The sequence below is a fragment of the Folsomia candida genome, unplaced genomic scaffold (assembly GCF_002217175.1).
Source record: "Folsomia candida strain VU population unplaced genomic scaffold, ASM221717v1 Fcan01_Sc041, whole genome shotgun sequence".
Classification (NCBI taxonomy): Eukaryota; Metazoa; Arthropoda; class Collembola; order Entomobryomorpha; family Isotomidae; genus Folsomia; species Folsomia candida.
In genome coordinates this window covers 949789-1093458 of record NW_019091233.1, presented here as the reverse complement: position 1 = coordinate 1093458, position 143670 = coordinate 949789, and the positions used below count along the sequence as shown (strand labels likewise).

Below are 143670 nucleotides of genomic sequence, written 5' to 3'. Positions count from 1 at the left end.
TCTGTGTTGGACTCGGTTACGCATGTGGACATCAATCTGATCTCATTCTGTCAAAGAATTGGTGGACACTTATGTTCAATTGGCAGGCAAAGGTGATTAATTTGATCAATGCTAAGTAGGATACATACACGGAATATCACGGCCCATGCCAGGAGACCTCAAACTCGCTGACGTTGGGGATGCTGCTCCTATTGCTGTCAAGCCATACCCACGTAGTTTTGCAGAACAACAATTTATTAATGAACAGGTGCAACTTCTTCTCGACAAAAAAATTATTCGCAAGAGCTCAAGTCCTTGGGCTTCTCAGGTCGTATTGGTTCGCAAACCAGATAATTCCTGGCGATTCTGCGTCGCATATATGAAGATTAATGCCATTGCCAAATCTGATCCTTTCCCTATGTCTTGCATGCAGGATCTCTTCCAAACTTTACATGGTGCAAAATGGTTTTCTACGGCAGATATTCGAGATGGATTTTTTTATATTCCGCTCCCCGAATCTGAGAAGAAATATACATCATTTGTGACAAACGAGGGGCAATTTGAGTTTGAATTTGTTCCGATGCGAGCTAAAAATAGTCCTCCCCTGTTTTTACGTGTTCTAAATTACGTTTTCAAGGACATGGCCTTTGGTAAATTACGCCACCTTTTCATTTACGTCGATGATCTTTTTTGTTATTCGGGAACTTTTGAGGAGCACCTAATCCACCTGATAAAAATTCTGCTCCGTCTCCGTCGCACCAACCTTGCTCTCAAACCCCAAATCATTCTTCGGCTATCAGCGCGTCAAAACTCTGGGGTACATTATTACCCCCGAGGGATTCCTCCCCGACCCTTCCAAACTTTCTTCCATTGAAAACTTTCTCCGTCCCACAAAACCCAAATCATTGCGTTCATTTATTGGTCTATGCTCCTTCTACCGACGTTGGATCCCGGCTTTCTCCGACGTTTGCCGTCCCCTTCATGCCATTTCGGGTACTAATATGCCTTTTGTTTGGACGGAAGATTGTCAGAAAAGTTTCACTCCGCCATCTTCTCACCACCGCTCCCGTGTTGGCCCCCTTCACCTACATGCACCCATTGAGTTGATGACATATCAATTATAAGTCTATCGTTAATCTTATAATATATTCATAAAACTGATCGCTTTAATATAGAATTCATATTCATTTTAAATGTTTATAAAAGTTTATAAAATAAACTTATAAACTAACCCTAAACTAAACTACTGCCTTATCTGCCCATGTGTCCAAAATTGATTTTAATGGGGTTGCAAGCTGCATGTAGAATAATCAAAAATTAAAATAATATTTACGTAATTATTAAAGAGAGTAATAAGAGTGTACATTAAAAAATGAAATTAGAAGTTCTTTGGCGTCGCCAATATTTGATCGACTTCCTCGCCCTTGTCCCTATGCAGCAGGTGGAATAAGATGCAATAGCATGAACAGGGCGGAAATGTGCGTATCCCAATTGTCTAGAATTTAAACATTATATAGTCACTTATTTTTAGTTCACTCACACCACAATCCACTCATACAAATCTTACATGACTCTTCCAAAAAAAATTTCTTCAAGGCTGGAGATTTGTTGATTTCTGGTCCCCTTTGCAAGATTTTGTGGGCAGCAGATGGCCAGATGTCAAGAAAATTGTTGACAGAAGATTCGTGTATCAGTGAGAACTCAAAATTAATCTGCCAATCATTATATAAAAATAATAAGAATGTTTAAAAAGAATAATGTCAAACCAATGTCCAATTATCCGACTAAATATTTGCTTACCAGATAGTTACAATCTGTAAATTTATTGTAGGTGTTGAGGATGTTAAGCTGGTTCGACAGCGTTAAAGCTGAACGGTGTGGCAGCGTCTCCGTCATCCATTGTTTAATTTCATTTTCGGCTGTCTTCGGACAAAGGCCAGACAGCTTTTGAATTAAAACAAGATACTCTGCCGAATTTTCTGTTACATCCGATCCAACGGCTGCACGTTTTGGCGACGAATCGTCCGTCTTGGGTGTTCCTCGCTTTCTTTGTACTTTTGGCTTATCTTTATTTAGGGATTTGTGAACATGTCGCAGTCTGGCTTGAATCAGGCCACCTCGTCCAAGTTGGTCGAACAAAATATCCTACATTAATTATTTAAATAATTAATTAAAATTAATTAAAAATATAATAACTATTAAAATATATATTTATATCTGACCGTCCCGTCCTTACTACCCGGATAGCGCCACGGAGGAATAACAAGTAGAATTGCTTTCGCAAATATCTTTTGTTCCTTGGATGTTGGCGAAATCATAACACGATTTCCAAATGTTGACTGATTCCAAAAAAAGTACAACTTAATGAATTAAATTAATGACCTACCCCTTTAGCTCAATCAGCTTGGCGACGAGATCTTTGATGAGAATGGATGAATTCTCTGCAGTTACACATCCTTGTTGAATGGAATCCTCGACTAACCGCTCCAGTTTATTATCGTGCTGAATTGTAGTCTCAATTATCTGGAAACAATGAACGTTAGCAATTTAGGATCATCACAACATGCCTTGTATTAATATAGGACATGATTATAATAATGGAACAAATATAAGCACACATAAAGTTGGTTCACCTGTTTAAAATTATTTATCTAGATTTCTTCAAAATTGTAGGACGGATATATTTCAGCCGCAACAAGGGGAAGTGCATTGTTACCTGCAAGAATAAATTATTGAATCCCAAATAAATAACACTGCACCAGTACGACGAGGTGTTGAAATATTTACTTACTATGAATAACATGTAATTCTTCCCCAAAGATTTTCAATGTGGGGGTAGGTGTTTTTTTGAATTAAATATGGATAAATTTCTTGTCGACCTCAGCCCCATGGTCATCTTCGAATGAAATTTGTGTATCAAGGTCAATGGAAAACTTTTCTTTTACTGTGAACAAATAATTAATTCTAATTAATTCTAATTTATTTAAAGATAACTCAAAGACTAATATTATTATAAGTTATGTACCTTCGGTGGAAAATACTTCATAATTTAGATCCCCAATAACTAATTTCTTTCCTCTTAAGGGATGGAAAACTCTAACAATTATAATATTTTCCATTGTGAAATAGTAGAAGGTGGAGGAAACGTGAGCAACTCAAAGTAACCGCCGCTAAAAGTTGGCTTGGGGTCGGTGGAAAATATTTCTCAAAGAGATAAATTGCCAACTGCTGGAAATAATTATGGAGACGATTTATTTCCACTAAGGAAATAACTTATCTCTAGTAGGGATACAATGTCTGTCACCTTGGATGTTGACAATTTTGGTGATAAATTTGCCTCCTAATGGGAGTCAATGGTTATTTCTATGCCACGGAAATAAAAATAGTAATAATTTTATCCTAGAATTATTGAGAGTGTATGCAACGACTCATTACAAGGAGTCACTATTTTTACATGAGCGGGAACACCATATTTTTATGATCGTTTCGTATCCAAACGTACATACATATATATTTATGTATGTAGGTACACTATTGTTATAAAAAACAACAATCTTAGCTTAGCCAACCCATTTCACAAACAAAGAAGTAATTAGTTTACTTATTTTCAGGGTTGTTAAAACTTAATCGGAAACACGATAAATAAATAAATGTCTATTTTACCACATATTTTTAAAAATTTCGCCCACCGTAAACTGGACTCATTAAGAAGTTCAAAAACAGGTGTCCAAATATTTGAATGTACATATCCATAGATCTCTACATGCATAAATTAATGGGTCCATAATTTACAGCATGGAAGTTAATATGTACATCTGAACATTTTTATTATAAAGGAACTCTTTATATCTGGTAGTTAAGTTCAAATCTGTCTTTGAATTTATAAGCTAAGTAAATATCTGTGTACATATTTATTATGTATGCACAAGACATTTACATTGCATACCTAGGATTAGTTCAGTTCATGTGTATGGATTTACATATCTTCAATTTGTAATATTTACGCCTTGACCATGTTGTTTCTTTATATTTTTCTAAATATTAAATATTTATTTACAGATACGTTCGTACGTTTATGCTTTTATGTATTTCTGAAAAATAAAACTAACTTTACATAGAATGTCACCTTTCATGGTTATTTATACACGCTTTGTCCAACCAATAACCCTTTCCCTAAAATAAACCAATAACCCTTTCCCTAAAATAAACCAATAACCCTTTCCCTAAAATAAACCAATAACCCTTTCCCTAAAATAAACCAATAACCCTTTCCCTAAAATAAACCAAGCAACCCTTTTCTCCTACCCATTAAATAAGAATGTCTCCAGCTCAATATAAAATGTATCATTGCCAACCTCGCCATCTCCACAGTGTGCTCTTCTTCTTGAAAAAAATTTAATTACATAGAACATTACCGACTGACACGTAGTGTTAACGGCTATGGCGTCGCACCCACTGAACCATGTGAAGCGAGAAGTAGAGTCCAGCCCCACAACCACTGCAACCATGTTGGAAGTTGCCGTTGTGAAAGTGGAAACAAAGGTGATGAGATAAATATTAAAACATTAGAAATAATTATTTAATTTCCTCCTGCCATTAAAAAGGATAGTTAGGAGCGCGCAAAACCATGTTCATCCCAGATCTTTTTGTGACATCAATACATATTGATGCAGTTTGATTCACTAACTCTTGGTAAACAAAGCTTAGTTCGGCACTTTGGCTAAGGTACAAAAATTACAAAAATTCTTGTTTTCTCAAGTTGATGCCTGCGAAATCTAAAATCAATTTTCCTCACTTCGCACAGCCCAAAAGTCGCTGAATTTTTACGCGCATTTGCCCAAATTACGACCCAACCGTTGTTTATGACCCGTTGGTCTAGCAAGCTGTAGAAGTCAAGTCACAAAAAGTGCTGGGGTGAACCTGGTATGCACTTTGCGAAGGAATTGCATGTACACTGAAAACAAAATGGTACCGATCAATTCCGCCCGGTGTCACTATATGACTTAATCGCCTTGATTATAGTTAATTCCAAGGGGTGATAAGTTTGATACCGACTGTTTTAATGTTGTAACTGGACTTTAAAATTTCCTAACTACTCGGAATCAATTTTGTAACCAAGGCGGTTAAGTTATATAGTGAAAACTGGCCGAGTTGATCGGTACTATTTTGTTTTCAGTGTATACATGTATGTACACCCTAAATAAATTTTTAACAAATCGTTAACTTGGGGAGTCATTATGTGACTCTATCGCGCTAGTAAAGATTTACTACCGGGTAATAGTAACAATCGCTTAAAAAAGATTCAAACTTACTACCAAATATTAGTTAATTTCTCACCGCAAGGTTTCAAATTTTAGGGTTTCGAAAAATTTTGTAAAATTTACGATTTGGAAAAAAATAACTGCTGTTAGATTTATATTTTTTAGCAAAATAAGATTCGCATAAATTTGCTTTTAAGTAGTTAAATTGATGTGAATGGTGTTCGTCCGCATTTTGTGTTATAAAATTACTTAAAACTCTGAATATTTTTCATTAGTTAGTTGATTCAGAGTGCTTGCCTGAGTTCTGTAATGGGACGAGGTTAAGCATTATGATGGATCCGAAGGGCTTGGACGGGTAACCGCTCGGGTTCGGGAAAGGCTAGTGAATCCTGCTCGGCTCGGTGTTAGTACGGGGTGGGTGCTCCTCTCAATGGTCGGGTGAGCCCGGTCAGACGGACTGACAATGCCAGAGAGTGGAGCCCACACAGAGTCCGTTCTCTGTGCTGAAGATACGACTCACCGCCAGACATAGACCGTCATGGTTTGCAAACCAGAATGTTCATTCTGATATCCGTTCACGTTAAAGGTTGATTTTCATTTTCATTAATTACGGTAAAGGGTCCCTAACATTTCCCAACTCCCACCCTTAAAAATTTGTAATTACGCTACTTGTCAAAGATTAATGGTTATAAATACATGTGCAGAAACACATGTACATATTTATGTACGTAGGCATGCATATAACACGCCAGATTTATGTACGTATGTACATATGCAGTACATAATAAACCGTTGCAAACGAAATGTAGCAAAATGGTGAAACCTTGTGTCTGTCCGCTCTTCCAGCCCATTTTCTAACAACTTCGACATTTTCGACCTTTGATTTCATCTACACAGTCGCCATGTAGACATACGTCGAAACGGAGGTCATTTCTGAAATCCCCGTTCCAAAGTACGTCGAAAACGGTGGAGACAAAAATTTAGACATGTTGACATACGTCGAAAGGGAGGTCCTTTCAGAAATATTCGTCCCAAAATACGTCTAAAACGGTCAAAACTAAAAATCTGACATGAATACCACAAAAATTCTACATCATGACGCCATGACCTTATGACCTACAACGCCCATCGTCGAACCTAACCTCCCCCCAAAAATAGATACTCATTAGTGAAGTCCGCATGCTTAAATTCGAATTCATTCGAAAGTTATCGTGCAGACAGGGAGACGGACGGACAGACAGAGTGCATCCATAAAACAGATCCACCCTTGTCATGATTGGTCCAATTATTGACCTGAAAAACCTGAATATTTTTGTATGCACGCATGTATGTACATATTTATGTAATTAAAAATAGACCTGGATGAGTTTACTGTTGATACATGGGGATGCATATGTACTTACATACATATGTATATATGCGTACACTTACATGTTAGTTATCTAAAAAATCAACCTTTTAAACCAAACTTTACGGGGTGCATGTGTATTTATGCTGAACAGAAATAAGTCATTGCCAGTATAAAAAACTTAAGTCCCCGTAGAATTTCATTCTCTCACAAAATTTTGAATGGTTGATAATTTAACTGGTTAAGAATCCGCTATCTATTTCCAACTGTCTGTCACTGCACAAGGCAATATAATGAATGATTTTGTAAGTACTCTGATCTCTAAAAAAATCAATGGTTTTATTTATTTATTAGTCTTTCAACGGTTTTTATACTTATGATTTCAAAATTTCTTGAAATTATTTTCAGGTAGGATGCGCATCTGCAACGACACCTCCCCCTCATCCTACACCTGGCGGCAGTACGAATCCTCAGCCTCCCGCTGGAATGAGCACGTCAACCGCACCGACAAGTGGGGGAGTGCAGGCCCGACCGGCAGATTCCAATGGGGAGATCGAGTTGACCTTCGCCATGGTGGCGTTCTCCGATCAATCAGACACGCTGTTCTTTCATCCGAAAGGACGTCGACTCTTCCTAGGATTTCAAACGCTACCGAATGCACAAGTGTGGCTGCGTCACGAGGGCGACACAATCCCCCGAGGCAGAGGGGTGTACCTTCATGGACGAATGTCAATCACGTCCATTGATGAGAATACAGAAGATGAACCATTCACAATTTTCTTACGTGTGAAAAATAGTCGTCGGTCTAAGAAGGAGTTTTTATTCCAATTTGAAACCCACGAACTTGCCAAACGGGCTCTTAACCTCTTTAAAAAGCTCCGTGCACAAGACCCGCGGTCTGCCGACAATTAGATAAGTTTACGTTGCCCGTCGGGATGAAATACTTCAAAGTTCGGCTTTTGGATTAAATAAATACGTAAACTAATATTAATTATTTGTTCCATTTGAATCAGAATTTCGGGTTAATTAAGTGAATACAATTGTGTAAGCATGTGTATCGTAGAAAATTATTTTTCAAATTATTAGTTCAAATTGGGTGTGATGAATAAATTATTTTTGGAATATACAAAAAGTCTTAAGTCGTGTATATATATACATATGTATGTATTTACATAAATAATAGCATAGATAGATGGAGGATGAGAAGCCAATGCTACATAATTCGTACCATGTTACGTTAGAATAAATTAAATTATCAAATAATTATAAAATTATTTACTCGCGAATGCAGCGAAATGAAATGAATTCCTGGGCAGAAGGAGAAAACGCGAAGGAGGGAATATCATTTAAACTCATCGTCAGTCAGCTCCCCGAGGAAATCGGATTTACAGCCAGAGAGTGAAGAGAGAAAGCAGTAAAAAATAGTAAATATTTCCCCCTTGTTCACCACATCCGAACCAAATCCCACTGCAGAAAAAACACCGAAACCACAAACTAACTACTCTCCACGTCTCGAAGCAGAATATTTATGGGTCCCAAAAGAATGCCCCCTCTTCTCCCGCCACAACTGCAAATGTGGAAGTGTCCCCTCCTACAAAGACCTCCGACCCAAGAAGAACTTATCCGCCACAACACCACGAGGGATAAGGTCATCTCCGTCATGAATTGCATCCATTGGGAGGGCCATGACCCCCACCACCACCAGCAGGACTTTAAGGGTTTGCCTTATCCAGAAACCCGCTCCACTTACGACGAGAGGATGGAGTAGGTGAAATTAAAAATGAAAAACTGTGACAGGATCGAAATCCTGGTGAAAAATGTTGGGAAGGTGAGTTTCAAGAAATTGGTAAACAATGTAATTGTAAAAGTACACATTTTTATAAAATTTGTTAGTAAAATATTATGACTAAATAAAGTATAAAATACGATAAAGGTAAAAAAAGTTGCACAATTTGTGAAACAAAATTGTAGACAAATTTGACCACATTTGTAAAAAAACAGTTATTCACAGAAATTCGTAAAACTATGTAGAAAGTACGTAAATTTATTTTGAAAATATTCTGTGACCAAAATAACAGAATAAAATACCAATATTCTGTTACCAAAAAACGCTAGTCAAATTTGATGAACTGATAACTTATACTAAACTAGAAGCCCGTCTTAAAGACGGGAACAATTTTAGGTTCCACAATTTTAGGAAACTATCATTAATTTATTACTTTATATCAATTTTTTTAGCCCTCCTAAGAGATTTTTTAACATTGCTAGGGAATTTTTTAAGTGTTGCTAGGGAATTTTTTTAACGTTGCTAGGGAATTTTTTAACGTTGCTAGGGATTTTTTTGACGTTGCTAAGGATTTTTTTAACGTTGCTAGAGAATTTTTTTAAGGTTTCTAGGGAATTTTTTTAACGTTGCTAGGGAATCTTTTTAAGGTTTCTAGGGATTTTTTTTAACGTTGCCAAGGATTTTTTTAACGTTGCTAGAGATTCTTTTTAAGGTTTCTAGGGAATTTTTTTAACGTTGCTAGGGAATCTTTTTAAGGTTTCGGGGGAATTTTTTTAACGTTGCTAAGGAATTTTTTTAACGTTGCTAGGGAATTTTTTTAACATTGCTAGGGAATTTTTTTGATCTTTGCTAAGGAATTTTTTAATCTCTGTCTTCGATCTTTTTTGGATAGTAATAATTTTTTAATAATCATAATGAAACTGAAAATGATACTGAAAATGATACTGAAAATGATACTGAAAATGATACTGAAAATGATACTGAAAATGATACTGAAAATGATGATACTGAAAATGATACTGAAAATGATACTGAAAATGATGATACTGAAAATGATACTGAAAATGATACTGAAAATGATACTGAAAATGATGATACTGAAAATGATACTGAAAATGATACTGAAAATGATACTGAAAGTGATACTGAAAATGATACCGAAAATGATACTGAAAATGATACTGAAAATGATACTGAAAATGCTACTGAAAATGCTACTGAAAATGATACTGAAAGTGATACTGAAAATGATACCGAAAATGATACTGAAAATGATACTGAAAATGATACTGAAAATGATACTGAAAATGCTACTGAAAATGCTACTGAAAATGATACTGAAAGTGATACTGAAAATGATACCGAAAATGATACTGAAAATGATACTGAAAATGATACTGAAAATGATACTGAAAATGATACTGAAAATGATACTGAAAATGATACTGAAAATGATACTGAAAATGATACTGAAAATGATACTGAAATGATACTGAAAATGATACTGAAAATGATACTGAAAATGATACTGAAAATGATACTGAAAATGATACTGAAAATGATACTGAAAAATGATACTGAAAATGATACTGAAAATGATACTGAAAATGATACTGAAAATGCTACTGAAAATGATGATACTGAAAATGATACTGAAAATGATACTGAAAATGCTACTGAAAATGATACTGAAAATGATACTGAAAGTGATACTGAAAATGATACTGAAAATGATACTGAAAATGATACTGAAAATGCTACTGAAAATGATACTGAAAATGATACTGAAAATGATACTGAAAATGATGATACTGAAAATGATACTGAAAATGATACTGAAAATGATACTGAAAATGATGATACTGAAAATGATACTGAAAATGATACTGAAAATGATGATACTGAAAATGATACTGAAAATGATACTGAAAATGATACTGAAAATGATGATACTGAAAATGATACTGAAAATGATACTGAAAGAATGAAATACTGAAAATGATACCGAAAATGATACTGAAAATGATACTGAAAATGATACTGAAAATGCTACTGAAAATGCTACTGAAAATGATACTGAAAGTGATACTGAAAATGATACCGAAAATGATACTGAAAATGATACTGAAAATGATACTGAAAATGATACTGAAAATGCTACTGAAAATGCTACTGAAAATGATACTGAAAGTGATACTGAAAATGATACCGAAAATGATACTGAAAATGATACTGAAAATGATACTGAAAATGATACTGAAAATGATACTGAAAATGATACTGAAAATGATACTGAAAATGCTACTGAAAATGATACTGAAAGTGATACTGAAAATGATACCGAAAATGATACTGAAAATGATACTGAAAATGATACTGAAAATGATACTGAAAATGATACTGAAAATGATACTGAAAATAATTATAGTCAAAATTCGTATCCCTTCCCTGATTGGTTGAGCCAGAACGCCGGCAACCAATCAGAATGCTCGGATGTCACGGAAAATTCTACGGGACGGACTTTTGGAAATTATAATATAGATTTGGTAAAAATACGTGTATTATAAAATCACTACCAAAAATATATACGACCGACTTGTTACAAACTTTAAAGGATCTACATATATCAACAAAAATAATGCGGGAATTTACCAACTTGAAATTTGGCCAAGATTTTTTACCACTTTTTACCAAGAAAATAATTTACCGGCATTTTTTTATCAAATTTATAAAATTTCTACCAAAGTATCTCTTCCTAATCTGTTGCAAAATTTGTAAGTGTGCCGCTGCAATGAATTTCCTCCCGTATCAAAATTAGTGACGGACAGAGACCGCAAAATATTTACCTATCCCGCGGTGGTCTTCTCTCTCTGTCCACAAATCAGTGAATTAACCATGTGCAACTATTTTATTGAGGGAGAGACTTGCCAATTATTGCAAATTCGTGTGGCCGATAATACCAAGATTATGGTGCAGTGCCTATGCTGGGTGCGTTACAGCATCATTTTTATTTTTATCCAAATTGCCTCATATGAGTTTTAAATGACGCGCGGCGGCAAGGCACCACGCATACTTTTTCCCTCTCCCGTAACACTAAACGTAACATTGTAAGTAGGGATGTGCCGTCATGACATGTCATTGACAAATTGACATATTGACATGTCATAAATGTCCAATTTGTCAGACATTTATAGTTTGTGACAAATATGACAAATATGACAAATATGACAAATTCAAAATGTCATAAATGTCCAATTTGTCCGACATTTAAACATGACAAATTAGACATTTGTGACATTTTGAATTGCCAAATGGACATTTGTCAGGGAAATTGACATTTATTTTGCGCAAAATATGAAAATCTCATTTCGCTACTAATATTTTCGACGAAAAATAAAATTTTGACTTCTGAATACGTATCTGTTGCGGTACAAATTTTAATCTTTCATTTGCAATCAAAATTTTGACAAATTCAGTATTTCTGCAAAATGTTTGACGATCTTCTGAAAAAAATCGGGCCATAGGAATAACATTGCGAGGCATTGTGAAATAGATGTGCCACGTTTGTCTCTTAAACTTGTCTCTTAAAACCTGCGAACTCTTGTCCTACCAACTTCATGGTACGATTTAGAAAAATATTACTTGCTTAATTAAATCAATTTATGTACCAAACATTTAGTTTCTAAACAATGAGGTGTTCCAAAACTCAATTACTACTTCTAACAATAAATGAGGAATATTGAGACAAAATTTCATATTTGTCAAATTTGTCCGTCATGTTTGTCATATTTGTCCAATTTGTCCGTCATATTTGTCATACGTGTCGGACATATTGGAATCGTGAAATATTAGACGGACAAATTGACAAATATGACATATATTCGCTTGACACGGACAAGCTCCATCCTTAATTGTAAGAGGAATGTGAAAGTCAATGTCGGAGCTTTAAAGGAATGGGATGGGTAACTTATTTGACAAGTGTGTCTGTGTGTCTGTCCGTAATTTTTAGTATACTTATGTATTTAATATGGTGGAAAAATGGCGGTAAAATAAAATTTATGAAATCCGTTCCGCCCCGCCCTGTCTGTAACGATTTTGTATTTAAATTGATACAAACTCGGTAACAATTTTGTCACCGCGTTAATTTATAATGATTTTTTGAACAGAAAGTTCTGCGATTCTATTTTGGGTGCTTTTTGGTTTTCCGTGATCTGTCGTACTTGAGTATTTACGTGCATGCTAATTTCGTCTCAAGTTTCCCTTTGTTCGTAACTTCGTTCAAAATTTTGAAGCGGTACGAATTAGGAAAACAAAATTTATAAAATTGGTACCGCAAACGATTTTGTACTTAAATTGACACACACTCGGTAACAAGTTTGTCACCAAATTAAATTAAAAGCTGTCTGAATTTAAAGTTATTTATAGTTAGAAGTAAATTTTAAAATTAACTCAAATTTTCAAATTTTAACAATTCCAAATTTGTTACTGGACGAAATTTAGCTTTGTTTTTGGTATTTATTTACAGAAGAAAATTCAAGGTCGGTTCTCTATATTTAATTGAACTAGTTTATACTCATAGCTGACTCGAGTGTGTCTTGTTATTGGGATTTTATACGTAAAAGAGGTGTAAAATGTCACAATTATGTCATTCATGTAAGACCATGAATAAATCAATTTCTCGTTTTAAACGAAAAATATCAATGAAGCAACTCACACAGGCCTTGGTAACTCTGAAAAATCGACGCATGAATTTCCTCATTAAAATACTTAACAGGTTTGCACGTTATTCAATAAAATTTAACAAAATTTCAAAATTTGGTCGTGAATATATTCGTCAGTTAGAAAATTACAAGCTACATACATCTTATAATATTGTAGGCTGTAATTATATCCAAATTATGCAGTTAAATTTGGCTTTTTGCAAAATTTACAAAACCTGACGCAAGATTTGAACAAGGAAAAAGTTGAAAATAGAAGAGCACTATGAAAAACCTATTTATTCATTGATAATCGAGCGAAATATTTTTTAAGATATCATTTGACGTAAAAGCCTGACATTTTAAATTTGACTTGGTAAAATTTTGATTTTAACGGAAATTTGTAGTAAATTTTAACCAACATTGTTTTGCGGGTTTAGTAAAACACATACGTACATTTATGGCTTAAAATTGTATAAATAGTTCGTGTATTTTAACCGTGCAAGATTTTTTTGCACACTTCAAATTTGAGATTTCTCCCAAAATTAATAGTAATATATGTAAAGGTTTTCGTAAGGTTGACAGAAACGGGTTGATTGACATTCATCATGTTTTCAGAGATCTTGATTAAGACGAAATTGGTGAGAAAATTGACCAAGTTTCTGATTTTCTCAACCTCATTTTTAAAGCGGGGTCGCACATCATTTTTTATTTAACTAATAAATTGAAAATTTATTTAACTAATAAATCACAATGGAGATGACTCCATCGTATGTCTCCTCATCAAGGCTTTATATGGATTGAAACAAGCGGGAAGAACATGGAATGAAACCTTTACTGAATTTCTCGAGAGCCTGGACTTACACCCTACTGCGATCCATGCATATTCGTTGGAAATGTCGATGCATTAATTACTTACCTCGGCTTGTGGGTGGATGACACACTGATAATTGCAAAAGATAAAAATGCTGTGCAGAAAATTATCAATGCAATCAAGTCCTATTTCGAAATAACAATAATGGAGCCCACAGCCTAAGTAGGGATGCAAATCATCAGAGATGAAAGTGGTTTACTTTTATCGCAACCTTTTTACATCCGTAGCCTGCTTGAACGATATAATATGCTGGAGTGCAACCCAACGAGCGTGCCAATGCAACCTCATGCAGAAGAAATTGTCCCTGCCGCAACCATGAACGAGACCCTCCCGTATCGACAGCTCGTCGGGTCATTAATTTTTCTCGCCAAGTGTACACGCCTTGACATCTCGTATTCAGTGTCGCGGCTGTCTCAATTCATGCACGCCTATGACGAAAGTTACTGGAAAGCTGCTAAGCAAGTCCTACGCTATTTAAAAGGCACGGAGGTACTGGGAATCAAATACAAACCGTGTGAGGAAATGATTCTTTGGGGATATACAGATGCAGATTATGCTAGCGACAAGATGGATAGAAAATCTACTACAGGTTTTATTTTCATGCTAAATGACAGCGTAATTTCATGGTCAAGCCAAAAGCAACCCATTGTCTCAATGTCATCGATGGAAAGTGAATATATATCTCTCGCCTCTGGGGCGCGTGAAGCCGTTTGGTTACGACGATTTTTGAAAGAACTGGGATTCCCACAAGAATCTCCTACAATAATTAAAGTTGACAACCAGAGTGCAATAAAATTGGTCAAAAACCCAGAGATGCACTCAAGGTCAAATCATATCGATGTCCGGTATCACTACACACGAGATTTAGTTAGTACAGGACAGTTAGCAATTGAATGTGTCCACACCAGTGAACAAGTTGCAGATGGATTAACCAAGCCACTACTAAAAACCCAACACTCCAAGATGAGAGAAGACCTCAGCATGGAAAGGAATGAGACAAAGGAAAGCAAGGACATGCCAATTAAAGTAAAGCGAGGTCCCCCGCAAGCGAACCTCTCACTTATGAGCCTCCTCACCATCCTTCTAATGTTTATCACACAAGCCTGCGGTGTGACACACCAGAACGCGATCCCTTTACTCTGGAGAAAAAGTCCAATCCCAGTCACAACTGGATACAACCAAGTCCACTTGCTTGTCAAATTTATGAATCCCTGCGAAATTCTTACAAAGGATTTACTCCACAAGGATCTAAGTGCATATGCAACCGAAAAATGCAACAAAATATATGATGAAATGTTTTTGGATGAGCTAGAAAAAATGTGCCCTAAAAGAAGATTCTCCGATCATATTAATACGCGACATACCAGGGAAATTGGACCAAGAGTAAAGAGAGTTCTCCCACTACTTGTAACTACTTGGAGTAATAGTTGGTGTGACTGTCCTTGTAACCGGCTTATCAGTAAGCGGAGCAATCAACTCATTAGTCCAAACTGGAAGTGTATCTGCTTAACAAGGAACGGTCGCCGAACAAAGAGAGATGTTGGATGAATTGGAGCGTCGAGTGGAATTATCAGAAAGAGAAATTGAACAAATAAAGATTCGTCTGAATGAATCACTAGAACCGCTTCAAACACATCAGCTTGACCACGAAGAACTAAAAGGGAAATTATGACATTATGCATGCAATTATGACACAGAAGTTGTGGAATTTATAGCCTTACCCGTCTTGTTCAACCAGACATCAATATATTTGGATAACAGCTGTGAATCAAATAAGTTATACTTTTAGGCTAAATAGGGCCAATCCTTTCGTGGTGAGTATTTCGAACATAGAAGCTTAATATTATTAGAATGCACAAGCTGAGTCTTTGTCAAGAAAGCATGGACCCCAATTTCGGGACCAGTCAGGAGGCGAATCATGATTCCAACATAGTCACCTTGGTTGAGACCAGCTAAAGTCATAATTTTTTTGACGTGGTAGATTTCTCTGAGAATTTCTTATAAATGTGCAATGGAGCAAAATGAGATTACGCAAAAAGTGGTTTTTATTTTATTGCTTGTAAGATAGATATTGATTGGAAAACATTTAAACGTGATGGATTTGATTTTAATTTCAGCCCTCTCGCAATGTTAATCAAGTGCGCACGTGTTTTTGGCGGGCAGAAATTCCATCACGCTTAAATATTTTTCAATCAATACAAACAACGAGATCGTGTTTTTTCAGCTTCTACCGATTTTCGAGATTAACTAAAAAAAGCCAAATTCAATCTCCCAAAAATATCCACCCAAGCATAAAAATTATTAAACACAAAAAGGTCTAATTAGGAAGATTATTTATTAATATTAAAATAGCGGAATGGGCCTCCCTTAATAAGTCGTGAGTAAGCCTTAGCCGGGCTCACTCACGACTTAAGACTGGCAGAGTCAAAACTTGCAGGGGGCGAAGATGAAGATTTTGGTTTGGAGCGAGTGAGTCCTCCCTCGCTCGCTCTTTTGTAGCTCCTGATGAGCTACAAATCAGTAGCCACCAGCGTAGATGGCTCTACTCCACTCAATTTCATGGAAATTGCTATACTTACATGCAAGTTACTGGGCTTTGATTTCGAACGAACCAATATCCACGCAAATGTACCCTGCATGCAATTATGACACAGAAGTTGTGGAATTTATAGCCTTACCCGAGTTAATTTTAAAATTTACTTCTAACTATAAATAACTTTAAATTCAGACAGCTTTTAATTTAATTTGGTGACAAACTTGTTACCGAGTGTGTGTCAATTTAAGTACAAAATCGTTTGCGGTACCAATTTTATAAATTTTGTTTTCCTAATTCGTACCGCTTCAAAATTTTGAACGAAGTTACGAACAAAGGGAAACTTGAGACGAAATTAGCATGCACGTAAATACTCAAGTACGACAGATCACGGAAAACCAAAAAGCACCCAAAATAGAATCGCAGAACTTTCTGTTCAAAAAATCATTATAAATTAACGCGGTGACAAAATTGTTACCGAGTTTGTATCAATTTAAATACAAAATCGTTACAGACAGGGCGGGGCGGAACGGATTTCATAAATTTTATTTTACCGCCATTTTTCCACCATATTAAATACATAAGTATACTAAAAATTACGGACAGACACACAGACACACTTGTCAAATAAGTTACCCATCCCATTCCTTTAAAGCTCCGACATTGACTTTCACATTCCTCTTACAATTAAGGATGGAGCTTGTCCGTGTCAAGCGAATATATGTCATATTTGTCAATTTGTCCGTCTAATATTTCACGATTCCAATATGTCCGACACGTATGACAAATATGACGGACAAATTGGACAAATATGACAAACATGACGGACAAATTTGACAAATATGAAATTTTGTCTCAATATTCCTCATTTATTGTTAGAAGTAGTAATTGAGTTTTGGAACACCTCATTGTTTAGAAACTAAATGTTTGGTACATAAATTGATTTAATTAAGCAAGTAATATTTTTCTAAATCGTACCATGAAGTTGGTAGGACAAGAGTTCGCAGGTTTTAAGAGACAAGTTTAAGAGACAAACGTGGCACATCTATTTCACAATGCCTCGCAATGTTATTCCTATGGCCCGATTTTTTTCAGAAGATCGTCAAACATTTTGCAGAAATACTGAATTTGTCAAAATTTTGATTGCAAATGAAAGATTAAAATTTGTACCGCAACAGATACGTATTCAGAAGTCAAAATTTTATTTTTCGTCGAAAATATTAGTAGCGAAATGAGATTTTCATATTTTGCGCAAAATAAATGTCAATTTCCCTGACAAATGTCCATTTGGCAATTCAAAATGTCACAAATGTCTAATTTGTCATGTTTAAATGTCGGACAAATTGGACATTTATGACATTTTGAATTTGTCATATTTGTCATATTTGTCATATTTGTCACAAACTATAAATGTCTGACAAATTGGACATTTATGACATGTCAATATGTCAATTTGTCAATGACATGTCATGACGGCACATCCCTACTTACAATGTTACGTTTAGTGTTACGGGAGAGGGAAAAAGTATGCGTGGTGCCTTGCCGCCGCGCGTCATTTAAAACTCATATGAGGCAATTTGGATAAAAATAAAAATGATGCTGTAACGCACCCAGCATAGGCACTGCACCATAATCTTGGTATTATCGGCCACACGAATTTGCAATAATTGGCAAGTCTCTCCCTCAATAAAATAGTTGCACATGGTTAATTCACTGATTTGTGGACAGAGAGAGAAGACCACCGCGGGATAGGTAAATATTTTGCGGTCTCTGTCCGTCACTAATTTTGATACGGGAGGAAATTCATTGCAGCGGCACACTTACAAATTTTGCAACAGATTAGGAAGAGATACTTTGGTAGAAATTTTATAAATTTGATAAAAAAATGCCGGTAAATTATTTTCTTGGTAAAAAGTGGTAAAAAATCTTGGCCAAATTTCAAGTTGGTAAATTCCCGCATTATTTTTGTTGATATATGTAGATCCTTTAAAGTTTGTAACAAGTCGGTCGTATATATTTTTGGTAGTGATTTTATAATACACGTATTTTTACCAAATCTATATTATAATTTCCAAAAGTCCGTCCCGTAGAATTTTCCGTGACATCCGAGCATTCTGATTGGTTGCCGGCGTTCTGGCTCAACCAATCAGGGAAGGGATACGAATTTTGACTATAATTATTTTCAGTATCATTTTCAGTATCATTTTCAGTATCATTTTCAGTATCATTTTCAGTATCATTTTCAGTATCATTTTCGGTATCATTTTCAGTATCACTTTCAGTATCATTTTCAGTAGCATTTTCAGTATCATTTTCAGTATCATTTTCAGTATCATTTTCAGTATCATTTTCAGTATCATTTTCAGTATCATTTTCAGTATCATTTTCGGTATCATTTTCAGTATCACTTTCAGTATCATTTTCAGTAGCATTTTCAGTAGCATTTTCAGTATCATTTTCAGTATCATTTTCAGTATCATTTTCAGTATCATTTTCGGTATCATTTTCAGTATCACTTTCAGTATCATTTTCAGTAGCATTTTCAGTAGCATTTTCAGTATCATTTTCAGTATCATTTTCAGTATCATTTTCGGTATCATTTTCAGTATCACTTTCAGTATCATTTTCAGTATCATTTTCAGTATCATTTTCAGTATCATCATTTTCAGTATCATTTTCAGTATCATTTTCAGTATCATTTTCAGTATCATCATTTTCAGTATCATCATTTTCAGTATCATTTTCAGTCTCATTTTCAGTATCATCATTTTCAGTATCATTTTCAGTATCATTTTCAGTATCATTTTCAGTATCATCATTTTCAGTATCATTTTCAGTATCATTTTCAGTATCATTTTCAGTAGCATTTTCAGTATCATTTTCAGTATCATTTCAGTATCATATTTCAGTAGCATTTTCAGTATCATTTTCAGTATCATCATTTTCAGTATCATTTTCAGTATCATTTTTCAGTATCATTTTCAGTATCATTTTCAGTATCATTTTCAGTATCATTTTCAGTATCATTTTCAGTATCATTTTCAGTATCATTTTTTCATTTTCAGTATCATTTTCAGTATCATTTTCAGTATCATTTTCAGTATCATTTTCAGTATCATTTTCAGTATCATTTTCAGTATCATTTCAGTATCATTTTCAGTATCATTTTCAGTATCATTTTCAGTATCATTTTCAGTATCATTTTCAGTATCATTTTCAGTATCATTTTCAGTATCATTTTCAGTATCATTTTCAGTATCATTTTCAGTATCATTTTCAGTATCATTTTCAGTATCATTTTCAGTATCATTTTCAGTATCATCATTTTCAGTATCATTTTCAGTATCATTTTCAGTATCATTTTCAGTATCATTTTCAGTATCATTTTCAGTATCATTTTCAGTATCATCATTTTCAGTATCATTTTCAGTATCATTTTCAGTATCATTTTCAGTATCATCATTTTCAGTATCATTTTCAGTATCATTTTCAGTATCATTTTCAGTATCATTTTCAGTATCATTTTCAGTATCATTTTCAAGTATCATTTTCAGTATCATTTTCAGTATCATTTTCAGTATCATTTTCAGTATCATTTTCAGTATCATTTTCAGTATCATTTTCAGTATCATCATTTTCAGTATCATTTTTCAGTATCATTTTTCAGTATCATCATTTTCAGTATCATTTTCAGTATCATTTTCAGTATCATTTTCAGTATCATTTTCAGTATCATTTGTATCATTTTCAGTATCATTTTCAGTATCATTTTTTTTTCAGTATCATTTTCAGTATCATTTTCAGTATCATCATTTTCAGTATCATTTTCAGTATCATTTTCAGTATCATTTTCAGTATCATTTTCAGTATCATTTTCAGTATCATTTTCAGTATCATTTTCAGTATCATTTTCAGTATCATTTTCAGTATCATCATTTTCAGTATCATCATTTTCAGTATCATTTTCAGTATCATTTTCAGTATCATTTTCAGTACATTTTCAGTATCATTTTCAGTATCATTTCAGTATCATTTTCAGTATCATTTCAGTATCATTTTCAGTATCATTTTCAGTATCATTTTCAGTATCATTTCAGTATCATTTTCAGTATCATTTTCAGTATCATTTCAGTATCATTTTCAGTATCATTTTCAGTATTTCAGTCATTTTCAGTATCATTTTCAGTATCATTTTCAGTATCATTTTCAGTATCATTTCAGTATCATTTTCAGTATCATTTTCAGTATCATTTCGTATTTTCAGTATCATTTTCAGTATCATTTTCAGTATCATTTTCAGTATCATTTTCAGTATCATTTTCAGTATCATCATTTTCAGTATCATTTTCAGTATCATTTTCAGTATCATTTTCAGTATCATTTTCAGTATCATTTTCAGTATCATTTTCAGTATCATTTTCAGTATCATTTTCAGTATCATTTCAGTATCATTCAGTATCATTTCAGTAGCATTTTCAGTATCATTTTCAGTATCATTTTCAGTATCATCATTTTCAGTAGCATTTTCAGTATCATTTTCAGTATCATTTTCAGTATCATTTTCAGTATCATTTTCAGTAGCATTTTCAGTATCATTTTCAGTATCATTTTCAGTATCATTTTCAGTATCACTTTCAGTATCATTGTCAGTATCATTTTCAGTAGCATTTTCAGTATCATTTTCAGTATCATTTTCAGTATCATCATTTTCAGTAGCATTTTCAGTATCATTTTCAGTATCATTTTCAGTATCATCATTTTCAGTATCATTTTCAGTATCATTTTCAGTATCATTTTCAGTATCATTTTCAGTAGCATTTTCAGTAGCATTTTCAGTATCATTTTCAGTATCATTTTCAGTATCATCATTTTCAGTATCATTTTCAGTATCATTTTCAGTATCATCATTTTCAGTATCATTTTCAGTATCATTTTCAGTATCACTTTCAGTATCATTGTCAGTATCATTTTCAGTAGCATTTTCAGTATCATTTTCAGTATCATTTTCAGTATCATCATTTTCAGTAGCATTTTCAGTATCATTTTCAGTATCATTTTCAGTATCATCATTTTCAGTATCATTTTCAGTATCATTTTCAGTATCATTTTCAGTATCATTTTCAGTAGCATTTTCAGTAGCATTTTCAGTATCATTTTCAGTATCATTTTCAGTATCATCATTTTCAGTATCATTTTCAGTATCATTTTCAGTATCATTTTCAGTATCATCATTTTCAGTATCATTTTCAGTATCATTTTCAGTATCATTTTCAGTATCATTTTCAGTTTCATTATGATTATTAAAAAATTATTACTATCCAAAAAAGATCGAAGACAGAGATTAAAAAATTCCTTAGCAAAGTTCAAAAAAATTCCCTAGCAATGTTAAAAAAATTCCCTAGCAACGTTAAAAAAATTCCTTAGCAACGTTAAAAAAATTCCCTAGCAACGTTAAAAAAATTCCCCCGAAACCTTAAAAAGATTCCCTAGCAACGTTAAAAAAATTCCCTAGAAACCTTAAAAAGAATCTCTAGCAACGTTAAAAAAATCCTTAGCAACGTTAAAAAAAATCCCTAGAAACCTTAAAAAGATTCCCTAGCAACGTTAAAAAAATTCCCTAGAAACCTTAAAAAAATTCTCTAGCAACGTTAAAAAAATCCTTAGCAACGTCAAAAAAATCCCTCGCAACGTTAAATTCCTTAGCAACGTTAAAAAATTCCCTAGCAACGTTAAAAAAATTCCCTAGCAACACTTAAAAAATTCCCTAGCAATGTTAAAAAATCTCTTAGCAGGGCTAAAAAAATTGATATAAAGTAATAAATTAATGATAGTTTCCTAAAATTGTGGAACCTAAAATTGTTCCCGTCTTTAAGACGGGCTTCTAGTTTAGTATAAGTTATCAGTTCATCAAATTTGACTAGCGTTTTTTGGTAACAGAATATTGGTATTTTATTCTGTTATTTTGGTCACAGAATATTTTCAAAATAAATTTACGTACTTTCTACATAGTTTTACGAATTTCTCTGAATAACTGTTTTTTTACAAATGTGGTCAAATTTGTCTACAATTTTGTTTCACAAATTGTGCAACTTTTTTTACCTTTATCGTATTTTATACTTTATTTAGTCATAATATTTTACTAACAAATTTTATAAAAATGTGTACTTTTACAATTACATTGTTTACCAATTTCTTATAATAACTAATTTTACCCCAAAATTTAAATTTGTTGCCAAAGTTTTCACAAATTTGGTGCCATCTATTTTCGCATAATTTCACCCCGTCCCCCACTTTCCAATTATGTAAATTAACCCGCTAAATACAGCCCCCCCCCAAAAAAAATCGGTCACCTCCTTTCTGCACTACCCCTCTGTAACCCTGACTGATTTTTTATCTTCTTTTCCCCAGGAGAAAGTGGACGCTCCCGGCCCGTGTGCAAATTGTTTTTCCAACTCAATTATGAAGACGCCATCGTTCGTTCCGCCACAAAACAAACAACTCGTGATTATCTCACCCATTACATAACCTAACCCAACGAACCAATTTGTGGCCGGATAGTGAGGCTGACAAACGAAGGCTCGACATCAATAAAATAAAACCGCTTAATTCAATGAGTGTCAAAATCACGGGGCATAAATACGTGACACTTAACAAAACATCCCAGTCCTAAACTTGACCTGGTTTAAGGAACAAGTGGACGAACAGATCACGGAATTGTGTAAAAATTAAGAAAAATCCTGGAATTTCTTAATTTTTTTCTTCAAAAACTATTACCAGAAGGCGGATAAGTTATAAAAGTTCTGAATTTCGGGACTACCAGAAAATCAGGGCCAAGTTGGGCCTAATTTTGAAAATAATTTTGACAGATCAAAAAAAAAATCTGGGAAAAAATTCATTAAAATTAAGCAAAATCGAAGACTAACTATCTCTTTTAAAAAGTGCGGCTTATTAAAGCAGCTAATTCGCACAGTTTCAAAATTTTGGGAGGGCGTTACGAATAAGGGGGAATGTGAGACGAAATTAATATCGAAATAATCAAGTTACAGAAAACAAAAACAAACAGATTAAATCGTAGAATTTCAAACTTTCTCTTAAAAAATAACCACAATCACGCGGAAAGGTCATAGAATTTAAAAATTTTGGGATGTTACGAACAAGGGGGATTTTGAGAGAAATAATTAACAAGTGGGCATAGCTGCATGTTAAAAAAATCAATAAGAAATAAACAAAATGGGACACTTTGAGACCGCGTTTTTATTATTTTTGTGCGTAACCTTTATCCTCGTGGAAGTGGTGGTGGCGGGAAGAGGGAAACGTGACCACGAAGTAGTCACGAAGAGCGAAAATATTGACGCCAACCAAGCGTCGATACCGTTCCTCAAGAAATTACTGACCATGGAGAAACTCGCCGCGTGTAATGTTCTACTCTTTCAGGATCGAGGTATGTAAGCTAACTCTTATTTTCAAGTTTTTCGAAATTTTTCAAAAAATGAAAAGCAAAATTTAAATATTTATTTGTACCAGAGGGAGATAATCTATTTTTAGTTATAATTTTTTTTTCTCGATTGTGTAATATTCTTACAAATTTGAGATATATAGTTAGCAGAAGAAATGCAGTAATTTCACAAAGGGCGTACTCCCGAAAACGTCTTACTTAACATATTTGCACTCATTTAGCAAATTTGCGAAAGTCACAAAGCTTAGATCGTGAGGGGATTCGCACAAATGCGACTCTGAAAATCTCGGAAATCTACTTGCTAAAACACCTATTTTGATCTCTTGTTTCCCTGGGTTTCTGTAATTTCCCTACCTGGAGGATGAGTTTGCGAAATAATTTTGCAAAAAAAAACATTCCTAATTGTGCAAATTTACTAAAAAAAATCGCACAGTTTTTCAGCTAATGTTTTGTGAAATCTTGTCGCAAATGTCGCGAAAATTATGTTATAATATGCTAAATTTACGATTTATACGAAGGTTCACTCAAAAGTATTAAGGTATGCAAAATAAATAAGTAATTTTAAGTCCTATAACATTAGGGGCTTACAAACTCATCACTTTTAATTCTTCCAACCACTTATAAGTCATTCCTCAATGTTGTAAGTATTTCCTTCATGACTTATCAGTGGTCGGAAAATTAAAAGTGATGAGTTTGTAAGGCCCTATTTATTTTATTTCCGTCACATTTTTTATATTTTGCATAAAGATTCTCTTGACCTATGAGTAAAACAGGTTATAATTTTGTAAATTTTACGAGACTATTTACTATTTAAGTCTCAACAAAGTATTTCGAAATTCGTGTGAAGTTTGTAGTGTGTATTCAAATAAAAATACATTTTTAACCTTATTTCTACAAATAAAAATGCAAAAAGGTATTTTGAAACTTTTTCAACAGGCAGTTGTTTCTCTCCCCTTTATTAATTTTATAAATTACTTAAAAAAATTTCATTAACGTTTTCATGTTTCAACCCCGCTACGTGAACTGTAAACTCACTGGCTGTGAGTAAGTATAACTTTACAAGTCGTAAACAATAAAAAATGCAATGATATGACGTCAAATAATCAATTTTGCGTATTTCATAATTAGATGATTTTAAAGATAAGTTGATCCTCCTGATGTAAAAGACAATGATCATTATTTTGTAATTTTGTATCTTTTACGTCACTATTTAACAAGCAAAAAGTAAAATTTTCTGCTATAAATTTGTCCGCATTTTAAAGATGTAACTATTCATAACTTTTCAATTCAATATTTATTTCACAACTCGATTTCTTTAAGATTCTCAGCTCGTTAAATAACTAATTCTGTAATGATCATAATTTTGTAATATACTACTGTTTTATTTAGCAAAAAATTCCAAATTTCCCGCTACAAGTTTGTATTAATTTAAAAAACCTAAATCTTTCCAAATTTACATAATTTTTGCGGTAAAACCGCCAGGAAAAGTCTATTTTTTTCGACGGATAGATATACATTTAGAATGAGAGTTTATAATGAGAGTTTATGATATACAATTTTGAAAATTTTGACCCAGAGGTACCCGGTGGGGTGACCCATACTGATTTTGGAAATTCACTCAATTAAGCTGAATTTTGGCATAAAGATTGGTAATGACTTCTAATGAAAGAATACGAAGTTAAATTGGAAAAAAATTCAGGTGGAGGGACCGTATGGGCTACCCATAGCGATTTTTAACCACCCTGGCTCGGGCTAAGCAAAGCTGTACTGGAGGTTTTTTTGGATTAAAATAAACATTTTATCTCAAATTTTCTATTAATTAGCAAACTTTTTCATTATAGTAGAATAAATTTTTAAGGTTTATAAATAAAGCCTTTGACATATTAGCTTTGGGCAAGTATGTGTACAAATTACGTAATTGAATTGCAACATTAATTACTAATAAGACTTTTTAATCAGCATTCATCATTTAATATTCAAATACATAATTTCAATGCTTGTTCATTTCTAACAATGTTGAATGTTAACGCTTTTACTCCAAAATTTCCCTGATAGATCTTGTTTCTATCTGGAAATTTTGAAGGGAAAGCATTTACATTGTTAAAAGTGAATAAATACTCAAATTATTTGAATATTGCATGATGGATGTTCATTAAAAAATCTCAAATGTAATTAGTAATTTGTGTTGTAATTCAATTACGTAATTTGTAATTTGTAATTGTAATTGAAGAAATTTTTTTAAGACCGGTAATTGTAATTTTTAATTTGTAATTGAGTCTTCTCGAGTAATTGTAATTTGTAATTATAATTGAGGAAATATTGTGATTGTAATTATAATTTGTAATTTGACTTTCAAGTAATTTGGCCAGCTCTGATTATCATTATTAAATTTAATTATTATTATACAGAAGCAAAGTTTGATTTGTCGTTCCCCTCACTTTACTCCTACGTGGGGCACTTTGCGACAAGCATATATATGTATTTGAATACAAGAATTTCCAAACCGCCATAACTTTTGATGGAAGGGTGATTTCGAAAAAATAGGTCCTGTGAGGGCACACCGCATACCCCTCATGAAAACAACTATAATGACACCAGGCCATAAAATCAATCCCCTTAGGCTGTACCTCGTATAGATTGAAGCAACTCAAAATTCGATACTTTGAATTTTCCCGCCTTTAGGAAACGTTATTTCAAAAAAGGTTCAGGTATTTGTTGTAGCCCAAGGACTCTCACATATCACCCTGCTAACACTTTTTCAATATCTTTCACTGAGTCCATTTGAAAAAATATTTACTGTCCCGCTGACCCATTTACACGTAAAGGTTAAAAGGTCATTGGGTTTTAAGAATTTCGAAAAACCATGTGCGTGCCCTATCCCTATATTTTTGACCTGGTTCTAATGCTTTTTACCGTACCTCCCTATCTCGAATGGTTTGCCTACACGGCCCATAAAATTTAACGTTGGCCTTGAGTGATAACATACTATATATTTCACATATACTTCCATGTATGTAAGTAAATGGGAAAAAACAGAATAAAGAGGTGCGTTAATTTGGCGTATTCAAAGTTGGCTTACTTGCACCGTAAGATACTTTTTTATGATATTTTTTTAAGAGAATTTTTTTGAGAAATAATACAAAAATTGGTATGATTTAAAGTCGCAATAATCAATTTTTTAAATTTTAAAACTAAATATTTTTAAACATAGCTTCCTCAATGAAACTAAATAATTTCAACAATAATAAATTTGTAATATTTATTTTACGGAACTATTTAACAAGAAATAATAAAATTTCCTGCAAAAATTTTGCGCGCATTAAAATAATAACTTTACAATTCAAGAATCAAGAATTGAAAAAAATATTTTAATTTGCAAAATTAATTTTATTTATTCTATAACCCATTTTTTATTGTTCTCAAGTTGTTAAGTTACTATTTCTGTAATGATCATAATTTTGTAATATATTAGTGTTATGTAGCAAAAAATTTCAAATTTACTAATAGAAGTTTATATTAATTTTAAAAATTTAAGTTTTCCCAAGTTAACATAAACAATAAAAATTGTTATGATTTAAAACTGAAATAATCTATTTTGTTCGTTGTTAAAAAAATCAAATCTGTTTAAAGATCGCTTACTGTTTCTGTTGGCTGTAATTGTAATGATCATAAATTTGTAATATTTATTTTACGGTACTATTTAACAAAAAAAGTTAAATTTTCTACCAAAAGTTTGGTACATTTTAAAAATTGAATTATTGGTAACTTTACCAATCAAAAATTACAAACTAAAACGTTTAAGAATAAACAAATAATAATGTTATTTATTTCATAATCATTTTTCTTTAAGATTCTCAGCACTTCACATTAAATTTAGTTATGTAACTAAAACCTTTGGAACTTTTAGAATCGTTGTGATAAAGAAAATTGTAAAATGATTTTTTTTCTCCTATCCAAAACTACTCTAATTTAAATTGAGTGAAAGCATAATTTCTTGGTGCTTCCGGTTTATAAAATGACACTACATCCAGCAGCATTAAGAAACGAAACGTCAAATTTAGAGAGAAACGTCAAATTACAAAATTTGCAACTTTTTCTTTTACAATTTTTTTTAATTTTTAAGATCTAAACCTTTCACTTCTTAAAAAAATGCCTTCAATTCTAAATTTTGAGCCTTTCTCTTCCACAAAAAATCCTCCAGTTAAAATTACCGAATTTGTACTCTCAAAAAATCCTCCAATTTCTAAAATTACCAACTTTCTCCTATCAAGAAATCCTCTAAATTTCCAAAACCTACAGCTTTCTCCTCTCAAACAATTCTCCAGTTTCTAAATTTCGCAACTTTCCCATCTACAAAAATCTCTCTAATGAACTAACCTTATCTCAAATTTTCCCTCCTCTCTCTCTCTAGACAACAATGACGACTCTGTCACCGAAATCATCTCGTCCCTCGAATCCCGCCGTCTCCTTTCGCCCCACCAACGGTCATACTTCACGGTAAAGTACGGATTTCCATCGCAAGCCCAAATTGACGAGTTGCTCGTGACCATGCAGGAATTTCACCTCCCGTCAAAAAACATTTCCGCCTCCTTGTCCACCCCCGACACGTTGCCGGTCAAATTTCCCATCACCGTTTCGAACTATCACCGCCACGGGGAGCAGTGCGTTGTTACCGCGTTGTTCGTTTCGGACAGGAGGACTCAATTTATGGCGCAAATTTACAACCTGCTCACCCCCGTTTACATCCCTATTACGAGGAAGGATGAAGATTTTTATGTATTTTTGACCCCTCGCGATGCCATGGATGAAATTCTTTTAATGCCCCAGTTACCGGGCAGGATCAAGTTTAAAATTGGGCTGGGGCATGAGGCGAACACGGCGGCGGTAGCTGTGCGGTAAGTGCAGTTTGAATTTTAATCACTTACATAAAATGCCAGTGTTGCTGCGTCAGTTGTTGAATGCAAGTTGCCCCACTGCCTACTGAGTCAACTTTCTCAACTCACACAATGCGCTCCCCCCAGCGGGCGATCGTGAAGCTTGGGCCAAGTGGTTGAGCATAGGTGGAGTGGTGATGGCGATGAATGAAGATAAGGCTTGCACCTTCCCAATTCAACACTAATATTTTCTGGAAATTTAACTTTTTTGCTATGAGCCACCCCTTCACCCCTCCCACTGGAAATTTAAGGTCATTGTTAGTTAGTCACACCTCCTACTGGGAATTTAAGGTTTTTGTTAGTTAGTCATCCCCATACATATGTGGAAATTTAAGTGTTTAGCTATGCGGCTACTCCCAAACGACGGGAATTTATGTAGTTAGCTGTGCAGACACTCACACGGGACGGGAATTTAAATAGTTAGCTATTCAGCAACCCCCACAGGAGGAAATCAAATGGTACCATGAACGGGGAAGTTGAAATGCAGATGAATTGGACACTTTGATGCATCTATGTACTATATGACAATGGACAAAGTGTCACCTGTGAATTATTTAAAATTCAGTGTGACGGATTTTGCGCTATGGGCACACCCCCCTCTGGGAGCCTAGTGCCCGTTCTTGAACGGGCCTCTACTCTAGTGTTGGTAATAAATGTACAAAATTTTGTACCAATATAGATTGCTAGCTTGTGTCGTGTTTGGTTTAATGTTCGTAACAAATTTTGAATCGCGCGGTAAATGTATGTGTATCAAAGATATAAAATTAGGAAAGCCTATGAATCGAATTTACTCGGCGAATTAAGGTTGCATAAGATGACGATTTGGCTTTGCATATATTTTTAATCTCACTGTACCCCAGTTCAATGTGTTTAAGTGCAAATTTCTACAATAGCATGAATTTCACGGGGTCTAAGATAAATGCAATCTTTCCTACGTTAATGCAAAGTTAATTTTTGGTACTACAAAAATATCGATTGGAAAAAAATTCTACTGTATTTGTCGCAGAGTGTGCAAAAAGGCGCCTTTTTGGGGAAAAATTTATGCCTTTTTGCCTTTTTGCCCTTTTCAATGCCCAATTGCCTTTCTGCGTGCCTTTTTGCCCGTTTGATGCCTTTTTGCCTTTTTCCATATGTTTCCGTTGGGCATTGCCTGGACCATTTTACGAATCTTACTATGGACAAGAAAGTGTGATGACAATGTAATTTGCTTCACATTTTGATTTTCTAAATTGTTACCAACCTTGCATTTCTGCACAACTACTTCATAAGATTATTTACTTGAGCATAATAATAATTACGAGTGTTTATGAATATTGATGCACCTCAAAAGGTGTAGAATTTGTTTATTTGTGTCGAAAATCCTTCACCTCAGCTTAATAAACATACCTTAATTGGATAGCATAATTGTCCACATATCGATAAATCATGTGAATTATCAAACATTACAACTAACAAAGCATGCGATAATATTATCACATTGCCCCGATCTTACCAAAAAGGCAAAAAGGCATTTCGGGCAATCGGGCATGGCCAAAATTCACGTGCCTAATCGGCAAAAGGCATTTTAGGCACGGCATGCCTTTTTGCCCTTGCACACTCTGATTTGTCGTTTCTTACAATATATTTCTTAAAAAATTGATTCTCTAATTTTATCCATGATTCTGGATGTGACTTTTATTCTCATTTCACTCTCCAAAGTATCTTTTACGTCAAGTATGATTTAAGCTATTTGAGTCCTTTGTAATGCGACTCCAAAATCACGCAAAACAACGCAAATTTAGTTTCAATTATTTAAAACGTATGTAATTGAATAATATAGCAGGTTGGTAAAATTGAAAATAAAAATTTAGAAAATTATACCGAAGTACCAAAAATTAACTTTGCATTAAAATCTGAAAACTTGATCTGAAAACTCTGAAATTGATGCCGTTTTAAGAGGTTTGAATTGGGATAGAGTGACACTTAAAATCTACGCCGGAGTTATTCCACCTTATGTAGGAATTAAAATATTTGATAACTAGTTTTTGACAAACGTATAGCCTTAAAAAACGTTGTTGAAAATTAAAAACACAAAAGATCAAAATTGTCAAGTTTGCATTCAATCTTAAAATTTTAATTTTTATAAATATACAAACTCCATAATAAAGATAAATTGACCCTGCCTTGAAGCTCAAGGCTTGAGCATTTCTCCTTCTTTGACCAATTTTCGAACCATTTTAAACACAAGTTGATCGTTAATTTGATTGTTTCGTGTAAAAAAATCAAATTTCGGACAATTTTAAGCTGATTTTGTCGAGTACAGAAGGTGCACTAAAAAATTTCCAGTAGTGTCTTCTGCCATCGAGTCGGCATTTCCCTATGAAATTTTCGTTTGTAGTTCGTAAGTTTCGAAAAACTTCGTAGGCCAAATTGCCTTAGAAATTTGTATAAGTTCGTAAAAGTTTATAACCTTACTATACAAGCCTCAGGCAGTTACGAAGGTTACACACTTTGGTTACAAATTTTTGTAGCATAGATAAAGCTCAATCACTTTGTAACGAATAATATGGCAATATGTAATGTTTATTAAATAAATTACCAAAATTTTTATGAAAACTTACAGACTTTCACAAAAATTTACAAAAATCTCTTAGCAAAATTAGCTTACAAATTTGTGTAAACTTTTTCAGATCAACGACGTCATTTAAGTTTGTAAAAGTTTGCAAAATGAAATGTCTCAATAGGCGTACTCACAATCTCAACTTCTTCAATGTTTTTGACTTTTTGTGCACGTTCGCATTCACGAAAAGTCAAAAACATTGGAAAAGTTGAGATTGAGTCCGCCTAATGTTTCCATAAAATTGGTTATCGTTTGTTAATTTTCAAAATTTTGTCAAAAAGACTACGAAATGATTTCAAAACCTTTCTACAAATTTCAGAACTAGCACCTCCTTTACCGTAAAATCCGTCTGCTTCTTCTGCAATTCCGGATTTCCACAAATTGTCCAATTTCCTTCCGAATTTTCCCCCGATTTCGACTACTTTCCCGACTTCGTGATCAATCTGAATGGACGAACGTTGCACATTTCGTGCCCCTATATTCGCGCCAGAATTGAAGCTGCTCCACCCTATGAAGGCTTGGCAAATGCGAAGCGGGGAATTTGGAAAATTTCATTTGAAGAATATCTAAACGTAAGATTTAAGTTGTTATAGTTTGGTAAATTTCCGAGAAATTCAAGTATTTTCATGTAATAATGAGGTTTGAGATTGAATTTTGGTCTTAGAAACGTTAAAATATTCTATAAAAATGTACACTCTTAGAAAACTGGTATTAAATCGTTAACGGCCGGAGTACATATGTGACTCTACCGGCATCGGTAATAACGGGAATTACCGTTCAGTAATTTTGCGGTAATGAAAACTTTACCACTCAGGAACAAGTTACTACCAATCCGGTAGGAAGTTGTTACCAAATCAATACCAGCACGGAGTATCTATGTGAGATTTTTAACAGTGTATACGTTTTTGTGTACGAACAATTCATAAATATCGAAATCTAATTTCACCTCGAATTCGAAATTAAACTCATTTGAATTTCACGCATACTAAGGTTAGGGCTAACAATGTGATGGTGTGAAGTGTTACCATCCGATTTGGTTGAAATTTTGAAATTATGTGGGCAAGTCAATACAACCAACGTTTCTTGAGGCAGTTTGTGCGATGGTCGGAATTTGTCAAAATATTTGAGGTCAAAGTTGAAAAAATGGGCGATTTCTAGCAAGCGGAGCACAGTGTGTCCAATTAAATAAACATGCGACAAAATTCTGTTTTTGTTTGTTTTGAGTGCCACTGTATCCCAGGAATGTTATCCAGAAAAAAAACTTGAAAAAAATGTAAGGGGGTGTGTCTGTAGGGGGGTTGAGGGTGTGGTCGCCGAAATTTTTTTCATGGAATTTCAAAATTCCAACGATTGGTGATTGTTAGGGAGGCCCTTCTGATCATCAGACAAAATTTTTGGACCTCTGACCCTCATTGTTAAAAAGATATTCAAAGAAAACCGAAAAAAGTTGTAAAAAATCGTCGGATTTGCCATGTTTGGAGACTTATTTCTGAAAACGCTCGCATTTCGCGCAGGATTTCTCATCATATCTTTGCAGTGCCCACATAAAACTTGCATAATTCGTTAAAAAGTTCTGCGCAAATATCAAGCGTTTTTTGAAAATCACCCTCAAAAATGAAGAAATGGACGAAGCTAAAGTCTCACGTAGCCCCATGTATGGGGTACCGTTGGAAAGGTGACGGCGTGTAGATTCATAATATATATACTTTGTGGGGTCTAGGGCCACTCCCCGAGAAGTTAGAGATGAAAGGCGGTTTTGAGTTTTCAGTCTCCAAGTTGCCAGAATTTAACACGGCGTTATATTACGAGTTTACGTGGCAGTGCAAATGACCCAACTGCACAGATTCTCACGAGTTGGAAAGTGAAAACTCAAAACCGTCTTTCATCTCTAACTTCTCGGGGAGTGGCCCTAAACCCCACAAAGTATATATATTATGAATCTACACGCCGTCACCTTTCCAACGGTACCCCATACATGGGGCTACGTGAGACTTTAGCTTCGTCCATTTCTTCATTTTTGAGGGTGATTTTCAAAAAACGCTTGATATTTGCGCAGAACTTTTTAACGAATTATGCAAGTTTTATGTGGGCACTGCAAAGATATGATGAGAAATCCTGCGCGAAATGCGAGCGTTTTCAGAAATAAGTCTCCAAACATGGCAAATCCGACGATTTTTTACAACTTTTTTCGGTTTTCTTTGAATATCTTTTTAACAATGAGGGTCAGAGGTCCAAAAATTTTGTCTGATGATCAGAAGGGCCTCCCTAACAATCACCAATCGTTGGAATTTTGAAATTCCATGAAAAAAATTTCGGCGACCACACCCTCAACCCCCCTACAGACACACCCCCTTACATTTTTTTCAAGTTTTTTTTTCTGGATAACATTCCTGGGATACAGTGGCACTCAAAACAAACAAAAACAGAATTTTGTCGCATGTTTATTTAATTGGACACACTGTGCGGAGGAGGCAAAGACGATTCCCATTCTCTCAAAAGGGAAAAATCACTCATTTTTCAATTTTGACCTCAAATATTTTGACAAATTCCGACCATCGCACAAACTGCTTCAAGAAACGTTGGTTGTATTGACTTGGACCACGTGTTTTTAAAATTTCAGCTAATTCGGGGGGTTACACTTCCCACCATCGAAGTTATCAAAATGTTCAAAAATTATGCTAACAATTGAAGTATTGAGAAAATTGAATCATGAATTTCAGCTCAAATTTAACTTCACGTACAACATTTTCGTATCGACGGGAGAGGACGGGAATTTTGGCGGTGGTGGGACCGGTTTCCAACTCGCTAATGGAACGTGGATAGGGGTAACGGGAGATTTAATCTCGGGCAAAGCTGATATCGGACTTGTCACGTCCAACACCCCGAAAAGAAGTAAGTCCAATGAATCGACTAAAAAATAAGCCATGCAAATTTGACAAATTACAATTGCAAACAATTCAATATTGCAAATCTCATTACATTACAAAACTAACAAAATATGCAAGATGAAACCTTTGATTTCATGACAAATTTCAGTAATCTAACTACCACCTTTGATTGATTCAAATTTTATGAAAAAAATTTTAATCAAAATAAATCTCCTTCAAAAACTTATAAATCATACTATCATCAAATCGAAAATTTCAAAAATCTCGGTTAGAATTTCTTTAAAAATTCATAAACGTAATCAAAAACTTTCAAGTTGGTTATGCCATCCACAAAACACCCAAAATACCTTACAAATTAAAAAACATCTGCCACTTTTTCTGTCCTAATTTTCTTCAAAATTCAAAAATTTAAAAATCAAATAAATTTCTATAGAAAAAGCTTGTAAATTGTTGTGCCAAAAATATTCAAAAATTCCGAAACCCTAACTATTTGTTTCTCTCCTCAAAAATTAATAATTTTATTTTTTTTCCAGTCCACTACGTGGACTTTACCGAGGCCTTTTTCGACTTTGGTTTTCTCACCTACGTGACGTCGGAGGGGGTGCGGATCTTCTCGCCGGCCGCGTTCCTCTGGCCGTTCGACCTCCTCATGTGGGCCTGCATCTTCGTCTCCACCATCGTCGCCTTCATCTTCTTCACCATCATCATCAAAGCCATCTTCTGGCTGGATTTGGGATCCGGGGATTCCCTCAATTTCGCCAGGAGAGGAATGGTTTCACAGAAAATTTGGAATTTCCAATATCAGGTGGGAAATTTTAATATTTTTTTCAGTGTTTAACTAATTTTGGAATTGTTTGCACTTCACATAATTATGTCATAGGGTCAGAAATTATCAAAATTATGAAAGTTTTAGTAAAGCAAAAATTAAATGGTAAAATTTTGATTGAATGATAAAATTAAAAATTGACTGAATTATTGACGGAGTCTTTGTAAAATTTTGTCATGAAACTATGCCAAATTTTGCAATTATATAAAACAGATGCCATTTACTATCTACATAGGTATTTAAAATCGCAGGTGAAAATGTCTAATAAACATTTTTATATGTATTTATGAAACCATACAAATTTTTGTTTATCGTTACGACTGAAACATACACTGATTTGCACATCTTAATTAAATTTGAATTTTTACCAAATTTTACTTGTAGCAATAAAAATAACTAAAATTTTCCAAATCGTGAAAAAAATTTTACAAAAATCCCCATTTCTCAAAAATAACCACCATACAAAACTTTGTTTATCGTTAAGATAGATATATATGTACCATCTAATAGTGTTTTTTTCATCTTCCAACGATTTTCGAGTTATATAGCTTAAAATTTGCGTAAAAATGAGCACATCAATAATCCGCAATAAAATTGGGGGGTCCTCCAGCAGTTTTCGAGATACAAGCCAAAATGTGCGAATTTTTTGCAAATTTTAAATTTTGTCTCAATATCCTACAAATGTGGTTTAATATGAGTGTAAATAATTTTAAAAATTATTTTAGGCTAGAATTTGGCCACTGCCTCGATTTCGGACCCAACTTTTCGAATTTGCGGAATATTGCAAAATAATTGCATTTTCCATAATATGGAAAATGCAATTATTTTGCAATATTATTAGTTTTCCACGATCGAATTATGGAATTTTTGTATGCAATGTTGGTTTATCCATAGGTTTTAGGTGAGAACTTTTCACGACGGAATGAATTCTTTGGGAAAAATTTGTTAATTATTCAAAATTTTGTAAATAACGGGAAATTTTGTTAACTATGCGTCGCCTTGTTTCTATAATACAATTAAATACTAATTAAAATCACAAACAAATTAATCTGTATACATTTGACATTTGTTTTAGTTACATTTGAATTTTTATCAAATTTTACTTACGGCTATAAAACGAACCAAATTTTTCAAACCGTGAAAAATAATTTTTACAAAAATTCCTACTTCTCAAAAACAACCACCATACAAAATTGGATTTTTCGGTAAAACGATTGTATTAGTTAATCTGCATATTAGAATATGATTTGAATTTTCAGCAAATTTTACTTGTGGCAATAAAATAAGCAAAGATTTTCAAAATACCCACTTCTCAAAAATAACCACCATACAAAATTTTGTTTACTCGTTGAAAAGACTGCATTATTTAATCTGCATATTTTAATTAACCGTGAATGTTTTGCAAATTTTACTTGTGACAATAAAATCTATCAAAATTTTCCAAATCTTGAAAAACAATTCTTTTTAAATTCCCACTTCTAAAAGATAACCAACATACAAAAATTTGTTTATCCTTAAACCAACTCTACAAATAATCTGTGTATTTTAAATAAATCAGAATTGTTATCAAATTTTACTTGTGACAATACAATGAACCAAAAATTTCCAAATCACGGAACCAATTTTGTACAAAAATCCCCCCCTCTCAAAAATAATCCAAAAATTTTCCTTTTCTCAGATCCAATTCGTCCTCACCTCATTCCTCGATCAGGACTGCGTTCTTCCAACTTCCACCCCGCTACGGACGTTTGTCGCCATCTGGTTATTCTTCACGCTGGTCGTGACTACCATCTACCGGTCAAAATTGGTCTCCCTCCTCGCATTTCCGCTAATTGAAGCACTCCCGAAAACATTTGATGATCTCGCGTATTCAAAATATTCCGTTGGATTTATGAAACACGGCGACTCCGCGTACAACACGCTGGCCGATTCGACGGATCCGGTTTATGTCAAATTAATCAATGAAATGGAGGTCGTGACCGGATTCGGGTTGGAATGCTTGGAAAAAGTCGTAACCCAAAAGTATGGCTGTATCGCGTACGATTTCGCGCTGAGACATTTGAAAGAGAGGAACTTAAGTGAAGTGGATACGAGGAAACTAGTCTTTGCGCCGGCGCATACGTATAATATCTTTGTGGGATTGGCGACAGAGGGAAAGTCGATTTTGAGGTGGGTTAAAGCATCGTTTAGTTTTTGAATTATGTTGGGAAATTTAATTAAATTCGAGTTATGGTTTAGAACTCAAGACCAGAAATGAGTAAGGGAGGAACTGAAATTATTTAACCGTTAAAATTTGTTAGGCGCAATGCAAAAATACAAAAAAAGGTTCCGAAAAAGTTTTGCTCTATTAGATTTTATTTTATTAATGCGCACCCTAGCGGGGATTTTAAAGTTTTTGTGACTTTTTCTGCCAATTTCCCCGCCAATTACTGAATTACTGTAGTTTATTAAAATGTCGCAGATCATCAGTTTACACTGCTTTTCAGATCAAGACACAATAAATATAAATCTGTTAAAATAAAAAAAATTAATAAAATTAATAGTAGTAAAAATATTCGGTATTATAGAATTAGAAAATCAAAAACGAGAATCAAAGAGACGTAACCTGTGCATCGATACAAATATTTCACAAAAGATCGTTTATCCAACGCCATAATCATTAAAACTATTCATTAAGAAGTCATACTTATTGTTAAAATAGTTAATTATATAAAACATATCAGAACATTGGTTTCGAAACGGATTTAAGACTCGCACCAATTTACGTAAAAGTTTTGCAGATATTGTCTCAATTTTGACGTTAACAATATCAGGATTGTTGTAAGAGCTCTTAAAGGTAGGGACACAACAGGGGCAGGACCAATTCTTTGTAAAAAAAGACATTGAAAAATGATGTGTCAGACATGGTAAGACTGCATCTATTCCTATGATAGTAATTAAAACAGTAGCAGCATTGTAGATATCCTGTAGTCCAAGCACGGTATAAAGAATCGCCTTTCCAGATGACCGTATATGCGATCCCATTGTGAATCGCTTGTGATGTGAAGTCGAGAATAACGTCTCCACATAAATGACATTCTGGTCCAAATGAGTTATCAAAGTCCCATTCCGTGTAATCAAGTGTATTGTATAAGTTCTTCCAATCGTCTATCATCCCATCCAAAACGATTATTTTAGTCGAGGTGTTTGCCAAAGGGGCGATGTCGTCAACAGTGCAATTAGCGAAATCCAAAGTCGATATCTTGGAAATTAGAGAGAAATTTCCAAAAAAAATGAGAGATGACATCAATATGTAACAACAACAAGACAAGAGGGTATTAAAAAGAACTTGCCGGATTCGGCACTTTATAGTGCCATACAGTAGGAGTCCCTTCAGAGCGCGTACTAAAAGGCCTGACCCCTCCCCTCCTTTTCAATTTATCAGATTAGGCAGCATCCAAGAGGCAGCACTTCAAAAATATTTTGATCAGAGCAGCTAAAATGGAGATGTTACTGCTCTCGCTCAACCTCAACGATTATTTGGTTAACATCATAAATGGTTAATAATAAAAATGGTCAACGCTAAAAGTGGTTAAGACCAAAAATGGTTACCATGAAAAGTTGTTAAGACCAAAAAAAGGTTCCCATGAAAAGTGGTTAAGACCAAAAATGGTTACCATGAAAAGTGGTTAATACAAAAATGGTTAATACGGAAAGTGGTTACAACACGACAAATGTGGAGCTTGCAGGAAACAGCGACCACTCTCAACGGTGTCTCGTGCAACACCAAAATTTTTTTGCCAAATTTTGTCGCCAAAATACAAAATCCACTCACTCAAAAAAAACTTCTTTTTCTTCTTTAGGAATAACTTTGGCAAATGGCTCTCACACACGCGTGCCTTTCACTTGGCTGATGTGTGGGAAGCGCGCGACATGTATTACACGGTCCGCGTGCTGAAGCGCGAATGGTGGTTTTCTACCAACCAGAGCGAAAAAGCGACCATTTCCGGCGCCAACGTGGGCGACGACAATCTCACCCTGAAACACATTTCCTGCTCGTTTTACATCCTTTTCACGCTCCTCGGCATCTGCACCGTGGCCTTCATTTCGGAACAGGTTAAAGCAAATTGGAAAGGTCTGAAGAGAAAGTGGAAGAAAATTCGGGGCAAAATTACCATCTGTTGTGATAAAGTTTTCGTCGTTAGCAGTACATAAATGGATGTATATACGTAAAAAGTTTGTGTAGGTATTTTGGTAAAAATAAATTGGTATCGTGGTAAAATTGGTAATGATTTACTTACCGAACGGTAAAATTAGTATTTTTTATTATTCGGGGAAGAATTATCATCTGTTGTGATAAAGTTTTCGTCGTTAGCAGTAGCAGAAATGGATGCGTATACAAGGACAGGATAAATATCTATTTTTTATGATTTCAAATCTTGGATAGCAACAAAATTTTCTAAAAAGACATGTAACTGATAGATCATCCTTCCCATTAGCAACACTCAAACCGGTACCTTTGGGGCGGGTGCTGCTCCTTAGGTCTAGCAACTATTGCAGCGACAGTACTTCAATTGTGTTCAGGGGGAGTTTGCGGGGCTTGAGTGCCCTATTATTTACAATAAGGATCATCAATTTGGTAGATAATCTGGTTTGAAACCAAATGCATACCTGTGTCTTAACTGAAAATGTGTGTGGTAAGGGCTGGACTTTGAAGATTGTTTTGGGAATGGGCAATCCAGCCCAAGAAAGTTTCTAGTAAGCGTTCTACAACAATTTCTATATGAAAAGGTGAAAACTGAGTCCGTAGCATCCGCCCCAGAAATTGGAAAATGATGCAAAATTAGAATTATTTTGTAAGGGAAAGGCCATGCATTTTAACATAAAATTTTTGTTGCTATCCAAGTTTTCAAACTAGGAAAAAAGACAATTACCCTGTCCTTAAAGAATTTAAGCAATTGTTTTGGTAAAAATAAATTGACAACGATTTATTTACCGGCCGGTAAAAGTTGCGATTTCTGAACAGTATTTTTGATTTAAGCTTCGATTTACATACGTATTTGTAAAATAACAGTTTAGCAACAAAAGTGCTAAAATGGATATGCACATACTTAAAAAATATGAATTTCGGTAAAAATAAATTGGTTGAGCGGTAATATTTGTAGCGATTTATTTACCTAACGGTTAAAATTAGGTATTATTAATTATTTTTTGAACAGTATTTTTTATGAAATCTACGATTTATGAATTTGTAAAATAACAGTTGAGATAACTAATTTGATTTATTATTTTTTATGGTAACAAAAGTGGTAAAAATAAGTTGGTAACTTCTTGCTTAAAGACTTTGTGGTTTTTAGCCATACAATGATCAATTCATGTAACTGAACTTAAAAAAACCTGAATTTTGCAACCTGCAACTATTTGTCACACAACCACAACTTGGTAATAATTTTGGCAATAAGATATGTAGATTGTTGTGTAAAAATACAATTAATTTAAATATTTCAATAATTAAGCATAATAAAGACAATCGCTTATTTTATTTTGTAGTTTAAATTGCAAGCAAAAACCAAGCAATATTTAAAAAATTGGTACTTTTCCAATTATGCAAATGTCTACCTCATTCTTACAGAAATGTAACATTTTTTTTAAAAAAGAAACATAATTATCATATAATTAAGATCTTAATGCGTAAACTTATTTATTTAATTATGATTTGATTTAATTGTAAAATCCAGTTAATTCACCGCCTTAATAAACCATACATGAATTTAAAACCTATCAGTACAGCTTTGCTCAGCCCGAGCCAGGGAGCCAGGATATTGATTTTTAAAACCATGTTTGTCACTAGTTTCCATAAAATCATGTGCAATACTACAGTTTTTCACTAATTCTTGCATTAATTAACTTCAAAATATTCTATAAGAAAGCACTGGGGATCTGTTTGAAATTTCGGTTTTTCACATTAATTTTTGAAAATCGGTGGGGGTCACCCCATAGGGTCGCTCCAGACACAATTTTTTTCCAATTTTAATTCATAATCTTCTATTAGGACCAATTAACATCCTCTGTACCAAATTTCAGCTTTCTACTATAAGTTTGAAATTTTGGTGCATAATACCCCACTCACTCCTATGACCCCCACCGGTCAAACACTGGACCGACTTTGGTCATTTTCGAACTTGATTTGTCTTTTGGGTACATATAGATGTGGTTCGATTCGAATGTTCGAGAAGTCGATCGGTTGAGTTTAAAAAAAGTTATCGCGAAGACAGACGGACGGACGGACGGACGAACGGACAGACAAACATAACGGGTACATAAGCTTTCACATCTTTTATGAATTTTGACAATTTCAAAAGTGCGTCCGGGCGAGTTCTGATTACTGGAATATCTTCAGGGATACTTGACGAGTATTTCCAGAAAGTTTCATGAAAATCGGAAGCACGAAAGCCCTTCAAATATAGACAAGTTTCTACGTTTTCCCCCTCTGCTCCCCTCGCTTTCACATCTTTTATGAATTTTGATCTGCTGTAGAAACCATTCCCATTCTGAAAGGTAAATGGTATTGTAATGTAATAAAAAGGAAAAGTTGAAAATTGCTGTGCGTTCTTTCAATTTACCAAGTATTTACCAAGGCTTAGGGACACCATAGCTAACTTGCAAGTCCAATCGAAGAGGATAGAGGGGAGCCCTCTAGTCCGAATGGTAAAAAGTAGTAGCTACTCCTTCGCTCCAACCTCAAACTACCATCATCATCACCAAATCGTGCATGTGGGAGGAAAGTCGGGGTCGTCCATTCATTGCGGTGTGATGTAGCGGGTTGTCAAAACTTGGTTTAAAATTGTTTGCAATGAATAAAAAACCCCCTGGTTGCACCGTAGTGGATGGGTGGCCTCGCAAAAAGCAAGCTTCGATGCGGCCGGTCTCACAGAGCAAGGGCCGAATTTGCGAGTCAGGTTACCAAGCTGAATGCTCACTTTTTACACTGGCTAAGACAAATCTTAACTTTCAAACAATCAAAACTTTGTGCTGTATAAAAATTGAATAGCCGACTCTCTTGCTACTTGGAACGTGGAGTATGTGATGATTTTTTTTAGAACATCGATCGATTACTGAATTCTCAGAACATATACTGAATTCAGCTCCAGTTCGTGGTCGAATCTGCCATGTTGCTCTGTCAACAAAGTAGCGAAGCTGCTTCATCCATATACATCCATGGTATTTACTTCGTAGATGTTATTGCACCTTACCTGCTCTTTGTCACATTCACGTGGTATACAGATTTATTCATGCAGGGTTTAATGTTTAATGTAAATTTTATCCGAATGATTGGAAATTTATTTGAACACGGATGAATATATCTTTTAGTCATAATATGAAATCATTCATGGTTCGATCATTAATAATTTTTGCCAAACAATAGAAAACCATATTTGTTACATTTTATTTGTTCTTTAAAAACTCGAAACGGAAGTTTATCTCATATTATATTAAAAAATATATTAAAAACTCCATGTTAAATTTCAAATAGCTTGAATGACATTTAAATATGACTTAATCACTGTGCCGGGTAGCACAGAGCAGCTCTTATGAATATTGGAGAGCTAGAAATCCCTATATTTCTTTGTGTTGAAATTTTATCCGTTTTCGTTCTAGTTCATTATGGTTCCATCGGATTTTTTGATTCTGTCGATGAACCAACAGTGACGATATACTTTTGGGTATTTAATTTTTGCCCTAATTGTAATTTTTCTAGAATACGTGTGGAATCTCATTTCTCAAGAGGCTGGAAATATCAAATAGGACAGGAAATATCAAATAATCAATGGGTCGTTTGTCTCTCACCACTTTCGTCGCCATTTTGCTACAACTTCCCTGTTGGACAAACCCGGCCGAATCAAATGTTTGGATTAGCCCGTCCGCTGTAATCCGGGAGATTGAAGATGCTCGTGTCTATTCTGATCAGCAAGAAATATTGTTCCTCATCCCAGATCTTCCGGATGCGCCAAAGTTCAAGACTGCTACATGCCGAGAAAAGGACATTCATGGTTCGATCATTAATAATTTTTGCCAAACAATAGAAAACCATATTTGTTACATTTTATTTGTTCTTTAAAAACTCGAAACGGAAGTTTATCTCATATTATATTAAAAAATATATTAAAAACTCCCAGATCTTCCGGATGCGCCAAAGTTCAAGACTGCTACATGCCGAGAAAAGGACACCACTATTTGTGACTTAATTGTCCCAATGAACAAGGCCCTTGTCGGTGTCTCTCAGCTTTTTGAAACTCTTGAAAAGCAATTCACTTTCAAAGGGATCAATGGGTATAGATACAACTCGAGCCTAACTCAAAGCGGAGAGGAGTTTAATGACCCCGACCTGCTGCAATCAATTCAGGACGCAGGACCAGAATGGTTCGCCAAAACGAATACAGCGCTAAAAAATCGCCGAACAAGCCAGGGTGGAATAAAACAGATAAGAAGTCCCTGGTCTTCATCAGAGAAAGTGTTGTACGATTCAATTCTTAACAACGACTATGACTCGTTCAATATCAGTAGAATGATTAATACCGACTTTATAATGGGGCAGGGTACCGATCCTTCCGTTCATCGAGACAAACGTGGAATAGATGCGGTTGCATCTAAAATACTTGTATTTGCAAAACCACTCGCAAAACTGTTCTATCGAAACGGGCAGATTTTGCCCTTGCTTACACGGGCGCGAGCAGCCCTTCCGAACTCACTAAAATATTTTCTGGACATTCCGGAGTTTGTATCTGAACTTATATCTACTGAAGAAAGGGTCGCCAACACGATGAGTGAAGCAGTAGGATCTATGCACTGGTTCCCAACAAGTTCCACTAGGTCCATTGACCAAGTCTTCTCTGCCGCTATAATACTCCAGTATAGTGTAATGCACTATCAGACCCTTTTCCATGTGCATTCCCAAGCAGTTTCTGAATGCAGAAACGGACTTTTACCGATGGGGTTTGTCCCACCAGCGGTATTGAAGGGAAGATTGGAACAAATTAAGCAACAATTGCAACATTCGAGCTCAGACGAAGAAATGATCATTCACCCAGAAGACTTCTCGATGTACTAGTGCATGAGTTCAGCCCAATGCCGACTGGACGACGAGGGAGGAGTTGTAGCACTTTCTATCTACATGAAACCCAAAGGTGCATCCTTCAAGTTGTACGAGTTACAGCCGGTCGCTTTCCAGCACCACAACTATACCTGCGAGATTGGAGTCAGGTCGGGATACATTGTGGTGGACTCCGCATCTGAAACCATATATCCAGTTTCAGGTATGGACTATGAGACTTGCACTCCAAAAACGACGGGTCTTTGTAAACTTCCAAAGGTATGCTCATATACTCCGCTGTGTTAAAATTATTTATAATATGATATTTGTGCAATTTAGAATTTTTTTGTAATTTTTTTATTTTTTAATTTCTCCAGGTATGCGGCATATATTTACTGTGGGAACGTAACTTTGAATTTTTATAATATTTATGATAGTTGTTAGATTTTGCAATTTTTTAATGATCAAAATTTTGTTTTTTGATTATCCAGGCGGCGAACTCTGATGTGCCTCAATTCTATTGCCTCAAACTGATGCTTGAAGGTGGATCAGTCGCAGAGGTGATGCGGTATTTTAGCTATTAAATTTCGCACAATTCGTTTCAAAGACTTACTAATAACTTACGTAACATGATCAAACAGCTCAAGAAAGCATGTCCAATCACTTGTCACGAGGGCACAAGGACGACGATTGTTGAGGCTGCAGATGACGCCATAATTGTGTCTCACCTCCCAAAATCTGGGACGACTGTTGTCTGCGAAACAAAAGGGACAAGATAAGGCACGATGTCGACGTTGGCGCTATAAAGCTTACACTAGGGTGCGGATGTCGATTGATGTCAGGAACGAAGACAATGTGGGCAGCCAAATCCAAATCATGTAAAAGACCTTTCGTCCCATTCTCACTAGAACGCACTGCCCCAGTACAAATCAGCGATCTCGACAACTGGGTCCCTACCTTGGAAGCGAACTTCAAAGGTATGAAATTCTTAACTGCAGAGGATGTTCTGGATCACAATTGGCGACCCAGTCAACAGCAAAAAACGGATGATGATGCTATTCCCGCTTGGCTGCCTTTAATTACACCTCTGATTAGCACCCTCTCGAGCTATTTCGTTCTTCTCTGTTTTGCTTTTAAATATAGGCTTGGACCATGGGCACCGATTGTAGGCGTTGGTATTCGTGCCAGAGAAGTGGGTGCGGCAGCAAAAGACCACGTCATATGCAAAGAATTGCTGACCTAACCATTACATAACTATTGGACTGCTTCTCCTTCTAATTGTTCCAAGCTGGGCTTGCCTTTTTTATTCTAAAGTCAAGAAAATGTGCAAACGGTACATTGACAAATTGGCACAAGAAAAAGCAGCAAATGATGCTGCTGTTCACTGCGAAAAAGCAACATCTGCTGTGCACAGCGAACAATCAACATCTGCTGTCTAAGATTGTGTAAAATCTTAAGCAAAGCTGCAAACACTGCATACTCAGCGTTCATTAATAAAAAATAATTTCGTTCTAATTAGCTTATCGGCTTCATTTTTAGGTATTTCGTATTAAATTTCTGAAATTGACCCAATTTTTTCATATTTTCTTCCTGTCGGCTTAAATTTTTCTATGCATAATGATTGTAATTAAACAGTCCTTGAACAGTAATAATATTAATTTTGGTGAATTTTTGTATTGTTGTGTGATGTAGATTTTATACAATTAATTATACATTAGATCTTTTGTAAGATTCTTCTATTTCTTGGATTTACAATTTCCTTTGATTAAATCCATAATTATATTTTTGCCTTGTTGTACTAATAATTTACCTGAGATAATTTTGTATTAATTAAATTATGCCGACGTCATTAATCCTTCTGACCTGAACTGAGTAACTAAATAATTCACTTTTTCAGCATTCTGTATAAATATTTAACCATTAAAATTGATGTATGCAGCTTCATACTTTGGTATAATAAAATGCAATAATCCAAAATTGTATAATATAGTGAGAATGTAATGGTTTATTTGTTTGGTTTTGGTTTATGACCAAGGTCTCTCGTTCCTCCAAGAGCATGTGCTAAAAATCTTAAAGAGGCTTTTGAGCGATAGCAAGGCTTAAATACATTATTGAGTAGTACATTTGAATCACCGCTTTGGGAACTTTTTATTCGTAAACGGGTTTATTGTTATTATAGTATAAACGTAAAAATTATAAACCAAGATACAATTGCACTAAGCAATGAATGAATGAAAAACACTGCAAATACTGCAAATAAAAAGTGGGTGATGAAGGGTCAGTTAGGCAGCGAATGTTCGCGAAGTGGTAGTGCAAATGTCTGGCCAGCAAATTATTCATTCCTTGCTGTCGACAGCTATTCTGCTTGGGGTCGTGCTTATTTAATACTTGAAGTTAATCATATTCGAACCTTTAGAGCTTTAATTAGTGCTGCATTAATGTTCGGTGTTGTAGATATATATCATTGAGCTATTCATGATATGTAATATATATAGGCCAATCCGAGATTTTAATGCAAAATGTGTGCGAATATTGATAATGAACGTTTTGATTCCACAAATTCTAACTATGTGGCAGCAAAATGCACTTATACTTATTAGAATGCGTCTGCCCTGGAAAGTCGGATTGATCAACTAACGACGCCAGGGCTGAGTCGACCTTAAAAACATCTTACAAAATTAATGTTTTTTACGGTGTGAGATAATTGGGGTAAAATGGGAAAAAGTGGCTAGGGGGTAGGGGCTGAGGCCAGCCTTCGAGGGGCTAGGGGATGAGTCCCACGGAAGTAGGGGCTGAGGGATAGGGGCTGAGGCCAGCCTTGTAGGGGCTAGGGGCTGAGGCCAGCCTTGTAGGGGCTAGGGGCTGAGGCCCTCGGGGCTAGGGGCAAGGAGATGAGGCCCACGGGGCTAGGGGCTAGGGGCTGAGGCCTGCCTTCGTGGGGCTAAGGGCTGAGGCCCACGGGGCTAGGGGCTGAGGCCCACCCCATTTTTCCCCATATGTTTCACTTCTTCCGTCACCGAGCGAGTATGCCATTACTCGTGGCGAAGGAACATGTGATGTTGTCGGTTGAGAAAAAAATACAAATTGTGTTTCACTAATTTTTCCAACTTTTTAAAAAATATTACGACACAAATTTAATTTTATTGATTGACTATTCCAAAAAGGTGAGTAATTGATCGATTTCTGTGCCACATAATACTATTGTACCATGATGATAATTGCAAATGAAAAATTCCTTGATCAACTGTTTCTAAATTTTCAAAAATAATTAATTCCCAATCCCGAATATTGAGAATTTTCTTAAAGTAATAAGTTGGTAAGGTTTAATTACCATGTGGAGTTACTACAATGTTTAGCAATTATGTGGTGATAATGACTGTTACCTAATTTAAATTTATTATCGTCCCGAGATAAAATGTATATTTCGTAACAAAATATTGTTACCATTCTGTAATAATTTTCAATGCTAGACGATGGAGACGGAAAGAGCGATCCGACGCAATGTCGCCAATTTAAATGAACGACGCCGCATGCACAGCATTAATGATGGATTTGACGTCCTACGGAATTATTTACCGGGTCAGGGACGTGAAAATTTAAGCAAGGTGGGTAATCAAAAGTTCATTAATTTCAGTAAAGAATTAAATATTGTGATTATCCCAATGTAGGCTGCAGTTTTGCAACAAACGGCGGAATTGGTTGCCCAATTATTGGAGGAAAGGAACGCTGTGGCGAATAATGACACATACGGAGTGGTGAAACAGGACAGAGACGAGATGCCGGTCCTAATTCCACAAGTTCGAGTTCCTCCTGGGCTAGAAAGTATTCCAAGTGAGTTATCCAACAGCCAATTTAATACCTGCGGGGGAGGGGAGGAGGTTATTACTTACCTGAAAAAATGACAATATTCAGTTTCTAGAGAACAAATGGTACATTGTCTATAAACCTGGTGTAACTTCATCACCGGTCGGTGAGCATGTGTGACTTGTAACTGCTGATTTGTAACTACTCTGTGATCTTCGTCACCACTAGTACTTAGTGACACTCGGTGATAAACTGAAACCAGACAGTGACAAAAATAAGACTAACAAATTTACATTCGCGTGGTTACACGACACCACAATTTTTGCAGTGTACTAAAACATGACATTTTGCTCTCCGCGATACATATAGGTCACGATTTTTGATACCAGAATTTGTCAAATTGTTATTTAATCTACATTGTTTATAATTCTTATTTAGGTATAAAGAGGAAAGTCAGTAAAGGAACTGGAAACATTTTGCAAGATTTAATCTCTTCAACCGTTCACGTGGAAAAATACGCTGTCCCACCCAACCAAATTGACCAGATTCGGAAAATTCGCACTGTTGAAGAAATTGCGAAATGCTCGATATGTTTAACGGAGGGGAAAGTTCTACCACTAGCGTCGCCCGAGCTGGAAATCTTTATAGACCTCGCAAAAAACGAGATGTCCTTCGCCCTCTTCTCTTGGACGTTGTGTTGTTCCTCGTGTCAATCAACGCTGCAAAAATTGACCAAGTTGCAGAATGAGATTGACAACATAAAGATGTGTTTGATGACGTTGATCAGAACAAAACGTGGTCGTTCGTCAGGTAATGAATACAGTAGAAATAATTTTATGACTATTTTTTACACCCGAGGAGGAGGTACTATACAATTTTACTACTTTGTTTCCGGAAGGGTGACATACATACATACCTACATTGACTAAATCCTGCCTTAGTACTAATGTCACTGCAGTGTTAACAAAAATGCTACACGCACTTGGCAATTTGTTACCTTGGGTTGACCCATTGTAACTATAATTGGTACTTTTGGTAGAATTGTGCAGTACTTCCGCCAGTAATAATTGTTCCCTAATTAGTTAGACTGTAGAATTTTGGTAATTAATTAAATCCGGTCGTACAAAAAATTCATAAATACTTATGTATATCTCGTTAATTTTTTATCCACAGTTTCGGAAACTTTCCAGGTGATAAACCACCTAGAATTCCACAGCGCTCCGCCTTCACCGGACCATACTGAATTAGTCGATCCGCTTGAAGATGTATGTCCTCAAGAAGAGGATAAAATTGATTTCTTGAATTTAAACCAAGAAGATTCCAACGACGACGACTTCTTAGAAGACAGTGAAGATATCAACGAAGATATCGACGTCAAACCTCTCCTGGTTGGAACAGAGGTTGATGTGGACTCCGATATGCCAATTATTATTAAAAATTGCGTATCAATCTCGAGCCAATCTGTATTGGAAAACTTGGTTGGTTCGGATGATTCCGGAAACCAGAATAGTAAAAGGTAATAAACCAAACTCAAAACCTTTTGTGACGATTTTTTTCCGTCCGGCGGAAGTACGACGTAATTCTACCGGCTTGAATACCACTTTTCTCAGAATATCATGAATATGGCCCCTATGGTAACAAAAACGTTACCGACCCTGTATGACCCTGTATTACCCTGTAAAACCCCTTTATGCATCGGCTCTGTCCGTCTGTCCGTCTGGGCGCGCTCTAACTTTCGCGCTTCAACTTTTTTGATTTCTGTTTTCGCTAATCGACATAAACGGTCAAGGCGGTGATCAAGTTCGTTAACTGGCCTTGTAGGTCAGGAATGGGAAATACCTCCACTGTATGCTTTTGGTCATCAGTTTAAATAATAAGGCACATTTAAATTCATTTTAAATTAATGCTTATAATTTTATTCTAATTCAGAACAATTTGGTAACGCGGTGACTATTGCCATATTTGAGGCTTGATCATATTGACCTACATATTTCGTATTTTCAACCAAATTAGCTAAAACTATCTTTACCGATTGTCCAGTTAGAAGAACTTTGTATGAAGTCGGTGATAATTTACATTCAATTACACTCAAACGCTTAACTAGGAGAATACCATCGGGTCCATTAATAGATACAATATCAAGAATAACGTATAAATTCGGACTACAGAGGATGAATTGCTAAAAAGTGAACGCTGGATGAACCTTATCATTTTTTCCTCTATTTACAATTTCTACTTGAAATTTTGAGGATTGAGAGATTTGAGCATAGTCTATATTATTGGTTTTAAATTTCAATTCGATAGTTCCAACAACGCCTGAGATATGAAGAAAAAATCCTGCGTCCGAAAAAAAGTTTTCCAAAACTGCATAATTTTTGTGTTGTGATTTATTTTTAAAATTCTGTCAAATCGTTTGTTATGCGCAGAATTTGATGTGAGTGGTATCAATGTTCGTGGCATGCATCTAGCTTTCAAAAATAACTAAAAGTCCACATTTATTTTTCAATCTCTTTGCATACCACATCGCTTTGTGAAAAAAATGAGAAACAAGTATCAAAAATGATAATGATTTTTTTTCGCCACAATGGTTAAAATTTTGTGCGTGTTTTTTGTTTCAACAGTTGGTGGAGATATGCCTTAGTATAATACTAACTGCTTCTGCACTTCAATTTTTCGATTCCATGATGGGTATGGCTATTTTCTAAAAGAAACTGGCGCTTCAAAACGATGGGGATTTCCTGGGGGGTTTTATAACTTTTATAACTTTTATAACTTTCTCTCTGGACCTCTAGCCTCTTATTTTTTTTCTAAATTCGAACTGTGTTTAATACTATAGATACTGGGGAATAGTATATGCTACATTTTGTGAGTATTAATTTATCTACAACTTACAATGCGAAGGTGTCAGCGGCTAAGCTCAGATCTTGACCGGACCAATTTTAATTTGTTCACCACAAAAACTAAGTGGACCCGTATTTTGGCGTTTTTCATAATGGGGCCAATTTGAGCGCCTGGCGGCAATTTCAAATAAATTTCCAGCCAAAACATAGGGTATTCAAACGGCTCTAACTTCTTGAATTTTGGCGCGAATTAAAAAATAAGAAAACATGTGTTTAGAATTACTTCTAGTATTTTTCAAAAATAGGTTTTCGAATTTTTTTGCAAATTTGAAATTTTGACCAACTTTTGAATTTTGGAAAATGACAAAACCCGTTTGAATACTCTATGTTTTGACTGGAAATTTATTTGAAATTGCCGCCAGGCGCTCAAATTGGCCCCATTATGAAAAACGCCAAAATACGGGTCCGCTTATTTTTTGCGGTGAACAGATTAAAATTGGTCCAATCAAGATCTGAGCGTAGCCGCTGACACCTTCGCATTGTTAGATTATCTACAACATTCGAAAATTCATCTTTGGAAATCATTTTTATGCCACCCTCTTACTCTGAGGTCAGTGGGAGGGTGAGTTTCGAAACTAGAGAGCTGACTTTTTGCACACTTCGGGCTAAGGGGCACGTGCAACTATGCTCAAAATTAGGAATCGTAACTCTAACCCGTTTCAGAGCTATTCAAGGTTGCCCACGTTTACTTTTTAGCAATTCATCCTCTGTAATTTTAACTATTGAGTTGATTCGTTTGTTGGTTTCTTTGTTACTGGTGTGGAACACTGTACCATTAATGATAACAGAGTTGTAGCAATAGCCATCATTACAATCGAATCCCATTTTTGCTAACAATTTCTTAATAGTAGCTTAATAATTCAACAATTCGGTAAAAATTATTTTATAGTAAGGATATGCCACTAAAGTCGCACTTGTCTACGCTCGCTTAGTGCTTTTAGGCGGCATGTTCAATTTTTGAAACCTATTAGGTCTCATCCAGAATTTAATAGGCTTTATGGATTCGAAAACCAAAATCGGTTATCTCTATTCGTTCTAAATTGAGAGCAAAAAAATCCGAGGAAGCCACAAAACGTGTTGGCCAAAGGTACAAAAAAGTGTGTTTCAGGGATCGAAAAAACACTTGCCATTTTTTTCTAAATGCAGGAATGCCTCGAAACTCAATTAACCGAATACTGGACATATACGACGAACGCGGAAATGCAGATTTCAAAAAATCAGTTGGCCGACCTGCCCTCCTGGGGTCGAAGAAAGTAGTGAAGAGAGTGGAGAAAGCTTTTCTCAAAAACCCCAACACTTCGGATAGTGCTGTTGCAGCTATGGTGGGCTTATCAAGATCGTATGTACAGAAAACTACAGGCAGGGTGTGCTACCCCGGGTTTTTGGGGTTTTGGGGTTTTGCGGGTATTGGTGGGTTTTGGGGTATCAAAAATGAGCAACACCCAGGGGTAGTTGGGGTAGTCGGGGTTTTCGAATTTAATAGAGTGTGATAACAGGGTACTGCTATCAATTCTACCAATTAATTATTTATTAAAATAAATTAACAAGCAGAATTGTTGCACAATTGCTGAAAAAGTAGATTTTTGTCAAACCTTAATACATGAGACACTGACTCAGTTTACCCCAAAAAACCCCGACTACCCCTACTACCCCGACTACCCCACTACCCGCAAAACCCAAGTAAAACCCCTATGTATGGGTTTTCAACAGCAAAACCCCGGGGTTTTCCTTACCCTGTCTACAGCGTAGGAGTTAGGCTTCAAGACGCATAAAGCACAAACTGTACCAAAATACAACGAAAGTCAAAAACATGGAGCTAAGACCAACTGTCGATAAATTTATGAAAAAATGCTGAAGCAAAGGACCCCCAACTTAATCGTCATGGATGACGAAACGTACTGCACTGTGGATCCCGAACGTGTTAATGGTGAAAAGCACTACTCCTGTGCTATCAGGAAGATAAGCACAAATTCAAAGGAGAAGTTTGCCAAAAAGTACCTGATATGGCTAGCTCTTGAGGAAATCGGCTCAATTGAGGGAAATTTCAAAACCATTTATTATTTGCAAGACTTTGAATTCTAAACTCTACCTGAAAGAGTGTGTCATAAAGAGATTGATCCCCTTCATAAAAAACAAGCATGTTTTGTTTTTGCCGAACATAGCGACATCCCACTATGCCAAGATTGTGACCGACTCTCAGAGGTGGGCAATATACATCAAAATGTATATTGAATATACTTTGCCAATATACTCAAATTTTCGTCTCAATATACTATACAATATACAATATACAACAAAATTGAAATATACAATATACAAATATACGTATATAATATACATTATTTTAGTTTCAATATACTATACATGTATATTCAATATACAATTCCAATATACTTTGCAGACAATGAGATACAAAGTGTAATTTAGTGTTGTAAGTTCAAAATTTTTCATTGAACCTTAACATTTTTTAAGGCGGCAGCTGGTAAATGCCGCCAGCACAAAATTGAATTTTCGCTTATCATTAGATATTTACATTTGGATATTTGGAGTCAGGAAGGTTTCCGGGTTTCTTCTATTAATGGAGAGGCAATTTTTTGCTACAAGTTGCACATTACCTATTAAACCTATTACCACTTAGGGATGCAATTACACCTAAGAAATTTTAATTGAAAAACGTTAAAAAATGAAAAATATTGTAAAAAAATTAGTTAATATGAAAATGTAGACGTCGGGCTTTCTTAAAAAATGGGTTTTCGGGGCATGCTCCTTCAACATTTTTTTGTAACACGAATTAGGGTAACCACAATTGTCCTGACTAAAACCTGGACATTTTAGGCAAAAAAAATGTCCACAATATCTAGTGCTTACAAGCGAAAAATTTGTCAATAATATCCAATGCTTGGCGAGAAATCTGCAGGAATGGGAGTAAATATTTGATGCACGTCGCTGGTATTTATGAGCTAAAATCTACTTTTTCATATAATATTTTGGCGAAAAAAGTGACATAATGTAATTTTTGAATTTAAAAAGATTTTAAAAAACGGGACATTTTCGGGACGCCGGGACAGGTTTACAAAAACCGGGACGTCTGGTCACCCTAATATAGACTCAGCACATCTACTAAATAAAAATAACTTTAGTTCAAAACTCGGACCACTATTAAAAAATCGCTAATTTAAAAATTGTCTCAAAATAAAAAGTGCTCCCTTTTTCACAGCGGAATCATTACAGGTTTGAGGACCATGAATTTATGGATTTGGAAATGGGAGCACTTCTTCATTTTGTAGTCAAAACTCAGTGTTTTTTGCGAATTTTTAGCTAAGAATTATTTGTATTTTTTTTACATCTGTAGATGTGTTGAACTATATACACAAGGAACAAGGAAGCCTGATTTATTTAGAGCACCCGCAAATGGATATAAAGATTTTATAATTTCGACGTTTAATATATAACCCAGCACAACTTGAAAATATGCATTCTGGTCATTCCTCATTCGCCATGTATTTTATACCTAATTGTATATTGTATATTTACTGGACAGTTTTTTGTCCAATATACAATATACAATATACTTTTTTTCAAGTTTTTTAATATACAATATACAAAAAGTATGTTATATACGTATATAATATACTTGTATATTTAATATACATGTATATTGCCCACCTCTGCCGACTCTCTTCGAAGCAAAAAACTCGACTTTGTTGAAAAATACACTCAAAATAAAATGGTGTCAATCCAGCGCGGTGAAGTCACATATAGACACCGCGCGGTGTTAATGGCCCGTATTAACACCGCGCGGTGTCTATATGTGACTTCACCGCGCTGAATTGACACCACTTTATTTTGAGTGTAAGACAACGCTCCAACTGTCTCTCAAGCTCATCCAATTGAACGGTTTTGGGCACTAATCAAGAAGGAATATGCCAAACGACAAAAACCACCCAAAAACAGGATTTATACAGGTCATGACGGCAATAAGCAAAGGCGTTGGGAAAACCAGTGGCAAAGCCTTGATGGCCACCGTTCGCAAAGAGCTTCGCTCAATCGGAAGGAATGGAGTGTTTTGACCATTGGTGGACAATTTTAAGCACCTACAATACACATCTATAATTTATATAAATTTCACTAAATTTGCTATTACGATTCATTTTTTGCAGACAATAAACCTACTGCGACTTTTATTAGTGGCATATCCTTAAAACAAAAAATATAATTGGGCGTGGTTCCACGTATGTAAGAAATATTATTAGAGATACATTTGTAATAAATATGAGCGCACATGTAAAAAATCTATTCATATTTTAGTATTTTATTTTCCGTTGGAAATGCCGACGTATTTGGGGTTTGTCCATTAAAAGCAATATTTCGACTTCTTCTAGATTCGAAGTCCGAATCCACAATAACTTTAGAACACAGTCGAATTTCGGACAGACGAACAATACATTCACATAAAGGGATTTCGCTTTGTTTTACCCCTTAATAAGAGGGCAGGTCTGGTGGAGTTATTTACCCAGGTCCCACAGTATCCATCCTAGCCCAGTCGTCTAAATGGCAAGGTGGGTTCGTGGGTTCAAGTCCTGCACGTGGTATTTTTTATTTTTAACATTTTGATTGTTATCAGCTTGTTGGACAGTGTTTCCTGCGGTTTCATAAATCTCCTTCACCTTGACCTGTGATTACTGCATAGACGGTCAAAGGTAGAAAAGTTCAAATTTTAGTGCTTGTCATGCACATTATGCAGTTGTTAAAATGAAAATGCATTCGCACTTGCATGGTCTTATTAGAATAATGTATACACGTACATGTACTGTATGTACTAATACCATACATTCCCACCCTAAATTTTCCTTGCATACCCAAATCGGAGATCCACTTGCAGACCAAAAAAAAGGTACCCTAAATTTTCCTTGCCGACCACACAAAAAAAAAGGTATCACCTCACCCCGAAACTTTGGGGTATGGTGATACCTTTTTTTGGTCTGCAGTGGCACCAAACTAAAACAATACCCCTCCTCTTCGTCATCTTTCATTGTACTCTCTCTTGTGGTTTCTCCTTCAAAAAAAAATTATTTTTAAAATTTTAAAAAGTGACATTTAGAACGAGAAATGGGTAAGTACACGATTGCTTGACATTAAGGACGCGCTGTGCATCTTTTTGTAAATAAAATTTTGAGAAACGTGAAACTGGATAGCAACAACTTTCTAACTCAAATCCCAAATTGTTTCTCAGTCAGTAAAACTCAGGGTGACTTTTGCACCTTTGTACCTTAAGCAAAATTGCGGGCAGTGGCAGTACTCCAGATTTGGAAGTTTACATGTCACATTTGGTTTGTTTTATGCAAAATTTGCCTCAGAAATGTCAATCACCATTGATTACCAATTCTTTAAAAAATATGTGCAGCGTGTCCTTCGGAGGATACCGGCTCATCTTACTGAAGACCATGAGACCTCACTCACTTTACAGTTTAAATAAGCGAGTGGTACTTTTTTCACGGCGTACCTATGTATTTATATAGTGATTGCTTATGTTTATATAGGAGATATGTACCTATTCTCGATCAACACCGAGTTGAACACACTCTTAGAAAAATTGAGTAAAAAAGAGGATGACACAACGAGTTGAGTAAAATTTACCCAACGGATGTGTGAAGTTCATCCAAGTTGTGGAAAATGTATCCAACGGTTGTGTCAAATTTCCCCAGGTGCAGGATAAATTTTACTCAACTGGTTGTGTCATCCTCTTTTTTACTCAACCTTGGACAAATTTTAGTTATTTTTGTTTAGACTGCAGATATTGAGAATTCTGAGAAACTATACGTGTCACTGTCAGTCTCAAATTTCTTCAACTTAAATTGATTACGTTTTTTAATACATATCCAGCTGGGGGGATTTTGAGACTGACAGTGACGCATATAGTTTCTCAGAATTCCGGATTTCTGTAAAAGTTCAATTCCATGTGGATGAAGAGTATCCCAACCACCGAGTGAAGTATGTAGGATTAGAAAATATGTAAGCAGTAATAATTTCCTAGGTAATTTTACCCAAAGCACGGTAAGAAACGAAATTTGGCACAAACCGAAGCAACCGCTGTGTTTTAAATAGTACGACATTTATTTGCTGCCATTATCGCGAACAATTTCTGTAAATGTTCTTCGCCTCATATTCGTCAATTTTATTTTAAATGTGTGACCTATTTGTACGAGGGAGAATCATTAAGTAATGCGAATATTAGTTCATCTCGGCCATAAAGGTCGTTTGTTTCAATTAATTTTGTGACTTTTCAACATAATCTCCTTCCAATTCAATACAACTGGACATGAGCAGCACATTTCCACCCAAACGACGGAAAAGCCGTACAAGTGTGCCACGTGTGGGAGGAGCTTCGGTTAATCCATAAGGGAACCATGCAAAAGCACGAGGTAAATAAATACATAAATATTTAGTCGGGTATTGATTTCTCGGTACTAAAGTTGTTACCGCTTGATATTTAAATTGCTATGTATTTACATAAATATCTCTTATAAATTGGTCATCGATACGGTAAAACTTTAACGCGGAGCTAAATATTATTACACGGAATTACTTATGTACATGAATACCGCGTGGTATTATTTTAATACCGGATTTCTAATTCTAAGTTCGTATAATCATTTTATAGATGACGCATTTCGACAAATCTTCCCGAGCCGTGTCGAAATGCCTCCAGTGTCCTAAGACCTTCTTAAGAAAAGGTAATCTACAATGGCACATCCGAGTTTCGCATGAAAATCAAAAGAATAATCGTTGTCCGGTTTGTGACAAGAGATTCTCAAACTCATCAAACTTGAAGGCAGGGTTCGGAAATCCCCTGGGTTTTTCTAGAAAAACCCAACCCCGGGGGTTTTTCCGGGGTTTTTGGGGTTTTTGTGGGTTTTTGTAGATTTTGGGGCGGGCTGAAGCAAAATTCCTAAAATTACATATCAGAGTAAAACCAATTGATTATTCGAAATCAACAAGGAATTTTCAGAACTTTAATTGAGTTTGATTATCAAGTTAAAAGTTCATGTTTAACAAGCAAAACAGAAATAAAACCAGGAATATGCAATGATACTTGGAAATACAAGTCGCACATAAAAATACTCAGAATTTCATTCTGAATCCGAAAATTAAATTTGAATTGGTTTAAGTTGTAGTTTAAAGAATCTTGTTTCAATCTGCCCCAAAATTTTACAAAAACCCAGGAAAAACCCACAAAAACCCGCAAAAACCCCATTAAGCATTAGGGTTTTTCCGGACATTTGATACCCCAAAAACCCACAAAAACCCCAAAAACCCCAACCGACAAAAACCCGGGGTAGCGAACCCTGCTTGAAGGGTCACGTGGAAGCGAAACAATCCGTGAGCAAAGAGCTCATCTATTCCTGCCACAAGTGCGAGTTCAAGACCCACGCGAAAATCAATTTCGCCTCGCACAAAATACGCCACAATGCAGTGAAACACGAGTGTTACTTTTGTGGCAAGAAATTCATAACTTATTACGAATTGATCAATCATTGTGGAGTTGATACTTTAGAAAACTTAAAATAAGTTATTTTTACTCTCCGTTCAAAAAAATTGGGACAAGAGTGCTTAAATTTTATGACAAACTCGCTGTTAAATAGCAACGATAAAAAAGAAAATTTAACTTGAACGGGAAAAAAATAATTTAATTCGAAAATTATAACTTGAAAGCAACTAACGAATACAAAATTCTGCTAGATCTGGCAGATTTTGTTGTCAATTTTTGTAATGAAAAGTTTAATGTGTAGTAAGTACACTGCAAAAAATATGGTGTAAATTTTACACCGCGCGGGGTGCATATGTGGCTACACCGGCATGGTGTTACTATTTGTCACCGCGTGGTGATAAAACTGTCACCAGACGGTGACAGTTTTTCACCATGCGGTTGCAATTTTACACTTGACGGTGAGAATTTATCACCAAACGGTGTAGCCACATATCGACACGGCTGTTTTGCTAATATTTTTTGTAGTGTATGAATGTATAGGGGTATACATGTATTTATTTATTTATCAATACATAGTTTTCAGGTTTTTATAAACTTTGTCCCATTTGGAAAAACTTTTTAGTAGGAAACCGTGGGATTTTATTTAGTAACAAACTTACAATGCAAGTCTTTCACGTGTAAAACTCCGATTCGCATGGGACCAATTTTATTTTGTTCACCACAAAAAATAAGCATACCCGTATTTTTGCATTTTTCATAATGCGCTAATTTGAGCGCTGGGCGCGAATTTTAAACTGTTTTCCAGCCAAAACCTCGGGTTTTAAAAGATCTATAACTTTTTATGTTTTTGTGGGAATAAAAAAATTCAAAAACATGTTTCTTCTAAAGGGTGGGCTTAAAGTTTCTGGAAAAAATTAACTTCAAAACATAAGTAGTCAAAACTTTTTATTGCGTGTATAGAATATTATAATTTTTTGTATGATTATTAACTAATATTTAGAGTGTCCGCCACCAGCTTCCAACATTTGTTCAATGCGTGAATTGAATGACTGTGCCAAATTTTCCAAAACGGTAACCGGAATGCTTTCCCACTCATGTTGAAATCTTCTGAATAGCTCAGCGGTTTTGGTTGGATATGGCGGTTTGTACGCAGAATCCTTAACAATGATTCATAAATTCTCCAGAGGATTCAAATCTGATGAATTTCCGGGCCACACCCCTTTCCCCCACACTGTCAAAAGGAGCGCCTCCAAAACTTTGGTGGTCACTTTTGCAGTGTGTGCTGGTGCTCCATCTTGCTGAAAGGTGACCTTCTGTTGTTGGGGGAATAAAGTTGGGTCCTTCATGGATTTAATGTAAAGTGGGAGGATCTTGTCTTTGTAGTATGCAGCGTTTACGGTACCTCCACTTACCATATGCAGCTTTGTAACTCCTTGAGCACAGAAGCCACCAGCTACCATAACTTTTAGACCAAGTTTTGGGGTCAATATTTTCGGGATTTTTTTCGGATCAGCTGTATAGTATCTTTGATTTTGTCTGTTACCAGTTGGTGACACCTCCAGCCAGGTTTCATCAGTGAAAAGAATGTGAGAGCGTTTCTGCTGCGCCCGTCTGTCGTCACCCAAGTATCCCGTTCTCTTGACTGTTTCGCCGAATTTTAATCGGTCCTGAATATTTTTTTGAGTCAGAATCTGTTTCTTAGGTCTTTTGTAAGCCGTTTTGCCCCATTTTTGCTTTTTTGCGTAATTTCGAACCGCAGCACGACTTATTTTCTTCCCCTTCTTTTGATACCTCGCCGACTCGTTCAGCTTCTTTAGTGTTTTCCTCACGGATCCACCAATTTTCTCTTTCAAATTTCTTGTTATTTGCGATTTTGAAGTAGGGGAGAATGCTGTGGGTCGGCCTGACCTTTTTTTGTCCACCACGGTACGGCGACCTTCCCACAGTTTGACCGTATTGTAAGCAACTCCTAGTTTCCTCGAAATTTGGGAGGCACCATATCCCTCGCTCAATAGAGTTTGAATCTGCACCCTTTTCTCTTCTCGACTCCTCATATTGTTGGACTACAAGGGGAAAAAAACTTTGTTTACATGACTCTGCTGGTTTCCGAATAATATTGATTTTTATGAGGCGAGCTCACCTGATTTCACTCTTTTCAGAAACTTTAAGCCCACCCTTTAGATGACTTACTTGACTTACTAAAAATCAAAATACCACAAAATTTGAATTTCAAAATTGTTGTTTTTTTTTTAAATCTGTAAAAATAAAAAAATTCTGGAAATTTTAAAATTTTCATAAAATATAGCAAGTGGCGGAATTTAAAACACAGAATGCAACTTCCATTTTTCATCTCGAATTAAGAATCTCATTTTTTCCAAGAAATCCGCATGTTTGGAGAACGGGTCGACCGAAATTTGAGATTCATTTGAGTGAAAGGAGAGAAAAAGTAGTGAGAGGAGGGCTGATTTTGTTATGGGCCACTTTATCAACTTTTTATTGCTTCTGCTCTTCTCGTCCGTCGGAAATGTGACGTCATCCAAATTTTTTCTAAAACAAAAATGTTACCACAACTTTAACCCAACTTTCACCACGTAATAGCTTTTTGTATAGTAAACTAGGCTGGGACTGGACACTCAGGTATAAAATTGTGATTGCGCGACACGTCCACGCAATACCTGAATAGCAAAAGTATGGACAAAATTTGGTCGTCCGTAATTCAATCAATTCAATAAACTGCGTAATAATTTGTGTACCCAATTTCTATTCAATTTCACTTGAAATGCAAGTCTCCCAGCGCATGCTTTCCGATTCTGGTCAAACTATACGACCTTCGAACGGGCACGTTTGGCAGAGATATTTGCATCCAAAGGGGGGAAAACGCGCCCTATGGTTGATACATTTTACACTTTCCAAATTTACTTCGCGTTTTCTCCTCTTTGGATGCATGTATCTCTGCCAATCGTGCCCATTGGGAGGTCGTATCTTTCGAATATTTCATACTAATTAAATTTGTCATCGATTGACATTAATTTGACAAAAATCTGAGGCAGCATGTGCATTGTTGTATTGTTTTATTATTACTGTGTTAAGACATAAATCATTACAATTATTTCCAATATCGAATACAGGTTGCAATAAGTCAAATAGTATTAAATATATTTAAAATCATTTAACAGCTTGTTTAAATTGAAAAATTTTGAAACACAAATTCATCTTTCCTTTTTTGTATAATTAATTGGCGGAGGGTTTTGTCAAATTCTTCGGAGGAACTAATTTCTTTGATATTGCATTGGAGAGTTCCATTGTGAGACAAAACGAGAAATCCATGGGTCAGCCACTACACATATTTTTCCCATATTTCACCTCGTTTCCTATTTTTGCCCAATATGCATTCCGTGATTATGGGTAATCCATGTTGGCGTTTTTTGTTATTGTGACCAACTTGAAACAATGGCATGTAACCTATTAAACGTGTAATTAAATTCTGCACCTACCACAACGTGACTTTATGGGGGTTTTTCTGAAAAAGTTTAGAAATAAAATAAATCATGCATTCAATGCAATGCTTTAAATGCACGCGAATTTAGCTTCCGTAGCACATTTGAGTTGGAGAATAACTCGTCTGTTTTCGGACCTGGGGACCTGGAAATTCCCTAAAACGATGTGGCCAATCCCAAATGAGGATTACATGCCAAATTTGAATGCAATTAACTCAATGGTAATTTTAAATTAACTCAAATCACAATACCGATAATTCTTGTCAGCATCTGGGGCAATATGAAAAATTGGGGCACCTTGAGAAAAAACGCTCGTACACGTGTAACCTAATTTTTGATTCCATTCGACACGTCTAAGAGCGTTTGTAGTTTCGTGACAGTTTTGCCAACACCATGTACTCTTTTATCTGAAGCTAGTCATTGTAAACATGTGATCAGCTCATATTTCGCTGAATATCTAAATGTATAAATATCCCAATTGTAAAGGGATAAATGAGAAATTATTCATAATTTCTGGAAATAAAGGATCTAGTCAAGCAGATCTGCCGCAAATCGTCATATTTAACTTTTGAATTTTGAAGTGTTTTCTCATCTTCCAAGATATGTGTACACGCGACCTATCGTCTCACTATTAGTAATTTGCTTAATTATTTGGGCTACTGATACAGACTCTTATATGGATTTCTTGCACGAAAAAAGTATTCCGTAATTCCTTCATTATTTTTGGAAAGAGTGCACACTCTAAATAAAAATAACTAAAATTTACTCCAGGTTGAGTAAAAAAGAGGATGACACAACCGAAACGTAAAATTTACCCAACCAAAAGGTAAAATTTACCCAACCGTTGTGCAAAATTTACCGAACGGATGAACAAATTTTGCCCAACGGTTGGGTAAATTTTACCTTTCGGTTGTGTCATCCTCTTTTTTACTCAACCATGAGTAAATTTTAGTTGTTTTTATTTAGAGTGTACAATTAACATTAATGTGCTGGTCTCCCTTGTTCAGCGGACGAGCATAAAGTCAATACTTATACACGTATATATGTATATATACCACGCATATCCAGATATCTACGTCGTACCCACAAACTCTAAATTTGCGTCAAATCCTAATCAAATCTGATCGATTAGATCACTGATTTTCCGAGAATGAAATTTATCATTTATTACTTTACGATGGGGGATATTGGTAAATATTAAGCGAAATATGCACTTTACACAATTTTATAATTCACTCTGGCATCCGACAAACATGCTGACGCAAATGCATGCACAACTTGTCAGAAGTATGGATTTATTCCTGCGTCGCTTTTTATTTATTTGATAAAACTGCGAGATACGTAATTTTAACAAACCGACGCACTGTAACGTTATTTGAATTTTCGAAATTCCATAATAATAATAATTATTGATACATTTAAGAAACCTATTTTACCAGAAACCTTGATCGTTTCATCTACATGGCATTTCTTAAAAAATCATTTATAAAAATTCATTGTTGAAAAAATCCTGTATCTATAAAAATATTTTATAAATATAAATACATATACACAAACTTCAGGTTACTATTTTTACCTAATTGTAAACATTGATCAAAGAAGAAAATAGAGAAACGACGACTTATGCTTAAGAGTAAAATGTGTGCGTCATTTGTTAAACCAGGTTTTTGGTTTTATACATAATTTGGTTTCTATCGCTAAAGACATGTACCTGAAAATTTGGCTTTTTACCTGGACAAGAGCATGAATGAAAAACAAGGAAGTAGCCTAAATTCAAGTAATAAACCAGTCCAGTAGACAAAATATAAAACAATCAATGAATGGAAACTTAAGCTGGACAATACGTCCAAATAATTTTTTAACTTACGTATTTAGAAGTTTCTCATTAACTTTATCATGAAACAACTTTTAACTTTAGACAAAACATTTGATCATAAAACTATAGTCAACAGTAATCAAGGCAGATGCGGTGTGAAATTCGCACTGGGAATCTTTAATACATAATTGCATGTTCCATTCACCTGTAAAATTGGAAATTGTTATCTCGCCAATTGTAACAGATAAGTATAACTATGCGATATAACTATGCGATACCGATAAATATGCGCTTCAGCGTTGCAAAAGTTAATAACCCGCAACCTTGAACTTGAACTCAATCAGTCGTGATAGAAATCCCAGTCAAAACTGTCAAATTGGGCAGCCTCACTTCATATTAAAAACGCTACTCAATATTCCTGAAAGGCCAAAATTACAATAAAATCTAAACTACTTCGAATTATCCAGTATGTCAACTAATTTCCCTACTCGTGAAGTGACAAAAATCCTAATTTACGAGGTGAGCCTTATCGAACAAAGGGAATGGTTTGCCGAATTACTTGGAATTAACCCAGCCCGTCGGAAGCAGTTAGGCAATAATTTCAATACCGGGAATATTTCAGGTGAACAATATTTCTTTGATTTGTTGTCGGCATGGGTGCAACGTTTAGGGAGGGACGCTAACATAACCAAATTTTGTGGTATCCTTGAGGGCGCAGAGTTTAAGCACGCTGCAGGTAGAAACGGTTTAATATTTGGGATACACTAACAATGGAACCTTTTTTGCAGTTACACCGGGATTTTGTAGTAAATGAGTAAGCCAAAGCCAAAAATTAGGAATCACGTGACATTTACAAATCGCGTGACACTCCTGGCGTAGTAGCTTGAAAAGAGGTTTCATTGTCAGCTGATCAGTATAAATTAACATAAAAATATTGAAACATAGAACTGCGTCATTGTTAAATTCTTTCATTAATTAATTTATATCCTTAGAAATGGTCAAGACTATGGCTGACGCGCTTAGGAGAGTAGACGACTTATCAAGGCATGCCGCTCGGGTGCCACATTTATCAAAGCCATTTGTTGGACGGACACAAAAGAAGAAAGAACTCATCAGTAACAAGACCGTCACGAATGGATGCATCATTTACGGACCGGACGGGATTGGGAAGACACAGTTCGTCCTAAAAACCTTCGAGGAGGAAGGCATCAGCTGTCATTTTCTTAATGGCGAAAGCATTACGAATTTGAGAGCATCGTTAGAAATGTATGCCAGAGAACTTAACTGCAACATTAAAAAGGGAGGTAGGGAAAAATCGTTGACTAGATTATTCAAATCCGTCTGTGATAGGAAGAATGGTACCAAGTTGGTCACCGTTATCGATGGACTTAACGGTAACGATGATGAGTTGACCGAGGTAATAAATAATTTCAGTCAGCATTGTCCCAGGGTTAATCACTTCTTCGTGATCACAACGAGAAATACCAATTTACACTTCAACAATGAATCAACCAGATTTTGGAGTTATCTGGAATTACCCGTTTTCACAAATGAAGAAGCCGACCAATTTGTAAAAACGATTCTTGCAGATGAGAATGCACACGATATCAGGGAACTTAATGAGGAATTAGGGAATTATCCAAATCTAATTAACCAAGCGGTTTGGAAAATTGAACACACCAAGTACACGAAACGTGGGCTCTATTCAATTAGAAATTTCTTGACTTACTACTTAAAGATTAAAAAAACCCTTGAAGAAATTAATGTTCCTATCAGCACAATCATGCAGGTGGTAATATACCAACTTTTCAATTTCGAGAACCCTGACAAAGGGTTAGCAGCTCCAATTCTGGAACTGCTAGCATTCGTGAAGGCCGATGGAATTAGGTTGACGGACTTGAAAACTATTTCACATTATTGGCAAGGTATTGATGTAAGTAGAGTAGAAGAGTCCATAGGATGGCTTAATAAATATTCCTGTATCTCGGATTATACTGATTCTGGAAGTAGCGACAGGATCATATCTATTAATCCATCCCTGCAAGACGTTGTAAAATTATGTTTGCGTAAATTATACCCTGAAGAAAATATGGAAGCATTACGTCTCAAACATTTTTTCGACAAATTGCCACTTAATTTTATAGAAACTTCACAACCAAGCAGACTTGCCCAATTGGCTGGAATCTGGCAGATTTTTTCTAAGGCATATCTTACAACGTATCATATCCCGCATGAGATGGCAAAGCACATACATGACAGATATGAAAAGCTGGGGCTTTTCTCAAGCGCGGAGTCGTTCATTTTCGATCAGCTAGACAAATTTATAGATATTTTAGGCAATGACGATTTAGGCACCTTAGCCATCCGTAAAATCTGTGGTATCGCAAAGAGGAATGTGGCAAAGTTTCCAGTGGCGGAAACCCTATTTCGGGAAGTGCTGGATCAAGAAAGGAGACAATTAGTCGAAAACGTCCCAGAAACGCTGGATATTGAACATTGGATCGTGTCGATGTTATGGAGACAAAAAAAACGCGAACAGGCAGAAACTGAAATCAAAGATTTGATTGAAAGATGCAAAGCTGCAGGTGTGCAAACAATCGAAATGAAGGCTAAGCATGTGCTAGGGTTGATTCTAGGGGACCAGAAAAAATTCAAAAATAGCTTACAAATACATGTTGAGGTATTGAATTGGAGACAAAAAAAATTACCTAGAGGTCACAACGATATTGTCGCGTCACTGCATAACATAGCGTATTGTAAGTATAAGTTGAAAAATTATGATGGAGCTATTTCAGACTTTATGTACATCCTTGGAAACTTCAGCAAATCGCGAACTTTTGCTGATTACTTGAGATCAAAGTATTGGATAATTATGTGCGTATCAGAAAAAGTTGGGGAAAGTCGACCCGAAATATTGTCCAGATGCATCAGCAAATTGACCGAACTTCTTGGAAGCCAGAAATTTCTCTTGCGTAAAAATCATCCACACATTTTGGACACAGACAAGAGTATAAAAAACTTTCAAGAAAAGTTATCTAAAGAAAGGATATGCAACCGTACTCTGTTTTTCCGAGATGTTAATGGTTTCTTTTTGCGATGAGCGATTTATTAGCGACAAAAAAATCACATTTAGTAAATATAAACCATATTTAACATTAATGATAAATAATTGAAATATATCTAAATAGGACCAATATCTATACATAAATGTTTAAAATATTTCAAGTAGGATTTCGAAACAAATCGTACGATAAAATTGTTGTGGACAACTGGTTTTGAGTAAGCAGGTTTTGAGGGAACTAATTTTAATTGTTAGATTATTAATTTTATTTCGTTCGCAACCAAAAATGAGTAGAATTATCAAATCGGAAAATGAGATGATCACTTACGTATTGTATGTATATGATTAGAAATATGCATTGTTACCTTTCCATGAAATACCGTAAATACTCTATTTATAGCCCTATTCTAATTATAGCCGGGTCTGGAGGCCAGTATTTCAGAATTTTGGCCGGGTTTCTAATTAGAGCCGGGTCTCTACAAATCTGTAATTATATCCTGTCTGGTCAACTGTATGTATTTCTAGGATCTCTAGCAAAATTCCGCACATTCAGTTAATTAACGAATAAGATTAAATATTATATACTCGTAACTATAAATTGCATTTTTAATAAGAATGTATACAATTGTTACAAAAAATTTGAAAATCACCAAATTTCGATGAAAGACCATGATTTTAGTTTAGATTTCAAGTGAATGGTGTATTACTTAATTGCATCTTGTTAAATAAAAAAGAAATTGTGTGAATATGAGTTATATCTGATCTTTTAATGTCTCAAATTATAGCCGACAAAAATTTTACCCGGGTCTCTAATTATAGCCGGTCTCCAATTATAGCCGGGTCTGAGACACCCAGTTTTGGATTTTAGCCCCGGCTATAAATAGAGTATTTACAGTTTGTAGTTTCCTGTTAGTCAATAAACTTTGCGGTAAAATGTAAAGTTGCGAATTATTTTGGTGTAGGGCGCGTGTGGTCTCTTTCACGTAATTTTCATCATAATCTCCTTTGCAATAGCTGACTTTTGCCAGCCAATGTTTATCGATCAAGTTGGGATGGTTGCAAGCGAGACCTCTGCAGCAGTCGTTATCCCACTCACAATGTTGATGAAATTACATTACATTACAAAGGAAAAACCAATCTAGGAAAATTATACTAATACCGTCATTGACTCCACGCAGATTTATATTTCTTCGATATATAAGGGGCCCCCACAATCAACTTCAAATCATAAGCAACTCGACTATACCCAAGTCCAACAAATCTTTCACACGCGGGAAACCTATATTTTCTCAAGAAATCTAAACATAAAGTAAGGAAATCAATATTTATAAAGTTTGAAATTTTCGAAAAATTTCGAAAAATTCTTTACCAAAAAATGTTCCCTGAATTACTAATTTTTTATTTAGCACAAATTTGAATATTTTTTGTGACTTTTTCCTGCATTGAAAATAATTTTGTCAGAATAAAAAATTATCGAAGTTTAATATTTTTAATTAACACATATGGAACAAGTTTGACATTTTTCGGCCCTAAAATTTAAAGAATTTTTAACGTTAATAAAAATCTATTCAAAAAATCAAAAAATTGTTGAAACTAATTTGACTCAAAAAATTAATTAATTGGTTTTGTAAATTTTAGAAATGCAGTCATCTCGCCTTCTCCTCCTTTGCGCCGTGGTCCTCGTGGTAGTCGTGGCTGTGACTGAGGGTCAAGTTGGGAGCACGGGGTGCAGTAGGAGATGGGCGCCGGCCGAGTGGTGTTGGCGCTACTGTTCGGGGTCTTCTGGGAGCTGGTGTTACACGGGGAAACAGGGGCCATGTGAGACGGCCTCCTGCACGGGAGGATCCTGCTCTGGGATCAGTTGCCAAGGCACGGCGGCCGAATGCGTTGGGCATTGCTAATAATATCTAAATCGGTCATTTGGATAAATCTTGATTCATGAATTCGTCTCTTTTTTAGTTTAATCATGACTAATTCATAACTTATTCAATTCTTAAAAATTTCACAATAATTAATAAGGATGTAAATACTTATCTATTCGTTGAGATACTACCTTAAAAATAATTTACAAATTTTATATCGCTAATTGATAATTTCGTAAGTATTGCTTGCAGTGAATGGTTGCGGGGGCCTTACTACGCAATTGCAGTTGAGCTTCGTAACCTTTGAACCTTTGAACCTAACCTAACCTTTGAACCTTCGTAAATTTATCGCCAATTAGTGTTTAGAACCAAATTTTTTGATATTTAAGACAACATCGTCTACAATGTGCGTGCAAAACTTCGTATTCTACTCCATATTCATAGGATTTAAAAGTGCACAACAACTGTCAAAATATTGCGAGATCATCATAACTAGACTCTTCAAATCCTCAACATTTCTCATCCTCAAAATTTAATGGGGAGAATCCAGAAATTTCTTGATTCCGCCGATATCATTATTGTGTTCCACGAATGTAAAAATAATGCTGACGTTTCACAGGTTATCCCAACCCAACAATCAAAATATTTGCGATAGGAGTTCAGCTTACGTAATATTACGTAAAAGATTAATTAATGAGAGCAGATAGAAACGACCCTATCTCTGGATTTGTGATAATCCTTAACTAAATCCTCACTTTAACATTCCCATCCCAGCAGAACAGAGATTTGCCTTGATTGTGCATAGCCAAAGTTATCACACAATAAATATTTAAACGTTCTGATAAAGATTAACAAAATATTCCATGGGTCGAGGGTCTCTGCGTAAATTTGGTCATACTAGATTCCCAAAAATTTTACCTTGTGCCATCAATTACAAAGAAATTCCTCATGTCCCTCTTCAGTTCGTATGTATGGGCATTCCATCATAAATTCGCCATCATTCAACTAGTCAGTATCGAGTCACTGAGCTGTTTCTGATTAATCATTATAATCAAGCAAATGTGATAAAATAAATCTGATAACTGACATTTCACACGTTATACTGAGTAAAGTTTAGTTACCTTTTCCAGGTCCTCCGATCCGGTCGATTAGAGGAGAGAATCGCGTACAAAAATAATTTCAAGGTTTAATTATCCTTCGCAACAACTATGTTACCAATAGTTGGACGAACTGTGGGTTTTATTTCCACCTTAATCGGGCTCACCACTAGTGCCATGTACGATGGGCACAGCATGCTTAGAGTTACACCACAGACCAAGCGACAAGAAGATCATTTAAGGGACCTGGGTAAACATCAAGGGGTATGGGCACTCTAAATAATTTGGTAATAACACTATTACCATGCGGAGACAGTATAAGTGCCTTCGTAACGACATTGAGTCATCGCCTTGTAATTGTCTTATTACCGGAATATTTACATACAATGAAGAACGTATCTATACAAAAATGGTGTCAAATTTTCCAAAAGACTAAACATTGCCCGCTTTTCTATGTGTCCATAATCAATTTTCATTTTTTTTGACCTTTTAGAATATAATAAAAGTAATAATTTCAAATCAAAATAATTATTAATCAATTATGTCCTATTTTTACTTTTAAGGTATCATTTATTGGAGGTGATCCTCTTGTTGGGGATCATTCCCATGTAATTGCTTCCCCACAAGTGTTGGATTTTGTGTTGGAATCTTTGAAAAAATTCGAAACTGAGCATCTTCTAACTAATCCTGATGTAGGAAGGTAAGGCCGCTTTTAAAATGGGATTCATTTTCTAATATTATTTTCTAATTTTTCTAATTTCTAATTTTCTAATTTCACTTTCTAATTCTAATATTTCTAATCATCATTTTCTAATTCCAGAAAATTGTTTGAGATTTCCCCAGATTTTTCCCTCATTTTTATTCCCCCGCAACCCTCGTCTTAAATTTCTTACATTCCCTGGAAATCCGTACCCTCGAAATACTCTCAAGTTTTCTGCAACCAATCCATATTATTTTTTCAAATAATTTATTGAAGGCAGACAAATTTGTATACCTAACCAAATCGTACAATTTTATCAAGAACAATTATTCCTTTGCCTCATAAATACTTTTAAAAAATAGGTCAATCCGTTCTCAAAAGGTCAGGACTAGAACGAATGGAGGGATATATCAGTTGGGACGCATACTACGATTTGGACTCGGTTAAAAAACTTACATATTTATCTATTCCATTCAAATCTCACCAACTAATTTTCCCGCTAATTCTTTTTTTAAATAGATCAACCAATACCTGACCGTTCAAAGTGTCGGACATCCTGACCTCGTGACCCTCACAACGATCGGAAAATCGTTCGAGGGAAGGGACTTATTTCTCCTCAAAATTAACAATGGCAGCACCACGAAACCAATTATATGGATTGATTCTAATATTGTAAGAATATTATTACCGCCATTTTTAAGCTAATTATTTCTTCAAATGGAATCTTATTTTAGCATGCCCGAGAATGGATTTCATCCGCGGTCGGGCTCTATTTGATCGATCAACTCCTGAATAGCCCAGATATTGAGATTCAAGCTTATTTGGACGATTTTAATTTTCACATTTTACCCATGGCTAACCCGGATGGATTCGTTTTCTCTCATTTAACCGTATAAATTCAAATGAATGTCAAGGGATAAAAAACTTCCATACATTTTTGCAAGTGAACTTGAAATATACGGCTCGATGAAATATCTGAAAATTATGTCAACGGGTTATTTCTACGGGTACTTCCAACCGGTGCATTAAACGGATGCCTTTAACGGGACCCAATATTTTAAGTATCAACAATTTATAAAACATCTTACTTGTTGTTGTCACGATGAACTTGGTGGAACAGCCTCGTATAGAACTGCATGTGATGGACATGGTATATATTTGGCGGTATTTCAAACTTGTAGTTGTTACAACCACAAAGTAGTCCTACATTAAAACTCTTCTTTGGACGCAAATTAATCGTTTTGCCGACGGATTCGTTCCACCAAACTATACTCTCTGGAACAGTGATATCAGTCGCAACATGAACCGCTATCATTGCTGCCCGTTGTACATTGACTAGAGGGTACCGGTAGAGATTATGCGTCATCACGTCCCTATCTTGACCTAAAAGAAAATGTTATTCAACACATTGTTTAAAGTTTCCACCGTTGAATGCCCCCGTTGAATTTCTAAATGTCATAAGTCAAATTACCAACTTTCTTTACCAGGAAGAATGTTTTTCGACAATCAGGAAGTAATTCTTGCTCCAAGGACGTGAGGTTGTTTAAACGATCTGCTACTAATGGGGCAAGATCCATCCAATCTTTTTCATATATTACAATGTGCTTGTCGGTTCTCATTTTCATATCAACGCTTGACTTTGATGAAGTTAAAACCACAGTCTTTCTTATAATATCATGTACGGCAGAAACCATCAAGTTGTATCTTATTTCTGGTAGCAAAAAATAAATAAAAGTAAATAAAACTTTGTTAGGTTGGAAAATTTGCTGAAAACCCCACACTGAATATTCACCTGTGCCTACTACCGTGCGATTCGACCTAGATGGCCATAACATGCTCATTTCACAGTTGTCAATCATTATAAAATCCATTTCATATATTCTATCACACGGATTCAATATCTCCTCCAGTCCTTTGAAGTACGAAATTTTACGGTCATGCACTTTAGGAAACTGTTTCACTTGTACTAGTCCGTCTATTAAAACAACAGCGTAATTAATTACCCGCTGAAAAATCCGTTGACAAACCCGTTGAAACTTATGTAACTCACCTATTTCAATTATGCTCCAATCTTCGCCAACAACCATTAAGCCATCAATCTTATCCACCGCATTATCCGGAAGAATATCACTCACCGACGATGCTCCCAACGAGCGGTCTTCGCTGACATTATTACTTGATCTAACAAGCGACAAATTTATCACAGAGGGGCTTGTCAGAAAACTATTAGCCCCAACTGAACCACCACCACTCCCTGTATTTGCACCCCTGACATCCTCCCAACTCGAACGACTGATCCTGGTTAAATTATCGGTTGAAATGTCCATCCCTGATTCCACGGGGATTTTCGAAGGTAACAATCAATGGCGACTTTCAACGGGGAAAGCAATATGTCAATTCCAGAAACCGAAAAATTTTCAATCCATTCCGGTAACGAATAACTAACGAATTAATGTTTTTTTTGGTTTTGAGCAACTAAATTAATATAGTTACTTAACCTTTTACAACAGTGTTTTCAATTTTTTGGGGGGTGAGTTACCCTACTACTACTACTCTCGTCGGCGTCTACAAGTGAAATGAATTTTTTGGACAGTGTCTATTCACTTATATACCAATTTTCAACCCTATACTTACCACGTTAAACAGGTTTTTGTTAGAAATTGACAAACTTTACAATTCTAACATCATGCACATATACCTACAGAAATTTCCATATACTCATTTTAAATATCTAAGCAATTCGCAAATGTTTTTGGCACACTATCCGTTGAATATTACCCATTGAATCTACCCCGTTAGAGACCCGTTGCATATGTATCCGATTTAAATGAACCCGTTGAAACACATCCGCTGACCGGAGATACGCGATATGTTAATAGGTTTCAACATTGGGTGGTTAAAGCAAATACTAGTCCCCGCTGAATAATTCATACGTTTAATTACACCCTAAACCCGAATCCCCGCTGAATAATTCATACGGTTAGTTACACCCCAAACCCGAAACTTGATACTTTCGTCCCTCCTAGTACACAACAAACAACGTCAAACTAGTTATCAAATAGTGTTTTACAGTCAGCTTCCCGAGATTTACTAGTCCCCGTTGAAATTTCATACGTGTATATTCTCATGGAGCTTAAAATTGGCAAAAACATTCAAACAAACCCCCCCTAAAATAAGGAAAACAACATGAAACCGGTAAAATAAGTACCCCTCAAGGGTCTACTTTTCGAGATATACGTGTCCCCGTTGAAAATTACATCTAGTAAAACTCTCAAACTTGGTTATAGACCCCACTTACCTATCTAAAATGGAAGTTTTACGACTAGTAGTATTCAAATATAAAGTTTCCCTCAGGGGTAAAGAGGTGCTTCCCAAAACTTTCTCATGGCTAAATCCTGTTACCTAACCTAACCTAACCTAACCTAACCTAACCTAACCTAACCTAACCTAACCTAACCTAACCTAACCAGAAAGAAGTCGAAGGGGAGCAACAGATATACTTGCCTCAACATGGGTTTGGAGGTACATAACAAGAGTGCTCCAGTACGTTCAGACCAGAACAGTAATAAATATGAGGCAACAGAGAAGCCAATTACTGCAGCAGCATTATATTCCGGAGGGGTGAAATAAAGCTCATATTGACATCCGAGTCAAACCTGCTACCATCTGAAGAAGATGACAAACGAGGAGAAGTCAGAGAAGATGAAAGAAACCAACGTCTGATTCAAATGCCTCAAGAAAGGTCATCGCTCAAGAGAGTGCAAAGCCAGAGTGAAGTGTGCCTCGTGTGGGGGTTGCCATTACAAACTCTTTTGCTTTGGAAAGAAGATGGAGGAGGAGTCAGCTCACCAGATTTCCGAAGGGGTCCAAGCGCTGATTACAATTCAACACGCTGTGGCATTGGGAGCTACCGTCATGAACAATAAGCGTGTCCTCCAAGGCACGATGAAAGTGAAAGTGTTTGGTGCCAAGGGTGAATTCCGAGAAGTGCGATTGTTGATCGATTCCGGAAGCAATGTGAGTTACATCCGAGAGGACTTGGTACAAGAACAGAAGTTGCAACATTCAGGAAAACGTGTGTTCCGCACAGAAGTGTTTGGCGGCGGCAGCGAAATCTGTACCAGGCGGCAATACCAAGTCAAGATTGAGGGATTGCCAAGAGGAGTCAGGAGTGAAATAGTGCAATTGCCCCTATATAGTGCTCCTCTAATATGTGAAGGCTTAGGCCCAATCCCTGTCAGTCCTTGGATCAAGAAGTTGCTGAAACTCAATGTGGTACTCACCGACATCCATGCAGAGTCCAACAAGATCGACGTGCTCATCGGAGCCAATCTTTTATACCCATGTCCCATTGGCCGGAAAGGCATGGCGGTTGCTAAATACGACCATAAAAGTTGAGCAACATCTACAATCAGCTTTTAAACACATGGGTATTCTGGAGCCGTCGGCCAGTGAGGGAAAGAGAAATCTGAGGTAAGCTTAAATGTATAGGTTAGGTTGCACTTGGTAATTCATAAGGGATGTCACAAACGGCTGGGGGAATTTGTAATTTTATTGTACCACTCTATTAAAAAAATTCTATAGAGTTAACTTACAATAATACCATTCTGTATGTTTTTTTTTATTTCGTGGATTTTATTGATTCGTTCATGTCTATTTTTCACAATTTTTTTTTCACCAATGAAGATGATAAAAAGAACACTACTTTACTATTTTGGAACATTGTATATCAAAGCCAGGATGGAATTCTTTAAATCTTTCAAAGTTAAGAAATTTGAATGGGGTGAACGTGATTCCAAAGTTAAAATTGTCTTACCAAAATGGAGACAAGATGAGTCTGATCCACCCAAAACAAGTGTCAACAAATATGTCGCAAAAACATGTGCTCAATTATTATTGAAAAACGAAGAAATCACCGGACAACAAGCCAAGATAGAATTTCAAAACTGGCTGCAGTCAAATGAACAAAATCATGTAACCGAACACAAATCTTTGCGTCCTATTAAACAAGCTCGGAGATTTTCAAAAAATCAGCCACATTTGCGCGTCCTTATTATTATCAATGTTCTGATTCTTGAGCAGCAGATATAGTTTTGGTCGATTTATTAATTTCTCCTTGTAATTTCCTATAAATTTATTTCTGCTATTTGTTTGTTTAGCATCATATCCACATTTAGCCAAACTTCTCACATAGTTACTGGTAAGCAAGTTTATTTAAATTAAATATGTAATAATTATTGGCAACACAATTTTTGTATCAAGTCTAGAGTCAGATCCCGTTCAAAATGCAGCAGCGTTTCTTTATTTCGTTGTTTGTGCAAAATATTCTTATCATCCTATCGTCCGTGTCCTGCTTATCACCAATACCGACCATCCAGCTGGCTCAAGGGGCTTGCAAAGAACCACCGAAATCAGTCGGGGTGGTCGATCTTATAATGTCTTCTATGGCGTCCCATTTGGCAAACCTGAAAAACTATTCGAGGTAGAGAATTAGTTAACCTAAAATATTTTAGTGTTGGCTTATCTTTTACATTGAAATGCTTGACAATCGCTAAATTTAGATATCAAAACCAGCTGATGGTTGGCCCGGGGTTAGGCATGCCACGGCAAACGGGCCGTGTTACGGCGCCGGCGCCTGTAGATAACTTATCTTATGGGGTGTAGGCCCAACGGCGCCGTAAACTGGCGACTTTGTGATAATGCGATAATGTCTCCCTTTTCACTTTGCAAGACCCTTTGTAGAAATAAGGCCAATAAAATCCCAGAATTAGCGCACTTCAAGTAACAAATACACACACTATTTACTACTGTACAACGATGAATTGGAGCTTAATTATTGCAATAATCAATTAACTTTTTTAATGACAAACTGTTTCTTCTTCTATGCCTTGCTACTTACTTGCTTCCTTACTTTCTTACTACTGACTGGCTGCCAGCACGCTCTATTCTCTTTTCTGTGTGGAGAGATGGCGGGAGCAGTCCCAGTAAGTCTCCGTCACCACTTCTCTCCCTATGCTATTTTAATTACATAAATTACTCATTATCTAAAAAACTGTAAGGGAAAACAAAGATATTACATTTTTATAATAACTACGGTATTATTATCTATTACATATAAAAAAATCAGGTTACGTTTCGGCTTATAAGTTTTCCAGATTTGTGCAAATTTAACTGGGAACTATCAATAATTACTTAATAACTTAAAAACTATTCGGGAAAACACTAATTTTCTTTTTCCTAAAATTAGTTCATACCCCATGCCTTACTATAAGTCACAAATATACATACATTTCGGATCTCGTTATCAAATTATTCTCTTATCAACATATTTGCGCAAGGTTGCCTAGCAACCTTCACCCGTGGTTGCCTAGCAACCTCCACCACCACTTCTACTTAAAATACTGATTTAAATACATGATGCTCATTTTGTAACAGGGCGGAATGCGTCAGCACTGGATTTGTAGAAAACGGTCCAGTTGTCGGACAGCAGGATTGTGTTAACCTGGATGTGTACACTCCAATCTTGTTTAAGTGTTTAATTTTAAATATTTCAACTACAATTTTTTGAGTGGAACTTCTTTGCGTGCAGTTGCCGCTAAATAATTCATCGGTTGGGGGAAAACTTCTTCCCGTTCTGGTCTGGATTTACGAGGGTGGATTTGTCGAGGGGACTAATTACGTGTATATGGATGATCCTACTTTATGGACGAGGATGTCGTCCTGGTCGTCAAAAATTATAGACTGGGCGCATTTGGTGAGCCAATACATATTAGGTCAATTTATCCATTTGTGACAACCTTGTGAAGGGAGGGATTCAAGTTAAGGATTTTTTTGCGGCAGGATTTTTCAATGCTGGAGTTGAAAGTGCGAGAGGAAATCAAGGTATGCAAGGTTTAGCAAATTTGGTGTTCAAATATTACCAATATAGTATGCCAAAAAGTCCAGGCATGAAGGACCAAGTCTTGCCGTTCCGTTGGGTACGACAATATCGCACATTTTTGCGGGGACGAGGACAACGTAGTTTCACCATTTTGGGAGAAAGCGCAGGTGGGATTTCCGTGTCGCTTTTGACCGTGTCCTCCATGGCAAAGGGCCTCTTGGGCGGAGCCATCATGATTAGTTTGCTAGTTATCAGTGGGTGAAGTTAGGTGATCCCAAAGTGATGTAAGTTCACATACTTAGCAGATTATAAATTTTAGGACTAGTCAGAAGTTATATATACTTGTACATTTATGCAATTTTTGAAATTTAGAGTTTACAAACATTTTAAAAATTATCAGCAAGCTATTCTACCCATCGGATTAAACTAAAGAATGGACACTAAAGTTGTAGACAGTCAAGTTTAAAACCCTGTAAATTTGAAACCAGTTAATGAAATTCCATATTCCAATTGCATATGTTACAGAAAATGTAAGTACAATTTGAAATTAATTTATAGATAATGCTTCCACCGCACCTGTAGCCAACAATTCGATCATATGTCTGAGATTTTCCATCAAATTTTTTCCCGAATTTATTCCGACTTCTAAGCTAATTTCCTTCTACCTTCCCTTAAATTTTCTTGGAGTGTCGGATATCTCTTCAAGCTTTGAGTATATTGATTTAGAAATTGCCCAAAATTTGCATATTAGCATATTGCTTGTTTATAAATTATTATTTGTTTCTCCATTTCTCGACGACCAGTTAAATTTTTCAGCAAATAATATAACCGTGTACCCGTGTACGGTCAATGATAATATTTGAATGATTGTTTGTGCATAAGAGATCCTATTATGTGGCTTCATTTTACAGCAAAAATTATTTCAAAAAAATTAAAAATGTGAAAACGACAGGCAAATTTATATACAAAAATGGCATGAGATTGCAGAGATGACAAATTTTGCGTCCACAGTATAGTGTAATTTCTTAATGGTCAAGGGTCTGTATGATGATTCTTCTCACTGCGTATGTAACTGGATGGCGAATGACTGGTGTGACCGGGATGTAAATAAAGGCGCGAGGTGGTCACAATATTAGTTAATTTACGGTGGTGTTTAATTGTCATAAAGCCAATAGTTACAAATCAGGGGTAATTCTTTAAAATAGTGACGAGCAGTACAAATGATGAGTCGTCAGACACTAAACTGACACTGAACTTTTCACACAAAACTTTTACAAAACTAAGGCAAAATCACTGACAACTCACCCAAGCCACTTTTAGCAAAGGATCGTCCTTCACACTCTTTCTACCAATGGGAGATGCCCACACCCGACTTTGTAGGGTGGAGTGAAAAGGTCACAAAAAGGTTCAAGGAAGTACGAATAATTAAAATAATAAGATAAAGAGTGGACAAATCTCCACTTAAAACGCGACTGACTGTCACAACTTGAATTTCCTTATTTTACCAGTCTCATTTTCCACGCAGTTACACACATACATACATCATCATTTGAATGCCATTATCATGTGTCATTTTCATAGAACATTAAATTAAGCATTGTTATCATTATTCTAATTCTCGACGGCAGATAGTTTTTAGATTGATTTGGGTTCCGTGTTTGCAATGGCATTAACTAACTTAACCAGATCTCTTTCGATGACTTTTGACATTTTACCTATTCTAACAAGTTTTATTTAAAGCAAGATTGGGTGAAAAAATCGCAAAACAATTAACATGTAAGCTGTACAGGCAAAATATCCATCCAGGTAGACGCAATATTTATAGCATTTGCTTGATTGAACTTGATTGAACTTTTTTCATATACTTACAGGGGTCATGTGCGCCTGTGGTAAAAATCTCAGCCGTGTACACCCACAGTAGCGAGAATAGTTGCCGGCGAAATTTCGAAAATAGCAATAATGAGAAGGAATTTGGCATCGCCATTAAAAGTAGAAGGGGTTGATTTTTTTCGACGTCCGTATAGTAAGAAACTAATTTCACTCTCTTGCTTTGCAAATTGCAATGCAAGAAATGTGGCAAACCCGTAAGAAACGAAACACTGTAAGAATATATATTTATGCCATTGGAAAATCACTTGGGAATATGTGTGGCATCACCTATCGACAGTTGTACGTTGTAATTTTGATTTTTGCTATGCATACATGATTCGGAAATCTGGACAATTCGGTATATTCTTATGAAGGTTTGGTCATTATTTACGATAATATTGTGGCATTTTACCCAACCAATCCTTGAAGTTGTAAATGAGTTCACGCAAGCGTGTTTTAGAGCTGAACGGACATTTTGACTTTTATTACGGGATCAAATTACAAAATTTTGAAATCGTCCAACGTTATCAATACTTATTCAATTTTGAAAATTACAGGTGTCACCCAAATTCCAGATTTTCACAAACCACTATGTTTTTTCAATTTGTTTCCTCGGGACCGTGATTGTCAAAACTTTGTCCTTGCATATCTCCCAGGACAACCCAGTCCCATCCGGCATTTTAAATTTACGATTAAATGACTTAAGAGTGGATTCGTTTGGATGATTTTTCTTGTCATTTTTTCCAACCACAAATACATGTCCATCTTCACTCCGAATGGAAAGTTCGTCAGGTGTGTAATTCTCAACACTCATCTCCACCTTAAAGACAACCAGTTTATTAGTATACTTGAAATATTCAGTAAAACCTACAGTGCAGACTTCACATAGCCTGAGTCAGGTGTACGGAACCCCATGGGGTCCCTCCGTCTTAAGATTATTCCCAATTTATATTTCTTATTTAGATACTGTTAGCAATCACACCTACAGCAAGGTGTGATAAGCTCAGCTTAATTGAAAAATTTTGAAAAATCGTTATGGGGTATCCCATAGACTCCCCCCAGATAAAATTAATTACCTATGTACCAAAATTTCACTTTTATTTTTAACTTCCATGCCAAATTTCAGCTAAATTGGACGACATTGGAAAGTCGGTATGGGTCACCCTATGGGGTCCCTCCAGATAAAAATTTTCGCAATTTCACTTCATATTCTTTCATTAGACCCCATTGGCTACATTATATGTACCAAATTTCAGCTTTCTACTACTATTTTGAAATCTTGGAACAACCACACCACCCATATGGCCCCCACCGGCCAATCATTGGGCCGATTTGGCTCATCTACGAACCTGATTCCCAATTTTATCCACTATGCATATGGCGAAAATTTCAAGTCGATGGGTCAATGCGTTCTAAAGTTATTGCTGTGACGGACTGACGTACAGACATGACGGTAAGCCATAAGCCATGACTCGGGCTAAAAATTGAAAATTAAAAAAATTAGCTAACAAATACAATGAAACATTTCATTAAAAATAGAACATTGAAAGATTGAAAATACTACAGATTTTTCCATCCTGTCAATGAAAAATGTTCAACGGAATTTTTATACTAACAACTTCCACTATTTGAATTTTCCTTAAGATTCTTTTTTTTACTTTTCTTATTTTTGCAATATTATAATTTTCATAAAAATGTTCATCACTAAGGAAAAAATAACCCTGTTACAAACTCACCATGAACTTGTCTCTTGCATGCGTTACTTCGGCAAGTCCACTTAAAATTGCTGATGTTGACCGTCTCCTCTCCCTTGGAACAGGTCCTTGTGGGGTGAGATAATGGGAAGACGATGATGACATTCTTTCTATAAATTTGAAGAAAAATGAGAAATTGAATCACGTTGTTGTGAGCAGGAGTATTACTCCGGACTGAACAGATGGGGAATTTTTAATGACAGATAAGATGGAAATCGGTCTGACTCTGTGCTCATTTTAGCACAACAAAATCAGCCTGTGGTGTGCCAAGAGAGACAAGAGACCCGTGTTTTGAATATGATACAAGTAATAAAAAGTGTAACTTGAATATTTGCCTTTGACAAAAAAAATCCACCAACAAACAGAAACCAATCTAATAATAAGCAATCTCATGAGGCAAATTCCACCCAACCTTCCCAACGATATAATAAATAATGGGCATTTACTTCAGCATCTGCTTGTTGAATCATTTTGAGGTATTTTTAGCTTCATACCTTGTCCTGAGTAAGTTATGTCCTATCCTATATGCCAGGAACGTGGATAATATAAAAATGAAATGTTCCAATCTAATCTTGCTTAAAACTCCTACTCCGACCAAAATAGGAACTCGCAGCTGCAAAATTTTGAGTGTTTTCTTCCCAAGAAAACACAAAGTTGTTTTACGGCGTTGATGGAATAAATCAATTGGGATTACAACTTGTAATTTACAAGTAAAAATTACATGGACACCACACTGTCAGAAATGAATGGTGGGACACCTAACTTTACCAATTTTTTATACATTCGGATTTACAAGGATTTTTTTAAATGAAATTGTAACAAATCGGCAATATAGACATATTTATATGCAATCGGTTTTTTACGTGTATCTACACCTAATATTGAAAAAAATATTCAAAGATAAGTGTTAGTATTTTATGAAAAAAATTGAATCAAGATCGTCCCTTCTCTGACCAATATACGTATGTATTCATGAAAATGTATCGCATTGAAATAATATCAATTGCAAATTTCTCGTCCATATTATTTCTTCCTTTATCAGATTCTATTTTTCCGATAAATTTGTTCTGGTAGTTCAAGGCCAGAGTAGGAAATACTAGACGAGTTGTGGTGTTTGAATGTAAATCCGTGGATTTCAGACTCATTTCTGCATCCGACAAGACTACTGGGTAGCAATAATCAAAGCATTCTATGCATATACAATTGCTTAAAACATTATACTTAACACAATTTAATCATTATCCGTGACAATCATAGCCGCAAATCACACTAGTTTAGAGTGCTAACAAGCTGAACAAATATTCTCCTCAATGCAACATTTACCCGAGAACAAGAATAGAAAATATGTTCCTTTTGTGTGTTGCAAAATCATACAGGGCAAACGTAAGGTTAGGTTAGGTTCTTCAAGAATCTTTGTTGTTAAAATTAAAAACACCTCAAAGGGGTGGAAAATTGGAAAAACCAATGGTGAATATAAAATTGTAATTTAGTAATTTTTTAAATAAATAAATATATAACATTTTATTGAACAAATAAATCACACATGCATAGTTAAATACTATTCATACATACATAATCAGGATCATTGAGTCAATTAAGTAGGGAGGTAGAAAAAACTGTACTTTACTAATGCTCGATTGTAGGTTTGAGCTAGAATCGAAATATTTGTATTCTAATTCATGGAGGTAGAGAAATTGTACTCTAAATTTGTACTATACTAAATTCAAAAAAACTCCAGCGGGAATCAATTCGGTCATTTATTTGGCAACTTAAAGAAAATAAAGTATACGAATAAAGTTGGAGCCAAAAGTGACTTGAAAAATCTCACTTTGAAAAAGTGGCAAACCTAAATATTTAGTACAATCGAGTTCAGAGACGGGACTGGAAATCGCCGATTGTATTTTATTGTGAGGGGTGGTACAATACAATTCAAAGTCACAATATAGTACAAATGGCCAGAATACAGTTTTTTCTACCTCCCTAGTATCTACCCATCATTTCCAGATAGATAACCAAAATTGTATAACAATGTCATAAATTATTGATATAAAAAATGCAAATATTTATCCACGTGGATCAACTAGGTCGCATGTTCAGCAATTTTTAAATCGTTTTTCAATCCCGAATATACGTGTCAGTTGTTTCCCTATACGAGTACGAATCTAAAGCAATCTTAAGTAAGTAAAGCGATATATCGGTATTTGCATAATATAGAACAGATGGTTGGTCAGAATAAGAAAAAAAACTGTGCGTTAGGCAAACTCGTGCTTCAACTTGTTCCATCGATATAGTAGTTTTGGGTATGTAGATAGCAATTCACACCTCACAAATTAATTCTTTTCCGTCACAAAGAATTTCCTCCAACTGTTCAATTTCCGCTCATCAATGGGATGAGTCAGACCAGACTTCGTTTTAAATAACTACATACACTACATCTGTCCAATTAATCTGATTGTTTCCTCGCCTATAAAATAATGACCGCAGGGTTCTCCTAACACATACAAAACTAACTTCCGAATAGCTCACATCAACCAAAATATTCAATTTTACGATGAAAATTGCTATTGGCCTTATCCTCGTCGCTATGTCTTTGACAGCCAGCGATGCTCAGTTCTTCCTTCCGGCGTCGAATCCACTGTGGCAATTGCTAGGTCGCCCGACTGAATCGCCTATCGTGAGAAATCCTACGCTGGCCCGTCGCAGCAGCGAACTCAACAATGGTATGTAAATTAAAACAAAATTAATCAACTCCATTATGCGGTGTATGTAGACAGTAGGAGTAGCCACAAATCACAAAGGAATTATTAAATTCGTGGGCTTCAAACATTTTTTACTGAACGCAACATATTTATTTTTTGCCAAATAATGCTTATCAATTATTTTAATTAGTTAGGAATTGTATCGAAAGTTGCTTTATGTATATGTAAGTTAAGCAAAGTTAGAAAACCCCAAGTCTTGCTTCCTTAAAAAACCATCCCAAGGGTTTTTTTTGGCCTTTTGACTTTGTCACTACTACGTTGGGGCGGATTTAAAAAAAGTGTTATTAAAATTGTTTATTAAATTGAAACTAATGTAATATTTGGATTCTGAAGCAACTTTGAACATTGCTTGAACACAAACCCATGCAGTCAAAATTTATTTGTAACATAACTAATAGAAAACCAGCTTAAATATGTTCTTTGGAATTAAATACATACAAACATATCTAAATATATAGTCAAGTCATATTTATGAAAATGCTCAGAATTTTAATCCGAAAATACAATTTATATTTTGTTCTAACCTCATTAAAATACATAAATACCGTGCAGAACCATTAAAAAACACCAAAACCGTCATCTAAAAACGTGATGTGGTAAACTTTAGAAATTATAAAGATACTACTCTGCGATACAATTGCTATAATTTATTTCCCTAAAATTTTATCTCCTTTTTTCTAGCCTGTTGCGGAACAACGGCAGCTCCTCAATGGCGGAATCGGGTATTGAACTTTCCAGCTGAAAACATTTACTGTCGATGCAACCCGGCCTCTACCGGAAGTAACACGTACAGATGGCGCTGTGCAGCGATCCCTCCAACCACAACGCGAGGTAGAATTTTAACACAAAGATTGACCGAATTTTGTCATAGGGATATGGAATATGTTAATGAGGGGTGATCTAGTATTAATCTATTCGTTTTGGTAAACTTTGATAAAAAATCTAGGTAAGCCCATTACTACCATATTTCTGAACCATTTCAAGACTAAACAATAGATTTCGTGGAGACGGAAACTATTCAGTTTTCTAAACGTATCTATCACATTACATACATATCTTCTAGTTAATTCTTTAATCTATTTTTACAAACAACTTTTCATAGCTCCTACCACGGCTAGTCCTACCACTGCACCTCCGACAACTACAGTTGCGACTACGACCAGCGCCGTCCCAACCACGACCGTCATGTTCTTCCCATAAGTCAAAGAAACGGTACCATAAATGATCCTGAATCAACGTAGTCATTGTATTAGCTTCCTATGAAATTGTAACATTGGAGAAATTAATAAAATTATATTGGACTATTTGCAATATACTAAGGACTAAATTTTGTCTACGATATTCTTTTGTGAAAATATTGGATGATTTTGATTGATGGCATTTGAATACGATATCTCTACGATTTTTCCAAATTACTCATTATCATTTACTTTGTAACCATGGAAACATACTGAGAATAAATAATTGCTTAGTGCAAGGAGTAAGTGTATATATGAGCCACGCTGCCAATTCTGGCGGCTTGTTTAAGTACATCAAATTAGACAACATTGGAACATATGATCTGGCTGTTTAAACGTGCAATGCTGCTGTCTATTTTAATATTGACATTTTGATACATTTCTATAAGAGAAGGTTTATATTATTAAATCACAGACTCCGTGTCCCTTCTAGCTGCATCAGATCTTATGTCGTAGAAAATTAGGTAAAGCTATTTGGTAAATAGATATTTGGTATACCAAATATTTATTAGTAGAAGAATTGGTTATATCCAATTCTACAGCTACTAAATAGTTTGTTGTAACTTAGTTCCTTTAGTCTAAATTCTGTTGATGATTTTTCTGTAAGTGTAAGAACTGAACAGGAGAGCATTCATTGACGGGCAACAACATATCATTCTTCGGTGACGGCAACGCCGGAAAGCCGGGCCCCGCACAGAACGACAAAATGAATATGCTCAGGTGGGGCCCGGCGTAGCCGGAAGATTCCTTTCGTACCGAGCACCCAAAAGGTCCCACAACTCTAGCGCCCAAACCATGCAATTTAAGGAAGAATGACAAGAGACAAAATAGTTAGAGTATTCTGTGAGATGCGCCGCGTTAGTTTGAAATTTCAAAATTTTTTAGTCCTTCCATTAGAAATCGATTTTTGAAAGCTATTTTTCGATAATTTCGACGTAGGAATTAAACTTTCTTATTAGACATATGACTTTATTAAATTGCATAGGTAAAACCGAATTTTTTTTGTATAACGCATTTTTACGTACAAAGTCAATTTAATGACTTTGAGAGGATAATTAAGAAAATTACCAATTTGGGAGCTGTAAATAAGTAATCCAATTCGATCGTACTTCAAACGCAAGGCGTGCTGGTCTAGTGGTTAGTACGTGCTGACCGAACTCGAGCTGTCGCGGGTTCGAAGCCGACTGTAGCTAATGTTTTTGCACAAATTTTTTCACCAAAATGAATATCATTTTGGACGAAAATTTCATTGAGAATTCAATTCTGTAATTATTTTTGACCTCTGACCTTCCGCGGACCTTGTGGTCGAAGAGCAAAAATAGCTTAATCGCATGCGTGGTGTCATTCCGGAAGCAAATTTCACCCCGACTTCGATGGGATAATTATTTTTGACCTCTGACCTTCAGGCGACCTTGTAGCCCAGGTCAGAGGTCAAACAAGGAATTTGACCATATGGAGTACCTATCAAAACGTATTATCGAGTACGGTCGGTCTTGATGTGGGGTGAATTGCAACTGGGCAATTTGAGCTAATGGTAGATACTAACGAGAAAGTAATGGAGATATAGAAACGCGTGTGTTACGAACAATTTCATGCGGTTTCACCTCTTTCTTACGGTGGCAACTTATGTAATAATCCCTCGTCAGAAATCGCCACTAAGTGAGTACATGCGGTGTAGAGGTGTTTCAAATTTGGAAATCAGGTCATCTCATGTCCAATAATTTTCGCAAGCCCATCCTCATCAAAGAAATTATTGACCTTTAATCTCGTCAATTTTGGGAAGTAAGTACCTCCAAGAGAGGGGAAATCTAAGGAAATGTTAGATTCAAGACGCTCCAATTGAAGTTCTTCTAAAGTCTTGGACGCCGAGAGTATTAGTCTGATGCAGAATTCTCTATGGGAGTGAAATTCATTCCCGTGTGGATACTGGACATTAATTGTTTTGAAATTGTTGACGGGTCGAAATATAGAGAAATCGAGAGGACCTAGCTTGTACTTGAGGACGGATGGAATTTTGAGGAAGATATGAGTTGGACAGAAGTTGAGTTTTTCTACTATCGATGAAATATCTAAATATTCCTCATTCTCCTTAAGGTAAGAGGATATTTCAAGTGCAGTTATTGTCCTCATTTTTAGGACTGGGGTAGATCCATAATTCCAGGTCACAATGGAAGGCCCCAATGTTAGAAAACGGGCTTTATTCCCCGACGTCATTTTTTAATATATTTTTGCATATTTGGTGATTTGGTTGATCATTATGGATACTATAGAAAAATTGAGTAACCACACCTGTTGTTATAACTTGACCATTGTTAGGCCAAGTTATAACAAATATGAAATTATCAAAAGTGCATGCATGCAATTGGGCACGCAATGCCAAAATGCTCATATGAGAATCAGAGCTTCTGCAATGTTTGAGATTGACTAAACATGGGATTGTTTAAAGTGTAAGCATGTATGCAATGTCAAAATGTTCATATGAGAATGGGAGTTTTAGCGACACTTGAGTGAACGAGATCGTCTAAACATGGGATTGTTTTTAACTCTAGTTGTTATACAATGCCAAAATGTTCAGATGAATATGATCGTGCTTGTGACAACCCAGTGAACAGACTGGAAATACCGACCAGACGGTTAAAAAGTTAATTTATTAATTAATTAACTAATTCAAAACAGTTTAAATGAAAAATTGTTAGCAAGTTGGAAGTGATATATGTGAAGTGATGAACAATACCAAAAACGCGTTATTGTCCAGTCGAACCGAATCCCTTATCACCGCGCGGCTCGCGGGATAAGAACTCACTTCTTTGAACGCCGTGTTCTTCGTCTTTCTTAGTTCCTTCAACGTATCGCACTGGTCCGTGGTACATTGGGATTACTGCAAGCTGCCCGAGGCGTGACGCCGCTTTGTAAGCGAAGTTTTCGCTCGAGTTGTTGTGCAAGATAATCTTCATCGTCCCAGTATAATCATGGTCGATTATGCCACCTTAAATAAATTTTATAAATTTGTAATTATTCAATTTGTAACAGTAATGTAATAATGAACAACAAACCTGCTGTGGATATCATTGTTGCTGCGGCCAATCCTGACCTCCCCTTAATCAAACCAAAGTGGTTGAGGGGCAGTATAACTTGGATCCCCGTCTCCACCACACCAACACCGCCACCACTGATTTCTCCAGAGTTTTGAGAAAATAGGTCATATGCTGCTGATCCAGGCATAGCCTTCCTCGGAAACATTGCCCGTCTATGACGACGAACAAAGATAAGTCCGTCAACTGTGTAAGAAATTAATAGACAACAATTTTAGTTAATTAATGAAGTATTGGAATTTATTTATTTTCAGAATTGATCCGGTGCTAATTTGAAGGTAAGTATTGAGAGGATTTATGGAGCAATAACTAATAATCTAGTATTTGTAACCAAAATTTGAATTTTAAAACTTTTAGTGAGCTTAACATCAAATAAAGCTCTAAGCGTCCGGTTTTGCCGGGAGCCTGCTACCAACGTCGTTGCGCATTTCTTCTAACGCTTTTACTAATGACCAATAGTGGTCGACCAGAATATTTGCGCCCACATTTTGATTTTTGCGTAAAGATAAATATGTTTTTGAGTTGTTATGCCATGTTTGGAGTCGGAGGTAGTATTCGCCTCCTAAAAACCCCTCCCACCAAATTGAATTTTGCGAATCTTTCTTCTCTTCGTAGGACGAGAAGTTTTTCTTAATTGTACCTGGCTGTTCACCTGCTCCTCCGCCGCTGAAGTGAGGCTGGGGATCCTTCTTGGATGTCTTCCGCTTAGCGTCCTTCACGGCCGACTTGACTTGGTCCTCTTCGCAGGCTTCTTATCGTCGTCGCCTGAAAGTGAGCAATTAATTTAGTTAATGTTTTGCATTGAGTATTTGAAAATAATCGAATTATATAAAATATTAATCTACGTCTCGAATGTGTTAATATTTAAAATTAATAAATAAAAAAATATTACCAGCTTTTCGCTTAGTTCCAGATCCCGATCCCTGCCTAGGTCCTTCGTTAGACTTTTTCATGGGCTTCTTTTCCGCATCCTTAACTTCTTCTCGTCTACCTGTAAATAAGAGCGTAAACGTAATGTAAATTTACAAATTAAAAAATAAAATAAATGAGTAAAGTAAAACGATAAATCTTACGGTCGCTATCCTTATGTTTCTTCTCGGCTTCCTTTCTGCCCTTGTGGGTCGTCTTGTTCTTGGCGTCTCTTCTCGGGGATCGGTCCGATTCCGAGTCGTCCGACCAAATTGCTTTCTTGCTCCTAGGCCTTTTACCCTCATCGCTGCTGCCCGACGAACTGCGATGACTTGACCGTGAAGAACTACTATCGCTGGAACTGCGGCTCGTGCTGCGAGTGGCGCTGCGGCTTCTGCGATTATCGTTTTCTGAAATAGAAATTAAATTGTAGATTCAAATAATTTTTTCTGTTTTCTTTGCTTTTGAAGCAATTTGCTTAAGAATATGTCTGAATAAAATTTCTGAAAGAAAAAAAACTTACTTTTTGGCATGATGAAAAATTTTCTTCTTGTTCACAATTCAAAGTTAACTCCTCGAAATTATTTCTTTGACTAATACGACTAAATGGAGATCGTCGTCTTTTATATCGTGATTTAATCTCAAAATTGAACATGATGACGACAGTAAACAAGAATATAAAATAATACGATAACAAGTGAATACTTGCTTGTTAATGGAGTGATCTAATTAATTACTTTGTTGTGACTATGCGTATTATCTTCTTTGTTTGAGTTATTTTCTTTGTAACAAGAGGTATTTAGTAGATTGTTATTAAATTATTTTTTATTTATTTTTAATACTTCTTTCTGTGTACTTGATCTTTGACATTTTAGTCGTCATGATGTCACTTCAGTAGTATAAATATGAGAACCGAATTATTTTTAAATTCCATTTGGTATTTGATTATACACCCGATATCAACACGCCAAATTGTCACAAATAATTTAAGCTATCAACTCACAAAAGTATGATACACATACGTAAATTATGTCAGCTGATGACATAATTACTTAATTTAATTGAGATGATGATGATATAATAATTATAATAAACTTTCTTATTATTTAGACGCAAATCTCGGAATTTTGTCGTATTGTCGCTGCTGCTGCTGCTGCTGCTGCTGCTACTCGCGGCTGGTGATGCTCGAAGGAATGAAACAATCTATGTGAGTACGACCACCACATTTATCTATAATGACAATTTAATAATTAAATACTGTAGCAGACTGGAGAACGAGCGGATTCTTTTATAAGCGGAGGAATATATGCGTTTTCACTTCTCTCATATCAATGTGCGTCCTTGCGAATTTATGATTTATTCAATATTTAATCTTTCTTATCCTCATTTCGTGTCATAATTTTTATAGATGAATTCATGGAAATCTTCTACGAGATGCATCCCATGTGGACTTCAATTCGCCTCAGCAAGGCGGTTCGAAAAACACGTTGCGAATCACAGAAGGCCTTTTAGATTATATGTATGCAAGTTATGTAATTTAGAATTCACTCAACACAAAGCGTACGATATTCATATAAATTCACATAGATGTCCGCATTGCATGTATGAGGACAGCGATATTTTTGCTGTAAATAATCATATTTTGACGCACATAAAATCTTCTACGACGGCAGCAAGCAGTCGACAGACGGGATCGAGAAAGCGACAAAACGACGCATACCCTTTTAAAGAGATAGCTGCATTTAAGGGATATGTCAGAACATATCGACATAGAAATAACAAGAAAAATGCTCCGTATCGTACATTAATGGAATATTTTTCAGAAAACAAGCGTTGTATTTATGGCATTATTAAACAATGCTTAAATGACTACAAATCCGTAAAAATTCAAATAACCCTGACATGTAAATTTATTAGAGACACCCCGTTTTGCGACAAGAAGAAGAGGAATATTGTACACAATTTATAAATTCGAATATGAAAGTTGTATTGAACAAATTTTATCTGACTGACGTTTTAAACGAGATTGATACGAATTTTCAACACCAAATTGAAATATTCGAGAAATATGGTTCGGGATGGAACTTATGCGAAATTCTAGGAAGCGATATTCGGGTTGCCGAGTTCGAGATTTTGCGAGGTGGTTGCTTTGTATCGGTCCCTGAAGAGTTGGTTGGAAAGAAAGCAATTATCTAATAATTGGATTACACGGAGTTAAGTGGAAAAGTCGAAGAAAAAGTTTTGCTTTATTTTGTCAATATTTCGAATGCTATCTGCTATTCATTATCAAGATATTTACAAGATGGGAAATTTGTTACAAGATTTCGTAGTTGAAATTAGTTAGTGTAAATTCATAAAAATAGTTGTCATGTTTGTGGCGTTGGATACTGGGGTCACGTTTTGAAGTGATAAAAAGCAATTATCCATCCGCAAATGCAGGGAAACAAATGCTTTCAATGGGCTTTTCTGATTGGCATGCATATTAACGATATAAAGTCACTTCATAGAGCAAGGATCAGACAGTACGAAAAATTTGTAAATAATTATGATTGGAAATGCATTGAGTTTCCTACAACACAGCAGAATATCAAAACATTTGAAAGTCGAAACGCTGAGAAGATGTTCGCTGTAAATGTATTCGGGTTCGATGATCGAGGGAAGCTAAATATTAAATACCAAAGTATGCACATCCGAGATAAAAAACGGAAAATTGTTAACCTACTTTACGTTCAAACCTGTGCAAATAATCCAGGACATTTTATGTACATAAATGGAATTGAAAAACTTTACGGTTCTAAAAATCATCATAAGCGATTACTGTGTTATAATTGCCTTGCTCTATTTCCAAGTCAAGCTCGCTTAAATAAACACGAAGAACTTTGTTTTTGTTTCAAGAAGCAACGCGTTTGCATGCCAGATCCCTATGATTTACGCGAGGAGCCTGTTTGTCGATTTAAAAAGTTTGAAAATAAGTTAAAATCTAGGTTTGTCATTTATTCGGATTTTGAGGCTCTCTGTATGAAAGTAAAGCGAAGAAGAGGAAAAATACGGCAGTACGCTAAACATGTTCCGAGCGGTTATTGTTTTGTAGTTGTCTCAAACGATGAAGTGATTTATAAATCGTTATATCGTGGAAAGGATTGCATGGAAATATTCGTAAAAGAGCTTGATGAAATTTGCGATCAACTAAATAGTTTGAATTTAAACAAGGTGCCCATGAGAAATCTTACATTAGAAGAGCAAACATTGTATGAAGAGAGTAATATTTGTCACATTTGTGAAAATGTTCTCCAGGAGGATAAAGTAAGGGACCATTCACATGAAACTGGACGCTTTAGGGGGGCAGCGCATCGTCAATGTAATGCCAAATACCGTCAAAAAGATAGAATACCGGTTTTAATGCACAATTTTAGGAGCTATGATTCGCACTTACTGCTTAGTTACGTCAGAAAACTGTCTGCGAAAGAAGTGAAAGTGATTCCGTCTAATTCTGAAAAGTATATGGCGTTGCTCTGTGAGAATTACGTTTTTCTGGATTCGTTTCTCTTCCTCACAGCCTCGCTGGATACTCTGACGAATGACTTGTTGTTGGGAAATAATTTTGAGCAAGACTTCAAACCATTAATACAGATTTTCGGACAGGGTGCGGCTAAAGAGATGTCCAGAAAAGGAATTTATATGTATGAATATATGGATAAGTGGAAAAAGTTTGATCAAAAAAAGTTTCCCAAAAAATCCGACTTTTACAATTCATTGGCAAGTTCGGGCGTTTCAGATGTTGATTACAAGTACGGTAAACATATTTTCAAATCATATTGCTCGGATTTAGGGGATTATCATGATCTCTATTTAATGACCGATACTTTGTTGTTGGCTTGTGTTTTCGAGAAATTTCGTGAGGTTGCCTTGACACATTATAAACTAGATCCTGTTCACTATTATTCGCTAGCAGGGTATTCATGGGATGCTGCATTATTAAATACGAAACAGGTTTTAGATTTGTTTATCGATTCTGCCATGTATAATACTATAGAATTAGGACTCCGCGGTGGTGTTTCAATGATTTCGACGCGATATGCTTCGGCGAGGAATAAGTATATACGAAAAAGCGGAAAAATAAAAGATGGAGACAATTATCTTTTTTACATTGACAAGAACAATTTGTACGGGGAAGCTCTTCTTCAGCATTTGCCCACAGGAGATTTTGAATGGGAAGACGCAGAGTTCGTTCAGAATTTGACAACGGAAGAAATTGTAAAATGGGGCGATGAAGATAATATCGGGCGAATTTTAGTGGTGGACCTAGGGTACGGGTCGGCATTGCACCCCAAACATTCAGAGTACCCGCTTGCCCTCGAGAAAATTTGTGTAAACAGTAAGCTACTTTCTTCGTATCAGACAGACCTTATTTCGCATTATAATATGACTTATTCTGAGAAGCAACCTAAGCTCGTACCGCATTTGGGCCCTCGTAAAAGGTACGCTGTTCATTATAGGAATTTAAAATATTATTTAAAGAAAGGAATGACTTTAGAAAAAGTACACAGTGTAATTAAGTTCAGTCAATCTGCATGGTTGAAAAATTATGTCTTATTTAACGGTTCTTTGCGTCAACAAGCACGAACCATTTTTGAACAAAATCTGTTCAAATTTATTGTAAATAGCATTTTCGGGAAATCCGCAGAACAAGTACGAAATCGAGAAGATGTTAGAATTGTGAGTAACCTAGAGCAGATGAAGAAGTTGACTAGACATTCGAATTTCAAAAATTATCAAATTTTAAGTCCTGACCTCGTCATAACTTTTCTTGACCGCGCAGTGGTGAAATTAAATAAGCCGTTGTATATTGCCTTCACAGTACTCGACTTAAGTAAACTCTTTATGTATGAGTGGCACTATGATAAAATTGGCGAGTGGTTCGGGGAAAGAGCGAAATTCTTGTTTACAGATACTGATTCATTAGCATATTCAATAACCACTGAAGATTTGTACGAGGACTTGGCTGAGCACGCTGACGAGTTTGATTTTAGTAATTATGACCAATCACACTTTCTTTATTCGAACGTCAACAAGAAAGTTATAGGGAAGATGACAGATGAAGCAAAAGGAAATGTTCTAGAGAGTTTCGTAGGTGTTGCGCCGAAGATGTATTCCTTTCTTGGAAAAGGTATAAGAAAGAAAGCAATGAAAGGTGTCAAGAAACAAATAGTTGATAAGTACATTAATCATAAACGATTAAAATCAGTGCTATTCAAACAAAAGAAATTGGTATGCAGGATGAATCTGATTCGTTCACGGCATCACAAACTCTATTCTGGAAACTTTTCGAAAGTTGCACTCCATTGCTTTGATTCAAAGAGATACATTTTAGCTGATGGGATTAATACCATAGCCCATCATGATTGTCGCATCGTTGCGTAAACCGTTTACATCGGTTAGAATTTATGTTAAGTGTATATGTGAAATAATAAAATTAAGAGTTGTAAATTGCATGAAGTAAACGAAAATGGTTATATTTCATTTTAAATATATTAGTTTTATATTTGTACAAACATGTAAGTCGAGTCTATGCAATAAATATTTTCAAAAGAAATTTGATCCTTTTGCGACAAAGTGGACAATAATCTTGTGTACACACGCAGTCTAAACACATACTTAAATGGGCACAAGGCAGAACCACGAATCTCGCTTCAGATGCATCACAAATTTTGCAGATAGGATCAACCATTACGGTAGCCAGAATTGGAGTTCCAGCAGCTGCAGCTGAAAGGTAATCATTATAATATTTTGCATCGTCTGATTTTTTCTGTAGCGAAACTAACAAAATTTTTACCATTTTCAGAATGAGGTTCTTCAGAGGCGGTATCAACAGAAAAATTTTTCTATAGAAATAAAACAAAGCTTGTAATTCTAATATTACTAATACAAATTTGACTTGAAATTTTTTTTGATAAAATTACCTTCTGATTGGCTTTGGCTTTGTTAACCAATAAATATGTACACTTATTCGAAAAAAGAGCGTGTTCAATCCAAGGATTATCTTCTGGCAACCAATTGTGCGCGCCGACCCCACAGAAATAACAAATAACTTTATCTGATTCGCCGGAATAATAAAATCCACATTCGGCCAGCGTATGGGGTGTTTGCGCCTTATTGGTCGGCCATCCTTTGTACGATTGAAGCCGTTTTTGGAAAGTGCTCATGTCCTTATTAAACATGTTGAAAGGTTTATAAGTTAGGTGTTCCGAAACTTGTGCTTGCATTTTGATTTCGGCGTCGTTTTCTTTTAGCACCCGAATCTACATTACGCATCGGCGTAGGTCCATGTGTATCCCTCGATGAACGAGCTGAGTCTGAGTTAGAATTTAAGTTGTCTTTACTTGATATAGGTTTCCATTTTTTAAAGCCTCCCATCCTAGAAGCGCTATCGGTTTGATTAGAACGAATTCTGATTCCTTCCAGTGGACCCATTAAGTCTTGCTTAAAATCCTTGGACAACATTGTCGTTGGAACGTTTACCATCTTACAAACTGTTAACATACGATTAATACTTGCAGGATTATGACTACACTTCAATTCTCGTGTTACGTAATTTACCAAATCAATTATGTTGGTTTCCGGGGCAAATTCTGTTCCAAAAAAAGTTACCCTTCCATTTGTGTCCCATTTGATAAGATCGGGCCTTGATTTCAGCATGGTCATGAGAGGAATAAGCTTCGTAGCTTTGACGTTTGCGGGCTCATTTCTGAGTAAGATAATATCGTCCAAATTTAAAGGAGAACTTTGAGGAACTTCATTAAGTGTATCTGGATCCCACGCCGTCGCTGAACCTTTCGACGACGCGAAACTCTGGTTTAAGGTTGAGTTTGGTGACGATATAGCAGATGAAAAATGATCTAGGGATCTGGTTTGTCTAGGCTAAGTTTGACCTTTATAGGATCAGCTAGTATTTGATTCAATTGTTGCTTTACACTTTTCATGATGGAACCATAAAGTTGAATTTTTATGTCATCAGGGATTTCAGAATTATCAAGTACTTGATCGGCTCGACCACTTGCATCACGAAAGAAATGCTCTTTGACTTGAGATAGAGGGGTATGTCTCTTTAGCAAACGCTTGTATTCGTCCTCTTCAACCAGTCGCATTCTTTGTGCCATTTTATAACCCCAATTGTGAGCCAATGGCTCTACCTGCAATTGCACCTAATGCTGATAAAACTGGTGAAATCAGAAAAGGTAGAAAACCACCCTTTTGCAATAATAAGTGCTTTTTCTTCTTGTGTGATAAAGTTCGTTTTGACAATTTTCTTATTGAGTCTTTGTGCAATGATAACTTTTTTAATTTCTGTTCTGCTACCGGAAAATTTCCACATACAATATTCATAGCAATCTCTGTGAGAGCTCTAATTTGGTCGGGAGTTGCCGCTTCAATGAGTTTCTTCCTGGTCTGGTCGTTGGATTTGTGTAACGTCTTCAGAAAACCTTGATTCCTCTGTAAGCATTTGCTCATCCTGATGTTGCAGTTTTTCGAAATAAAACGAAATTACAGCCGCCTTGAAATGGCTACAATGGGGATTTGCTTTATGCCATTTGCCTAATCGTAACGGGCACTGTTGCTCTGTCATTTCTTGCAAGTCGTTATATTCACATCTTAGCTGATCCCATAATTGATTAATGTTATCATCCATAGTATTAATGTCAATAAGTTTGCAATTTAGTTTAAACAAGTTTCGTAAAACGTTAACTTTTGCCATTCCCTTAGTATATACAATATTATCTACGTCTCTATTCAAAAGTTCTTGTAAATAATCTCGTACGGTAATAAATTTGTCGTTTCCAGATGACCAATAAATTTTATGCAAACGATTTTCGCAATACCGTACAATTCTTCTATCGTTCATGTGCAATCTATCGAAACTATACGGTGACTTGACAAAAAAATGATTTTCGAGATCAGAGGCGACGATTGACAATTCTTTTATAATAAATGCACTGTGCAACTGAAAGCCCTCAATTTCAATAATATATTTCATTTTGGTAGATAAACAAATTTATCCGTTTCACCTAAAATACCTTGTATTACTCTGTACTGATCGTCACAACGTGGGTGCAAATTTAACACTAAATAGGAGTAAGGATTTTTTGTAGCCTTTTTATAAGCGTCGGGAAGGAAGCGTGATTTGTTCGGGAAAACTTGTCTGCTTAAGTAATTAATTTGTGAAGCAAACGTAGGCGACTTCATAATTACTGTGTAATGGGTATTTAATCTCATGGTTTTACCGTGTTTACCTTGCGGGAATAAATTTTGGGTTAAAATTATTACAGAGACTGATTTGTGATGTGACCCCTTTGTAAGTAGTTGATGAATTTTTTCGCTTTGAACAGCGTCATTCATTTGATCGTCAATTACAATAATATTATTGATATCCGGATTAAATTCCTCCAGATCGAATTCCAAGCCTTTGATTAGTTCGACATGAGGTAATTTTGACACTAATTCTCTATACGCTTCTTGTTCCTCTGTGAAGCATATTACAACCCTATCTGGTGCTGGAGTGACAATCTTATTTGAATTTAGCAACAAGGATTTTAAAAATTGTGTCTTGCCTGATTGCGTAATTCCCGAAATACTCATAGAAAAAGGATGTAACAACTGAAATGTATTACCGTGGTCAATTTCCATTGTTATGCTTAAAGGATCTTTTTCTGAAATGAACTGTCACGACTGAGATTCCTTTGGTGAAATGGATTTCTTCTCCATATTCATTGCATAGCAATATTTCGATGGTGTCGAATTCCAACTTACTGATTGGTAAATAATATGGACGAAACGTTTGCGTTACGGTTTGACCTTCACGACCTGTGATATCCACGATTCGTAATAGAGGAACTAGACTGTCACCAACAATTTGAGGTTGTACAAAATCACAATAGACGAACATATGGTACATACTCCCGAAACAATCAGGTGGATTTGTAGCAGTATTTTTTCCAGTAAATTTTATAATATCGGGAAAACCCAGACAATTTGACAATAAGGACGATAGTTGAATTTCACTGTGTTCAGCGTTTACCGATACACGATTTACCTCAGAATCGTAGTTGAAAGTGGTAATCTGCTTCCCGCTTTCGACTTGAAGTGCTTTATTTAATTCTGTACATAATGTAACTATGGATGAATAATTTAGATTCGGTAATACATAGGTACCTCGCCAGTGCGGTTCTAAAACCCCAGTAAAAATTTCACGCTCGCTAACAAGGGTACGAAAACGAATTAGTCTATCGCTATCTCGCAAAAACGTTTTCATTGAGTGCTTATATGTTAATTCCGTTAGAGCAACTTCGTATTCGTCAGGTAAAAATTGAAAACGTTTCGGTAATTTTACCTTGAAGGAAGAAATTCTGTTATCTGGAAAGTAAAGAGGGCTAACGTTTGAGGGTAGGAATAAATAGAAGGACATTTTGTCGAGAGTTCAGAGTTCCATAAAACTTTAAACTATTAATGAAGACATTTGAGGATATGTCCTCATATTTATATCGTTGCTCGTAGCTTACAGATATATTGTGTCGAATCGTCGCTTATGAAAAGATCATAATTGTAGTGTACTAACTAAGGCGCAAAATGAAACGTCTGCACATATTTGATCATTCCGAATATCATAAGGCTCTACACGAACAAATTGGAAATGGAATCCCGGTATTTAACGGCTATCGACAGAAGGGTGGTGGTTTAGGAGGTATATTAGGATATATAGGTCGATATGCGCTGCCTCTTTTAAATAAATATATTCTTCCGCATGCTAAAAATGCTCTTATTAACACTATTTCTGATGTGACGAGCGGTGTACCTCTAAAGAGCTCAATTAAATCAAACGCAACGAGTTTGTTAAATAACGTTGGTAATCATATAGCTGGTCGTCAAGCGGGAGGCAACATGGTAAGAACAAAGCGAGTAAAATCTAGTTCCATAAGTTCATTACCGCTTAGGTCGCCGGCAAAGAAACATTGCTCGGTTGTTAGATCGAAACAAACCAAGGGTTATAATAAGAAAAGAAATAAAAAAATCAAGAAAATATCTAAAACTAAGACATCAAATAGAGCCAAGCCAAGAAGCAGAAGTGATATTTTTGGATAATGGCGATGATTAATAAATATTCAAGTCCATCAATTCGCGGGCAAGCCGATCTTTTCAGTTTGCCTGCGACCGATACCACCTTCGAATCGAGCTTTTTCGCCGAATATAAACCAGTGGTTAATATTCAGGATAGCGACGCTAAGATAGAATTCAGAATTGTAGGAAATTCTTCACAGTACTTAGATTTATTCGATCATTTTTGCTATTTCCGTGTAAAAATAATCTGCGGGGACGGAAAAGATCTACCTGCCGATGCTGACGTTAGTACAGCAAATTTGTTCATGCATTCACTCTTTACGAATTGTGATGTTAGTATCAATCAACAATTGGTGTCTACGAGTAATAATTGTTACATGTACAAGGCATATATGGAAACTCTATTGACGTTTGGAAGGGACTACTTTAATTCTCAGGGAACTTGTCCCCTATTTATCTTAGATACCGAGGAAGGAAAACTGGATAAAGCAAACACTGGATATGAGGGAAGAAAAAAATATATCGCATCCTCGAGCCCTCTCGAGCTAATTGATAAATTAAAATTTGATTTGTCCTATCAACAACGTTATATATTAAATGACACCACTGTAAACATTAGCTTAACACGGGCCACAGAACTGTTCTCATTACTTTACCCAGGACCAAAAAGTGGGGATCCTGATCTGAACCCAAAGATAAAATTTTTGGATGCAAGTTTATTTGTGAGAAAACATGTCCTTTATCCTAGTATCGTCCTCTCTCATCAAAAACTCTTAGATAGTGGCCACAGTGCCAGATATCCTTTTAAAAAATCTGATGTAAAATTCTTTTCAATTCCGAAATCGAGTCAATCCTTCATTGAGGAAAATGTTTTCATGAGCACTGTTCCGTCCAGAATTATATTGTGTCTCGTCCCTAGTTCGGGTTTTATTGGCGATTATAAAATTAATCCTTTTGTGTTTAAGAATTATAAAATTAATTTTATTTCCTTGTCGGTAAATAATGTACCAATCCCAATTAGAGGTTTAAATCTCGATTTCGATAATAATGCGTATTTACTACCGTATGATATGCTATTTTGTTCGCTTGGAATTGCCGGACAAGATCAAGGATTAACATTTGACCGGAAGAAGTTTGCTGAAATGTTTACATTTTTTGCTTTCGAGATAAACCATAGTGCGGATTCGACGTTACATTTAGAAAAAACTGGGTCAGTACGAGTAGAAATAAAATTCGCCTCAGCAGTTCCAGAAGCAGTTAATTGCTTAGTATACTCTGAGCATCAACGTGTTCTCGAAATAGATAAGTTTCGACAAATCAGCGTCCAGTAATGGATTCATATCAACTAAGATATGCCCTGCTTTGTTCCATCGAGGGTTTTACGGCTGTGTGTGCAATAGATCAGTTAAAATTAATCAAAGAAGACTCTTTCTCAGTTATCTGTAATAATCAAACATCCACCGAACCTGGAATGCACTGGGTTTGCTTCAGGAAAAGTAAGGGTACCGACCTTGTTGAATATTTCGATAGCTTTGCATTGCCAATAAATATGTACCCCAAACGTATGTTGTCGTTCTGTCGTGAGCATGGTAAAAGTATAAAGTATTCTCAAATCCAATATCAGTCGAATTTTAGCGATGCATGTGGTGATTATTGCTTAAATTTCTTAATTAAAAGATCTATGGCATACAGCTACGAAGATATCGTACATGAATTTTCAGAAACACAACTCACCAGTAATGATAACCTTGTAAAGCAATTTGTGGCGATAAACTTTAAATTCCCTTCATTTTCTAATTGTGAGCAAGTTTGTCAGAAAGAGTGCATGAAACGTGGGATTGACTTAAACGGTGTGTGTACCCAAACCAGTAAACATTGCACGAAAATATTTAGTAGGCTAAAAGTTCACTAACAATGTCTTTCGAAAAGTTAAATGAAATTTATTTCGATCCTGCGAACCCCGGAAGTTTCGGTGGTCCGGAACGACTCTCTAAAGTTGCTCATATTTCATTGCAGAAGGCGAAAGAGTTTTTGCAAGGCCACCAAACATATACAAGGAATAAGTACGTTCGTCACAAATTTCCAAGACGCAAGATTGTTGTACCGTCAATTGACTATTTATGGCAAGGTGATTTGATTACTGTTACGAAATTTAGCAGAAAAAATAAAGGTATAAAATTCTTACTAACCGTAATCGACGTATTAAGCCGTTATGCATTTGTTAGACCGTTGTCAAATAAAACCTGCTCCGTCGTAGCAAAAGCATTTCAAGATATTTTAGACACCAGTGGTCGTAAATGTAAATATCTTCAAACGGACCGAGGTCTTGAGTTTAGAGGTGCAGCCTTTCTCAAAATATTAGATATGAATAAAATAAACTTGTTTCATAATCATTACGAACTCAAAGCTGCCATGATAGAAAGATTTAATAGAACACTAATGCTTCGTCTGAATAAGTTTTTCACATTTACAAATGATACGAAATACATAGACGATTTACAAGACTTTGTACAATCCTATAATTCTTCAGTGCATAGGTCCATAAACTGTCGACCAAAAGATGTAAAGCCTTCCAATCAATTTAATGTTTGGATGAAGAGTTACGAGGATTTGCAGAAGTCAAAGCCGTCTACTCCTAAATTTCGAATCGGACAGTATGTTAGAATTAAGATTCAAACAGCAACATTCGAGAAAGGTTACGCTTCGACGTTCACCACTGACTTGTTCAAAATTCGAGAAATCGTAAACAGCATACCTGTGACATATAAGTTAAGTGATAATACAGGGGAAATAATTTTAGGTGTATTTTATCCTGAGGAATTATCTCTCGTAAAAATTTGAAATTAGTTCCCGAAAAAGTTTCTCGGAAACCTCTGAATTATGAGGCTTATAATTTTTTTTTTTTAAATTAGCATTTCCGAACCGGTTTTGAAAATGAAATAAGCAGCAATAAATAAACATAAAATACATAAAAAAAATATCCGAGTATTATCCGCATTTGTTCGCTGAGTTCGAACCTATTCACAAGTCTATAAGATGGAAAACAATCTGAAGGACTTAGCCTCAGACGACGAAAAAATTACATCTGAACAAGTGCCTGAAGATGCGCCTGTTTCTGCAAATGAGCCACCCAAGCGTGGTAAGCCCGATCTGGATGGGAAAGCCGGTTCTTCGAGTAAACCGTCGACTGCTCAGAAACTCAAAAAGTTCATCTGTAAAAGAAGGAAAATCGAAAAATCTTCACAAGCACCGTTAGCATCAGGTACTCATGTTTTTCATAGGAAGAATTTTTCCGAATCATTGCTTAGCTAAGGATCGTATATTCATATGTAGGTGTTGAATTTTCATCGTCTGGAACATCTTCATCGTCGGCATCATCATCCGACAACGAAGGGGCTCATGGAACAGACCTTACCGCAGTTTGTGGTATGAGCAAAATTATGCCAAAGCCATTTTTCAAGCCAAGGTTGAGCGCTAGAATTGATGATCACTCGATTGAGTGGTACACCTTAGGCAATGAGATCGTTTTAGACATTAAGCTTTGCGGTTACAGATGTACAGAATACTATAATAATCATGTGAGATTCCGAGGGCACTATTTACATGAATTACTTAATTTTTTGAACGAAATACCGAATATTTATAGAACCCAACTTCCTACACAAACTGCTCCGCTCAAATATTAAAAACTTTGTAAAGGCTTACAATAATTAGTTAATATTTGTAAATGCAGATCTTATGGACCACCTTTTTCCAGATCATTTGCTAAATGGTTGTATCGTGTTTAATAAGGGGTTCGGAGGAAAGTCTTATTTGCAATGTACGACAATCGGTGAAGAAATTACCATCACCATTGGCGGAAATTCGCTTTTTGAGTTCATTTCAATGAACAGAAGTCAGTTTGGCGAGTTTTTGAAAGTGTTGAATGAAATGAAAATCGAGTGTCACAATCTCTTCGATTTGGACGGACCTTTAGACTTAACTACTAGACAATAGGATTTTAGTTAAATATGAATAAAATGTTTCCTGCACACACAAAAATTGTTCAATCTTATTTATTTCTAGGTGATAACGACGGGAAACCTGACGGTATCACTAACGCTCAAAAGGTCTTTTTCGCAGTATTCGGAATTTCACCTACACCAAAACCTGCCGGCACTAATCAAATCGGTTGGCCCGATAGAGGATTCGAACTTAGTGACCAGGGTGCATTTGTGAGGAAAGACTATTTTGTAATGTGCACACTGAAATATTGGTATACCGAAATCCCGAAAATTTTGAAAAGGAACTTTAAGATCATAAAGAAATGCAATTATGAGAAACAAGCTATCATACAAGCCAAAAACAATGTTCATATTCCCACATTTGATTTTACCGGCGTATTAATGGTTTCTAAGCATTACATGGATTAATAAAAACACGAAATTGTTTAAAAAACAGAGGAACAAAATGTCTGCACCGTGTTTTTATTCGAGCGCATATATTGACATCGCATCGTAATTTATAGAAATAAAACAATATGAATTTGGCCACCCGTGGCCCATTTTCCCAGCGGCCCGCAAGGGCCGCTGGGAAAATGGACCAGGGGTGGCCAAATTCACAGCAGCACACACCCCCTGGGGGTAGTTGACTCCTCCCCCAGGGGTTGTGGTTTTGAAAATTATTGCATTCGGTAGATCTTTGGAATCTGATCAAAATTGATCTGATGAGATTTCTTCGTAGGATGCACCAAAACCAAGTTATAGGCGTTCGAACATACTCGACGCGTTTTGCGTCGAGTTTGCGACGTTGTGGCGCGGAGCACGACCTCATTCAGGGGTCCAGAAATATCCCAAACGACGCTAAACATATAGGAGTATAATATTAAAAAGGAAATTTTATGAATACACGCGCGGTTTGTTTGCAGGAATTTTTTGAAAATTGTTAAAAATATAGCCGAAATAGCCTAAATTTGCACACTAAAAAATATAATTATGAATGACTTCAAAATTGGAAATGCGTGAGTTCAATACTTATATTACATTAACGAATTTTTTTATAAAATTTTGGTAAACCTCAATAAAGTGGTTTTAACGTAAAAATGCAATATAAATATTGATCCATATATATATTCATAATTATATTTTTTAGTGTGCAAATTTAGGCTATTTCGGCTATATTTTTAACAATTTTCAAAAAATTCCTGCAAACAAACCGCGCGTGTATTCATAAAATTTCATTTTTAATATTATACTCCTATATGTTTAGCGTCGTTTGAGATATTTCCGGACCCCTGAATGAGGCCGCGCTCTGTGCCACAGGGTCGCAAAGTCGGCACAAAACGCAATATTTTGATGTTCGAACGCCTATAACTTGGTTTTGGTGCATCCTACGAAGAAATCTCATCAAATCAATTTTGATCAGCTTCCAAAGATCTACCGAATGCAGTAGTTTTCAAAACCACACCCCCTGGGGGAGGAGTCAACTCCCCCCAGGGGGTGTGATTACTCAATTTTTTTATAGTATCCATAATGATCAACCAAATCACCAAATATGCAAAAATATCTTAAAAAATGACATCGGGGAATAAAGCCCGTTTTCTAACATTGGGGCCTTCTATTGTGCAGGTGGTGGAGACAAGTAGGCAATTTTTTATATCCTTGATGCTCAGATATCTGCACGTGTGAGTAATTACCTGTACATAAATATCCACCAGAAAACTTTGTGAATAGAAATTAATTTATAAAATGTATTCATGGACTATACAAATTTACATCGTGATTAAGAAATGTTTCCATCTGTGTGGTAAGTACTTCTTCCTGATGAGACATAATGGTATTGAATCCTACCTTCAAGAAAATATTGTACAAAAATATGTACATAACTTAACGTACTATTGTATCACGTGCAACTTTTCCTTTCGCGCCTTGTCTCATTCTGCCCCTTCAAAAATATATGTCATGCTTCCTTATGGAGAATTTCAAATTGAATCAACTCCGGCAGGTGCGACGAAAAAAAGTGCATTATTTTTTGTGCAATTTTTTGATTTCCCAAGTCAATAAGTGTGCAAATCATCCCATATGCCCCGGGTTTATAAACAAAAAAATTAGGGACTGATTACAATCAAAAACGTAAAATTTCATCCATAATTGCCGGAGTTGATTCAATTTGAAATTCTCCATAAGGAAGCATGACACATATTTTTGAAGGGGCAGAATGAGACGAGACGCGAAACAGTCCTACAATTGCCCCTTAATTTTTTTTAAGATACGAGATTTTTATTCTTGTTTACTAACCTGATCGGCTGATAGAAATAAAATGTATGTATAAATATGAAACTAGGGATTTATGGATTTAATTGTAATATTATTGCGAGTTAAAATTGTAACGACTGATTAGTCCGTTTTATTTATTGTTTTTTGTTTACTTTTAACCAGCCTGTGGAAGTGGATGGTGCCCTCCCGCTACATTATGGCGCAAGAGCCTTTGTCTCCTTTGTCTGTCTTTGTTTGGGTAGATATTGCATCTTCTGCATAAGTTTTTCATGCAGAAGAAACTTGACTTGGTTATGTATCCCAATAAACGTTTACGAAATGTTATGTATGTATGTACTTTACTGGAGTGGGATATACCCAGCAGCGGAGACACCGAGGTAACCTATTACGAAATGTTACGTTTTTGAAAAATTTTGCAGGGATACATGACCTTTTAAAAGTATGTTGTGTATGTGTATAATATATTGTAATGAAAATGGGTGTATGTATATGTACGCTACTAAGTTTTAACCTACATAATTTATTATTCAATGAATATCGTTAAAAATAGAAATAAGTATATTGCCAAATATTTACACTTAATCAAGACAACTGCTTACATCAACCAAAACATGATAAAATTAAAATGTATATACGTATGCAATACAAAAGGTTTTTTATTTTGATTTCAATTACCTTCACTTTCTTTGCAAGATGTATCATTAATTGCTTTACTTGCTAGTGCAACCCTGAGATATAATTTATATCGTCGTTCTAATTCTAAATAGTCCCATGTTATGTAATAGTTATGCATCTCAGTTAAGGTAGTAGGTGAGATGAGACGATCTCGTCATCTCAGTGAGATGAGATGAGACGAGATGACCAATAAATGAGATGCAAACTCATCTGAGACAGCTCAGATTTGGTGAGATGAGACAGGGTCATGATGAGATGAGATGAGACCATCTCATTTAAAAAATATTTTCCCCTGCAATTCAAAATTGGATTCAATTTTCTATATTTTGCACTCACCAAATTCTTGTTGGGATGATAAAAAGTGACTACCTTAGCGACTTGTGAGTGTGACTAAATTTTCATTTCCCAAATGAGCTGACATTTAAGATAAGTATGCTTTGTGGCATATCATGATGAGTCTTAAGCAACAATTCATTACACATTTAATTTAAAATTGAATTTGCAAAATCTTGGCTAGGTTCATTTCCAACCGAATGGAACTGTTACTCCAGTTTCACTAAATGCTACTAAGGGTTACAAACAATATGTAAACAAACCCAAGTTGAAGAAACCATTATGTTTTTATTGATCAAGTACATACATACGAGGGTGTTTCAGTATTGTTTTAGAAAAATGGGTTTACGCTAAGTTACAGATCAAACTTTTTCCATAATAACAAACCTCAAACACATTTAGGAAGCTGTGATTTTTTTCAGCTTTCTATGTTAACAATAACGATTGCAATAGCAATCAAAATTTTCCTCGAAAATATTCAAAAATTAATGATTTGGTTTCGTTGTCTTCCAAAAAATGTTTCCCCCGGATGACTGATTTTCATTTAAGATTTCATTTTAAGATTTGATGTTGCGAATCGACGTGCAAAAAATGCACTAACTCTTTTTTATGGCCTTAAGATTCTCCCTCCCCATAGCATGGAGAAACTCCAAACCTTCTGCACAGAGTAGACAATATAGTGTAGTATTTTTCGCAAAAACTTTTACAAGGCTGGAACCTTTGGAAATTTAGAAAGTGAGGAGAATCATACCTTAGTCAGATTTATGTGTTTTTGGCCATTTTTTGTGGGTGGGGTGCAACAGATGAAGTTGCATGAATTTTTGTTTGGTTTCACGGTCACAATACAATACTCTGGTATTGTTTCCTCCTACTAAGGTATGAATTCGGGTCTAATTTTTATTTTAAATCTAAACATTTTCAATGCAAAGTTCAACTGGTTCCTGTTTCAAAGATGGTGAAAGTAATTTTGGTACTAAATGGGCGTATATCATTTTCATGCCCAGGTCATCAGTAAAGCTAAGTATGCTCGACAGTGAAAACGTCCAGTGAAATGGGTCTGGTGAAATTCCACGACATTTTAAGTTTTCTGGTATGCAGGTGGTGAGTGAAAAGGCCGTGAAATTTCACTGGCCATTTCACTGAGTGAAAAAACAGTTCTTTTCCACTCTCCGCTGCAGTGAAAATGTACCAGTTGTTGGTGGAAAAGTTGGGTGAAATAATTATAGATTTTGTAACTTTTCACCCCAAATTTTGACTTTCGCTTTATTCAAAGTGCTTCTTCAAATTTTGAGCTTAAGAATTATTAATATCATTTTAAGAAAATTACCCAGTGCTAATTAAAACAATAGAATGGGGAGAAAGCGTAAAATTAATACTACGGGGGTGTCAGGCTTAAGTGACTTACAGAAAAAGCAGTTAGCTGCTCTGGTTGAGCAAAACGAAGCGATTTGGAAAGTTAATCACAAAGATTACCGGCGGTCGATTAGTGTGAAGTTGGCCTCTCCTTTTTTTTTTGTTTGCATGAAGTCAGCCGACTAAGCCGAATTTATCCGAAAACTTGGCCTTACCGCCCATAAATCCCGCCAATTTGGGGCAACGTGAGATTCGCTCCCCACAGCTCCAGAACTGTTGAAATTCAAACTTGTTGCCTTCCCGCCCCATTTTAAGGGGTAATTTGAGATTCGGTCTCATTTGGCTATTATCGAGCCAATTAAGTGTTATGAACACGTAATCAATACTTTCTCGGTTCTAGAACACGATATTCAACTAGTGAAGCCAGGACGAAACCACAGCTCAATATGCACATACGCACGTGCATATACAAATGTAATTATTACTATTATTTCAACTTTGCCTAGTATTTACATACACACTACTTTTGTCATACAAGAACTGCACTCACACCAATACTAAAGCAACAAGCAAGCTGCCAGTTTATGAAAAAATTAAACTAAATTTTTGATTTAATCAACGTAGCAACCCTATGGTTTAAGCATACAAAATCGAATGAAATACTCAATTTTTAACGAAAACACATGACTTGTATCATAAGAAAACCGTATTTCGGATTTTGATTGCACGAAAACGGGAAAGGGTTTTGGGCTCGGAATATTCTTATTTCGTAGCCATGACCCTGTGCTACCCAACGTATACTGCGGTTACTCATGCACCACTCAGATAAGAACGAAAAAATTCGGGTAAACCCCGACTTTTCCATAAGTTGCAAAAACAAGAAACCCAAATTTCGGATTTTAATTGCTCGAAAACGGGCAAGGGTTTTGGGCTCGGAATACCCTTATTTTGTAGCCATGACCCTGTGCTACCCAACGTATACTGCGGTTACTCATGCACCACTCAAATAAGAACGAAAATTTCGGGTAAACTCCGACTTTTCAATTTTTACCATACGAAACCCGAATTTCGGATTTTAATTGCTCGAAAACGGGAAAGGGTTTTTAGCTCGGAATACCCTAATTTTGTAGGCTTGACCCTGTGCTACCCAACGTATACTGCGGTTACTCATGCACCACTCAGATAAGAACGAAAAAATTCGGGTAAACCCCGACTTTTCCATAAGTTGCAAAAACAAGAAACCCAAATTTCGGATTTTAATTGCTCGAAAACGGGCAAGGGTTTTGGGCTCGGAATACCCTTATTTTGTAGCCATGACCCTGTGCTACCCAACGTATACTGCGGTTACTCATGCACCTCTCAGATAAGGAGAGGGTAAGATGCGATAAGATATCTCCTCACAAATTACTATATGCTCCATTAATGAATAATAATTGTGTAACAAAAAATATTATTATTATTTTGCGGGATTATTTTGCGTACTGACAAAGAAAGGTAAAACCCTGGAGTTTTTTGCCTAAGCGTTGATTAGATAAATACGTACATAGATAATTTCAATACAACGAATACGTCAACGCACTCCAGTAAATTATCCCAGTGATATATGGATTTGCCATAACTGATCGATGATGACAAGTTCCAATTCACCTTACCACTAATTACCGGATTAAAATAGTTACATAATCACAATATTACTTAATTGTACACGGCACAATCCTGGAAACGCGTATATGAACAAATACTCTAATTTTAATATTGGGTTATTTTCCCTGAACTGATCCCTTATCTACATTTGTTAAATTAGAAAATCCGCAATATGATCCTGCCAAATCCCACATCGAGATTAACCCAGTTTCAAGTGGAGAGGCTCATCAGCTTTTTAGTTCCAGTCAAGGCTTATGGAACAGTCATATCTGAATCTGTCTGTCTGTGTTCGGGCGATGACTTTAGAACGCATTGACCGATCGACTTGAAATTTTTACGACATGCATATTGGACAAAGTTAGGAATCAGGTTCGAAGATGAGCGAAAATCGGTCCACTGTTTGGCCGGTAGGTTGTTGGGGTCAAATACATTAAAATTTCAAAATAGTCATAAAGAGCTGAAATTTGGTAAATAGGTTGCTAATTGGTCGTAATGAATAAATATGAAGTAAAATTGGAAAACAAATTAATCTGAACGGACCTTATGGGGTGACCCATACCGATTTTGGACATCGTTCGATCAAGCTAAAATTTGGCATACAGGTTATTAATAGTATCTAGTGAAAGTATATGAATTGAAATTCTAAAAAAATCATCGGGTCCTCTATGGTCAACCACACTTTTGAATAACCACTCCCCACACCGTGAGTGAGCTTAGTCTGGTTTGGTGGGTATTGCAAGGTCCAAGGGTGACTTCTACCTTGCCAGGAAGCAGTGCCAATAATATGTGCGACAACTAGTGATCTCTGATCAAGTAGCACCAATTTATTGAACACAATTAACTCTCGAATATTGGACACTAACTCCAGTGATCCGCACTGGCTCGGGTCCTGACAAGAAATCCACACATAATAATTTATTCTCCTTCTTTACTGTGATTTTCTGCCAATGTCACCTCCACGTCACCATAGGTGGTCTCTCACACACAAACCGGGACAGAAATCATTACGGGGCAAATTAATGCAAAAATGAGAATAAAACTGCATGAATTACGCAAAACACACCGATTTTGAGATTTTGGATTTTAAGTCCTTTCGAACATTTTAAAACCAACTCAGCGAACCCAGCTAACAAATGCTCATTTATTACAATGAAACTGTGCTAAATTTGCATGGTGGTGGTGCTATGCAATAATATTATGACATACTAAGCCTGACTCGGGCTATATGAAGTCTACACAGTACGTTTTACATATATAAACAAATTAGCGTTACAAATCGTTTAAAATGATTATCAACTTGTTTTAATTTTCGACGAAAATTTCACTTTGAAATTAATCCTAAATTTAGGTAGAATTTACCATCATGGATTAATATTAAGTGGAACTGAGCCATCAATCAAAACCCAAGCAGCAGAAGCTTATGGCATTGGGAAATCCATGGATAGCTTTCTCCGTATAAAAGGACGACAAATCTGGACCAGAAAACAGTCATTTTACAGACAACCAACTCAGCTTAAATATATTACCGTTTTCCCGACTACATCATGCAACTAGGTACAAAATTTAAATTAAGTTTAAATTTTCGCCCAAGCTTAAATTTCCTAAAATATACATTTATTTTCCACCTTTTAGGAAATATTGCTTTGACGTTGTGGCTGCTTTGTGGCGTTACACGGGTCCAACTTGCCATTGGATCTGATAACATAACAAGGTAGTTATTAGCCGATTACTTAACCTGCCACACCACAGAAATAAAAACTAGGATTAAAAAATTCACAAAATTTGCAAAATTTTTGACTTATTTACTTTTTCTCCTTTAGTCTAACCCCTGATGAGATTGGAATCCTTAGATCGTATATGGAGGTGCGGATTGATACTACCTGGTCGACCTCCCTTCATCCCAACGTACCCCAAATGTGCGTAAATTGCTGGTCAGGCAGTCACGATAGAGACAGGAGTGGGTGCTACAACGGTAACTCTGGGACGCATTATTTGCGGTGGGATTTCAATGCAGGAGCGACGACTAAATTTTGGTGTGAAGCACGATGGGGTACGACAGCTTATATATCTACGTTTCCCGTTTTTGGAGATGGCGTTCCTAAAAAGAGCTCCACATGGAGGGTCAACTACCTTGAGAAAATAAGACTATTCGAAGACGGCAAAGTAAAAAACGACTACAGAGGTTCATGGCTAGGTAACGCATTCTTCAAGTCGAGATAAATTTTAATGAATGGAAGTTCATTAACTGGGTAAATTATAATCCGAATGGGCTTTTCCTTATCTTCATCTTATAGGCACGAAACCAAGACCTCCAGTAACTACTACCACCGCTAGGCCAACCACTACTAGAACAACCACCAGGCCCACGACAACTACAAGACCAACCACGACAACTACCAGGCGCACCACGACAACTACAAGACCAACCACGACAACTACAAGACCAACCACGACAACTACCAGGCCCACCACGACAACTACAAGACCAACCACGACAACTACCAGGCCCACCACGACAACTACAAGACCAACCACGACAACTACAAGACCAACCACGACAACTACCAGGCTCACCACGACCACTACAAGACCAACCACGACCACTACAAGACTAACCACGACAACTACAAGACCAACCACGACAACTACCAGGCCCACCACGACAACTACAAGACCAACCACGACAACTACAAGACCAACCACGACAACTACAAGACCAACCACGACAACTACCAGGCCCACCACGACAACTACAAGACCAACCACGACAACTACAAGACCAACCACGACAACTACCAGGCCCACCACGACAACTACAAGACCAACCACGACAACTACCATGCCCACCTCGACAAACTCAACATCTTCCACAACAACTTCACCATCAAAACAAACAGATATAGAAACCTCCCAGACAGTAACTCCCACGGGGCACACCGAGCCTACTGGTCCAAGTGAGACCACGTCATCCCCACTCGATCGCACAACAAAAGGCAACTCAATTGGAAACAACTATTACTTCAATTTCATTTATAACATTATTTCCAACTCTTTCAACAGAAACAACTCCAATGGTTCCAACAATTTAAATTATGAGCCAAGAAATGTCAGTAATAACAATAATGGTCTACAATAAAACAATTTGTATACATGTATTTCATAACATCAACATGGTTACGATTTTTGAAAACGAATGGAATCAAGGCATAGCATAGGGTGGTTTCAGTTTCCGGCTTGCTGCTTAAACAATTAATTCAAAATTGAGATTGTGTTTTTGTTTTTTGTGCTGTCACCCGCAAGAGTGGATATTCCTTCTTCAGTATAATTGACTAACTTGTCTTCCGCCCCAGACATGCACTTTAATTTAAATAATATCTACGTGTACGGGATGTTTCATTCTCAAGTTTTGAATGCCAAAAACCAATATTTCTACGCTTCAACTACTATCAGAAATAATATCTTTGGACGCGTATACATAGTCATGTAATCGAAATCGGAACCCTAAAAAAGTTTGGGCGACCATTCGAACCCATAGGATTTAGGATTGCCGCGGATAGCATGTCCGGTACTCGGTATCCGCTACCCGCCCAGTTTTGTGGGTACCCGTTGCCTGGCGGGTAGTGATTACTACCCGGGTAATGATTTTTTTATTTTTTTTAAATTGTAATCCATACTTGTAACAAGCCCTATGATTCAATGCTACTTTAGCCCCCCCTACTTTTCCAAAATCCTGGTTAGCACCAAAGGTTCTGTGGATGTGATCATGACTTATAGGTGAAATTTCGTCTAATTTATAAATTGTCTGGGGAGCCTCACTCACTCATACCTATTTGAATTTTGAAGATTTAGCAATTTTTCTATAAATTTCGACATTTGTTGACATGAATAATCTAACATTACAAATTCGATTGCAAAATTTAAAAAAGTGTCTGGGTGATTCCTGAAAACGAATTTATTATTTTAGTTTCTTATTAACTTATGAAAATTGTTTCGGATTAGGTTCTAAAGTTTCGAACCAAATTAGAATGTCGCCAAATGTCGAAATTTGTCGAACAATGATAAAGTTCTCAAAATCCACAATGGCCTTGAGTAAATATACTCATTGGGACTTGGTTTTAAATTTTCGAACTAATTTAGCAAACTAAAATAATTATGTTGACAATCGAAATTTGTCGAAGAATCATCACAAGCCACGTTGTCGTGAGTAAATGAGATCAGCCAGACGCGAATTTCTAAATTAAAAAAAGACTTGTTATTATTTCAATGAATATTGCACTTATTTATCAGGGAATAGTTAAGTCCGGTTTGAAAACATAATTATTATGATACGTACAAAGTTGGTACGTATGTATGTGCAATCTCAATTTAAAAAAATGAAGTCATCCATCAGACCACGTCATGATTCATGGAGTTGGGAATATGCGAAATCGTTGAATTATCGTAATTCCTCTTATCTTATCCTTATCTACTTGGGGAAATGCATGTGTAGGGTTTTACAATATGTATACGTGGTATAAAAATTGATGTGATTAATACACTAAATGAGGGTACTGCATAAATATGCGACGTAGTAGGGTTGTCTGCATAAAATAGAAATTAGTACGGAACAAAAATTAAGTTCGTTTAATTAAATACCAAGCTAAATTTGCCAAGCGTTTTTAAATCTCTTGTTGATTTGATAACAACCAAAATGTACAAAGTGTTTAAAAAATATGTGGAGTTTATTTCGCAAAAATTGTAATTAGTAAATACAAATTACATTGTCAACCATTTGCATCAATTTCATTCAAGGATAGACAACAGTTGATAGCTCGGTTACCAATCCAATTTTTAGTTAATAATTAAAATTTTCTCCAGATAAGATTTCAGCCTTACGTCTTTGTGGAACACCCTGTAGATATAATACTTACGTATGCATGTTATCACCAGTTACTAGAGCAGTGGTGTGTTTGGGGTTTTACTAATTAAATAAATACCCAGGACTTAAATTTTTCAGCAATCATAGCAGGATATGTGTCGTAAATACCTCGGCTAAAATCATACTGTAATCAACATAGTCAGCAAACTCCTACCGTGGAACTCCTCACTTTATCAGGTTTTCTGGAACTGATATTACCTGTAATTCGGCACCGGCATATCAATTATGGCATTACTACATTCTGCCTGGAACCATAAATTCAACGAATATTGATAAATATTGATAAGAGAATAATCCACAATTCATCACTGATTAGTGGAAATGAGGTTGAAAGTTTGAGCATATCATAAAAAGTAATACGACTCTGAACCCAATTCTCAGTTTGGTTCCATCCGCACTAACGAACCAGTTAATTAATTACTGGAATGGAGACCTTACGCCAAATATTTATCTAACGTCCAGGTAACCTCTTGACCTTGTTGACCGTGATTGGTGTGGCGATCTGGCTAGGGTTAGGAATTGGGCTAAGGTCGGGCCGATCTGACCCATGGCTTCAGCGTGACGCCATGTACCTCCGTCTCCCGGGAGATTTGTTCATCCGGACGTTGAGTGGATTGATGCTCCCGCTGATTTTTTCTTCCCTCGTGACCGCCATTCTGATGTACACCATGTCTCATTGTTGGTTCGCCGTTTCAGGTTTTTGAGCGGGTTGTGTTTTTGTATTCGTGGTTGGTTTTTTGTCCATAATACCAGTTTGTCTGTCGTAGTGGTAAAAATCTTCTATGGAGATGGACCGATTTTGCAACGCCATTGTCAAGCATTTCTCTTTTCCTTCTGAGTAGCATATTCTTGGCTTGTTGTAGTTTGGGGGGAAGAACATCTTCAAACGAAAGACCAGTCTTCCTAAGGTAGGGAGAAAGCTTAAGAAGGAAGAATTTGTCACCTGAATTTGAGAATTTGAAGTTGAATTTTTGGGATTGTCCCAGTTGGCGGACTTGTTGTATACATGGCGGACGAGTAGCGTTCAGGTGTCGGAAGATCTTTATCAATTCTTGACGTGCTGCACTTATGTTCCTAGAAGCTAAACCTTTTACGATTATACTGTTCACGTGGACCGTGCAGTACAAATCTTGGCTCCCCGACAGAAGCGTCTACGACAAAAGCGTCTCTTACTAAATCATTGAAACAGGGCCGTAATCCCCACCCCCCCCCCAAAATAAATGCAATATTAAATACAATGATTTGCAATACGTTTTTCAAGTAGTGGAGGTTTTATTAGAACCAAAGTCCTCACAAAATATATATCCTCACAAAGAATGCATAAAATATCCTTCGAAAATAAAATAAAATATCCTCGTAAAAAATATCCTCAAAAAATAAAATTAAATATTCTCAATAAATAAAATTAAATAAAAATCAGCAGAAATATATTATTTAACCTCCTAGTTCTCAATTTAGTTTATGCAAACCGACCGTTGGTTACCAATTTCGAGTCTGTCAAAATCTCTAAAACTGCTGAAAATTCGAAAAACTAGAAAATTCCACCTTTTATCATGGGGTTGATATGGGAAGAGTTCATAATTTTGGCAGAAAAAAGTCAGAAAAAGTAAATTGTTTCTAATGGAGTTTTCTACTTTTTTGAATGCACTTTTTCTATTTTTCCAATGTTTTCCAATTTTTAGTTGTCACTGACAAAATTTGAAAATACACAAATGTGTGTAACTGGTAGTAAAGAGGTTAAATGAAAGGCATTGAGCTACTCGATGGATAAACTAAGCCGGAACCGTTCTATACTTTTACACGCATTTTTAACCAAATAGAACCTTGTCCAAAAATTGTTAAAAGCTGGAGTGAATACCTTTAAAAAATTCCCAACGAGTTGCTTTACAAAGCTACAGAAGCATATTTTTTTTAATAATTCGCAACACCGAAATATTATTAAAAATGTGAAATTTTCACGCATTTTCATGTCACGGGCAGAGATGCCCCTTAAGATTTAGACTCCCAGCTGTGTGAAACGCTGTTGCGAGACTGATCCTCAAATATGCATATGTATGTTTTCGCACACATGCATACATTCGTACATGTAAATATATAAGATTTTTCATTTAACTGAGTATAAAATTCTATCTGCAGAGTATATAATTGCAGTTGCATATGTACAACCATCACGCAAATAATGCTACCCCTTCCGAGCTTTGCCGATCTACATTTTTTATGCAAAGCTTATGTACATAAATTTTTTATACAATATTATAGATGCAAATGATATATTAGCTGCTCAAAAAAGATATTTGACTGAATTGACAACATATTTATTAATAAATAATCTCGATTCAGATTACTTGATAGAGTAGATATATATTTACATCTACAAAGTATACAATAAATTACTTTTGTAAAAAAACAGTCTTCGGTGACGTGTCATAATTCACGAACAAAAACATAAAACAAGATGTTTTCTCTTTAATGATTTGACAGAGATCGGCCTTCATTGATATAATTTAAGATATACAGAAATTGTAGAATTCGCATAACTGAAAGGTTTCTTCACCGTGGGCCCATCATATTTTACAAAATGATTCACTTTGGCCGTAGAGAACTTATTTGAAACTTAACCTTGAAATGAACTTAAATTTAATCATGACTTGACGCCCTATAATTAATGTTTATTTATGCATAAGTATTAGAAAATATTTACATTTGTATTCATAAATGGAAATTTTCCCATTCGAACAATTTAGATATTTATGTACGTGGATAATATTATAAATAAATGCACTGATATATTACAGTTAGGCCTATAATTTACATTGAAACTATACAACTTTTGAATGGACCTGAAACTAAATTTTCAACAGTTTAAGCAAGTTATCTCATAAAACTCGCCAATTTGACTTCAATAAGTGCATCTTTCGCAGTAAGATTTTCAACTCGTCGTATTTGTGATTTTACCCCTACCCCAAACAATGTATATATTCAAGTAAAATATGATGGGCCCACGGTGAAGCAACCTTTCAGTTATGCGAATTCTACAATTTCTGTATATCTTAAATTATATCAATGAAGGCCGATCTCTGTCAAATCATTAAAGAGAAAACATCTTGTTTTATGTTTTTGTTCGTGAATTATGACACGTCACCGAAGACTGTTTTTTTACAAAAGTAATTTATTTCCAAGTTTCATTACTTACGACTAGCTTAAAGCTGGTGCAAGAACCGTTTGTCCCGGTGATCAGCATTCCAACTCTGCGGACGGGATGAAAAAGAAGATAAAGAATATCAGTAAGTAATATTTGTCGCGTTCGCCCATGCTGCTATGCGCTTGTCTTTTTGCCATTGGGACTCAGGTTCGAATCTCCCTTTGAAAACTTTTTGGACATAAATATGGAGTTTAATGGACTATTATTTTGTTGCAAATAATCGGGCTAAGAAGTACAAATAATTTCAAATTTGCAAAATAATAGTCCATTAAACTCCATATTTATGTTTTGATAATTTAAATGAATGATTTAATGTTAATTATGTTTGCGAGTTTAGTATAGGAAATTTATAGCAAAAATTTAGTTAAGAAAGGAGTAGAAAAGTTTGTGTATTTCAAGTTATCGATGAGGAATATGAATGTTTAGTGTTTATGAAAATTTTAGAGGTAGCATTGTGAATTAGGTGATTAGTTAATTGACTAGGATGTGTGAGTTCTTTTCCCCATTAGAATGTGAAAAAGAGGTGGGAGAATGTCAAATCCAGTAAGATTATTGCCTGCAAGATTGTACGTAGTTATAAGCAGTACCGTACCAACCGTGGTATATGGTGGTACCAAATACCAGGCCCGGGGCCCGCAAGGGCCCGGGCCAGGTCGCTAGCTTTACACTAGATATAATGGACTTTTTTGTGTATTGAAGATTTTACAAAAAAATATTCCACGCAAATAAATTTTCTTACATCTAACACTAAACTGCTGGATCTTATTTGTTTTTTATGTTCAATTATCAGCTCACCCTGCGTAGCACGAGAGCTATTGAATTCCTCCTGTCCGTCCGTTCGTCCGTCTGTATGTTAACGGCCTTTTTGCATCAATTGATGCTAATTAATGTGTCCCTGGTCCATTTTTTCATAAATTAATAGCATCGTTGGTATCTGACAATTGGAAACACCAATTGATGCGAAAGAATTGGGAGACTTGATGCATAGCGCACCAATAATGCATACTAGTCGGCGGATGTTATTAGACAATTTTGACATTGGTGCAATATTGCATAAAAATTATTCATCTACTTTGTTGGATTTTTTTGCACCTTTGGGGCAAGTTATAACCAAATCATTATTACAGGGTGAGCTACTTCTAACGTTACTACGGTCACCCTGCGTAGCATGAGAGCTATTGAATTCCTCTTGTCCGTCCGTCCGTCTGTCTGTTGACGAGTTTTTTGCATCAATTGATGCGAATTAATAAGTCCCTGCTCCATTATTACCGGTCTGAGGAGCACCATTGGTATCGAACAAGCCGTGGCGCAAATGGTGCGAATTAATTGTGCAAATTGATCAAGAAATGACTACAATTTCGGAATAGGTAGCACCGTCAGTATCGAACAATCGGTTATCCAAAATGGTGTGAAACAATTGAGGTAATCGATGCAAGGTGCACCAAAAGTGCAGAATAACTAATGAATATAATAAAAATCTATCAAGTCCATTCTTTAGTAAGTTAATGGCACCATTGGTATCTAACAATTAAGAACCCAAACTGATGCGAAATAATTGGGGCTACTGGATGCAAAACGCACTAATAGTGCAGAATATCCGGGAGAAATAATCATACAATTTTGACATAAAATTTTCAAAATTATGTCGCCGGAGTGACGCTAATGTTGCACAAGTGGTCCAACTAATTTGAGCATTTGCTACATTTCTCAGTTTATATTGCACCATAGGTGCAAGAATATATAATAATTATGATCTATTTTGTCGGCTTATTGTGCACCTTCGCACTAGTATAGCACTTTGCACCGAAGCTTCAGTGCAAAGTTCTATCTAAATAATTTTGACAGGGTGAGCTACTTCTAACGTTACTACGGTTTATTTTTCTATGAATTTCATTGGCTTCCACTTTTGTATGAATTTAGAGCTAACATACATACTTACAATTTTTAATTTTAATAGTTTGACTTTCGAATTTTAATTAATATGCAAAATCATGATTTTAGCTGAAACTTCATTCAAAAATTAAGTTAAAAGGGAAATTAGTCCCATTCAAGGAAACCTATGTAAAAGCGTGGGTCGACTTATTTCTGTGCTTGAGCAATTAAAAGTTTGTGATTTGTAGGGTAAAAATCGGACACTTCATGGCTACCCATTTTTAGTTACGATTTCGACATAAGTAAGCTACCTGGCATCACTTTTTCACAAAAGTTGGCATATTGCTACATATTATTTTTATTTTGTGGGATTGTGGGGAATTCTCTCCGCAGTGTATGTAAAGAGTTGTAACATTATTTATTTCTTGAAACCGAAAATATGCGAACTTTGCAAAAATTTAACGTGAGAAAAGCAAGATGCTTTTCGGCAACTCAAATGTTCCTTGATAGGGGCCAAATTTAACTTAACCCAGGGACGAACTTAGGTATGAACTTAGGACCCTTAATTTACAATGAGACGACGCCAGCGTCTCACTCCGATTTTAAGAAATCCAGGATAATTATGGAACCTTCGACAAATAATAGAAAACGTGTTTCAGGATTTTTCATCATGCTCGGTTTAATCGAAATTATAACGGAATCCATGAGAGAGAATTTCCAATTTGACCGTGACAGGAGGGAGAAAAATACAGATTATGGCATACGAATTCCATCATAATTTCGTTTATGCTTAAAATGGGTGGGCATTACATACTTTCCCACCTCAATGTCGAGCGTGTCTGGACACCCTGCTGACCGGAGGCAAAACAATACACCTTGCAAGCCAAGAAAGGTCGGACACTCTCCTAGGCTGTGGCCTGCAAATTGTCGGGCAATTTAAATAACATTCGTAAAGGTGCATAATTCCACAAAATTTTATGCATATTTCAAGAAAATTAAGTTATAAGTTAAGCTATCCACCCATAGAAAGGATGGAGTGTAACCATGAGTGTAAGATCATACAGACTCCCGGTCAACGAGTGACACTGTCTGGGTTACAGTAGAGGAGAGATCAGCACTTGAAGGCACAGCGTAGATCACCGATTCCACGGTCAAATATATGACACTGTCTGGGTTAGGAGGAGAGGAGGAGTGAAGAGGTCGGCAGTCAAACGAAGACTGAGCTCTACGAAGCACAAGCAGCCGTATTTACGTGTTTTCTCCCCCCTTCATTTTCACTACCGCACATGAAATATCATACTGGAATACGACCAATGTCATCTCGTGTATGACAAAACTTTTCCATGGGACAAGCGCATCTTTTCTCCTCATCCTAAAACTCACTGAATCAGTACGAGCCCTGATTTTATTCCACTAGTTTCTCCATGAGTCATGAACTCATTCAAGCCCATCCTATCCTTCCGTTGTCACCACTCAAACGTTGCGAGAGTTTGCCATCTCTTTCTACGACAGAAACGAAGCCACGAAAATATTATACGCAGTACTCGGTGATGGGCTTTATTCTCCTCTCTAGGAAGAGCAGAAGCCCAATCCCAACTCGAGCGAGCGTCGCGTTTGTTTTCTCTCTCCAAACTCTATTTAATCCACGGAAGTGTTTTGCTTTACAGCGACAAGTTGAGGCAAACCATCAGAAACATTTCTCCCCTTCCGAGTCCCTCATTTTCTCGACTCAAGCGTTCTGAGACTTTCCTTTCTCTTTCTCTAACTAGATCGAAGCCAGGAAAATAATATTCGCAGTGCTCCGTCATTGGCATTTTGTTCTCCCCTTCCTGAGATTCACTGAATAAGGACGAGCGCTGATTATATTTCACCAGTTCTTCCATGAGTCATGAGATTTCATTCAAACCCTTCCCAGCCTTCCATTCTCTCCACTTAAACTTGGAGAGAGTTTCCCATCTCTCTCCAACGCAAAGGAAAATACTATACGCAGTCCTCAGTGATGGGCCTACTTTTCTCTCGTCATGGAAGGGTAGAAATTCAATCCCAACTCAAACGAGCATCGCGTTTGTCCTCTCTCTCCAAACTCTATCTAAGCCACGAAAACGTTTTGCTTACTAGCGACAAGTTGAAGTAAACCATGAGAATTCATTTCTCCCCTTCCAAATCCTTCATTCTCTCTACTCAAACGTACAGAGATCTTCCTTTCTCTTTCACCAACTTGCACGAAGCCAGGAAAATAATATACGCATCACTCGGTGATGGGGCTTTGTCTCTCCACTGTAGAAAGGGTTGAAATTCTGTCCCGCAACTCAAACGGGCCACGACTGCAGCGAGCTTACCTTCATCCCTCACTCCAACGAAGCTACGAAAATATTTTATTTTCCATCCACAAGTTGCAGCAAGCACTTTTCTCCCCTACCTTGGATATGCACGTACAGTTAGCTTGCTACGTAATATAGCATAATAAGCCAATACTAATATACTATTATGATATACATATATATACATATATGTAGTTATACGGTAATAATACCAAGACTTGTTCCTACCCCACAACGAAAAAAACAGTGCCCGGATTCCTGGTATTATGTGAGTACTTGATTTTTTTTATATCTCGCCTATGCACACTCAATAGGGGAGATTTTGTTCTGGTATGAGTTGATTTGGCAGTCATTCAATAATACTTTAGTTATTATTTACAGAAAGAATTCAGAATTTTGTTTTTGGTCTAATATCGAATAATAATATTGGTCAGTTGAAAATATTTAATATTTAATTGCATATCATATTGACAATATAAATAGTCGACAAGTTTTTTTTGCATTTACCATTTAGTCCCTCTAACATAAATCTTAACTCGTCTCGTAATGAGACGGGATAAATTTAATTTACTTATGAGAAAGCTACATTACCAAATGATTTTTAAATGTATGCAACAATTATAAAGGAATCTGTTGAATAAAAATGACGATAGTAAAAAAAAAAAGGTCCCTCTCCTTTCCCCTTTGTGAAATTATATCGCTGTTCGGTTTTGCCCAGCTTTAAAAAATACGGACTGTATGCAGTACATACTCGTATCGCATTTTATTCATTACTCCATTCCAATGAGAGACCCCTGATTCACAATTTGTGTTCAATAATACTTTTGTTATTAGAAATGGCAGGAATAATTCCGAATTTTGGTCTGATATCGAATAATAATATTGGCCACTTTCAAATATTTCAAATATTTAAGTGCATGGCATATTGACAATGTAATAGTATACAAGTTTTTTCTGCATTTACATTTAGTCCCTCTTAGCATAAATCTTATCACGTCCCGTAAACGGACGTGATAGATTTTCATGTATTTATTACAAAACAACATTGCAATGTATGCAACAATTATAAAGTAATCTGTTGAATAATAATCACGAGAGTAAAAAAAGGGTCCCTCTCTCCTCTCTTCCCCCTTTGTGAGATTTCTATCGCTATTCGGTTTTTCCCAGCTTTAATGACAACCCCAGAATTTACTAGTATGTATAAAAAATCTCACCATTCAATCGCAAGTCTGAAAATACGGGCTGGATGCAGCACCAACTAATACTCCTATTGCATTTTATTCATTATTCTATTCCAATGAGAGATTCCCGATTCACAATTTGTGAATCACAACCCACCAACCACGACCAAATGTATATAGTTCAACTTGAACTGTTCCCACTCTAGTCCTCAGCAATGGGGACAAATATATACGTATGCAGTTCAAACTCACCGAGAAAATGACCACGACATGACATCCGTTTGAAATCGGACCCTGGTCATCGTCGACGACGACATGTGCAACGTTTCGAAACCTGCCCCCACCTCACAGCCAACCCCACCATGTCGTCAGCCGTGTCGCAAATAAACGGGGTCGGCGATCAGTATGTTATCATACCTTGCTACCGTATTCATCGCGAAATCGTTTGAACTTAAAGCAGAATATGAATTCCTGTCTAGAAAGTATCCTAGGACAAAGTTCTTTATGAGTTCGCAGGAAATACAAAGTTATCCAACTGGAGCCTTATTCAAGCGTCCTTGGAGATCTCGAGTTGTGAAAAGCTTTAGAAGCTTGACAGAAGCAGGGATTTGGACGCACGTAGAAAAATGGGAAGTAGAGGCCAAAAATTTAAATAGGTTAGTCCAGTAATTCAAGCAAAGAATGTTCAACTTAAAAATATTGCCACCTTAGGTGGGTCGCTGCTTACAGTGTTTATCTTGTCGGGTTGCTTGATGTGTGGAACAATTTTAGTGGTTATTGCGGAGTGTTGATTATGGATCTGCATGTTAATAGGAAATATTTACAAACCACCTATATTCCGTAGATGTCAGCAGTTGACGAAACAAGGTGGTAAGGCTGTTAAGGTTGATGTTTCACCTGTTCTGATGCTAGAATGACGAAATGATTAATACAATTTTATGTTATGACCTCATCGCGAATAGATTTCCGTTGGATATCATCCTAATTACAAGGGAAAATTTCCCAGGAATGTTAGTATGACAGCACTTTAGTGTGCATGTAATTGGGATGCATCCCTAAAAGAGTGCAGTTTGTCTACAAACAAAGGTTGACATGTTTTCCAAAATATTTTTTTAAATCAGCAAGTGTAGATAAATTTGCAGATTTAGAAAGAAGCGAATTAGCTTAAGAAGCACACATACAATAAGCTCACAAATTCTATTAAGTGCTCCAAATAATGTATGAACATCATGATTGACTTTTATCTACCTGTCCAAACAGAGCTATGCCATGTAAATTATTCTTCATTTGGGTTATAATAATGTTGACTTATATTTATCTCGAATTAGATAACACATTTGTTTGTAAGAGCATTTTTGTCTTATTAAAATCGGAATGGAGTTCTATCGTGTTGCCCCCATTAACAAACTGTTTTGCTTTATGTAGGGGTTGTTGGATCTGCTCTTTATTTACTTCGGTCAACAAATGTGACTTACGTCGGTTACAAACTTGCAGATCGACAAGTATGGTTTAGAAAATTGTTTGTACTAACTGATAACTACTGATAACTGAATAAAGTTTTAAAAGCAAATAGGTGGTGATTTTAGTGAAAACATCCTACATTGATAATATCAGTGGGTGACAGATTGCATAAATCAAGTAAACTTCATGAGAATACTAATATATATTTATAAACAGGTTATGTAAATACCATCCTTCTCGTGAAAATAAATGCAGTAAATATACGGCTATTTCGAACACGCGCTCATATTCAACAAATCACCGAGAACTGCTTAGTTTGTTCAATGAGACTCAATAGCTATAAATCAGTGGCAAATATGAGTAAAACATATAACGGACAAGGGGGACAAAATGATTTCGAAAATTCAATTTTGTCTAATCCAATTGGTTGTGATGGCCTTGTAAGTTCCCATTATCAGAGCCAAAAGTTTAGTAATTATTGTTGATCAAGGATTACCTGTAATTTCTAGGGTTGTTTCTACATCTCCCTTGATGAAGGGTAGCCCTTACGAGGAACAAGGTCCGGCTAAGAAGGGATTTGAAATAAATGTGTTAAGCGGTCTGTTTGGCAGGGAGAATGTCCGAAGGGTAAGATTTGCCGCAATATTTGTAAAAACTGTCTTTCCAATTTGAATATATAATTTCTTCCATACCGTATTCATGCATGGGATGGTAAAGGTGCAAACGAATTTGGAAACCATTATAGATTTAATCTACAAAACAACAACCGTGAACGTCAAAGTGTTGCCAATATTCTTCCCATAGGTCATCCTTTTAAAGCAGACCCTTATTTTGGGAGAATTTATCCCCAAGGTCCCATTCCACAGTATTTAGGATAATCATGCAAATAAATTCGACAATTCTACTAAGATGTATTGGAGCCTTAACGTATATCTTGAACAAGGTAGTTTGAAAAATAAAATGAGCTTGAAAGAAAAACAAGTTTAAGAAATTATTTTTAATCAATAATTATATTGCATAAAACCTAATCAGCTATACAAACTCTGATCCTTAGTTGATGAATTAAGCGGAAAGCTTTTAGTAAACGAATATGTAAGGCGTGTATACATATTTGCTTTCGATCATATTTATTCGAGAGAAATTCACAAGTAAATTAATTAATCGACTATAGATGGTTGGAAGCATTGACTGGGAATAAATGCATATACAAATATGTAAATAGAGAATCCCTTACAATACTATAATTACATATATATCTTGAAACCAAATTATCTTCGTTGTCAAATTGTCAAGCTTTTTAAAAAACTAATACAAATATGTAGGATATTTATTTCATAACAAGATTATTCCATACGATATTGATCGTCATTAATATAATTAAGTATGTAAGCATTTAGAACTATTTTCCTATAATTAATGCTAATACTTAATTAAACTTCCACATTTGTAGACTAAAATTTGACACCAAGCAAAAATTTTTGTCCAAGGCATCTTGATTAAAAGGGTATAATTATTACTACAATTTTATCTTGTTTCCCAATTTACCATTCAAATTCAAATTTATATTACAAAATGCACCAGCCACGGTAGACCATCACAGTGATTCCACTAGGTAATGATATGCACCATTACGTTTAGTTTGTGGTATCATGGTAGTGGCCTTACATGCAACAGAGCATACCGGTCGTATTCTTGATGCAAACCTATGAGTGGGAGTGACCACTCACATTTCATATCTTATAACATGGTGAGTGGGAGTGGCAATTCGCACTCTGGGAAAAAAATTTGCATTAAGAATATAAGCGTAAGACAAATTTAAGGTATTTTTTCCAGCAAGCTAATAAATATAAATATGATGAGGTTCGACTCTGGAATTGCCATGTATTCGCAGACAGAACACTAAGAAATTACCGTAAATTTATCTGGCTTTCTGCTGAACTTGTCATGAATACACTGTAAAAAGTCTGGTAGATACTAAACTACACTCAAAATAAACGGGTAACACGTTTTTACCAGGCGGTAACTATCTACTGCTATGGTAATAAATTTGTTACTGAGAAGTCGTACATTTGTTATCAGGCTGGTAATAATGACCAGCTGGCGAGTGACAGATATTACGAACTTAGTAATATCTTTACTACCCGCGGTAAAAAGATAATTATCATGGCGGTAGAGTAATACATATCAGCCCGTAATATCGCTCATAAAGAATTATTTAGAGTGTACCAAACACCAAGCTTTAATTAATAAATGCTATTCATTACCACATTTGTTACAGTGTAACAAATGCCTAAACACAAAATAATCGGGTAATAGATGAAGTCATGCATAGTCACCGGTCTGCTTAAAGAAATTTTTTTTACCGCCGGTAGTAAAGGTATCATAAAATTGGTAATATTTCTCACTTGCCAACTGGTAACTATTGCCAGCCTGGTAATAAATGTACGACTGTTCAGTAACAAATTTATTACCATGGCGGTAGAGTCACATATAGTCACCCCCTGATAAAAGCCTGGTTCCAGTTTATTTTGAGTGTACTCATCGTCCCGAATGTTTACCTTTCAGATGGTCCCGCCGCGTGGAGAAGTAGGGAAGGAGGACGACCTTGCGAACGATACAACGGATTATGACGCCGCAGATTCCCAACACTTCTGTAACGACGGATCAATTAATAACCTCATTTTTGAAAACCATGTCATACGTACAAAGATATTTGAGCATCTCGCCACCTCGAACGTAGAAAACGTCTTGGACTGTCGTCTAGTATCCAAAGCATGGAATCAATCGGCTCGACTCGTACTACAGAAGAAATACATTGTCAAACTCACCATCATTATTGACGACATTGTCGAAAATCCGAATCAAGTCATGAACAGATTCCATTACAAGAACTATCGCATGAAAGATTTAAAATTCGAATGTATGAGTATCGATATTTCGCCAGTGTTGCATTTCTGTCGCAAATCCAGTAAAGCAAATCCAGACAGGGATAAGGCGATGTTAAAATTTAACCAAGATTTCTTTGAATTTATTAATCATCCAAATTTCCACGCGTTGAAAGTTCTTAATATTAATATCGATTATCTAATCCCGATTGATAACCTGTTATCTAAATTTTGTCCTTTTCTTGAAGAATTATACATTCAAATTAACATGCTTTGGATTGATGATGAAAAGGACTTTGACAAATTTGAAGCTTTAAAATTTCCCAAGTTACGAAAATTATCGTTAGAATTCTCCGAACATCTTGTCGGAGATTTGGATAAAATGTCGAAATCCAAATATCTTGAAACACTGTTGCAATCAATGAGCGGAATTGAGGAATTAGTTTTATATAATTATGTCAAACTCCCCGCTAACTTTGAGCACTTTACCAATCTTAAAAAAATTTCGGTTATTAGTCGCGGCCTGTATGGCGTTCGATTGTTTAATTTGCTCGACTTTTTTACAGAGTTCGAAACCCTACCGAAAAATCACGTAGAATCGTTTACACTGGTTTTTGGAGATGTTGATGTTCAAGAAACGGATGAAAATATAAAGAAAGAATTACTACATTTCTTAAAAAAACAGCGGGAAAGTTTGAAATATTTGACACTTAATTTAACCTGCGAACAATATTTTCTTCAACATGTAGACGAGGAGATTTGTCTGCCAAAATTGAAAAGGTCAAGGATACAATATCCGCCTAGTATTGAGCATGGGTGTGAATACAATCTGTACGTTTGAGTGGGGGAAATGACATTGTTGTTTTTTTTAATTTAAGATGAAATTAAAGTATTTGAAATATATTACATACAAACACTCATTAAATATCTAAATTGTATAAAACACAGGTCAAAATTGAATCTCGAGATTTTTTATGGTAAAAACTTGATGCGTTTACAACAGTGTTGAATTTATCTAAGATTTAATCGAATCCACTTAATTTAACTGTTTTACAGGAATATTTAACCCAATATTTTATTACATATCGTCGTACTAATTCAGAAATGACCTAAGTGCAGTCGACAGTTAATTAAGAAATAACCTATCTACTTACGGGACAGTTGATATTTTCAACACGGGAAGGATGCATCTTGTGCGGGTTAAAAATATTCACTGTCCCGTAAGTAGATAGGTTATTTCTTAATTAACTGTCGACTGCACTTAGGTCATTTCTGAATTAGTACGACGATATGTCTACGCTGACTTTTATATTATAAATATAAGTATGTACATATATTTCAGATAGGATTGGTTTTTGGTAAAAAATTAGAAAATAACCGCAGATATATGTACGTATATGCTAACCAATAAATACGGGTTTACAAAACTACCATATCTTTCGTTTTGATTATCCAATTTCACAAATTTGCTACGTTTTAAATATTAAGTCACATATTTTGCTTTAATCTTAATAAAATAAGATTCTCCTATATAGATTCTGAGATATTGATTTATAGTGTCCTCAGCAATAATAACGTTATGCACCACTAAATCTCTAGTTAATTAAGATTAGCATAGTTGTCATTAATTTTAATATCTTCCTAGCGTGTAACTAGCAGTAGTTTACTTGTCCATTTGATACATAAACTGATCATGACTAAAGGCGTCAAAACTCCAACGAAGTTATCGCTAAACCTTATCTTGAGTTGATTACATGCATTGACAGATTTTGTAAAAAATTTGCAGATATTCTCGCCCCGGAATTTTTTCAAATTACGAAGAAACCTAGTCGAATTTCCGTTAAGTATACCAGGCAACGTTGTGAAGCACACGATTCCAAGGTAAGTCTCTAGACTGATTAGTAGATAGATGAGGTTACCAAAATTGTTGAACAAACTTCCGGCACGGAGGCATAAGATGGAAAGAAAAGTGCCGGAAATATTTGTGAAACAGAAGAAAACAAACACCGAAGGCAAAAAGGTTGTTCTACCGGTGTAATTAATTTGGGCCGAGATGATCTTCAATTGATTGTAGTGTTTCAGCTGATTGATTCTGGCAGATTTGGAATTTAAATTAAGACCCATGTTCCAACTGGAAATAAGGGATAACATTTGTAAAAGCTTGCAAATAAGTTTTAAAAAGTACATTTCTAAAGCTTAATTACCTCGAAATTTCCTTTAAATGCACCCACAAACTGAACACTGATCCCGCAAAACAATGAAATATAAGGAACATCAGCGGGCAGCATACCGCGAGGCTAAACCATACTTGCAATAAAAGTGCGAGAACGTGTATCAAACTTATTAAGACAGCTACACCAAACTCTTGCAACGAATGAATACTTTCAAATAATAACAATTCAGGAAGAATCGAACCGATAAAAGGAGGTCGTTTTACGTCACTTATATTAAAGAGAGAAACTCCTACTGCACCAAATATTGAAAATCCTGAGCCTAAAATAAAAACTATACTTTTAAGTATTTTCTGATACATTTCAACTTCTTTTACGTTAAAGTTCATTGATTGATTGTTCTCATAGCTGAGAAGCAGATTCAGCTGAGCTACTAGATCATTACACCTGAAGTATAAGGAGGACATGACAATATAAACAGCGATATTAAATCCAAATGAGAAGAGAGTTGTTGATGCTAAAATTGTGATTGGCGTGTTTCGCGGTAATATTTTTATCTGCCAAAACCCATTCGAAGCTAAGAATGCTGCTTGTGTGGTCAGAATTAAAACGCCGGTATTTTTATATAGCTTTAATTTTAGGCCTTCTTTGAACGACTGAGATGGTTTTAAATTTAGCGTTATCGGATGTTTGATGAAGAAGGATATTAATTGGAGTTGAAGTTGTATTAAATTTCCAACTGAAGTTAGAATCATTTTGGAACTTTATCTATGAACCTCAATAGGATATTAAAGATTGCAAGGAAACTTAATTCAACGGATGTGACGTATTTGTATCTGAGGTGATTGAGGCATCGCAAATGAAATTTATCGAGCTTCTGTCGATCAGTTTGTTTACACTCTGAATAAATCACCATGTTTGAAATATAAGTTATCATATTTATTGCAAACTATGGGAGATTGACAAAGCTTAGATAAATTCAAATATTTCTTTAGTTGAAGTAGGATTACAACAAGTAGGAGGATATTTACATATTTTCCTCTTGTGTAAAATGTTAGAGATAGATATTTGGTGGAATATATCGATAGTAATTTTGCGACTGGTCTTCCAAACATTTATTTACATATATAAGTAAATAGCTAGATTAAATAAGTAGATAGGTAATTCAGGCTATACGAAAGATTTACTATTTTTATTTACATAAGCGGTTTATGTACATAGAGGAATTTACACAATTTTGGTAATGGAAGAAATCGTGAATATCCACAGTAATACGTAATTTATCAATTTAGAGAACCAATGAAATTCGTCCATGGATAATTATGTTGAATTGATAATGTCCTATTTTTTTTACTCGTACTTTTCAACAATCAGCTTATCAACCCGTCATATTTCATTGGTTAATAAAGACAAATATCACAAACTGGCCTAGGCAATTTCATCCACAATTATTCTCGTAGCTCAAACTGTGGCTAGATTCATAGCGACCTACTTACATAAATACATACATATACTTTAAACTGACTGAATTTCATCAATAAATTGACTAATATTGAGATTCATTATCACATTAAAATGAGATACCGCACTTAAAAAATAGCTGGATACAAACCCTTTGACAGACTTTCTTAATTTTGTTTGGCACTATGCTAAATTGTTTAATATTGTGTTATGTAACTAAGGACTGTTTTTAACCGTAATGGGGAATTGTTTTTTACCATTGGTCCAAGTTTAATGACATTAAACTTGGTTACAGTTATTAAGTCAGTAAATAATTTTGAATAAATAAGTTTTAATAAAACTCTAACTAACAAAATATAGAAAACAAAATACAATAGAAAAGGGGACGTGGAGTATTGAATATAACGTAGGGTCAGCTACAGATTAGCACGGTTTGAGTGTGTCAGATTTACACGATTCGAGTCCGTCGAAAATTGTTTCCTGGTGAGACATGAGATTATGTCCAAGTCTTCCAACAAGGAATATAGAAATGTTTTTACACTTGGAGAAGTTGAGACTTGGAGCATGATTCGTTGTTTGTACAGTTTTATTTTACTTTGTCTTTGTCTGTTTGGAAAATTGGTAAAAGACTCCACTATGCATTTTCTCTCATCACTTGCGAAACACAGTTTATGTAAGAAAACTATCATCACTGTCTGTAAAAGTTTTACAGACAGTGGATTTAAAATTGAATCAAAACACAGTTCAGGTGAAGGAAGCTATTTTTTACGGACGGTGAAATGACAGTATGTACATATGAATGTGAACTGTAATGAAGTGTAATGTGCCACACAGGCAAGAAGTTCGCTTTTTGTTATTAATTTAATTACACATCTCCTTCAGATTTAGTAACCTAGTTCCCTCCGTCCTATCGTCATTCCCGCCTTCTCGCGCTATAAATTCTTGCACAACTTTCTAAATCCGGCAGTGATAGATGACTGACAAAGGGTGCAAACGTTCCTCCCACTCTGCCACGATTTACGCCGCGTTTCCCCATCTGATACGACCTCAACTATAAAAGTGACCACAATTAAGGTTATAACGACTCCCATAGTGATGAAGAAGTCTGTGAGCGTGTTTATCGAAATATAGGGCGAAGCGACTCGCATCGACGGCCACTGCATGGCCTCCAATCTAAGCAAATGTATTATTCCTCTCTCCCACAGAGTAGGAAACCCTCCCAACTCCAAACCCTTAATGCTCTGTGCAATCTCAGGGCTCAGAATGTTTCTCACAGCAGCAAATCTTTCCCTCACTAGGACGACGTCGTAAATAGCAAAACATTCATATCTTCCCTTCAAGACTTTATGTTGTAAGCGAAGCATTGACTTCAATAGCAAAAGTTTATAGCGATAGAGAACACCATTTCTTGGAGAATGTTTCTTGATGTAGTCAGTCCCATTGTCCCATTCGTACCTAGAGGTAAAATTGATTATGTATAATTAGAAAATTATTATCAACGGCGTCTAAAATTAAGGCACATATATGTATGACAGAGACATTGGCGAAGACTATCATAAACAGTAATAATGCTTTTATGCTAAATGTAAACTCGGTGGGCTTGTGTTTCGGTTTAGTGAGCCAACATTACCAAAAAAGCTAAACGTGTCGTCGTCATCATTCTAAAATGTCCTAACTGTCATCGACAAAATAATTAACTCATAACGTAAATATATATTTTCTGTATTTTCTGTTTTCGGCGAAATCAATAAAAAATACATGTTCGCCAGGTTGTACTATATGTATTATATACGTTCGAAATATGTCTTTTCGGTTAGACGAAATCGAAACGATGTGGGGTGTAGTTTCGTTTCGAAACGAGACAGAGGATGATTCGTTTCGAAATTTCGAATCGCAACCAAATTTTTTCGAGACGAAACGAAATTGCCAAATTTCGTTTCGTCGACGCTTCCTAGTGCGGAGCACTGCGTTTATTTTATAGAATTCATTAACCCCTTACCTCCTACTGATTTCGACATAAAATTTCCCTTCAATACGACGTTGGTTTCATAATTACATATGGTAGCAACCAATTAAATTTTGATGGTTTCAGTCAGTTTTGAATTTCTGAGTTTTTTTGCAAAAAACTCGGAAAATCCGATTTTTAACATTGGTTGATATGGGGAGAATTACCAAATTTATAAAGGAAAAACAAGTTTTTTGCCATAGAGTTTTTCCACAAATTACCAAAGAAACGTTCAAAGTTGTGAGAAATTTTGGTGGCAAGGTAATTTATGCATAAATTGTAACTACGTCACATTTATGTAGTTGGGGGGAGATCTTTGTTTTTTTGCTACGTCACATTCACGTAGCTGGGGGTGTGGTTATAGTTACTGAGCTACGTTAATGTCACGTAGTTGGGAGGAAAGGGGTTAAGTAAATTAAGGATATACCTAATAGTTATAGTTTTTTCGTCGGAGAAATTCCCCAAGGACTTCTCCCGAAATTCTTCTAGTAATTGTGATCGGGTTGAAACATATTTTCCGTTATCCTCGTTTGCATATACGAGGGTATAACCCCTGTCAAAAAATTCCCTGATTGCGCGAATCTTCTCAAATGGTGGGGGCACTACAAGATTGCCTGTTAAATACAACTCGTACTGAGCAAGTAGGATGAAACTTGTGAAAAATAGGGACACAACAATCCACCTGGACAGATTCTTACTGGTTGAAACTTGTCTGACAAAGTTTACACAAATTACAAAAACAATTATTCCCACGGATTTAATTAACTCGTAGTAAATACATTTTCTAAATTCAAGTACTTCCTGTAAAATTAGTATAAAAACTACAATTGGGATAATAAGGACGGTGCAAACCCAAATATTTTTCCCAAACGGGGACACCCACACGGCCAAATCCGTATTTTCCGACCACACGTTGAAATTACAGTAACTGATATGATATCCCTCACAGCGGAACGATTGAAGTTCACGAAGACTGGAATAAGCATAGTTTTTGCTACTGATGCTAGGGTAGTAAAATCCCCAATCGTAGTCATTTGATTCTGAGTATGGTAGTTTGACAAACGTTACATTTAGTACGTTAGCTATGCTTAGATACTGCATTTCTATTAGGGGACAGTTTGCCCTAGCAAGGGTTATGTAGTATTGCCCCTTGCGACAAACCGGCTTCAATTCGGTCCACATGTCGGTCCCTATGCCAATGTCGGTACGCCACTGTGCCTGTAGGTTACTCACAGTTAAGGTCTTAACTCTATTGGTGTCGTCGATCCGATAAAAAATATTGTTGCAATAAGGACAGATAAAATACCATTCGATTCCTTCCAGCTGGTATGGGTTGGAAATACGAAATTTACTTTTGACATGGAGGGCAAAAATTCTAACCGCCAACCGGGTATCATACAACTTTTGAAGCAGTATTACATCTTTCGGCGGCATATGTGATATTAGTATAAAGTTTGAATGTTGCCGGCCTCTATGGGCGTCTCGGGTGGAACTGAAAAAATCTATTCGGAATTGGTTATCGTTTATGCAAACTCCCACAAAAACTGTGACCGTACAGATCTCGTAGAATTTAAAGTCGAGTACGTTTTCTTCTTCGGGAATGGATCTGTTTGAGAACCTTTTTCTCCCGCTGACCGTGTAGATTAGATCGATTGGTCTGTTAGCGTGAACGAGGTATTCTGTTAGATCGGAAAATAGTAGCTTGTCGCCCATACTCACAAATTTCAGAACACAGGGTCCGAGGTGACCAAAGTTTCCGAGGGGAAGATTCTCCAACCTAACTGCGATGACTACCAGTAGCAAGAGCATAATAGATTTCAAAAACATTTTTCGTCGAAACAATGAAACTTTTATTTGTATCTAGTTTTATGTGACTGCATGTAGATATCAAGATAATATACTTAATGATTGAAATTATGCACAGGCAGTAAGGACACGACCCATACAAAGTTACAACTGTGGGTGAGCCACATGACTCAAACCAGGGACAGGTTTCCTTCAAAATAGCTAAAATGATTGCCGTTCTTCAACTAAAGTGCCATCACTTTACTTTTTACCAAAGTTTTGTATATTGTTTTGAACAAGTATATTTGTTTTTCGTTGCGGACTTTAATATGTAGTGACACTCGAAGTTTTGTGCGAAGCTGTCTTTTTTTCGTTCTCCTTGAGTTGCGATCAATAAAACCCAAGTCAGAGAAATACTTAATTTGTAAAGTGTTCCTATTCTTTGAAAATATATAACCGTCAACAAAATGGACTACAACTGCACGCAAAAGGAGTCAATCGTTCGTGATCCAGAACTTTTAGTCAACAGTTTGTCGTCGCTGTGTCGGGTTTCATGCAATGAAATCGTAGGAGATATTAATTCATAATATGTTGATTTGCGATAGACCTGACTTTGACTGTATCAATTGCGTGCAAAATCTGAAGCGTCAGAACTTCCATGACATTTATGTATTTTGTTTTAGATTTAGATTTATGTAGTTAATTTAAAATGTTAATAAGATAGAGCTATTATTATTACTTTTGTATTAGTTATAATTACTTAGCAATTTAAGTTTCACAGGATATGTGAAATTTTGCATAAAAACCATAGAATTTTACTTCGAAACTGTCCCCAGTAATTGGTAACGTTATAAATTTGGTGGAGTTATTTACTTTACTTCAAAGTTTTTTTTTCGCAGATATTTGTGTTCGAGAAAAGGAAGTGGCCACTAACCAGCGTAACCTAATACCTGGTAGGCCACACTTATGTATGGGTTTCAATTTTGTTTTCGTTTCCGACTCATTTGTGAGTTGCAATACCGAGATCCTTCCCTCTAAAATATGATCTACATTTCAAAATACAAAATTTTCGTTTTTTGAAATTGCCTTGAAAACGGCTATACTTCAATATTGTGTTGAGCCTAAGCACAACCAAGTGATCCTTCGGTCAAAAATATTTGTACTGACTAATATTTTAATTCTTACGCCGATATTGAGGTTGGTAATAATTTATGTACATGTGTATCTCAATAATTATCATGTTCCTTTAACAAGCACTATCGGTATGCCAAACTTCAAAATTAAAAATATAATTTAAACTATGTGAGTTGAACACCCAGAACGGGAAAGTTTGCTCTGACGTATTGCAGTATTTGCAAATTCTTTCTAAATTTGTCTTCAGTTTAAGCCTGGCAGTTTTTTTATCACCTACATTAGAATAAAACATCTGTTATTCTAGCTACTTATGAGAACGAGAACTCGAATAATATTGCTATGTTCACTGTGTCTTACTGCACTTTCACCAATTGAGAAAGTAATACATAGTAAACTCCACAACCAAACCCGGGCTCGTGGCTGGTACGCCTAACTAATAAACACCTACATATATCAACACATATCCGAGTGTTGTATATATTCATAATGAATAATTCATTAGCATTATTACACCCACCAATTCTCTGTGCACATATATAAACATACAAGTAATCAATCTTGTATCAAACAAAACCATATGATCAAAATAAACCCGTAACAGGCTTTATCAGGCGGTGACTATGTATGATTCTATCGCATACATATGTATTAATAGATCTGTTACCGACTCAGAAGTAAATTTTTACCAGGTGGTGACTCACCGCCTGGTAAAAACCTGTTACCAGTTTATTTTGAGTGTTTGCGTACTTCATACCATGATAAGATTGTATCATCAGGCTGATGACAGGTATGTAACTATATTGTCACCTTCGTAAGCATTTGTAGCAAGATAACAAACGACATCATCAGTATCAGACAACTCACTCAATCTCATTCATTATTAAACACATATGTATAATACGAGACATCATATGCGATTGTATATTAGTATAATCGGAATCGCTAACCTGATCACTATATTCCTGACGATCTCTAAATATACAATACAAATAATGGATTATAAATTTTTATTGGGAATCCTGCCGTTCATTGTTGGTATTCCGAATTCAGGTTTGTCACTACATTCATTTGTTGTTTGTTACGTCCTACATAGTTTGTATTATTCTGCGATATCGTACATAGAGAACCCGTTACGTACATAGATATAAGAATACGTTATCACTTATTAATTAATAAGCGTAAATATGTATAAGCTTGTGTTAAACACGGGCGAAATTCGAGATGTATTTAGTTTATTTTCCCATAATTTCAAAAAGTCCGCCATTGCTCACATGACTGATACAACGAATATTATGTGCCTGCCTAGTTGGGGTTTTTGAGTAAAAAAGTCACCAAATTTTGACGGAATGCATTTAAATTTAGTAACCTATGCCTTTGTGCCAATTACGTACACTTCAAATTCTTTCATTAGAAGCTTGATTAGCTAATTCGTAATATAAACAGGCAATCATAATGCTGGAGCCTGACTGAAAATTTCAACATGACGGGCTTCTCGGAATTATAAAAGAGATGTGATGACATTTGAAATACTTAAAACTGTCTTCATCAGATTATCTCCTATACAATGATGCAACTCCTGGCGAATTTCCATTTGTTGCTAACATGATACGAGAATTGTTTTCTGACGAGCGTTGTTCCGGTGTAATTCTCTCAAGCGAATGGATCTTAACTGCGGCAACTTGCCTAAGATATTCTACCTCTGGAGCAAGATTCATGGCTGGAGAATACAACACTTCAATATTCGAAGGAAATGAACAAAGTCGAAGAGTCTCATACGTGGCATTCCATCCAGATTTGTATGATATCGAATAATTAAAAAAAATTCGCAAATTAAATTTTATACACTTAAAATCCACGGTGTTTTTTGCAATCAGCGAAAATGATGTTTGGGAACCTGATAATGATATCGCCCTGGTTAAAATAAGCCCCCCGTTTGTGTTTGACGAGTGGGTGCAACCCGTATTACTTCCGATGGACGAACTTATTCCTTCAGGTTTTAATTAATTAACATTTTATTAACTATGAATCTACGTTTATTTAACTGGAGTTAAGGTTAATTGATAATTGTTGTTTAAAGATAACGTTATCATCGCCGGTTGGGGATGGGATATGTTTAGTGACAATGACTACGAGTGGAATGAGTTGCTCCAAAAAGCAGATATGAAGCTGGTTAATGACAATATTTGTGCGCGTAACTCGTCGCTAATGTTTTGTGCAGAAACGGTATGTATGTACATAAATTGCAATAATAGCGTCATAATAAATTGCTTTAATATAAATTAAAATTAATTAGATTGCCTCGAATATAACTATTTAGATTAATTGGGAACCCTACGTGTTTAGTCCTGGAAGCCCTGCACTGTGCAAAACGGAAGTATCTGAATCTCCCATCTTATGTGGATTATTGTCGGAATATCACTATTTTAGTTTTGACCGAAACAACTCTGCAGTTTTTACCAAAATAACTACATATATGTCTTGGATTATGGAGACAATTGGTAAGTACAGGGTGTTAATAAAGTCCGATCCCATTTTTCCTGTAAAAAAGTGAAGGCTAGTATAAAAAAAAACTACCCGTGATACTTACAAAAAATGTTCGACATATTTACCTTAGTATTTGGTCTTGTTACCATTTACTTTAACCATGCCCTCAACTCTTTGTTTAAGGCTCTGTGCTAATTTTTCCAATGTGCCTCTGGAAATCGAATTCCATACATCTTGAACTTTTTTTTACTAGCTCTTCCCTCGTCCGGGGTTGTGGCTCTTTGTATACATTTTCCTTAAGTATGGACCACTGGTTCTTCAGGGGATTCAAATCTGGGCCGTTAGCGGCCCACACCCCCTTGCTCCAGACCGTTGAAACTTGCGTCTTGATGAGACTCAAACTCGCTTTTGCTGTATGGGCTATAGCACCATCCTGCATGAAAACTATTTTTCTTTCATTCGGAAATATTTCCTTGTTCCCCATGCTATCGAAATAGATAGGTAATATTTTTTCCATATAATGCTTTGCATTGACTGATTGGCCTTTTGGTATGATATGTAGAGGGGTCACGCAACGTGCACAAAATCCACCCGCTACCATAACTTTAAGCCCGAATTTTGGGATCGCTCTTGATGGTACATCCGATTTGTTTTCTGTCCTGTAACGAACATTTTGTTGGTTCAATTTTGGATATAGTTCAATAATAGATTCGTCAGTCCAAAGGATGTGACTGCGCAATTCTTCACCAAGTCTTTTTTCACTCAAATGGGCACTTTTCTGAAGGAGTTCTTCAAATTTCAGACGGTCATCGATATATTTTTGTGACATGAGAGGTTTTTTTGGTTAGTTTGTAAGCTGTGTGACCCCACTTCGTAGTTTTCACAAATTTTTGCATGGTCACACAGTTAATTTGCTTCTTCTTCTCTTTATAGCGTTTTGAGTCATTTAACTCCCTTGCTCAATTACGTAATGAACTACCGGTTTTCTTGCAAAGTCTGTTTTTAATCATTCTTTTTGTGGTAGGTGACACCTTTCTGGGTCGCCCTGGTCGCTTTTTGTCGTGGACAAAATTTTTATTCTTCCATTTCCAAACAGTTCTGCGGCTGCAGCCCAATTTTTGCACAATTTCTGTAGGTTTAAGCCCCTGCTGATGCAATGTTTGTATCTCAACTCTAAGATGCTCATGACTTACACGTTTAGTTGTTCCTCCCATGGTAAAAATTTGAAATAAATAACTTCACTGGTTCAAAAGTTCCAGCTGAATTTGTAACAACCACGCTCCAAAAAATGCATGGGATCGGACTTTTTTAACACCCTTTATAATTACTAATTGATTACATAATTTGTAATTTAAATGAAATGCGTTTAATAAATCATTCACTACAGAAAATCATGATGGAATTGACGACATAACATGGGTTGAGAGTAAAGAAAATATCACAGTATTTGACGAATTAGTGAGTTCAAAAATCCAAAATTAACGAGGTATGCCCATGTTTTCAGGCGACACCTGTGGAGGAGAACTGATCGCGTCTGCAGGAAGAATTAGCTACAAGCCGAATCAAACCTATGACGCTAATGAACGATGCATTTGGACAATTCGAATGCCCAATTATGGGTATGACATGTCAGTGGATGTATACCACTTTGGAGAAGGAGCTTATCTACTAGAATCAAGAATTCTGGATGCCGACAGTGGACAAATATATGATACTTCCAAATTGTAAGGCTTATCTAAATTCTTGAAATAACCGCATTTTTGAAGAATTTCAAATTTTTGAAATTCTCTAACAGAGAAAGTGGAGTTAGCTTTAGCGGCAACGTTGTTGTAGCGTTCATCACATTCTACACGGGTGATACTGCCCTTGGCACTGGATTTGTGCTGACATTTGGCACTCGAAATGTTGGTAATCCTAACCCTGAGAGAAATTATGGCCATTCAACAATTACACATGATACTGGGGAGATATCATGGCCTGGTAACGGCGATTCCTATAAACCCAACGAGCTGTCAACTTGGATCATTACCTCGGGACATTTCAATGCGCAAATAAATGTCACAGCTGTCGATATTCAAGGCGACAGTGGCGTCCAGTGTAGATTCGATTCATTAATAATTTACAGCTTAAGAATCGGGAGCTCTGTTGGATATTTCCCCGACAATCCGTAATTTACCTTCAAGCTTGCATTAAATTTGGAGAACCAGTTTAATCCAGAGTAGCATGATAATCTATGTCATAAATGTAATAATTTCATCCAGAGTTTGTGGAACGATCCCGCCAACCCGACCATTCACAACTTCACGTGGGGTTTTTATATTGATCTTCAAGAGCGATGCAACAATTGAAGGGAATGGTTTTGCTTTCACTTGGGGTATTTAATTTATGCATTTATGTTATCGTAATGATATATTAACGCAAAGTGAAAATTTACTGAGTCAGATAAATTACCGGATACGACAACTACTACACCCACGACCACTATGACGACACCCAGGGTAACTACTAGTACCACGATATCCCCAACCACAACTTCAACTACTTCGACACCGACTACGACTGTTGCTACAACAACTGCAAGTTCGACCACCATAGAAACGACAACTATGTTAACAACACCATCGGTGCCGTCCACTCAATCAACTTCGATTGCAACAACCACACCACAACAATCTACCACAAACGACAGTAGCACACCAACCATTTCAACTACTGAAAATGAGAGATCGAATGCTGGGAATAATCTAGCATGGTATAATGCAATATATATTTCTTTGGCAATTTATATAATTGTTCTATACGATTAACTGTTTGCTAAAATATCACATTTCGAATTGTAATGCGTTGCATTGTGTTACTGCTAGTTATATGTAATCTAACAGGCATACTTAATAAACGGTGTTGTTGGATGATGCTTATCTAAAAAAATAATTATAGTAATTATTTATGTACACCCTCGCAATCCTTTTAATCACTTTGCGTATGGAATCAATTCTTATTAATAATAAGCATAATTCATACAAATTGTTGATTTATAATTGCTAACAACAACAGGAATTGTACACATAAATGTCACACAATACATAATATGTAGTCAAAGGGGAATTGCGGGATATCCTGCTGACGTTATAAAAATGTACTTGATTTGATTAATTACTGTGTTCTACATAAAATATTTTGCATTTATCAAGCGATTTGTCTCTGATCAGGCAGATTCTGGATTTAAATTCAGACTATGATTCATCTATTATACAGCGGCATGCACGCCATAAGGATGCTAAGCAAAAAATGCCGCCGTTTTAATAAATGAATAATAGCGAAGTCAGTAATATTGCAATACAGGATGGGGCATCCTTACGTGGGAGAATTTGAGCGTGTGTAGTTTGATAAATAGGAATCGTAATTACAAGCGGTTTGAAATATCTGATAGAGGATAATCTTAAGTTTAATTGCTTTTTTGTTTTATTTAAAAAACTTTAAAAATGACCCCACACTGTTCAATTGAAGTGGAGGTACTAGTAAAAGACTTTACCACACGAGGTTGCACCGGAAGTGTGATGAAAAGTGGACTTAAATCATGTGAACATGATTTCAGTTTGTCCCTAATTTATACAATACGAAGTGGGGAAGGCTTCAGAAGGGAAGCCATGTATTTGGGATTGACTCCTCCTCCTAAAAACGAACCATTGCGGAACGGACGAAAAAGCTCAAAAATCCACCCCAACGATTAACAAGTCAGGAAAACCCGAAAAATATTTGGACAATGGACAAAGTGTTAAAATCCAATACCAGAACTATCATGGGTGTGATTCGAAGGGATTTGGGGTAAGTAACAATAATGGAGACCAAGCTACACGCCCATAACTCCCCGAAAATCAAGAATCGGAAACCAGACGCAAGAAGCTGGTTGAAAGACGCCTAGCAGGGGGAAGAGATGAATATGTCGTTAAAATCGACGAAGCACTCTTCAGGGTACATGACCCCAATGGGGCAACATCAATTTGTCATGTGCGTCCAGGAGAAAACGTCCCTATTGAGTGGGTACGCGAGAGGCTGGGGAGGTTTGGTGACCACTTCATGATCATTGGCGCGTTATCGGTGCGTGGCCCCTTAAAGTTAGTGAAGGTGCCTCCAAATGTCAAGATAAATGAAGCCAGATATATTTCTGATATTTTGATACCATTGGTGGAAAAATAAATTCCAAGACTCTACCCAGGGGAAGAGCACAAAGTTTTCATTCATCATGGTAAACTGTCATCACACATTGCTCGGAAAACTCAACAGTACATCAAGACGGTGAAAGAAAATGTTGATCCAGTGCTCATTAAAAATAAAGACATACCTGTTAAGTCTCCCTATATGGCCCCTTTGGATTTTTTCGGATTTGAACATTTCAAACAAAAAGCGTTTCACAGAAGAGCAACAGCTCTTAACGGACTTTGGCATGCACTCAAAAAAGTGTTGTCAAAAATAACGCCTGAAAAGTGTCGCGAGGTTTTCTCAGCCTTGAAAAAGCGATGCAGGCTACTACTTAATAATATTGGCCATCATATAGAGCAAGTTAATCATCAAAAAAAAATTCGCATATAGGTAAGAAAAGTTTTCAAAATCTTCCACGTAAGGATGCCCCATTCTCTGTATTTGCAATGAGACATGTCAAGGTTCTTTTTTGAATATTAATAAATAGTTCTGAGGCTGCAGAGCAAAATTTACAGCACCAATTTATCCCACAAAAAATAGTAATTCTACAATCACAGAATTTAATAATCTAATTTTCCTGATATTAATAGATCGTAAGCGAAATTGCATCGTCTGGTAATGACCATTTGCATCTTCTAGTGAGATAAGCAATGGTGCGTTGCATGTGAATATGTTCTTCGTACGCTGACCAAGTGGATGCGACTTTAAAATTGAGCCTATTGAATCTAATTAATTAGTGCACAATATAGACTTTCAAAATAACGGGTGATACATACTTTTGAAATCAATTATGATATTGTAATTTATATAATTGCCAGAATTCAAAACAATCATGATCAGAATATGAGTACTACAACTACAAAAATTCTGCGGAGGCATCTTAAATTTTAAAAGCCGCCCATCATGCATTCTTGCGTATTATTGACTTCAAATTTATAAAAAAAGTTGATTACGTATTGATTATGACTATGTTCCGGGCGAGGGATTGTGTCTTCTGAAATAAACTTATTTGAACAACGACTTGTATTATTCAACTCAAAGACAGGGTTTTATTGATACTTTGACGACATGCATTGGACATCAATAATCATAGACACCTAGACTCGACAATCATATCTTCCAATTCTTACAATATCTGACCCACTGTTCGGAATCATAAAACTTACTTACATACATTTACAGCCAAGAAACAATGGTAACATGTTGCCGAGATAATAATTTAGTCCCCGCCATATTCAATTTA

The 143670-nt window shown here is 35.9% G+C and overlaps 13 protein-coding genes and 2 long non-coding RNA genes across 22 annotated transcripts; 12 read left to right on the top strand and 3 right to left on the bottom strand.

The window, feature by feature from the left end:
* The first annotated feature begins 4334 nt into the window (after positions 1-4334).
* LOC118433098 lies at positions 4335-7666 on the top strand. 2 transcript variants are annotated; one of them, XM_035844695.1, is made up of 2 exons: positions 4335-4521; positions 6997-7666. In XM_035844695.1, the coding sequence occupies exons 1-2, from the start codon at positions 4420-4422 to the stop codon at positions 7498-7500; spliced, it is 606 nt and encodes a 201-aa protein (XP_035700588.1). In that variant the 5' UTR covers positions 4335-4419; the 3' UTR covers positions 7501-7666. The 2 variants fall into 2 exon arrangements, with proteins under 2 accessions (XP_035700588.1, XP_035700589.1); XM_035844696.1 differs by lacking the exon at positions 4335-4521 and adding an exon at positions 6763-6893.
* Positions 7667-47281: 39615 nt separating this feature from the next.
* On the top strand, positions 47282-60518 carry LOC118433086. 2 transcript variants are annotated; one of them, XM_035844678.1, is made up of 9 exons: positions 47282-47415; positions 47722-47856; positions 47920-48082; positions 48494-48865; positions 49229-49571; positions 52102-52294; positions 52700-54658; positions 54837-57377; positions 57617-60518. In XM_035844678.1, the coding sequence occupies exons 2-6, from the start codon at positions 47725-47727 to the stop codon at positions 52121-52123; spliced, it is 1032 nt and encodes a 343-aa protein (XP_035700571.1). In that variant the 5' UTR covers positions 47282-47415; positions 47722-47724; the 3' UTR covers positions 52124-52294; positions 52700-54658; positions 54837-57377; positions 57617-60518. The 2 variants fall into 2 exon arrangements, with proteins under 2 accessions (XP_035700571.1, XP_035700570.1); XM_035844677.1 differs by having other exon boundaries at positions 52102-54658.
* On the bottom strand, positions 59589-60632 carry LOC118433087. Of its 2 annotated transcripts, XM_035844680.1 has the most exons (3): positions 60585-60632; positions 59988-60507; positions 59589-59906 (listed from the first exon to the last, which is right to left on the bottom strand). In XM_035844680.1, exons 2-3 carry the CDS (start codon positions 60496-60498, stop codon positions 59614-59616), a joined length of 804 nt encoding a protein of 267 aa, XP_035700573.1. In that variant the 5' UTR covers positions 60499-60507; positions 60585-60632; the 3' UTR covers positions 59589-59613. The 2 variants fall into 2 exon arrangements, with proteins under 2 accessions (XP_035700573.1, XP_035700572.1); XM_035844679.1 differs by having other exon boundaries at positions 59589-60507.
* A 1665-nt stretch (positions 60633-62297) lies between these two features.
* On the top strand, positions 62298-67564 carry LOC118433085. 3 transcript variants are annotated; one of them, XM_035844676.1, is made up of 3 exons: positions 62298-64276; positions 64380-64493; positions 64750-67564. In XM_035844676.1, the coding sequence occupies exon 3, from the start codon at positions 64752-64754 to the stop codon at positions 66855-66857; it is 2106 nt and encodes a 701-aa protein (XP_035700569.1). In that variant the 5' UTR covers positions 62298-64276; positions 64380-64493; positions 64750-64751; the 3' UTR covers positions 66858-67564. The 3 variants fall into 3 exon arrangements, with proteins under 3 accessions (XP_035700569.1, XP_035700568.1, XP_035700567.1); XM_035844675.1 differs by lacking the exon at positions 64380-64493 and having other exon boundaries at positions 62298-64379; XM_035844674.1 differs by having other exon boundaries at positions 62298-64493.
* Positions 67565-69888: 2324 nt separating this feature from the next.
* Positions 69889-71373, top strand: LOC110861423 (zinc carboxypeptidase A 1). Its single transcript, XM_035844669.1, has 5 exons — positions 69889-70041; positions 70341-70477; positions 70859-70919; positions 70997-71149; positions 71212-71373. The coding sequence occupies exons 1-5, from the start codon at positions 69889-69891 to the stop codon at positions 71371-71373; spliced, it is 666 nt and encodes a 221-aa protein (XP_035700562.1).
* A 188-nt stretch (positions 71374-71561) lies between these two features.
* On the bottom strand, positions 71562-73226 carry LOC118433084. The gene is made up of 4 exons (XM_035844668.1): positions 72528-73226; positions 72270-72452; positions 71949-72188; positions 71562-71860 (listed from the first exon to the last, which is right to left on the bottom strand). Exons 1-4 carry the CDS (start codon positions 72802-72804, stop codon positions 71562-71564), a joined length of 999 nt encoding a protein of 332 aa, XP_035700561.1. The 5' UTR covers positions 72805-73226.
* A 3709-nt stretch (positions 73227-76935) lies between these two features.
* Positions 76936-77872, top strand: LOC118433105. Its single transcript, XR_004833180.1, has 4 exons — positions 76936-77231; positions 77318-77359; positions 77418-77641; positions 77730-77872. It is a non-coding gene; the product is annotated as an uncharacterized LOC118433105 (long non-coding RNA).
* A 1808-nt stretch (positions 77873-79680) lies between these two features.
* Positions 79681-81210, bottom strand: LOC110861419 (heat shock protein beta-1). Its single transcript, XM_022110527.2, has 2 exons — positions 80963-81210; positions 79681-80046 (listed from the first exon to the last, which is right to left on the bottom strand). The coding sequence occupies exons 1-2, from the start codon at positions 81083-81085 to the stop codon at positions 79816-79818; spliced, it is 354 nt and encodes a 117-aa protein (XP_021966219.1). The 5' UTR covers positions 81086-81210; the 3' UTR covers positions 79681-79815.
* A 1346-nt stretch (positions 81211-82556) lies between these two features.
* LOC118433095 lies at positions 82557-85048 on the top strand. Its single transcript, XM_035844693.1, has 3 exons — positions 82557-83700; positions 84421-84570; positions 84842-85048. Exons 1-3 carry the CDS (start codon positions 83532-83534, stop codon positions 84937-84939), a joined length of 417 nt encoding a protein of 138 aa, XP_035700586.1. The 5' UTR covers positions 82557-83531; the 3' UTR covers positions 84940-85048.
* A 3187-nt stretch (positions 85049-88235) lies between these two features.
* On the top strand, positions 88236-89496 carry LOC118433090. The gene is made up of 3 exons (XR_004833172.1): positions 88236-88347; positions 88685-88840; positions 88977-89496. It is a non-coding gene; the product is annotated as an uncharacterized LOC118433090 (long non-coding RNA).
* A 647-nt stretch (positions 89497-90143) lies between these two features.
* LOC118433089 lies at positions 90144-102029 on the top strand. 2 transcript variants are annotated; one of them, XM_035844683.1, is made up of 5 exons: positions 90144-90185; positions 90245-90311; positions 90387-90497; positions 101105-101216; positions 101619-102029. In XM_035844683.1, the coding sequence occupies exons 2-5, from the start codon at positions 90285-90287 to the stop codon at positions 101927-101929; spliced, it is 561 nt and encodes a 186-aa protein (XP_035700576.1). In that variant the 5' UTR covers positions 90144-90185; positions 90245-90284; the 3' UTR covers positions 101930-102029. The 2 variants fall into 2 exon arrangements, with proteins under 2 accessions (XP_035700576.1, XP_035700577.1); XM_035844684.1 differs by having other exon boundaries at positions 90145-90185; positions 90242-90311.
* LOC110861397 lies at positions 91420-95043 on the top strand. The gene is made up of 2 exons (XM_022110501.2): positions 91420-94748; positions 94821-95043. The coding sequence occupies exon 1, from the start codon at positions 91454-91456 to the stop codon at positions 94397-94399; it is 2946 nt and encodes a 981-aa protein (XP_021966193.2). The 5' UTR covers positions 91420-91453; the 3' UTR covers positions 94400-94748; positions 94821-95043.
* Positions 102030-102085: 56 nt separating the features above from the next.
* Positions 102086-103674, top strand: LOC118433088. 2 transcript variants are annotated; one of them, XM_035844681.1, is made up of 3 exons: positions 102086-102350; positions 102422-102514; positions 103154-103674. In XM_035844681.1, the coding sequence occupies exons 1-3, from the start codon at positions 102125-102127 to the stop codon at positions 103498-103500; spliced, it is 666 nt and encodes a 221-aa protein (XP_035700574.1). In that variant the 5' UTR covers positions 102086-102124; the 3' UTR covers positions 103501-103674. The 2 variants fall into 2 exon arrangements, with proteins under 2 accessions (XP_035700574.1, XP_035700575.1); XM_035844682.1 differs by having other exon boundaries at positions 102822-103387.
* A 7118-nt stretch (positions 103675-110792) lies between these two features.
* Positions 110793-112502, top strand: LOC110861393 (mucin-2). The gene is made up of 4 exons (XM_022110498.2): positions 110793-110901; positions 110980-111058; positions 111168-111541; positions 111642-112502. The coding sequence occupies exons 1-4, from the start codon at positions 110892-110894 to the stop codon at positions 112481-112483; spliced, it is 1305 nt and encodes a 434-aa protein (XP_021966190.2). The 5' UTR covers positions 110793-110891; the 3' UTR covers positions 112484-112502.
* A 24164-nt stretch (positions 112503-136666) lies between these two features.
* LOC110861392 (ovochymase-2) lies at positions 136667-141329 on the top strand. Its single transcript, XM_022110497.2, has 10 exons — positions 136667-136793; positions 137293-137539; positions 137618-137736; positions 137821-137966; positions 138061-138241; positions 139615-139653; positions 139732-139951; positions 140023-140394; positions 140489-140601; positions 140670-141329. Exons 1-10 carry the CDS (start codon positions 136736-136738, stop codon positions 141032-141034), a joined length of 1860 nt encoding a protein of 619 aa, XP_021966189.2. The 5' UTR covers positions 136667-136735; the 3' UTR covers positions 141035-141329.
* Positions 141330-143670: the final 2341 nt, after the last annotated feature.

What these genes read in the sequence shown, in the direction of transcription:
- LOC118433098 (XM_035844695.1), top strand. Translation starts at nt 4,420, where the DNA reads ATGGCGTCGCACCCACTGAACCATGTGAAGCGAGAAGTAGAGTCCAGC. An exon ending in TTGTGAAAGTGGAAACAAAG is followed by an intron (nt 4,522 to 6,996) that starts GTGATGAGATAA and finishes AATTATTTTCAG; the next exon opens with GTAGGATGCGCATCTGCAAC.
- LOC118433086 (XM_035844678.1), top strand. Translation starts at nt 47,725, where the DNA reads ATGGAGACGGAAAGAGCGATCCGACGCAATGTCGCCAATTTAAATGAA. An exon ending in TGGGCTAGAAAGTATTCCAA is followed by an intron (nt 48,083 to 48,493) that starts GTGAGTTATCCA and finishes ATTCTTATTTAG; the next exon opens with GTATAAAGAGGAAAGTCAGT. An exon ending in AAAACGTGGTCGTTCGTCAG is followed by an intron (nt 48,866 to 49,228) that starts GTAATGAATACA and finishes TTTTATCCACAG; the next exon opens with TTTCGGAAACTTTCCAGGTG.
- LOC118433087 (XM_035844679.1), bottom strand. Translation starts at nt 60,498, where the DNA reads ATGAGGAGTCGAGAAGAGAAAAGGGTGCAGATTCAAACTCTATTGAGC.
- LOC118433085 (XM_035844674.1), top strand. Translation starts at nt 64,226, where the DNA reads ATGTCAACTAATTTCCCTACTCGTGAAGTGACAAAAATCCTAATTTAC. An exon ending in AGAGTTTAAGCACGCTGCAG is followed by an intron (nt 64,494 to 64,749) that starts GTAGAAACGGTT and finishes TTATATCCTTAG; the next exon opens with AAATGGTCAAGACTATGGCT.
- LOC110861423 (XM_035844669.1), top strand. Translation starts at nt 69,889, where the DNA reads ATGTTACCAATAGTTGGACGAACTGTGGGTTTTATTTCCACCTTAATC. An exon ending in ACCTGGGTAAACATCAAGGG is followed by an intron (nt 70,042 to 70,340) that starts GTATGGGCACTC and finishes TTTACTTTTAAG; the next exon opens with GTATCATTTATTGGAGGTGA. An exon ending in TATGGATTGATTCTAATATT is followed by an intron (nt 71,150 to 71,211) that starts GTAAGAATATTA and finishes ATCTTATTTTAG; the next exon opens with CATGCCCGAGAATGGATTTC.
- LOC118433084 (XM_035844668.1), bottom strand. Translation starts at nt 72,804, where the DNA reads ATGGACATTTCAACCGATAATTTAACCAGGATCAGTCGTTCGAGTTGG. An exon ending in TTGGAGCATAATTGAAATAG is followed by an intron (nt 72,453 to 72,527) that starts GTGAGTTACATA and finishes TTGTTTTAATAG; the next exon opens with ACGGACTAGTACAAGTGAAA. An exon ending in TCGCACGGTAGTAGGCACAG is followed by an intron (nt 72,189 to 72,269) that starts GTGAATATTCAG and finishes TTTTGCTACCAG; the next exon opens with AAATAAGATACAACTTGATG.
- LOC110861419 (XM_022110527.2), bottom strand. Translation starts at nt 81,085, where the DNA reads ATGTCATCATCGTCTTCCCATTATCTCACCCCACAAGGACCTGTTCCA. An exon ending in ATGCAAGAGACAAGTTCATG is followed by an intron (nt 80,047 to 80,962) that starts GTGAGTTTGTAA and finishes GTTGTCTTTAAG; the next exon opens with GTGGAGATGAGTGTTGAGAA.
- LOC118433095 (XM_035844693.1), top strand. Translation starts at nt 83,532, where the DNA reads ATGAAAATTGCTATTGGCCTTATCCTCGTCGCTATGTCTTTGACAGCC. An exon ending in CAGCAGCGAACTCAACAATG is followed by an intron (nt 83,701 to 84,420) that starts GTATGTAAATTA and finishes CCTTTTTTCTAG; the next exon opens with CCTGTTGCGGAACAACGGCA. An exon ending in CCCTCCAACCACAACGCGAG is followed by an intron (nt 84,571 to 84,841) that starts GTAGAATTTTAA and finishes AACTTTTCATAG; the next exon opens with CTCCTACCACGGCTAGTCCT.
- LOC118433089 (XM_035844683.1), top strand. Translation starts at nt 90,285, where the DNA reads ATGCGTTTTCACTTCTCTCATATCAAT. An exon ending in TTCACTTCTCTCATATCAAT is followed by an intron (nt 90,312 to 90,386) that starts GTGCGTCCTTGC and finishes TAATTTTTATAG; the next exon opens with ATGAATTCATGGAAATCTTC. An exon ending in AATTGACTATTTATGGCAAG is followed by an intron (nt 101,217 to 101,618) that starts GTGATTTGATTA and finishes ATAATTCTTCAG; the next exon opens with TGCATAGGTCCATAAACTGT.
- LOC110861397 (XM_022110501.2), top strand. Translation starts at nt 91,454, where the DNA reads ATGCATATTAACGATATAAAGTCACTTCATAGAGCAAGGATCAGACAG.
- LOC118433088 (XM_035844681.1), top strand. Translation starts at nt 102,125, where the DNA reads ATGGAAAACAATCTGAAGGACTTAGCCTCAGACGACGAAAAAATTACA. An exon ending in ACAAGCACCGTTAGCATCAG is followed by an intron (nt 102,351 to 102,421) that starts GTACTCATGTTT and finishes ATTCATATGTAG; the next exon opens with GTGTTGAATTTTCATCGTCT. An exon ending in AGACCTTACCGCAGTTTGTG is followed by an intron (nt 102,515 to 103,153) that starts GTATGAGCAAAA and finishes ATTTATTTCTAG; the next exon opens with GTGATAACGACGGGAAACCT.
- LOC110861393 (XM_022110498.2), top strand. An exon ending in GGATCTGATAACATAACAAG is followed by an intron (nt 111,059 to 111,167) that starts GTAGTTATTAGC and finishes TTTCTCCTTTAG; the next exon opens with TCTAACCCCTGATGAGATTG. An exon ending in CTACAGAGGTTCATGGCTAG is followed by an intron (nt 111,542 to 111,641) that starts GTAACGCATTCT and finishes TTCATCTTATAG; the next exon opens with GCACGAAACCAAGACCTCCA.
- LOC110861392 (XM_022110497.2), top strand. Translation starts at nt 136,736, where the DNA reads ATGGATTATAAATTTTTATTGGGAATCCTGCCGTTCATTGTTGGTATT. An exon ending in GGATATTTCCCCGACAATCC is followed by an intron (nt 140,395 to 140,488) that starts GTAATTTACCTT and finishes AATTTCATCCAG; the next exon opens with AGTTTGTGGAACGATCCCGC. An exon ending in TGGTTTTGCTTTCACTTGGG is followed by an intron (nt 140,602 to 140,669) that starts GTATTTAATTTA and finishes TTACTGAGTCAG; the next exon opens with ATAAATTACCGGATACGACA.